Genomic DNA, 138,699 nt, shown 5'->3' with positions numbered 1-138,699 from the left:
GTCTCAGTGACCTGCCATGGATGCTCTCGGGGTGCTTACCTTCAGGGGACCCCCCATACATACACACATAGGCACACGCACACACACAAAGCCCCCCAGGCTGACTTCCTGGACTTGCAGGGAGATGCGCACACACACACACAAACACACACACACACACACACACACACACACACACACACACACAAAGCCCCTCAGGCTGACTTCCTGGCCTTGCATGGAGACTGAGTCCTTGACTGAGGGGCAACGTACCCACCCAGAGGGGTGCAAACAGACCCGAATGAGGGGAGCACAAGGTCTGGGCCCCACCTCAACCCCAGCTCAAGACAGGGCAACTCTGGTGAGATTTTCTGCCCAGACTCTGCCACTCACACCCTGGAGATTCAGCCTGAGACCCCGTCCTGGCGGAGACTCCCTGGAGGGCACAGAATCCCTGCTGGGGCTCCAAGGACCCAGGCTGAGTAGAGTAGATGCGATTGACGGCTGGACCCGGGGCTCTGGAAGCCCCTGCTGAGGGGTCAGTGCAGAGAGTACAATGATGGGGAGGTAGGGCTGAGGCACAGACTAGGAGGGCGCAGGACCCGGGACCAAGCAGATGGTCCAGAGAGCCCAGCGGGTCCACCCCGTGTCAGCACCCACAGGGCTGAGTCTGGCACGCGGGCCGAACCATGCTGGTGTGTGTCTCCCTGTGGATTCACTCAGGCTGCTATGGAGGTCCCCCCAAGACAGTGAGAGACTCAGACCCCCTGGCCCTGTTGGCACCCCCACTTTCCAGCGTTAGAAAGGGTCTCGGCTGTCTCCCGGCATCGTGGCGGGAATCATCTGACGCTGCCATCACTGGTTTCCAGAGGAAAGAAGAGACGAGCCTTGACCACCGAGAACCTGTCTCCTCACAGACAGAGATTGCTACAAATCACTAAGAAACGCCACAGGAACTTTCGCAGGGAAGAAGGACGGATGTCAGCGCCAGACACTAGAGCGTCAGCGCTTCCGGCCGTATCAGAAGAGGGTCCTGGTCGCTCACAGCAAACCCACACAAAGGCCAGGAGCAGGGACCGTGCCCCAGGCTGAGAGGTCACTGTGACGAGGCCCCCGAGGTCAGAAAGAGAACAGACTGGGGAGGGGGCCTGCCACGGACGGGGCGCCCACACCCTTTGACTCGCGCCTGCTCCTGAGTCACTTGCTGGGGTGATGGGGCCCTGAACCCTTTGCACGAGGAAGGCAGGGCAGCGGGGGAGAGAGAAATCCTCTCACAGCTCATCCCGAGGGACTGTTCATACAAGTTGGGGGGTCCCTCGCAGTGGGGGCCCCCAGTGCTATTGGGGGGGCCTCCCAAGTGTCGCTCAGGGGGTTCGGGGCCCACTGAGGGTGATACTCTGCCCCCCAGATTGGCAGTTCAGTGCTCAGGCCTGGGCATCTGGTGCTGCTGAGACGCTGAGTGCCAGAGACCCCCAGGGCCATGCCACTAGCACCCGGGCTTCCCCAGGGCCACCCCTGGTCATGTGGTGCCGGAGATGAATGCAGGGCTGGGCTCACACCAGGCTCCCTACCTGCTGTGCTCACTCCCCAGCCCTCCAGAGCCACTGAAGCGGAAAGGGATGGAGGAGATGGAGGACCCTGGGCAAGGTGCTGCGGGTATGGTCAGAGTCTGCATGTGCAAATCCCCGGAGAGAGATGCTTGTAAAAACAGCCCAGTCGGGGCTTCTGAGGACAGACGCGGAGCATCGGGCAAGGTGATACCCTCACCTGGAGTTGGGCTCGCACAAAATGGACCTTTCGAGGAAGTTTTAGGGTGAAACTTAATAAGGGAGGTGTTTTTTTTTTTCTGTTTTGTTTGGGGACCACACCTGGCAGTGCTCAGGGCTCACTCCTGATTGGCGTGGGGAAGCCCTCTGGGGCACTGCTGGGAGAAGCCAGGTCTGTCGCGTGCAGGGCAAGCACCCTTCCTGCCAGAGTACCACCTCTCAGGCCCTGTGGTATCTGCCTGACAGCCCCAGAGGAGAAGCAGTTTGGCTGGTCAGAATCTTCTCCCTTGGTTCTGAGTGGCATCCCCAAATCCAAGAGGGGGTTTGCGGTGTGCAAAGAAGACACTCGGGTTTGGCGGCAAATCGACAGACCTGGGAGGACCAGGGTGGCGGCTCCTGCGTGGGTATGCGTGCAAGCGTGTATGCACGCATGCTCTCCCGGCCAGGCCCAATGCTCTCCTGTGCGTGTAATTGTGCTTGCGAGTGTAAGAGTGCATGTGTGTGACCCTCCAGCCAGGTCCACGGCTGCCCTGTGCGTGCACGTGTGTTTGCGTGCGCATGGGGTGTGCGTGCCCTCCTGGCCAGGGCTGTGGCTCTCTTGTGCGTTTGCATACCTGTTGGGCTTCTGTTTCTAACAGAGAAAGCCAGGCTGGGGTCCTGGCATGAGACAAAGCCCGGGCACTCTTGTGGTGTCAGCAGTAACCCCAGAGATGAAGACAGTAGCTGCTTGCTGCTTTCTGAGCTCCGTGCGCTCTTCATCGCCTCCTCAAGACTGTCTCTGCTCCAGTGACAAGGAAATAGACAAAGCCCCAGAGAAGTGGCCCAAGCATTTAGTTGCAGGGAGGGAGGGAGGGAGGGAGGAAGGGAGAGAGAGAAGAGAGGAAGGGAAGGAAGAGGGAAGGAAGAAAGGAAGGAAGGGAGGAAGGGAGTAAAGGGATGGAGGGGAGAAAGGGAGGAAGGGAGGAAGGGAGTAAAGGGATGGAGGGGAGAAAGGGAGGAAGGGAGGAAGGGAGGAAGGAAGGAAGGAAGGGAGGGAGGGAGGGAGGGAGGGAGGGAGGAAGGGAGAGAGAGAAGAGAGGAAGGGAAGGAAGAGGGAAGGAAGAAAGGAAGGAAGGGAGGAAGGGAGTAAAGGGATGGAGGGGAGAAAGGGAGGAAGGGAGGAAGGGAGTAAAGGGATGGAGGGGAGAAAGGGAGGAAGGGAGGAAGGGAGGAAGGAAGGAAGGAAGGGAGGGAGGGAGGGAGGGAGGGAGGGAGGGAGGGAGGGAGGGAGGAAGGGAGAGAGAGAAGAGAGGAAGGGAAGGAAGAGGGAAGGAAGAAAGGAAGGAAGGGAGGAAGGGAGTAAAGGGATGGAGGGGAGAAAGGGAGGAAGGGAGGAAGGGAGTAAAGGGATGGAGGGGAGAAAGGGAGGAAGGGAGGAAGGGAGGAAGGAAGGAAGGAAGGGAGGGAGGGAGGGAGGGAGGGAGGGAGGGAGGGAGGGAGGGAGGAAGGGAGAGAGAGAAGAGAGGAAGGGAAGGAAGAGGGAAGGAAGAAAGGAAGGAAGGGAGGAAGGGAGTAAAGGGATGGAGGGGAGAAAGGGAGGAAGGGAGGAAGGGAGTAAAGGGATGGAGGGGAGAAAGGGAGGAAGGGAGGAAGGGAGGAAGGAAGGAAGGAAGGAAGGGAGGGAGGGAGGGAGGGAGGGAGGGAGGAAGGGAGAGAGAGAAGAGAGGAAAGGAAGGAAGAGGGAAGGAAGAAAGGAAGGAAGGGAGGAAGGGAGTAAAGGGATGGAGGGGAGAAAGGGAGGAAGGGAGGAAGGGAGTAAAGGGATGGAGGGGAGAAAGGGAGGAAGGGAGGGAGGGAGGAAGGAAGGAAGGAAGGAAGGGAGGGAGGGAGGGAGGGAGGGAGGAAGGGAGAGAGGAAAGGGAGGGAGGAAGGGAGGGAGGAAAGAGGAAGGAAGGAAAGAAGGAAGGGAGGGAGGGAAGAAGGAAAGGATGGAGGGAGGGAGGGAGGAAGAAAGGGAGGGAGGAAGGAAGGAAGAAAGGAAAGAAGGAAGGAAGGGGGGGAAAAGGGAGGGAGGGAGGGAGGGAGGAGGGAGGGAGGGAGGGAGGAGGGAGGGAAAGAGGGAGGGAGGACGGAGGGAGGGAGGGAGGAATGGAGGAAAGAAGGAAGGAAGGGAAGAAGGGAGGAAGGAAAGAAGGAAGGAAGGAAGGAAGGAAGGAAGGAAGGAAGGAAGGAAGGAGGGAGGGAGGGAGGGAGGGAGGGAGGGAGGGAAGAAAGAAGGGAAGGAGGGAGAGAAGAAGGGAAAGAAGGAGGAAGGGAGGGAGGGAGGGAGGAAGGAAGGAAGGAAGGAAGGAAGGAAGGAAGGAAGGAAGGAAGGGAGGAATGGAGAGAGGAAAGGGAGGGAGGAAGGGAGGGAGGAAAGAGGAAGGAAGGAAGGAAGGAAGGAAGGAAGGAAGGAAGGAAAGAAGGAAGGAAGAAGGGAGGGAGGGAGGGAGGGAGAAAAGGAAGGAAGGAGGGAGGGAGGAGGGAGGGAAAGAGGGAGGGAGGATGGAAGGAGGGAGGGAGGACGGAAGGAGGGAGGGAGGAAGGAAGGAAGGAAGGAAGGAAGGAAGGAAGGAAGAGAGGGAGGAATGGAGGAAAGAAGGAAGGAAGGAAAGAAGGGAGGAAGGAAGGGAGGAAGGAAGGAAGGAAGGAAGGAAGGAAGGAAGGAAGGAAGGAAGGAAGGAAGGAAGGAGAGATTAGTCATGACTGCCCCTGTTTCTTGCATGTTCATATAATATACCAAATCACATAGCAAAAATTTTTGTTTGGTTGGTTTTTGGCCACGCCCAGCAGTGCTCAAGGCTTACTCCTGCCTCTGCACTCAGGGATCACTCCTGTCAGGGTTCGGAGAATCATATGTGGTGCCAAGATTGGATCCAGGTGGGCTGCATATATAAGGCAAGCGCCTTACCTGCTGTACCATCTCTCTAGCCCCAAAACACATTTTTATGTTAAAAATAGAAAAAGAGGGGCCAGAGCAATAGTACAATGGGCAGGGCACTTGCCTTGCATGTGTCTGACCTGGAATCCCCAGGATCTCATCGAGTCTCCTGAGCACCACCACGAGTGATTCCTGAGAGCAGAGCCAGAAGTAATTCCTGTGCATCACCAGGGGTGGTCCCCAAACTAACAAAATATGTGAATAAAATGAGAATCAGGGCTGCAGTTTCAGAGCAGGCAAGCCTGCCTGTATAAGGCCTTAGGTTCAATCTCCGGCACCGTAAGATTAACAAATAAATGAATGAAGGAAGGAATGAGGGCTGGGAATGTGGCCCCAATGGGAGCTTCACCTGCTCTACAAGTGTGAGAATATGGCACTCAGTGGTCCCTAAGCACCACCCAGGGTAGCCCCACCAACCCACCACCACACACCACAACCTGGAGATGAAATAAAAGTCAGAAAAAATGGATTCCGGTGGACATCATCATTCATAAAGATGCCTTTGGACACTATTACATAAACAGAGACCGAGTGACCATAAACCGAGGGGACGGTTTGGATGTGTCCACATCAGTGATTCTCCGGGCCCAGCGGGGTTCAGCTCCCCCAGCGTGAGGGTGGTTGGTGCCAGGAAAACAGCTGTGAGGGCTGATGCTACTGTCTACTGACCATGCAAACGTCAAAAATAGTGTTGGCAGAGATCTTTAAGAGACCCTGGTCTTGACCACAATATAATAAAGCTAGAAATAAAGACTTTGGGAGAATAGAAAGAAAATTGCAGATTGACGACAGCTCTCCTAAATCACATGTAGGTCAAGGAGGAAAGCGAGCGCCCAAACAGACGCCCTGGAAACAATGGAAATAAAGCAGCAGAGAAGCAGGGCGGTGTGGGGGGGAGGGATCGGAGGCAATCAGAGTCCCCCTTCCAGAACTGAGATGCTTTCATTGTCGGGGAGCACCGCGCACAGAAGGAGAACGTGACCCAAAGAGGCTTTCAACCTCTGAGTCTTAAGAAAAGATGAAACCCAAAGGAAGCTAGAAGAAAGGAAATAATAACGATAAAGGCAAATAAATAAATGAGGACACGCATAAAAGGGCGGGAAACGACATAAATACCAGGCGCGATGCTTTGAAAAGGAACTAATAACTGGGGGGGAGGGGGGAGCTCTTCTTACAAATCTAATCAAGAAACCCGCGCCCGGGAACCTGCTTCTGACTAACTCCGTGCTGTTCTTTCATTTATCAGAGGCATCGGAACGGCTAATGAGAAACACAGTCCTGTCCACCCAGGCTGTGGCAGAGAGAACCGGTGGACACACACAATGGTTGTTCATTTTTGGGGTGGGGGGGCAGAGTTCACCATCTCCATCCTGAATCTTCAGATCCTGCCTGAAGGCATCTCTGAGGAGTGCCCTTCCAGAAATTCTGCAGACGAAGCAGGGATGACCTCACTGATCTGAAATGCAAGTTATGAATAGGACCCCAGCATTGGCTTGCCTGCGACCCCATTCTCCATATCTCTGCCCCTAATCTCTTTTTGTGTTTCATGGTGGGGGGGGGGCAGGGCAGAGACCCACACCCGGCGGTGCTCATGGCTGACTCTTGGCTCTGTCTGTGTTCAGGGATCACCCCTGGTGAAGCTCAGGGGACTATATGAGGTGCCGGGGATCGAACCTGGATTGGGGATTGGCCGCCTGCAGGACAAGCTCCTGACCTGTTGTACTTTCTCTCCACCCTCCACCACTAATTTTCCTTTCTCCTGAATTTTGTGTCTAAGCAAAGGGGACCAAAGGTCTCAAGGGATCCTAGTACATCACTGAAACTTTCGTTTTGATGGAAGGAATAAGGTTTAGAATATTATGTATGCTTGCAGTGCGTGGCCTCATAAATCCACATCTGTGCATTCTCTCTTCTGCTCGCTACCAAAATTCATTTATAGTTTCCTAGTTTCACCCTTTGTGACCCAACTCGCCCCCTCCCCCTTCCTTCTTCTTTCCCTTCTCAGAACCACTATTTTCTTCTTGTAGCTAACAGAGTCAGCTTTGGTCTTGTGTCATGTGTTTTATCCTCCGCACGGGCATGAAAATACATGGTGTGGGGCTGGAGCAATAGCACAGAGGGTCGGGCATTTGCCTTGCACGCGGCCAACCTGAGTTCGATTCCCAGCATCCCATATGGTCCCCTGAGCACCGCCAGGAGTAATTCCTGAGTGCAGAGCCAGGAATAACCCCTGTGCATTGCCGGGTATGATCCAAAAAGCAAAAAAAAAGAAAAAATAGAAAATACATGGTGCTTGTCCCCCTCTGCCTTGTCACTGCGCACAAACCCCTCCAGTCCACCCATGGCATTGTGAATAGCAGCGTGTTGTCTACTTCCCAGTTGCACTGTATTTCCTTGTGTCTCGACAGCCCGTCTTTACCACTCTCTGACGATGGGCACATAGGTTGTGTCAGTTCTTGGCTATCGTGAAGGGTATTGCAAAGAACATAGGGGTGCAGGTCCCTCTATCAATTCATGGTTGTGTGTTCTTGGAGTTTCCAAAAGTGGAAACTCTGGCCCATATGGAATTTCTATTTGCCATTTTTCCCAAGAATCATCCCACTGCTTTCCTTGGCTGTAGCACCAACAAGCCACGCACTGGCTGCCTCTTGTCTTTGGGGGCCAGCTGAGTGCTCACGGCAGCACTGATATTCGCTTTCTCTAAGACAGCAGAGGAGAAGCAGCTTCCCGCGTGCCCATTCTGCCAGCAGCTTTGAACATCAACAAACTCCTGTAAAGTCCGTGGTCTAGTCTCAGCAAGCTCAGGAGTCAGGGAAGTCTGAATGGGGGGATGTGGGGGGCACTGCCCACTCAGAATTCCCCACAGTAAGGGCAATCTCTCCCCTTCCATCCTCACTCCCTAAGAGACTTTCTCCTAAAAGAAGCCAAGTCAGGGCCCAGAGCAATAACAGTACAGCAGGTAGGTGTTTGCCTTGCACACTGCCGACCCAGGCTCCAACCCCGGCACCCCAGATGGTGCCATGATCCAGCCAGTGACCCCTGATCCCAGAGCCAATCTTCAGCACTGCTTAATGTGGGGTCCAAAGAAAACAAAAATAAGCCAAGCCAGTGCCTTTCTGAGAAATCAGTGCCTTTCTCGTGGTGTGAACCTGCAAATTAAGTGAGTACTCAGCCCACGGCCTTCCCTGGGGATCAGAGAGAGTGACTCAGAGGAAAGTTGATTTGAATGCTCACAGTTGGAAAGTTCCCTCGCAGCTCAGATGCTGGTTGTGTGCTTGTGACAACTCGTGAGTGACCAACTCTCTGGGTCTCAGCAAACCCACAGCAACCTCTCGGCTGGGCAAAGGCATCACAGGTCTACCCCACTCCTAAGTTGGCTTCCCTCTGAGCAAGACTACCAGCGCACCCACGACCTCCATCAGTCCTAGAGAGGATATGGACTCAGGGTTCATCCCCATCCCTGCCACCCCAGGCCCCAGAGACCAGCTTTGTCCCCCACGTAGAAATCCAAGGACGAGGGACTGGAGCAATAGCACAGCAGGAAGGGCGTTTGCCTTGCACGCGGCCGACCCGGGTTCGATTCCCAGCATCCCATATGGTCCTTCAAGCACCGCCAGGAGTGATTCCTGAGTGCAGAGCCAGGAGTAACCCCTGAGCATCGACTGGTTGTGACCCAAAAAGAAAAAAAAAATCCGAGGACGGGGCCATTGGCTGAGCATGGGGATGGATGGATGCAGCCGCCTCAGCCACGCAGGCGGAAGGTCTGGGGCGCCCCTGAGTCTGCCACTGACATCCAGAGTTTAGCCAAAAAGAAAAAAAATGCACAAAGAGAGGAAGACAGTTGGCTGGGGCGACGGTGGCAAGCTTGTCACGAGGCCTGACGCCAGGTGGGGTGTTCCCGATTCCCCTCTCGCCTTTGATGTTGGCTGTTTAAAAGATTTTCTTAAGAAAAGGAGGCACGGAGGATCATTTTTGAATACGAAGGGGGTAAGACAGAGTGCCTCTAAATTGGGGGGGGCATTTGCATGAGCCTGGGACCTCTTCTCCCCAGGGGGAGCCCCCACACAGAAATAAGGGCCCTCCAGGAGGGGCCGTGGGGAGGGTGGCCGTGATGTGGACTTTAGATTTAGGGAGTCGCTGGGGTCCATGTGCTCAGCACAAGCAGCTGTTCAGCACCCGGTACTCACGTCCCCCAGGAGAGCGAGAGTGACCGTCCTCCCCTGGGGCACGGGGGGGTCGCTTGCAGCCCAGGAAGCAGGAAGGAAAGGGCTTCTCTGCCGCTGAGATGGACCCTTTCTGCCAACAACAAAGCCCGGGCGTGGACGCAGGGCCCTTTGTCGTCCAGGAAAGGACAGGCGGGGAGCGGGGAGCAACGTGAACCCACTTCTAAGGTAATGGGTTTGGAGCTGATGATAAACACTCAGATTTCATCAATGCTGCTTTGATAAAGAGGACGATGCAGCCCAAGGAAGCCCGGAACAGACTTTGGAGCCAGATAATGCCAGGCTCAGCTGCCAGCTGCCCCAAGCTACTGTCAGGGGCTCTCAGAGGCTGATGAAACTTCCTTTGGCCTCGGTTTGCTGGTCTGTGAAAGGGGGTCAGCTGAGAGGGCTGTGGACATTATGAAACCTCTCTGTCCAGGGCCTGCCAAGTCAGGAGAGAATGATGCACCATTAACTCCATTAACCACATCATGGCTCCAAGCCCTGCTTGACACTGCTCGTCCTGACCCCATCTTCCTGGTGAGGTCCCTTCTTCCCACACAGTCTCACTGCTGGGTTTCAGGATTGCTGAAGGCCAGGTTCCTGGGGAGAGAGGCGCCAGGAAGCCCTTGCACGAGAGAGCTCAATGCAGCAGGGATGAGGCTGGAGAGATAGCACAGTGGGAACAGTACTTGACTTGCACGCAAGAGACCCAGGTTCAATCCCCGGCATCCCATATGGTCCTCTGAGCACCGCCAGGAGTGATTCCTGAGTGCAGATCCAGGAGTAACCCCAAAACAAAACAAACACAAATCAATGCAGTGGTGACTTGGTATTCTGGGTACCTGGCTTCCCTGTAAAGTCACTCATCCAGCCACCCAAGGAAACACAGCTAGGGTCAACCTGTTTTCCAGGAAGCCCCAGGAATAGAGACAAGTTCCAGGGTTGCCCTAGAATTTGTCTACAAGTTCAAGTTCAAGTCCATGATGGCAAAGTCTGCAAATGCACATGGTGTGTACACACGCAGACTCACACATGTACACACACACACACACACACATACACACACACGCATGCACAGTGAATGGAACTGTAAGAAGTCCAAAGACTCCTCTTTGCAATCTTCAGCATCTGCAGAGACCCTTGTTGCCTAGCCTGTCACTCCAGCCTGGCACCCCCACTTGACAGCTGAGAACCGGGTCTGCTCCCCTTTGTCCCGGAAACCATCCATGATGTCGGACCTTTCCAGGCCTCCCCAGCGTGCTCTCGGCCACAGCGGAAACACCGCAGCCTGGCACATATGAGCTCATCCATCTGCAGTGGTTTCTGCAATCCTGTCAGCCTGGCTGCTCTGTCCCTCTCCCCAGCCCCCCACACAAGGCCTGCGCCCCTGCCTGCAGGGAAGGGGTGGGCGGACCTGGGTCCGTGGGGATCCTCAGGTCTCGCTTGTGAGCGCGACAAAAGAAACCACAAGCCAGATGTCCCCCTACCACCTCCCTTTGTCCGGCTCCGAGCTCAGAACAGCTTCTCCCTGTCGATGGCAGAGGGAACCCGCGTCTTCAAAGAATGCTGTTTTGTGGCCTGAAATGTGGCATGAAATCCCCGCTTCGGCATCCATAAATAAAGCTGTATTGGCACGCGGCCCCCCCTCACTGTTTACATGTTGTCGGCGGCTGCTTTCACACCGACACAGCCACGCGGCACAGTTGCGACAGGAAGCATATGGTCCGCAAAGCCAAAACTATTTTCTCTCTGTCCCTCCTCCCTCCGCCCGGGCCCCCTGCCCCCCTCCTGGCGAGCCCCAGCAGAGCTGGGGCTTTGGCTCTTGATCAAGATGTGGGGGCCGACAGAGGGGGAGCAGAAAACCTTAACCATGTGTCTCCAGCCGGCTTTGTGTGTTTGTTTCGGGCTTGGGGGCCACAGCCAGAGGTGCTCAGGGCTTACTCCTGGCTCTGGGCTCAGGAATCACTCACTGCTTGGGGATAACCAAAGGACCAACTGGGGTGCCAGGGATCAAACTAAGTAAGCATGCTACTCACTGTACTGTCTCTCTGGCTCTCAGCTCGTTAAGACTCTCGGATATGCTTAGAGCAACCATTGCTTGGAAGGGGGTGGAGAGGGACAGAGAGCAGAGGCCCCCCAAACTTGGGGTGAGCTGAACCCCTGCTCCTGTGGGGCCCTGGATGAAAAAAAATAACAAATCAACGTTCGCTTCCTCAGCCCCTGCAATGAGACCAGGTGTGTTATGTAGCATTGCCACGTCCAAAGCTGAGTGAGCTGACCTGGACAAAAGAATGACAGAAATAAGCCGATTGGATGCCATTCATTTCCATTTCTGGAAGGTTTTAAATTTGTTATCCCCAAACCTCCCTTTTACAGGTTATAATGGTGGTCCCTTAACCCCTTTGCACACAGAAGCCTCTGTCCAGAGGGCACCTCCGTGTCATCCATGTGGACACCCTCTCCCCCGCTGTCTGGGCTCCATGGTCAGTGCTCAGTGAGACCCTCTCTGGTCATTCCTCTCTATTTCCTTATTTCCATTTTACTCCATTCCCACGCCCCCCCCCCACTTCCTTTGTTGTTTTGATGTGCAGAGGTCACACAGACTTGGTTTGCACCAGAAATGCACACTCGGTTGTGGGGGTTCCCACCAGCAGTGCTCCTGGGGAAACACACATGACATGTGAACAGAGCCAGGGATAGAACTTGACCTCAGGCTTCCAGGGCAGGTGTTCTACCACTGAGTCATTCCCCTGGCTCCTGTTTTCTATCTCAAGTTCCATGTCTTCTGGTTTCTATGGAAGCGCCCATCCTGTGAGCACACCATGCTCCCATTCCCTGCCTCCCCCACCCCCCCTTTTCCAGGAACTGTCACCTCCAAGGTATCCTCTGCATCCCTTACTAATCTCTTCCCCTTCCAGAACGTCAGTGTCAAAAGGCAAATGCCTTCAGTCATCTCTCTTGCCTGATGCTAAACCAGGTCTCAAACCCTGCTTCTCCTCCCCGCCATGTCTGTCCGGCCCTCCTCACCCAGGAACCTCTTGGCCCTCAGCACCCCCCTCACCCCCTCTTTCTCTGCCCCTGGGGTCTCTCAAGATTGGTGTGTTCTGGCCCAGAGGCTTTGCATTGGAGGTTCCCTCTTTCCTGCACACTTTCCCCCAGAGTGTCACTGCATCCTTTGATGACCTCCTCCTCCGGGTGCTTTACTTTTTAAATGACAACTTAGTAGGGGTTCCACACAACATCCCTGGCTCCAGAGGAGGCTGCAGGTCCAGAGGGAGGATGAGCAGACTGATCCGAATGAAGATCTGTTCATCTGCTCGCGAGGAGATGAGCTCCCAGGAGGGGGAATTTAAGAAAGGGAACCCCTGGGGCTTCCCGCTCCTGGGGAGCTGACACTTTGCATTCCTGTGAGGTTTCCTTGTTCCAGGCGCTGATTCCAGTGACTTCTCCCCAGACTGGCTCAGCTGCCTGGGGTCTGCTTCCCAGCGGGCAGAAATAAGAAGGCTCTGTGGGGTGCGGGGTTCACTGGCAGCCTCCTGTGGGGTGTCTAGGCCTGCTAGTGGGGAGGCAGCAGCTGGATGGCACCCCGGGCCAACCCCTCACCTCCCACAAGTCTGAGTGGGAGGCCCCGGGTAGGGCCTTCCAGAACGATGGCTCCGAAGGACAGAGACAGCTGTGGCCTTCCTCGCAGCTGGTCCCTAAGGTCCTCCCATAGGAAGAGTGGGTTGGGGGAGAGCCAACTCCCACCCTACACCCCCAACTGCCTATGTGTATGGTGGGCGTGAGCCCTACTTCCAACCGCAGACCCCTACTTCTGGCTGCAGACCCCTACTTCCGGCCACCCACCCCTACTTCCAGCTTCAGACTCTATTTCTAGTCACATGTTCCCTAGGGCTTTCTCTGCACAAACCCACCTCCCCCCCCACTCTGCAGATCTATGGTAGAGAGACTCTAGCGGCCACACAGCAGTGGGTACTGAGGCCCAGAGAGATTTAGAGGCCTGCTGAGGTCACCCAATGAGGGGGCAGCAGAGCTGGTCCGAGAGTCTTTCTTACTTTGTCTCCATTCGGGGGCCACACCTGGCGATGCTTGGGAGCTATTCCTTGGCTTGGCGCTCAGGGGGTGCACCAGGCCAGAAACCAAGCCTGGGTCTCCTGCATCTGCTCAGCCCTTTGAGTCATCTCCACGGTCCCAGAGACGTTTTTCTTCCCTTGTCTCGGTGTTTGGGCCATAGTCAGGGATGTTCAAAGCTTACTCCTGGCTCTGTGCTCGGGATCTTCTTGGCGCTGCTTGTGTGATTTGGGGGCGGGAGTGCCATATGTGTTCAGTGCAGGGGTTCAACCCTGCATGGAAGAGCCTTAATCCCTTACTATTTCTCCAGCCCCAGGGATCCCGTTTTCACACTCAGATCTTCATACTCCAAACAGCTTCTTCTACTTGAGCGGAGCAGATGGAGAAGAAACAGAAACTCCAGGCTGTCGCAAGCTCCACCACACAAGGGCAAAGGGAAGAGTCTTGCTCCAGCAACGAAGGGGAAGCCAGAAGATCAGCCGTTTGCTTAGGACTGGCCCAGGACGGGGTCCAGCCCAGCCGAGCACCCTCTAGGTCATGGAGAACTCTGGATTTCTTCACCCCAGCACCCGAAGCAGCTCAGTCTCCCTCCTGAATCAGGAAAATCCCCCTATAGCCAGTTCCAGGGACTCCTGAAACCCAGACTGCAGGGCTGAGGGAACTGACTAGCAAACACATTTGCTCCTGGTCGGGGAAGCTAGCTGGACACAGCCCAGCGGCCTCTGTCCTTGGACGTGTTCTCCTGGCTGAGTCCCAATGAGGGAATGAGTGTTTACTCTGCCCCCGTCTGGGCCAGAACATGGCCTGTGCCACCTGGTGCTAACCCCAGGGTAGCAACGGCACCATACTCCCACTTCCCTGAGCAGTTCCTGGACATGCGACCCCATCCCATCACACCCACAGTGGCACACACACAAGTGAGAAATAAACACCTTTGGGGCAAGACCCTGGGAGTTAGTTTGATCCGCCCTGAAGGCCTCCTCCTTATGCCCAGGGGAGACTAGTCTCATCTTCCAAAGCTGAAGCCACTACCAAGACGTAGGCAGCAAGCCCTCCCTGGTGCATGAGTTGATGAGTGTTGATGAGATGGTTGATGAGTGTGGGGACTGGGCTTTGAACTCTGAGTGGCAGCAGGCAGGTGGGACAGGGACTCAGTCATGGGGAAAGAGGCCCAGGTGCAGCTACAGGCAGGCAGCACACAGCAGGATGCTGGGGCACAACTCCAGCTACTCTTCCTCCCACACCTGACAACTCCCACCACCACCTCCCCTGGCCACAGATGACTCAAGGATTTCAGAGAGATCAGGGAATAGGTAAAGGGAATGTATGTGATAATCTTTCAGTACCTGTATTGTAAACCATAATGCCCAAAGGAGAAAGAGAGAGAGAGGAAGAAGGAAGAAGAGGAGGAGGAAGAAGAAGAAGAGGAGGAAGAGGAGGAGGAAGAAGAGGAGGAGGAGAAGGATGAGGAAGAGAGAAGAAGATGAAGAAGACAACGACGACGACGACGAAGAAGAAGAAGAAGAAGAAGAAGAAGAAGAAGAAGAAGAAGAAGAAGAAAAAGAAGAAGAAGAAGACGAGGAGGACGAGGAGGACGAGGAGGACGAGGAGGACGAGGAGGAGATAGGAGGGAAATTGGGAACAACAGTGGTAGGAAATGTACATTGGTGAAGGGACAGGTGTTGGAACATTATATGACTGAAACCCAATCATGAACAACTTTGTAACTGTGTATCTCAAGTTCCTAAAATAATAATAATCAATTTTAAAAAATAAGAATGATAAGGAACACGGGGTGCAGAGCAATAGCACAGCAGGTGGGGCATTTGCCTTGCAAGCAGCCTATCCATGTTCAATCCCTGAGCACAGAGTCAAGACTAAGCCCTGAGCACCACCACCAGGTGTGGCCCAAACCCCATCCCCATGGAAGAGTGATCAAGAGTAGACCCAACAGGGCAAAGGGAGAACTTCTGAGTTCACATCCTGCTGCTCCGGATGCTAGTTGTGAATTTGGGCAAGTTTCTTCATCTGTTGGGGCCTTGGTTCCATCCTATTTCACCCGGTATCTTTCAACCACCTTTGCACACTTCACCCAGCCACGTGCCATCTCTAACCCCACCAAGATATCTATCCTTTGTATTGATGGTTTTTTTAACTTATTTTTTTTTATTTTTATTAGTGAAACACCATGAGGTACAGTTCTAGACTTACACATTTTTGTGCTTGGGTTTCAATTATACAATGTTCGAGTGCCTATCCCTCCACCAGTGCCCATTTTCCACCACCACAGATCCCAGTATCCCTCCCACCCCCTATACCCCCATCCCCCCTGCCTCTGTGGCAGGGCATTCCATTTTGTTCTCTCTCTCCTTTTGGGTGCTATGGTTTGCAAAAGAGGCATTGAGTGGCAATCATGTTGGGTCTATAGTCTACTTTCAGCATGCACCTCCCATCCTGGGAGGATCCTCTCAACACCTTTATTTGGTGCTCCCTTCTCTATCTGAGCTGCCTTTTCCCCTAGCATGTGCAGCTGGCCTCTAAGCCATGGAGTGAACCTCCTGGTACTTATCTCTGCTCTTCTTGGGTGTTAGTCTCCTATTTTTAAGATTCCACATATAAGTTGGATCAGATCACTTTCCTTCCTCTCTGACTTATCTCACTGAACATAATACCCTCAGGGCTGCCCACGTGGTCAAAAATGGCAGAATTTACCCTCTGTATACACCCTACCGTGTGTGCACACTTATAAATACAACCGCACAAATAAAGGAAATCCTGTCCTTTGCAACAGTACTGATGGATCTTGAGGTCGCCGTGCCAAGCAAAGCCTGGCACTAAGAGGCAAATTCGAAGCCCGTCCTCTTAGATGTGGGTCTAGGGTGATCACCTCAGACCCAGAGGACAGAATGCCACCCATGGGGACTAGGTCTGGGCTTCCAACTTTCCATTTCACTTTTTAAAGAAAATTAAAAAGACAAGTCACCGAGTGGATGGGGATTTTAGGCACAACTCTAGCAGACCAGAATATCAAGATAACTCTTACCAGCAATAAGAACAGGCAGGAAAAAAAAAATGGACCAGAACTTTGGATGGCACTTCACCAAAAAAAAGTCCCAGGATACACACACACACACACACACACACACACACACACACACACACACACACAAGTTCTTAGTACATTAAATAATGGTGAAAATTCCAGGTGCAGGGGCCGGGGAGAGAGCTCAGGGAGTTAGTAGGCGTGTGGGAACCCAGGTTCCATCCCCCCAGTTCTGCCGGCCCCCTGTCACTGCTCAGATCCACTATTGAAGACAGAGTCAGGAGTGGCCCCTGAGCACCACTGATGGTGACCCCACAGTAAGTTAGTATGAAAGAACCCTGCAAATTCCAATCGCTCACAAGCACGTGCTAACACGTTCAGGTCCCGACCAGGCGGGGTGTCCGCATGAGTGGTAATTCTTCCACACGGCTGGCAAAAGCTGTAAGAAGCCATGACTAGTTTGGCGGTTCATTGAGCATCATCGGACAGAAAGTTGAAAGCCTGTCGCGCGTATGCCCCACACTTCCGCTCCAGATATGGTCCCAGGAGAATTGTGGGTGCACATGCCTCCGAGAGAAAGCACAGAAACCTGTGTAAAGTGTTCCAGACAGGTGCAAACCCGGGCAAACCTTTTGCTCTCTAATGGCCCCAAACTGGAAACAGCCGTCAGCTCCCATTGGCCGGGAAACAGACATATAAGCCACAGCATACATATCTAACAAAATACCACAGAGATGGGGGCTGGAGAGATAGCACAGCGGGTAGGGCTGTGGTCTTGCACTCGGCTGACCTGGGTTCGATTCCCAGCATCCCATATGGTCCCTTAGCACCGCCAGGAGTAATTCCTGAGTGCAGAGCTAGGAGTAACCCCTGAGTATTGCCAGGTGTAACCCAAAAAGAAAAAAAAAAAGATCAAGGAAAGACATGAGCAACAGCCATTGGCAAGAGTGCCACCAATGATGCCAAAGAGAAGGCACCCAACCAGAAAGATTGTATGATTCCTTTTGTGCTAGAAAGGAAGGAAGGAAGGAAGGAAGGAAGGAAGGAAGGAAGGAAGGAAGGAAGAAAGAAAGAAAGAAAGAAAGAAAGAAAGAAAGAAAGAAAGAAAGAAAGAAAGAAAGAGGGGCTGGAGCAATAGTATAGCAGGGAGGGCATTTGCTTGGCACCCAGGTTTGATCCCATATGGTCCCCCGAGCACCGCCAGCAGTAAGTTCTGAGTGCAGAGCCAGGAGTAACCCCTGAGCATCACCGCGTAGGACCCCAAAAGCCAAAAAATGAAAAAAAAAACAAAGAAAGGGGAATGCTCAATCGTCCTGCTTCAGGGTTGCACACTAAGGGTAGTAAGAAAACGCATGAGGAAAGAGAGCGCGTTTCTTCCAGCGGAAGGGAGAATGAGTGAGTCCTACAGGCAGCAGGAGAAGGTCAGAGTCAGGAGCAATGTGAAGACCTCCCTGAGGCTCTCCGAGGTCAGGTTTCTGCTGGATGGAGGCACCCTGGGTCTGTGCCCTGGGGTGAGTCATCAGGGTGTGCCTTTCTGTCGGGGGGGGGGGGGGGGGGGGGGGGGGGCTTCTCTTGGGTTGACAATGACACTCCCTCTTTGGCCCAAGACAAAATCCTCTTCCCACAGATCCGGAACTCTGAGACGCTGCAGCAGCTGTTACACTTTGTCCAGGTGTTTTCTGCAAACAACCAAGGACCCAAAGACCAGCTGTCTCTTCTTGCCCTTTTCCAGGGAAGGAGGCTGAGGCTGGGGCAGGCTCAGGGCAGGGGCATTCCTGGGGCAGGCTCAGGGCAGGAGTCAGAGCATTCGAGTCGAGCATTCCTGACACCTCATCTTTCACCTTTCACCGTGGATGTTGGGGCGGGGGGATGGGGGGGAGTCGTGCAAATGATGGAATCATAAATTGATTTTATTTCTAATGCGCTGGGGAGCGTGCCACTTCAAGCAGCCCGGAGAGAATTCCTTTATTAATTGATTCTGCAAATATATCGAGTCTATTTCATTCACACTCCTGTGAACCCCATTGAACCCTAAAATTTCCTTTCATCGAGTAACTAAATACTGCCTTAATTTATTCACTCTCTAAGTCGGCATTTTCAAGGTTGATGCACCACCATCTTTCAAATTCCAATGCATGCATTCCACATCAGTGTTCTTCAACCACCAGTCAATGCACCTGTGCTGTCCATGGGTGTAGAAAGTGTAGAAAACACTGACTGGTCACCTTGGTTAGGTGTGCCTATGTGGGCCAGAATGACAGTACAGCGGATGGGGCACTTGCCTTGCATGTGGTCAACCTGGGTTCAATCACCAGCATTCCGTAGGCTCCCTGCTGTGTGTGACCCAAAAAACAAAAATAAAACTCAGCTATCAATAACTTTGTAAATCACAGCTCCTTAATAAATTTTGTTAAACTTTAATCTGGCTAGAGAATGTTAGCCAGAGAGTTTAAATCCCCACCTCCCAAAGAAAACCATGGAACCATTGTTAGCATTTTGGTATCTATCTTTTTCATAGTTTTCTCTGTGTGTGTGTGTATTGTTTTGTTTTGTTTTGTTTTGGGTCTCTCCCACTGGTGCTCAGGACTTACTACTAGCTTCTGGGGGGCGGGGGGTGGAACACATTGTTCATAGTACAATCAGTGACGAAGATAATTTGTTGGCATTTATCTACCATTTCTGCGGCCCAGGGGCCTGTTTGTGCAACCATCTGCTCAGGTTCACTCCCTTGCTCTGGTCTTGTAGAACATTCATGATCAATGACCTTTTCGTCTTTGCTCAGCTCCTAAAATGGGCCCGTGTGGGTTCCTGCTTCTAACTTCCAGTTCACTGGGACTGTTAGCCCATGACTCAGTTTCCTGAAAGACCACCAAGGAGCCAATTCCAGGGCAAGTGCAAGAGGATCTTTATTGACTCGTTCAAACCAGGACTAGCCCAAGTTAGGCCCCCATATGGCTCCCCAACACCTTGGCTTACCTGGAATGAGTGGCCCCGAGCCACAAGAGGACAGGGTTTTTGTACATAACAGTCACATAGTGGGGGCTTTCCTTTACTTGATGACTTCTGATTGGGTGTCGGCTGGGGTCAGCTGCCCAGCTGCTGACCAAGGCAGTTGCCAGGCTATGGCCTGGGAAAACTGCCCCCTGATCTGGTTAGATTAGATGTTCTAGCTGGTGTTACATCTGATTAGTTGTTCTGCTGACACCGCCACTTTTCAGGAAAACTGCAACTCAAGTTTAAGGAACCAAAACTTGGGTTTAGTCAGGCTATGTACTTCACTTATCCTGTCATGGCATTGCCTTGGCCTCTCTATCTTTCAGGACACTGCCTTGGCAGTGCCCTGGCAGACACAGGCCCCGAGGACCTCCATGTCTCCCATCACCTGACCATGGGTCTGAGCAGAGACACGACAGCCGGCTCCAGGGCCAGGGTGCGGCTCAGTGGGAAGCTCCACAGGCCTTTCATGCCCAACAGCTGAGTTCAAGCCCCTGCCCTGTCCAAAGCAAAACCAAAGTCCAAAGAGTGAGAAAACAAAGTCCAGTTAGAAGACAAGGCTGACCAAGAGAACAGTCTGGCGCCCTTTGACATGTCACCAAATTCTCCTCCAGTTTGTAGGTAAGCACAGCTCTCTATCAATCCAAGTGTCACACCTCGTACATTCTGCATAGAATGTTCCATACTCTGTCTTATATATGTGTGCGTGACATACCCCCATTGCCAGCAGGATCTCAGTCCTTTTCAAAGAATGGAAAATTAAGGCGGGATGTGGTGGAGAGGTTAGGGCGGGGATGAGGTGCAGGGATTTGCATATGGCCGGTATTACATTGCAAGCAGCCGACCCCAGTTCAATTCCCAGCACTGGCTAGAATTCTTTAAGCCTCACCAGGAGAAATTCCTGAGCACAGAGCCAAAACTAAAGCCTGAGCATCCTCCCGGTATGAACCAGACCAGTCCCCGAATAAAACATTTCAGATAGGTCCCCTTCTCAAAAACCGCATCTGGCCCAGGGTATAGAATGGTCCTGTCCACTCAAAAGGCACTGGTAGGGCAGTCAGGAAGTGAGAAGGTCAGAGTACGTTCGGGGCAGAAAGGTGAGAGAAAGGGCTGATGGCAGAAAACTCCATTCCCAAAGGGAGCTCTGGATAAGCAGATAAATGAGAGCGGGGACAGCCCCTGGGCAAGGAGGAGCCGGGGGCAGCCTCTGGGTCTCCAGGATGTGGTCCAACACCTGCACCCTAGGACCTGGCACCAGAGGAGAGAGCACAGAATGTTCAGAGCATCAAGCAAGCTGAGATCCAAGAGCAAACATGCCCCTCGGGACGGGGAATCATGACCCCACGATGCCCGGGAGGCTGCACATCAAGACTTTCTTTGCCATCACACAGCTGTTGGGGCTTATCCTTAGAACCCTGAGAAAGGCTCAGGAGAAGTTGTTTCCCGTGGAAAGAAACAACATAAGCGGCAAACAACAGTCACGGATTTGATCAGATGCCGAAGGAGTTTCAGGCGAGGATCAAAGCATCTAAGCCAGTGAACGATTCCCTCCCGCACCAATTTGTTTATGGTTTATAAATCCTTTTAAAAGAAAGCTACAAAATGCACTGAAAACTGCCAGGCAAGCCCGAATGAAACTCTGTTTTTCGGCTGCTAACGAGGGCCCTTTTATGACTCTTCGATTCTTTTCATCTCTTCAACGTCTCTCCCATTTCCCGATATCTGAAGAAATTTCATCAGAGAAGAAATCCCTCTCTCTCTCTCTCTCTCTCTCTCTCTCTCTCTCTCTCTCTCATCAATTTTTATTTAGGCAGCACAATTTACAGGCTGTTAATCACCAAATTTCAGGCATACAATATTCCAAACCCACACTTAGCACTGGCATCGGCCTCCCACCCTGCCATGTCCCCAGGCTCTCTCCCACCCACCCTCTTGGTCAACTCAGTTCTGTAGACTGACTCAGGGTCTGTCACCACGGGCCATGTGTCACCCTGGCCTCATCGCATTTCTATTTCACATATGAACAAGATATTTCTGTATCTGCTCCCTTTCCACCTGACTCCACTCAGCATGACACACTCGAATTCCATCCATGCAGCCGCGAGTGGCTAAGGCTTCACTTTTCCTACAGCTGTGCGCTACTCCATTGTGAATGTAAACTACAGTTTCTTTAGCCTGTCTTTTGTTCTTGGACTCTTGGGTTGTTTCCATATACAAAATAGGACCCACAGATTGGATGACATTGAATGGAAGTGAAAATTCTTAGAAACTTAGAAAATACAAACAAGAGCACCATTAAATTGAATGACTCTCCATCACACTGGAATTTCTCAGTGCCGTGAGAAAGCCCAATTTCATCTGATAAGAACTATTATTTAACTGAACCATCCCATCAAAAACTCTATATAAGGGGGCTGGGAAGACATTAGAAGGGTGTAAGGCGTTTGCCAACCCCAGGTCAGTCCCTGGTACTGCAAGCCTCTGAGCTTCGCCAAGAGTGATCCCTGAGTACAGAGTTGCCAGGAGTAAGCCCTGAGCACCACTGAGTGTGGCCCAAACTCTTCCCCTGCCCCACCCCTGTCCCAAAATGCTGCATGAAGAATAAAAAATGAAAGAAAAACTGAGCAGGAATGTGGGAGAGAAAGTGCCTTGGACTACAGGAAGCAAAATGAATTGACAAGGTCCCCAAATCCAAATAAGGACCAATTTCCTTAAAGGCAACATCTCTGTGTGAAGATAAAAGTCCTTTTTGATGAAAATGTGTTCTCTTCTCTGTACTCAGTTTGGGTCTGAAAAAATAATGCGCTGAGCACCTTATGCAATCCCAGGCAGAGTGGACCTACTTGCATCAGGACACCAGGGCATGGGACAAGCCAAAGGAAGACTTTCCTATGATTAGACCTAGGGTGACTTTCAGGTGCGGACAAATCCAGAGTGAAACACACACACACACACACACACACACACACACACACACGTGATAACCTTTTCTGAAGGCAGCCTTGGCTCTCTCCCATTGGGTGATGATAACAATAGGCAGTTACCCTTGAAAAACTTCCAAATGCAGAGGTGAATACTCAAAAAAAGGGGGGGGGGTGCAGAGAGATAGTACCATGGGTAGTGCACTTGCCTTGCACACGCCCAATCTGGTTCCATCCCCAACATCCCTTATAGTCCCCCAAGCACCACCAAGAGTAACCCCTGAGCATCACTAGGTGTGGCCAAAACCCAAAAACAGGAAGTGACGTGTGCACCCAAGATTTGGAATCTGTTTCTTTCTTTTTTTTTTCTTTTTTCCTTGTTTTTGGGCTGTACCTGGGAGTACCCAGGGGTTACTCCCGGCTCTGCACTCAGGAATTACTCCTAGTGAAGGGTAGGGGCTGGGTCACGGTCCTCCCGTTGTTCATCGATTTCCTCGAGCGGGCCCAGTAACGTCTCCATTGGAGACTTTGTTACTGTGTTTGGCATATTGAATACATCACGGGTGACTTGCCAGGCTCTGCCGTGCAGGCAAGATACTCTCGGTGACTTGCCAGGCTCTCCGAGAGGGGCGGAGGAATCGGACTCGGGTCGGCCATGTTAGCTGTGTGCAAGGCAAACGCCGTACCGCTGTGCTATCGCTCCAGCCCAGGGGCTGGGTAGATAACTCAAATGACTCAAATTGTGCGTGCACTTTGCACACAGGAGACTTGGGTTCATCCCTGGCACGATATGGTCCTCTGAGCATCACTGAGAGTGACCCCTAAGCTCCATACCAGGAGTAGTCCCCTGAACACCACTAGGTATGGTCCAAAGTAAATAAACAAATAAGGAAAGAAATAAGTAAAAATAATTGAGTACCAGAGATTCAGAAAACTATGATGGCAATTAAAACTGAGAAACATAACCACAAAAATCATAGGACGGGCAAATATCTTTTCCCAGAAAACATCACTCCTTAGTAGCAGAGCAGGGACAGAGTTTGACATCATAAATTCCCACGATTTCATGAGGTTCGCCATGAGTATAGAAACAAGAATACAAAGTTGATAATTAAAGAGCGCCACAAATTAGATAAATTGAGAACTCAAATATGAAATAGCTCTCACGACCTCAGGTGGGGTTCACGTATGCATTTATTTCTCTAAACCCTCTTCCACTCATATTCTCCGAGTCTGGAACCAATGCTATGGTTCCCAAACTTCCCCCCAGACCTTGCAGTTCCCAGATTCCTCCCTGGGAACTGCACGACGCATACCTGCTAGGGTGGAAGGAGGAAGAGGAGAATGTATACTCTGTGTTCTTGGTCTGCCTCCCAAGGCAGAGTTTTGTGGCAAACCCACTTTCCCCATACCTGTCTCTAGATTGCTTCACTGACTCCACATGATGCCGAAATTTCCTGACTTCACCCCTCTGAAAGGCAGATCACCGCCCTCTCACCCTTTATAGTTTCCTACAATGGGAGTTTTGTATCAAATGTCCCAACAACTCTCCAATCAGCCTCAAAGGTACATTTGTACCCTTGCTCATTTCCTCATGAGTCACGGTGTCCAAGGGGAGGTGGGGAGAACAACCCAAGTCACGCTCTCCAGCACACGTGGCTCAAAGACCAGATGCAGCCTCAACCAGAAGGACGTTCTATCCATGACCGCGTGGGTGAGCCTTGAGGTCGTTCTGACAAATGCAATAGCCCAGATGCAAAAGGAACTGTATGATTATACTAATGTTCAGCATCTAGATGGTCAACTTCACGATCACGATCACGGCCATCCTGTTGTTCGTCGATTGCCTCGAGCAGGCCCCAATAACGTCTCCTTCATCCTAGCCCTGAGATTTTTTCATAAGTGCCATATTCAAGGCTCTTTCAGGGTTAGGAGAATGAGACCCATCATTGTTACTGGTATTTGGCACATTGGGTACGCCACGGGGAGTTTGCCAGACTTTGCCGTGTGGGCAGGTTACATTCAGTAGCCTGCCAGCTTGTCCAAAGTAAGAATAAGATAATAAGATGTCGCTTCCAGGAGCTGGGTTTTATAATCTCTGGGTCTTGGCCGTTGATGGGATTACATGGTGCCAGGGGGCCAGTTGGTGGGTGTGACCCCTGCCTACTGGAATATGGAGGATCTGGGTGAATCCTCCAAATATATATATTTTATATATATTTATAAAATGGGCTGGAGCGATAGCACAGCAAGTAGGGCGTTTGCCTTGCACGCAACCAACATGGCTGACCCGAGTTCGATTCCTCCGCCCCTCTCGGAGAGCCCGGCAAGCTACCGAGAGTATTTAATCCACATGGTACGCTACCTGGCAAGCTATCCGTGGTGTATTCGATATGCCAAACACAGTAACAAGTCTCACAATGTTACTGAGCCTGCTCGAGCAAATCGATGAACAATGGGAGGACAGTGATAGTGATAGTGATATTTATAAAATATATATATTTTATATATATTTATAAAAATATATTTATCAACATATTAAAAGGACACAACTCTCGGTCAACTTCAAAGCCACAGAATTAGAAGGGTGATGCCAGGGGGCTGAGAAAGGGGTGATGGGGGGGTCCTTGTTTAATGGACCCAGGCTTAAGGGATTTCTGGTTTGGGGGGTAAAAATCATCCTAAAGTTTGAATGCTTAACAGAATATGTAACACCACTGATCCATGCACTTCCATGCCATATGTGTTCACAAATCACATTCTTTTTTTTTCCTTTAGGTAAGGTAAAAGGTAAAGGCCCTCCCGTTGATCGTCGATTTGCTCGAGCGGGCCCAGTAACGTCTCCATTGGAGACTTTGTTGTTATTGTGTCTGGCATATCGAATACTCTCGGTAGCTTGCCGGGCTCTCCGAGAGGGGCGGAGGAATCGAACTCGGGTCGGCCATGTTGGCCGCGTGTAAGGCAGACGCCCTACCCGCTGTGCTATCGCTCCAGCCCTTTAGAGTATTTTCTATTTGATTGCGGGTGAGCACACACAGTGGTGCTCAGGGTCTATTTCTAGCTTTGTGCTCAGGAGACCGTATGCAAACCAGAGCCAGCCATGTGCAAGGAGAGTACCTTACCGCCAATGCTATCTTTCTAGCCGTTTTGTTTGTTTTCCTTTTTTCTGTTTGTTTGTTTTTGGGACCACACCTGCAATACCAAGGTCTTTTACTCCCAACTCCGCATTCGAGGTGCTGGGTCAGCTGTTCGCAAGGCAAGCACCTTACCTACAGTACTCTCTCTGGTCTCTATTTCTCATTTTTAAATGACCTTCACCAAAGCTGATTTTTCACCTGCAAGCAAGGTTCTCAGCTCTGAACAGCTGCCTGAGGGTGGAGGTGGGAGGGGAGAGGTGTTTGTTTTGTTTTGGAGCCAGCTGGCAGTGGTCCAGGCTCATTCCCACTCTGTGTCTGGGGATCACTCCTGGTGGGCTCAGTCAGGGGACCATATGGGGTGCCGGGGATCGAACCCAGGTCAGCCACATGCAACGCAAAGGCTCTAGCTGCTGTACTATCACTCCAGCCCTGAAGAGAGACCTCTTCTGACCCTTCCTGACTTCCTTGGGCCACTGCATCTGAGAAGTCCGCCTGGGAGGGAGTGACCAGGGTCACACCAAGTCCTCCCTCACCTCCAACAAGCTCTGAGGAAGGGTTGATCCCAGCTCTCATCGTTAAGGCCAATGATGGCATCCCACTTGGGCTCCAAGGTTCCTGAGACATCTGTGCTAGGCTGCCCTCTCGGGAGGAGATGGAGTCGTGGGCCTGTGTGCCCAGAAACTTCTGGAAGCTCTTCTGAGAGCTGTGGACAGTTTGCCTGAGCTCTGCTCTCTCACCTGTGGCCACAGAAGCTTCCTCGGACTCTGGTGCCGAGAGGCGCCCTGAGCCCGACCCCCAGTTGGCCATCCCCAGCCCGTCTCGATCCATCACCCCTTCTCCACTTGGCGCTTTCCTGACGAAAGGGAGTTCTTGCAGCCTCTCACAGGTGGCCTGGCCTTCCACTATGGGAAGCCAGCGGTGCTGGTTTAATCGCCGCCCCCCACCTCCCAATGGTGCTTGTTTCTAACTTTCTGCTGTAATAATCGCCCCTCCAGGGAACACACTTGTAGCTCAATTTTTACTCACTTAATTATTACCTTGAAATAAATTGCTTGAACTGGAATTGTGGCTTCAAAAGGTACGAGCATTTGAAAGGCTTTTGATACCTATTGCCAAATTGCCCTTGCAGAAATGTGCTGCAAATGTGTTCTGAGACCGGGCGGGCTATGGAAACCCCCTGTAGCTGGCAAGCCCCCCAGCCCCCAACGCCGAGTCTATCTTTTTTGTCTCCTTCGTTGCTTGTCAATTGCACGGGTTTGAAATACTTTTTTTTAAAAGTGGTTCATTGTTTGCATTTGCATGCCTCTGATGGCGCGTAATGGGGAGCACTTGTCTTATATTTATTAGACACTTGTGGTTTCCTCTTTGTCTGCTTCCTTTGTCCGTCCTGCCGCCAAGGAGCCCATCTTCTCCTTAATGATTTATAAAAGCGCTCAGCCTACCTGCTTTCCTGACGCGGGACCCAGCTGCGTGGCACCCTCGCTGGTTGCTATGCAGATGTGCCAGTGGCAGGACGAGTCTCCATGGTCACAGATGCCCGGGTCTCTGCGAGGAGCCGAGCGGGAGAGCGTTGCCATGGTGATGCTACCCAAGCAGGCCGGCTCCTCTCCCACCGCTGAACCGCTTTCCTGGCCACAAGGTTGCGAGAGACAGGAGAGGCGGCAGGGGAGAAGGCGGGAAGAGAACCCCCGCATCAGAGCCCGGCCGGAAGTCGCTGGCTCCTGCCTCCGTGGCTGGCTTGGCACAGCTGAACATGCCCTGGGCTGGCTGCCCAGACTCCAAGGGTCAAAAGTTGAGTCTATTTCATCCCAGAGGCAGGATCACATGGAAAGAGCAAGACTTGGAGCCCACGTAGTACGGCGGTTGGGGCATCTGCCTTGCACGCCGCCGACCTGAGTTCCATCCCTGGCATTCCCTGGGGTCCCGGGAGTGATTCTTTAAGTGCAGAGCCAGGAGTGGACCCTGAGCACAGTCATGTGCACCCCCCTCAAAAAAATTTAAAAAGTGAAACTTAGAAACCATGTGCCCTCCAGCAGCTGGAGGGATAGTACAGGGTAGGGCACTTGCCTTGCACGCGGCTGACCCAGGGTGGGTCCCCAGGGTCCCATAGATGTCCCCTGAGCACCACCAGGAGAGATCCTCAAGCCCAGAGCCAGAAGTAAGCCCTGAGGCCCAACCTAGCACTCCCCAACAGACACACACACACACACACGCACACGCACACACAACCACATCCCCTGCAGGGAATACATATGTAGGTACACTAAAATCATAAAAGCCATGATAGAATTATCTCCACACCCACACAGCTCTATGGAGTATATCTCCAGGACTGCTTTGTTACCATTTTTAAATAGCCCAATTTTTGGAAGCCTTTGAGGCTTGTCTTCATTGGCCGGGGAATGGGGGTTTCAGCCCCACCTGGTGGTCCTGGGCGTCCATACCTCCCAGCTCTGAACTTGTGTCCCAGCTGGGGCTGCTCAGGGGAAGGTGGTCGGTGGGTCTTCTCCGTGCAAAGCACCGCTCAGCCCTTTGAGCTAGTTCTCCGGTTCCTATTTTTAAATTTTGTCAAGGAATTCTTTTTAAGTTAAAAAAAATTTGGCATGGGACTGGAGAGGGGTTTTGCCCTTTCTCAGCCCAGCAAGGCACCCCCTGCAATACCAAACTATACCACTAGGGGGCAGTCACAAGGCATACTTCCCATTGAGGCGGTGTCTCCTAAAAGTAACTGGAACTGTGTCCGACCCGGAGTCTCAGGGAATCCCAGGGGGTACCTGGACTTCTACCTCCATGGCAGTAATGAGATCAGGTCCCACTTTCCCTACCAGGACAGCAGCAGAGGAGGCCGAATGATCCAGAAGATTGAAACAAGGTGAAGCAGGGCACCACCCACGTGCCCGATTGTGTGGGTTTCTATTGCAAACCCCCCTCCTGCGAGGTCCAGGACCTGCCCATCCCAGATGAGAAAAGATGATCAGCCCACACCAACCCGAGTGGATACAGAGGCTTCGACTCTCTGCTAAGTTTTAAAGCAGCCATTGTAAAAATGAGTTTTTTAAAATAATAAATAAATAAAGGCCCTCCCGTTGATCATCGATTTGCTTGAGCGGACCCAGTAACGTCTCCATTGGAGACTTTGTTGTTACTGTGTCTGGCATATCGAATACGTCACGGGGAGCTTGCCAGGCTCTGCTGTGCGGGCGAGATACTCTCGGTAGCTTGCCGGGCTCTCCGAGAGGGGCGGAGGAATCGAACTCGGGTCGGCCATGTTGGCTGCGTGCAAGGCAAACGCCCTACCGCAAAAAGCAAGCACAATTGAAACCAATGGGGGAAAAAATAGAATGTCTCAATAAAGACACAGAGCTCTAAAGAAGCAGCCAGTGGAAATTTTAGAAACTGAAAAATAAGATAACCAACAGTGGTAGCGTAGAGAGTAGGGCGGTTGCCTTGCATGAGCGTGATGGGTTTGGTCCCGGGCACCCCAGATGGCCCCCTGAGCCTGCCAGGAGTGATCCCTGAGTGCAGAATCTGGAGTAAACCTGAGCACTGCTGGGTGTGACCCCAAAACAAAAATAAATAATTTAAAAAACTAAAAGGTAACTGAAACAAAAATCTCAGTGGGCAGGTTCGGAGCCAGAACAGAGAGGGCCGAGGTAGAGCTCTAAGTGCGGTCAGCCCCTCGCTCCGGGAGAATGTGTGTGTCAATTGTGTGCAGTTCTGGGTTCAAATCCTGGAACCAAATGCACAAGAACATCAGCGAACTCGCAGCTAAAACAAGAGAAATGACTCAGACTGAACAGCAAAGAATGAAATAATTTTTAAAAAGGATACCAGGTTGGGAGTGGAGCGATAGTACAGTGGGTAGGGAGTTTGCCATGCACATGACCAACCCGGCTTTGATCCCCGGCATCCCACATGGTTCCTGAGCCGTGAAAAGAGTGATTCCTGAGAACAGAGTCAAGAATAAAAAGTCTTGAAATTGGAGAGAGGGAAATGAGCACGTGAAGGACAAAAGATTTTCCCGTGAAGCTTGAGGAAATAGTTTTATCACGCTTTCCAAGTGTCAGAGGAAATGCTGATCTTAGAACCAGCAGAAAAAGCCTGCAAAGGTAAAGAAAAAAATCAAGATATCTGCAGAAGGAAGAACCACGTGACCATGAGGCCTATTTGAAGGAATGGTCAGAGGAAGAAAAATAAAAGTACAACAGCAAGACTCCCGAGAGGGCTAGAGAGAGAGTACAGCAAGTGGTAGGGTGGTTGCCTTGAACTCAGCCAACCTGGGTTTAATCCCCAACCCCTCATAAGGTCCCTAAGCCCCACTCAAAGTCAGGAGAAAGTCCTGAGCACCGCTGACTGTAGCCCAAAAAGCAAGCAAAAATTACAATGATAAGCAAAAGAAAAGTACCTGGCACTTTGGGGGGTGAAGGAAAAAATACAGCGAGCAGGAAAATGTGGATAAACAGAGCAAACTATCTCCTCTTCTGTGTTTTGTTTGTTTTTGGGGCTGTGCTCTTGGCTAACTCCTAGCTCTGGGCTCAAGGATCACTCTTGGAAGTCTCGGGGGACCATATGACCGAACCCAGGCACAGCAAATGCCTTCCCTGCTGTACTATCTCTCTGGCCCCAAGAAGCTTAAATTTTATAGTTCACTCCAGCTGACAAAATGGCAGCATCAGAAAAAAAAATGTAAAAAAAAAAAATGGCAGCATCAGAACGGAAAAGTTATATATGTGTGATAGAATATAGTGAATAGCACTAACAAGATTATACTGAAACATACACTCTAAAACACCAAAAATAAACATCAAGCTAAAAAAAAAAACTTATTTTTTTTCTTCTGCAGAACTTGAGACAGAGCCCAGCTCTCATGCATATGAGGTCTGAGATTTGCCCTTGAACCACACTTCCAACTCAAACTGAAACAAGGGAAAGAGTTAAGTAAACTCACAGGAAGGAAGGTTTTTTTTAATTTTATGTTATTTTATTTAAATTTATTTATTTATTGAATCACTGTGGGAAAAGTTACAAAGCTTTCAGGTTTAGGTCTCGGTCATGCAAATATCAAATGCATTTCCCTTTATGAATACTTATTTTTCACCACAAAGAACCCCAATAAACCCCACCCCCCCCCAACCCTCCCAATGCCTGTGAGGCAGATGAATTCTAGTTAACACTCTATCTACTTTGACTAGATTCATTGTTTCGATAAAAGATGCACCATTATTATTTAACGTTTACACCACCAAATCAGACATGCTGAAAAGGCATTGTGAAATGATTTGCTTTCTACAGCTGGGTTCAAGAATTAAATGATGTCACGCGGCCGCTATTGTGGCCGTGCAGTTTTGGATTTCTGCTATTTTACTTATTAACCCTGGAAATATTTCTGCTGAGAGTCAGATAATTAAGAGATTGGTTTCTGTGCTCTGGAGCCATGGCCGTGCCGGAGAGCCGCTCGTGGGGGGCAACTGATGACCTCGGTAGGGAGTGAGGGACGAGCCAGGAACGCCCCCATTCCCATGAGGTTTGAGTCGTCCCATCACGACCAGCTCATACCTGGCTTTCCACAAAGCTCCCAAGCAGCTGCCATCTTTCTTTCCATTGGGAAGAAGGCGAAAGGGACCAACACCCTTTCCCCTCTGGGCAGACATGGTGGCGTGGATTAATGCATAGTCCGTTCACTTTTCTGCTGCAAGCTGCTGGGCTCTGCATTAAGTCCTTGTGCTTCTGGAGCCATGGCCGTGCCGGAGAGCCGCTCGTGGGGGGCAACTGGTGACCTCGGTAGGGCGTGAAGGATGAGCGGGAATGCCCCCAGGAAGGGTTTTAAAAAAAAAAGAGAGAGAAAATTCAAATAGAACAAAATCCCCCCAAAAAATATAAAACCCTAAAATATTAATAGTTCTGATAAATATAAACTGTCTCATACTCCCACTAGAAGGCATAGGCTGAACAGACCCCCCCCCAAAAAAAAATCAGGAAGTGGCTGGAATGAAAAGCTAGCCCAGGGGGTGAGGCGTTTGCTGATGCAAGTCGACCTGAATTTATTCCTCAGCATCCCATCTGGTCCCCAAGCACCACCAGGCATGATCCCTGAGCCCAGAGCCAGGAGTAAGCCCCGAGCACTGCAGAGGAAGCCACATGCCCCCGTAAAAAAAAAAATCCAGAACCTGGGTCTGTGCTATTTATAAGAAAATCATTTTAAACTGAACGCTGGCGGCAGGCTGAAAGCCCAAGAATCGGAAAGCCGGGGGCGGCAGAACGCCAGGACCCCCATGCGCCACCGCCGGCATAGGAACAGGCTGGCAGCCGCTTTAGACAACGTAGCTTCCCCAAATAAACAACCAAAAAAAATTATAAAACCACGTTTATCAGACAACCTGGCCGTTGTTGTTGTCCCAATTGCTCAAGCCAGAGAAATGACAGCCACACAAAGACCCGCCAAGGATTGCTCTGTGGAACGTTATTTCTATCATAGCCCCAACAGCTGGCTCCCGGCGAGGGTCCCGGAGACCCTCCAGCCTGCCGTACCTGCAGCAAAGAACCCAAGACTGGCACGGGCGTCAGCAGGCTGCATTGCAAAGGTGGGAAAAGAGCCCACCCTTGGGGCCAGAGCACTAGGGCAGTGGGGATCACATTTGCCTGACACGCAGCCAACTGGGGTTCAGTCCCCAGCCTGCCCGGAGTGGTGCCTGGGCGTGGAGGAAGCCCTGGCACTGCCAGGAACGGCCCCAAACAAAAAGCCCGGCTCCAAAGGGTGAGCACTGTTAGCTTCTACTTATTGTTTTATTTTATTTTATTTTATTTTTACAGGGTTGGAGACCCCGGGGGGGAGGGGGGAACTAGGGCCCAGAGAGATAACACAAGGGCTAAGGCACTGGCCTTGCACACAGGGAGCCCGGGTTCCACCCCCCAGCCCCACCAGGAGTGAGCCCTGAGTTGTGGCTCTCAAATCAAAACCAGAATATGGGGCTGGAGCGATAGTACAGCAGGCAGGGCGTTTGCCTCGCACGCAGCTGACCCGGGTTCGATCCCTGGCATCCCATCTTGTGAGTACTCCCTGAGTACTGCCGGGAGTGATTCCTAAGCACGGAGCCAGGAGTCACCCCTGATTATTGCCAGGTGGGACCCACACACACACACAAAGCCAAAGCAAAACCAAAATAAAATAAGTGAGGGAGAGGAAAAGCGATGTTGTGGAGAGAGGAATCAGAGCAACAAGAAGGCTCTGTGCAAGGGAGCGAGGCCGTACCCCGAGTGCAGTGAAGGTCAAGGATGCGCACCTGCACACGTGTACCCCAGCTAGGTCCAGTTTGGTGTTATACACAGTGTATATTACATAATGCCATGCATATTACATAATACACATTACATAATACCACGGGCTGAAGTGATAGCACAGCGGTAGGGCATTTGCCTTGCACACAGCCAGCCTGACCGAGCCAGGTTCGATTCCTCCACCCCTCTCAGAGAGCCCGGCAAGCTACCAAGAGTATCTTGCCCGCACGGTAAAGCCTGGCAAGCTCCCCGTGATATATTCGATATGCCAAACACAGTACCAATAAGTCTCACGATGGAGACGCTCCTGGGCCCACTTGAGCAAATCAATGAACAATGGGAGGACAGTGGCAGTGACAGTGACATAATACCATAGACTAGAGCGACAGCACATCCAGTAGGGTTTTTTGCCCTGCACACGGCCAACCCGGGTTCAATTCCTCCGTCCCTCTCAGAGAACCCAGGAAGCTACCGAGAGTATCCCGCCCACACAGCAGAGACTGGCAAGCTCCCCGTGGCGTATTCGATATGCCAAAAACAGTAACAACAAGTCTCACAATGGAGACGTTACTGGTGCCCGCTTGAGCAACTCGATGAACAATGGGAGGACAGTGCTACAGTGCTACCATGCATAACTGGGTACCATACCTGTTGTCACACGAGACCTCTTTGTAATACCTTTGCAAGCACCTAGATAGCTTTATTTTATTATTTATTTTTATTTATCTTTTGTTTCAAAATGTAAACAAGCTAAGAAGTTCCAAGTGAAAATGCAAGTCCCTGTGTTGGAGCGAGCTCAGAGAACTCAACAGGCTTTCCTCACAGGGAACCCAGCCCACTCTATCCCCAACATCACAGAGGGCACCCCCACCCCACCCCAGCACAGCCAGGAGGAGCCCCTGGGCTCTACTGGGTGGACCCCCCCAACACCCATCTATCCATATGTATTTATAAGGACAATGATCAGGAAAACTCAAAGACTTGTATTTGGGCTGAAAACCCATTAATGGGCAAGAGGCTATGATTGTGTCAATCTTAGAACTCGCTCTTCAACTGGAGAAAACAGGTTCCGCTGGCCAATGAACGTGTCCACTCCTTCCTTCCATAAATATTCGCAGAGGGCCTCCCCAGGGTGCAGGGTGGAAAGACAGGCCAAGTGGGGGGCACGTGCCGAGCAAGGCCCGAATTCCATCCTTGGCTCCAGATGCGGCCCTGGGACACCAGATGTGAACCTGTCCACTGGCTGGAGCAGCTTCGAAATGTCCCTCAGCGGCCCATCGCCCAGGTGGGAAAAGCCACCTCCCCAGAACACGTGGGATGAGAAGAGCAGCCCTGTGGACGCCGCAGCCCCCCAGAGCCCGGGGAAGCCCCGACTCCCTGGATTCCCTCCTTCTCTGCTTGGGGGGAAACTCAGAGTCACCCAAGGGCCCTTGATGGGATCTGGGATGCGAGACGGGCGGAAACCACAGGGACGCAGAGCCCCAGCCAGTCCTATCCCTGTCCGGGGGCTGTGAGTGACCGCTGCCTGTCAGGACCTTGGGGACCCCCTGCCCGGCCCCTTGCAAGGTCTCCCCACTTCCTGCCACACCCCTGTTTCCCCCCTTCTCCCTCCTGCAGGACTGCCCCCCAGGCCCTTCCTGGCTAGACCTCTCCAGAGCATGCTGGTGCTGGCCTCAGATGGGGGGGCTGAGCTCCCTGTCCCCCCCCCCGAACTCCCACCCCACTGGACAAGTTCTTTGCTACCACCCCAATCAGTGCCGGCCCAGAGTTGGGAGATTGGGGGTGCAGGGGAAACCCTGGATCTGTTGGGAGGTCCAGCCCTCGCCAGACCCGGGGGCAAAGCAGCAGTGAGGGGACTCAGGCAGACATGGGGTCCCTTGAGGAGGGGTGACTGGTGGGAGCAACTTGGGGGTGGGGATGCTGAGACCAGAAAGCTCTCTGTTCCCCCAGCCTGCTCCCCGCATCGGCAGACCCTCTCCCCTGCAAAGCCCGGCCCTTCCTTCCTCTGAGATATCCTCTTTGTCTTCAAGGCCACCTGGCTGACTCGGTTGCTAGGTGATGGGACTGGGGGCGGGGGGAGCAGTGGGGAGCAGGGCAGGGCCCCCTCGTGGGGGACCCGGAGTGTCCAGACCCTCTCAGAGCGCCCAGAGCGGCCACAGCACAGCCCCACGCGGGGCCCCGGAGGACACCCGCACACCCCCAGGTGGGCCCCCACCCCGGGATCCTGGCAGGCGACCCCTCCCCCCACACTCACCCCGCCGCGCCCCCATCACACCCACACCCATCAAACCGTAGCAAAACAATCTCCACAGCTCCACACGCCCCTGCGCCCATGCAGACTCACACAAAGAGAGGCGACAGTCATCACCCCGCGCACATGCACAGGTGCACGACAGGCCCGCCACGGGGAGCCGGGCCTGTGCTGCCTGGGGGATGGAGACACAAAAGGAGGCCCCCTCGGGGGGCGCAGGGCTGGAACCCCAGTGTCAGAACCTGCCTGTCCTTCACAGAGAGGCCGGGATGGACCCCAACATTGGGGGGCTCAGGAGAGAGGGAAAATAGCAGATTTGGTTTTTTTGGGTCACACCCGGCGACGCTCAGGGGTTCCTCCTGGCTCTGCACCCAGGAGTTACTCCTGGCGGTGCTCAGGGGACCACATGGGATGCTGGGAATCGAACCCGGGTCGGCCGCGTGCAAGGCAAACGCCCTACCTGCTGTGCTATCTCTCCAGCCCCGAAAATGGCAGATTTGGGAACCCAGTCCCATGCAGATAGAGGGACAGAGGCGAATAAAGTGAAGGAAATAGGAGTTTATGGGGGTGCGCTCCCAGACGGGACTCAACGAACCTCTGATGAGACTGGGGTACAGCCGCGCCCAGGAGAGACTAAAGGGGCTTTAAAGTTGCCTGGTGAGAAAAGGGGAGAAGGAAACAAAGACCAGGGGAACTGGTGGGCTTGGGCTGGGCCCTTTTCTGTAGGGGATGGATGTGAAGAAGCACAGAAAGTGGCCTGGTCACTTCCTGTCGCCAGGTGGGCCACACGTCCTGTCTTCTGCTCTGGGGGCAGGTGATCTTCTTTTTTTTTTTTTTTTTTGCTTTTTGGGTCACACCTGGCAATGCACAGGGGTCACTCCTGGCAATGCATTCAGCAGTTACTCCCAGCGGTGCTCAGGGAACCATATGGGATGCTGGGAATCGAACCCAGGTTGGCCGCGTGCAAGGCAAACGCCCTACACGCTGTGCTATCGCTCTAGCCCAGCAGGTGATCTTTGATTTGGGAATGTCCCTGTTTCATCCTCCACCGACATCCCGCCATCCCGAGCAAACCGTATAGGAAACAGGGGTGCCTAGGATGACTTGTTTCTTGTCCTTAATTATCCCCAGCCCACCCCAGGCCCCAGATATCCCCTTCAAACTTGGGACCACCTCACCTGGTCCCTGGCTCTCGCACAGAGGAGAGCCCTGGCCAACGAGATTGCAGGCAACCCCTCCCCTGCTATCTGTTCCGTTTTTTTTTTCTTTTTGGGTCACACCCAGCAATGCAGAGGGGTTACTTCTGGCTCTGCACTAAGGAATTACTCCTGGCAGTGCTCGGGGGGGCCCATATGGGATGCTGGGAATTGAACCCGGGTCGGCCATATGCAAGGCAAACGCCCTCCCCGCTGTGCTATCGCTCCAGTCCCAATCTGTTCATTTCTGAGCTTTAAAGCAAGACTGATGGGGTGTGGGCTCTCGCTCAGCATGCGGGTGGCTTGATTTTTGTTTCTGTGGGAGGGTGTGTGTGTGTGTGTGTGTGTGTGTGTGTGTGTGTGGTGCTGGGGATCAAACCCAGGGCCTCGCATACATGCAAGGCAAGTGCCCCTGAGCTCATGCTCTTTGGTTCTCATTTCACTTGCATCTAGGGGGCTCTGGAGAGTACGCAGTACTGGGGATGGGTCACTTCTCGGGCCTGTGCTGCCCGAGACTGGAAGGTGTCATGGGAACAAACGCATCCCACCCCTGCAGTAGCCGGGTCCAGCTCTGGCACCTCGGAGACAAGCTCTGAGCAGAGGCCAGGCGGGTAGGAAGGCCCCGCCAGACAGTCCGGCGATGGGCAGGACTTTATTTCAAATGTGACTAGGGGCTGGAGCAATAATAGCACAGCGGGGAGGGCGTTTGCCTTGCACATGGCCGACCCGGGTTCGATCCCCGGCATCCCATATGGACCCCCAAGCACCGCCAGGAGTAATTCCTGAGTGCAGAGCCAGGAGGAACCTCTGAGCACTGCTGGGTATATCCCTCAAAAAATAAATAAAATGTGGCTTGAGGGGCCGGAGTGGTAGCAGAGTGGGTAGGGCTCTTTGCCTTGATGTGGCCGACCCAGGTTTGATTCCTGGCCTCCTCTATGGTCTCTTGAGCACTGCCAGGAGTGATTCCTGAGCACAGAGCCAGGAGTAACCCCTGAACATCGCCAGGTGTGGCCTAAAAACAAACCAAAAAATGTGACTCAAGTCCCAGGGAATCCAGGCTGGAGAGCGCTGTAAGCTCGGGGACCCCAGGGCAGTGGTGAGATTGAGGACCAGGGTTGGGGTAAGGTCAGCGGCGTCAGTGATGTGCCCGGTGTGGGGGAGAGGACGCCAGAGGAGCAGCCCCAGGGGCCTCCAGTGGACATAGGACGGGGTTCAGCAGGATGGCATGGACCCCCACACTCCATTTCCAGCCATGGGGGGGGGGCGGAAGTGGGGGCGCGGGAGGGAGAGGACATATTTCCAGAACCAGCCCTGGGACAGATGGACAGACAAGCACATGACCATGGTGACGAGACACCAGTGAAGGCTTTTTTGGGCATCTGGAGCAGTTTCGTTCTTCCTTTGGAACCGTTTTAGATTTGCCAAGGAGTGGTACAGACAGCAGAGCTCCCGAATACCCTCACCCAGCTGGGGGGGGGGGAGTGCCTGTTACCCACCAGGTGTCTTACCAGTGAGGGCTGGGGTCAGTCCAGTGGGCTGCGCGAGCTCTGCTCAATCCCCAGCACTGCCTGGCCCCCCAAGCCCTGCCAGGAACCAACCCCCAGCACCAAGCCGGAAGCAGCCCCTGAGCACCTGCAGGTGTGGCCCCAAACCAAAATCTATGACATTGGCATGGACTCATGTGTCCGTTCAGAGTCCCCAGTTTCCCGCCATCTTTCTGCCCGTGTTTCCGGAGTGCCCTGCTCCTCTTCCTCTTCCCTGGGCCGCACCCTCTGGACAGGGCACCCACCCTGTCATCTTGGAAGACGACGTCGCTCTATGGAGTCACTTTCTCATGACCCCGCAGGTCGCGGGTCTGGAGCGAGAAGACCCAGGCGGCGCCCTCTGACGCGCTGACGGCAGGGTGGAGGGTGGAGTGGCCAGGCCCCTCGCGGTCCCACTGTAGCCGGCTTCCCCAGCGGCATCCCACGGAGGGTCGGATCCAACCTGTGCTGGTGGGGGCGAATATTCAAGCCTCATGGAAGGGGCAGGCGGCAGCGGCCGGACTGGGCCTGGCCCAACAGGATGCTCGGAGCCAGGTGGCCCTTCAAAGCAGGAAGGCAGGAGCACGTCACATGAGTCGCCTACAAGCAGCCCCCTGGCTTAGGGCTAAGATCCTCAGGCCCCAGGCGGGAAGGGGGGTCTGAGCAGACTTGTACTAGGCACAGTGCTCTCACAGAGGTGGGATGCAGGGGCCCCGGCCGTCATGTGACAGGGCAGGGCTGAGGCTCACCGGCCTAACGGGGCTTCTTGGACGAGATAGTCCAGGGCTGTGTTGGGGCTTCTGCGATACTCACGGCATAGACCTGCCTCCAGAACATGGTGGGCCCTGTCCAAGCAGTCGAAGGACCAAATTGCACAGACTGACCCTAACCCCCCACAAAAAGAGGGGACCCTGTCGGCACCACTGGAGCTTGGGGGGCAGCGTCGTCTCAGTCCCAGAGGCTCAGCACGTCAGCCCTGGAGTCACAGGAGCAAACACCCTCTCCATCACTCCCTCTTCACACATATACACACATGGCATCACACATAGCTCCATGCAAACATTCCTGCATGTTCACGCAGACTCACACTTTCCCATATGCTCCATGTATTCTCCTACACACATATGTACACACACAATCCTACATATTCACACATACACACAGACATATGCTCACAACGTACACTCACTTATATTCCCTTATACACAGGCATATGCTCAAACATGTGTACACATACATTTCTACATAGACCCATACATATGATCACACTTATGCACACATGTATTCTCTTATGTTGACATGCACTCACACATACATTCACATACGTCTGTACCTATATTCTCTTGTACTCACATGAATGCACACTCACACGCTGATACTCACACATACATTTATACGTAACATTTATACACACATTGTACATACATGTACATTTACATATGCACCTGTATTCACACACATGCAGTCACGTACACACGCACATATACTCACACACATACGCAGATTCGGCCCCCAGAGGGTCTGCGAGGCTGCCTGACCCCCTGCCTCCCCAGCAGGAGAAGCAGCAGCTTCCTGGGGGTGGGGGTTGCCTCTGCGCCAGGCCCTGGCTCCCCCCCCCACACACACACACAGGACCCCGCGTGAGGGCTGAGCTGGCCCCACGCCCCGCTCTGCGCCAGGAGCTCCGCGCGCCGAGGAGATAAGGCACCAAATAATTAGTGAGCAGAGTGTATAATTAAGTGCTAAATTGTGTGTTTCAGACTCACTGAGCTGCGGGAGTGTGAGGCGGGGAGGGGGAGCAGGCGGGCTGGAGGGGGGAGGCAGCTGAGCAGAGCCAGGTGGGGGCCAGGCTGGGAGAGGGCCGGAAGGGGGGTGCTGGGGAAACTTGTGGGGCCCCCTCTGTGAAATGGGCTGCTGGGGGGACCGAAACAGGCAGTCTGCACACCCGAAGCAACCTCAAGTCACGGCACCCCAAAGAGACACACCGGCAGACGGACAGACAGGCAAGAGTGACACCTGGGCAGATGAACAGACAGGCAGGAATCATCCCAGCGGAAGCCCCCCAGTTCTTCTCGTTCTGAGATCCGGCACGTCTGGGGCTGCTGGGGGCCCCCACGGGGGTGGGTGGGGAGGGCTGGGCCTGCTCTGAAGCCCAGGGCTACCGCAGACCCCCGAGACCACCCCAGCCGGCCAGGGAGGTCAGAGCAGAGGACCTAAGCAAAGAGATCCCCACGCAGACCGGGATGGGGGGCGTACCTGGGCTGGGAGGAGACCCAGGCTGGTATTCCCCCCCACTCACCCCTCCCCCCCACCCCGTCTACCCACCGGCCCGGGTCAGGCCAGGCGCTGCCTAGCCGCGGGACCCAGCACGGCGCTGGAAGCCAGCGGCATCTCTCTTGCTCTCTTGGCAGTGCGGTGTTTGCAGCCGAGAGCCGTGCTGTTAAACAAATATTGTGACAGGCCTGCGCCGAGCTCTCGGGGACAGCGCGCTGCGGCTGTCACCCAGGGCAGCCCATCCTGGGGACACCGGGCGCCCAGCTGAGCTGCCGGGCTTGGCCCCAGGCGTCACGTACAGACGCAGCCGAGTGCCTCCGACACACCTCGTGGGTGGGTGGGGGACAGGGGTGGGCCACAGTCAGGGGCAGGCAAAGGGCAGGTGGCGTCCCCCAGTCCCAACCGTGTGTGTTTGCTCATCCATCAAACTAGCATGTGCTGAGCCCCAGCTGTGCTGGACGCTGCCCCGGGCGGGGGACACAACCACAAAAATCACCTCTTGAGCACCCTGGCTTGAGGATGATGAAGGCAGAACATAACCTGCCTGCGGGCAGGCAAGGGCTCAGGAGGGACGCTCATGGGGCTGCCGGAGCAGACAAAGGGCCGCTGCAGAGCCCGAGGGCCAGAGTCGGATCCCCGGCATGGCCAGTGGTCCCCAGCATCCGTGAAATGAGACACCGAACCATCAGCCTGCACCACAGGGACCCAGTGGACAGGACCCTATTCTAGCACTTGGGTAGAACGACTAGGGAGCAAGAGAGAGAAGTCAAGGGAACACACGGGCAGAGCCCCACAGGAAGTGAAAGAGCCAGGCGAGGCCCCTGCAACAGCAGTAAACAAGGCGCAGCATATGCCAAGGCCCTGGGGCCAGCCTGTATTTGGCTTCTTCTGGAGTGACCAGTTGGAGGTGCCAGGAGCAGAGGGAGGGATGCGAAAAAGGCATCTGGAGACACAGTGTAAGGGCTTTTCTTAGACAAAGGGGACCTATAAGGTGGGCGCAGAAGGAGAACAGGAAGTGCCCTGGATCTTACCCTCTGGCTGCTCTGGGGAAGTATAAGAGGCAGAGAAGCTGTTCCTACATCTGGAACCAGGGGCAGGGCAGCTCAAGCCAGGCTGTGGGCCACGGGCTGGAGACTCAGGCCCAGGCACCGGCTCTGAGTGTGGTCTGGAGACTGAGGTGGGGTGGGGAGGAAGAAAGGGAAGGAGATGGCCGGGAAGAGCTGCAAAGACCCCTCCAAGGCTCCCCAAACTGGCCAAAGACCCTCCCTCACTCCTGCACGCACTGATGACCTCTCTTCAGCAAGAGGCAAGCGGGGAAGGAAGGAGATGTTCATTGCGGCAGGAATTTTAAGAGTCAAGTCGAACACGGGCCGCAGGCCTTCGCTGTGGGTGGGGACTAAATAAATACTAAATAAATGAATGAGAGCAAGTCTGCGCGGAGAGCAGGGGAGGGGGACTCTGAACAGCGGATCTCGGCACCGTTTTCAATCCATCGGTCCCTCTCTCTTCATCCAAACCCTGCCTGCCATTCACAGTCCTCCTGGCCTTTGTTTTCCCTGGCCTTGGGTATTAGTCTGCTACTAGGTATTTGTATGTCCCACAAATGAGTGCAGTCATTCTAGATCGGTGCCTCATCTTCTGACTCATTTCGCTCAGCGTGACGCTCTCCATGTCCCAATGTGTGAGCAAATTGTATGACCTCGTTTTTCCTAACAGCTGAGTAGTATTCCATTGGGTGGGTGTACAAGAACTGAGTGTTGTAATTAATAGTAAGTAAAGTGGTATACATGATAACCTTGCAGGGCTAGAGCGATAGCACAGCAGTAGGGCGTCTGCCTTGCAAGCAGCCAACATGGCCGACCCGAGTTCGATTCCTCCGCTCCTCTCGGAGAGCCCGGCAAGCTCCCCGTGACGTATTCGATATGCCAAACACAGTAACAACAAAGTCTCCAATGGAGACGTTACTGGGCCCGCTCGAGCAAATCGATAATCAATGGGAGGACCGTGACAGTGATTTGTATTGCAAACCATGATGCCCAAAAGAAAAGAGAGAGAGGGGAGGGAGAGAGGGAAAGGACGGGGTGGGGGGAGAGAGAGAGAGAGGGAGAGGGGGAGAGAGAGGGTGAAGAAGAGAGAGAGGGAGAGAGAGAGGAGGGAGGGAGAAAGAGAGAAGGGGAGAGAGAAAGATGGAGAGAGAGGGAGAGAGAGGGAGAAGGAGAGAGGGAGAGAGAGAGAGCAGTGCCTGCCATAGAGGCGGGTTGGGGTGGGGAGGGGGTGATGGGAGGGAAACTGAGGACACTGGTGCTGGGAAATGTACCCTGGTGGAGGAATGGGCGTTGGAACACTGTATGACTGAAACCTAATCATGAACAGCTTTATAAGGGTCTCTCTCGGTGAGCCAATAAATAAATACAAATTAAACAACAAAAATCCTTAACCTAACCGTGGGCCTGACCCTGGGATCCTGAGACAGAGCATCCTCAGACCAGCGAGAACCCAGAGCAACCTGTGGGGCGGGGGGATGTCTGGGCCCCCGCTCGGGGTAGAGGGTGTCCGGGACCCCGCGCAGGGCAGGGGAACCTCAGCGGACAGCAGGAGCGGGGCTGATGGCAGTGCAGCCGGGCGGTGCGGGTGGTCAACGGGTGGGGGGGGGGGTTGGTTCTGGGGGGCTGGGCCAGGGGCAGGGCGCTTCGCTTGGCCACTGGGATGCTGGTCCTTGAGAAGCCCCCTCCCCCCTTTCCACCCCCCCCACCCCCACCCCACCCACCCCCCCCCACCCCCACCCCCCACCCCCCGCCTGGCTTTAACGCTGTCCTGCTCACAGGGCATCTGTGAAGGGTGGGGACACCGCCCCCTGGCGGCCGTGTGCAAGGAGCCGGGCGCGCGCAGAGGGGCACCCTGGGGCCGAGATGGGGAAGAAGCCCAGCAGGGCTCAGCGCGACCCCCAAGTCCACTCCCAGAGGTCCGGGGCCCTGTACCCTGCACCTCGACCCCCCATCAGCTCTGCCCTCCTTGTCAACCAGCTCCCCATCTCAGAGTGCGGCCCTGGGCAAGTCCCCTGCCCTCCCCGCGGAAGAAGGGCTGAACCGCAGAGACCGTCGGCCAGAACAGATGACGTCAGGCCGGCAGGTGGCCGCCCCTCGCGACCTCCCAGGATCCTCAGCCGGGAGGGCCCGGCAGCCACCCCCACCCCGCCCCTGTCCCCCAGCAGCGTGGCTCCCCCTCTGTAAGCGAAGGCTCCAGATGGCCTTGCCACTAATTGGCTCCCCCAGGAAGGGCCAGGGGCTGCACACCAGTGTCCACCCCCAGCCAAGCCACCTGCCCCTACGTGCTGGTGTCTGTCCGACTACTGCAGAGGGCCCAGGCAGGGATCGGGTCGCTCTGGGGAGGACGCGGTGAAAGGCTGCAGGGACGTGGGTCCCACCGCTGGGCAGGACCCCCCCACCCCCCACCCCCGCACCAAGGGCAGCAGAGGGAGAGCCTGGGGGACAACTGAAGAGATCCACAGGGAGTGGACCAGAAGGGGTTCAGGGGGTGCTGGGGCCACCAGCAAGGAGGCCCCAGACAGGTTGGGGTGTCTGCCAGAGCCTGGGGTAGGAAGAAGTGGGGTGATGGAGTGCCCCCCTCCCATTCACAGACTTCTGGTCAAGCCCCTCACACCTCCTTTCTCCTCCCTGAAGACTATGGGGTCTCCATTGCACGGACCAGGAAACTGAGGCTCAGAGAGCAAGTGTGGGAGCCCCGGTGATAACTCTGAGTGGGCAGCCACGGAAGGGTTGAATCCCACCCAGAGGAAGGGCTGGTTCTCCCTGCGGGGATTTCCCACTAGTTCCCAGCACTTAAAAATGGGCAGGTCCAGGGACTGGAGCGATAGCACAGCGGGTAGGCGTTTGCTTAGCACGTGGCCAACCCGGGTTCAATTCCCAGCATCCCATAGGGTCCCCCGAGCACCAGCAGGAGTAATTCCTGAGTGCAGAGTCAGGAGTAGCCCCTGTGCATCACCGGGTGTGACCCAAAGAGCACAAAAAAAATTGGGCAGGTCCAGGGAGAAAGTGCAGGGGTGAGGGGTGCAGGCCTGGCATCCCCCCAGGGTCTCAAATTCCTTCCTGGCACCCCATTTTCCCCACCAAGCTTTGCTGAGGTGGCCTGGTGGCCTCCGGCACCATGAGGCTTTGACCCTTCAGCCCCTGCTGGCCAACTAGTGTCATTGAACGTGACCACACCCTCCCAGACCCCCAGACCACTACTCAGGGCTGCCCACCCACCCACCCACCCCAAGATTGAGAAACGGGTGCTAAGCGCAGTACAGTGAGATATATTTTGAAGAAATGTGAAATTTGACCCCAAAACATATAGTCTTATAAACCGACATCAGGGGCTGGAGCGATAGCACAGCGGGTAGGGCTTTTTTTCCGCATGCAGCTGACCCGGGTTCGATTCCCAGCATCCCATATGGTCCCCTGAGCACCGCCAGGGGTAATTCCCAAGTGCAGAGCCAGGAGTAACCCCTGAGCATCGCCGGGTGGGATCCAAAAATAAAAATAAATAAATAAATAAATAAATAAATAAACCAACATTAGTTGCCACAGTAGAAACACACAGTTCAGGGGCTGGAGGGACAGCACAGAGGGGAGGGTGCTCGCCTCGTACCTAGGTGACCCGGCTCAAGCTTTGCCAGGAGTCATCCCTGAGCACAAAGCCAGGAATAAGCCCTGAGTACAGCCCAAAACACAAATTACACACAATGACACACACACACACACACACACACACACACACACACACACAGAGACACACCATTAAAATACCAATTGCCCACTGTAGGACTGAAACCTAATTATGAACAGCTGCGTAAAGATCGATCTCATAGTGATTCAACAATAAAATCTTCAAATAAAATAATATCAATGGCCAGGCTTGGAGCGATAGCACAGCAGGTAGGGTGCTGGCCTTTCACACAGCGGACCCGGGTTCGAACTCCGGCTTCCTAGATGGTCCCCCGAGCTCTGCCAGGAGTGATTCCTGAGTGCAGAGCCAGGAGGAACCCCTGAGAACTGTTGGGTGTGGTTCCGCCCCCCCCCCCCCAAAAAATCAATTTTCTTTTAAAAGACAAAATTCACACAAAGGTGACTTGACCTTGCAATGGTCCTGGCACCCCCATCCCGGGCTGCCGCGGGGATAGACTCGGAGTCTCTCTGGACTCGGTTGCAGAGAAGAGCACTTGTCCTGGAGTTCAGCTCAGCCCACAGCCTCTGGGCCTCTACAAGGCAGGGACACCGGGACCTCAGTTTCCCCGTCTGCTCATGCAAGGCTCGTCGGGATGTTATCAGAGACTCTCCCCCCACCCCCCTCACCACCGCCAGCTGGTCCAGAAGCAGCATCAGCTGCCCACCCTGCCACTCTGCCCTTCTCCGACCTGCCCCCCCACCCCCACCCCACCATGCTGTGTGCCTTTGGGCAGGAGTTCAACCTCTCTGAGCCTTGGTCACCATCCAAGCCAGGGAGGGTCAGTAACTCCTGGAGGGAGGTTGGAGTGCGGCGAGTCTGGAGAGTCATGTAGGGGGTATAAGGACCCCCGGGCTTTCCTATGGCGGGGGGCGTGCCCACGGTGCAGGGGAGAGTTTTGTGCAGAAAAGGCCAGCAGGAAGGGTCAGCTGGCCGCTTGGCTGGCGGGGAAGGCAAGTGGCCGGGACAAGAAGGAGCGTGGGCACAGGCGATGCCACCTGTGGGCGCTGCCCGGCCTCTGGGGCTGCACCGCACGGCCTGACACTGCTCCAAGGCGAGCCGAGCCCCTGCAGAGTGCGGGGTGGTCCTGGGGCCGGGGGTCCAGCGCCCCCACACCCACCTGCCGGGAACCGGGCCCTGGCTGGGCGAGGGGAAGGAACGGACCCACGGGTGAGGCGGGTGCGGCGGGCACGGCAGGTGGGACGGCCCGGAGCGAGGGTCTGGGGGGTCTGCCGCGCCCCCCGCCCCGGCCCTGGGCCCGCGCTGCCCGGTGCGGCACCGCCCCCTGCCGGCCGAGCGGAGCATTACGCGCGCGAGCATCGCGGGCAGCTGCGAGGCCGGACCCAGCCCCGTGGCCCCGCGCGCACCCCCCCCGCCCGGGGCCCCGCGCAGAGTGTCGGGGAGACCTCGGACCCGTGGGGCCGAGCACGGGAAGGGGAGTCCGGCGCGGCCCGGGCCTGGCCGCTTCCGACCTATGACCTTGAGCAGCCCCGCCCTTCCCTGGGCCTCCAGTGTGGGCCGCGGCCAAGGTCATCCCCGGGGAGGGGCGGGCGGGCGGAGCTGGGCGGGGCGGGGCGGGGCGTGCGGGGTGCAGGGGCGGGGGGGTGTGAGGGGGTTGCAGGGGGCGCGGGGTGCAGAGGGGCGTGAGGGGGCTGTGCGGGGAATGCACCGGGTGCGGAGTTGTGCGGGGCACCGGGTGCAGGGATTGCTCGGTTGCGTGAGGGGTGCACAGATTGCAGGGGAGTGCGATTGCGCTTGGAGGGGTTCGCGGGGGTCAGGGGTGCAGGGGTACGCGATTGCTTTGGGGTGCAAGGGTGCAGGGGGTGCGCGATTGCGTTGGGGTGCACGGGGTGCACTGGGTGCGCGATTGCGTTGGGGGGCGCGGTTGCGTTGGGGGGCCTGGGGGTGGCGGGCTGCCGGCTACTCTTCTCCGAGTTCTCCCTCTCCTCACCTGGGAAACGGCGGGGGGCGGTGCCCGCACCTGCTCTAGCTCCTTCACCCCACAACCCCTTCCTATCTCCGCAGTCGGTGCGGTTCAGATCAGTACCTTGCAGCTGGTCGGTCTTTAAACCTGACGTCTCCCTCTACTGTCTCTCTGCTCTGGAATGAAATACCGGCCGGCTGCAGGCCCCAGTGGGTCAGAGATGGCTTTTCAGAGAGCCAGAGCCTGCCAAAGCCCAGCCTGAGGCCCTCTTAAAAGATGGGTGAGGACCCTAAAGGAAAAAGTGAGCCAAAGAGAATGCCCTGCCACAGAGGTGGGGTGAGGTAGGGGCGGTGGGGGGGGGTGGGGGGTGGGAGGGATACTGGGTTCATTGGTGGTGGAGAATGGGCACTGGTGGAGGGATGGGTACTCGATCTTTGTATGACTGATACGTAATCACAAAAGTTCTTAAGTCTGTAACTGTACCTCATGGTGTTTCACTAATAAAAAAAAAGTGAAAAAAAAAAAGATGGGTGAGGAGAGAGACAGAGACAGAGAGACAGAGACAGAGAGACAAAGAGGCAGAGACGGACAGACAGACAGGGAACTGAGGGGAGGGTGCTCATCTTTGGTCAATTGGGTCCCAGCACAGCATCGCCTCTATGGTCAGAAAAAGAAAAAAAAGGAAAGAAAAAAAGAAATGAAAAATTGGGGAGAAAAATCTGTGATTTCCATCAGTGAAGTCATCTCTAAGGGTCCACAAACCTTAAAAGAGGTCACGTGCTCGGTCTTCTGGGTTTTCAGGTCAGGAGGTCTGGGCTATAATTACTCAATCTTGCCAGAGCGAACAAACAGTCACAGACAATAGAATTTCATCTACCAAAAAGAAGTCAGCGGGCTGCTTCAGCACACGGGCCATAGGTCTACTTCAACCCATGTATAAAGAACTCCTAGAAGTCTAGAAAAGAGAACTAAAAAAAAATAACCAGGCAGGGAGCACAAACAGATGATTATAGGAAAAAGCGAACACCACAGCCCTAGACGTACGGCAAAGCCCCAACTTCACACGGAGGAGCGAACGGGAGGTTGCCAACACAGCCCTTCCCACATGGCAGAGAACCCCCTTAAGGATGGAGATCTGGGGCCAAGAGTCACGGTGCAAAGTGGGACCTTACTTTATTTTTTTTTATGGATTTAGATTTATTTTTTTAATGTTTTATTAGTGAAACACCACGAGGTACAGTTGTAGACTCACAAACTTTCGTATTTGGGTTTCAGTTATACAATGATCAAGGACCCATCCCTCCACCAGTGCCCATTTTCCACCACCAATGAACCCAGTAGCCCTCCCAACTCCCCCATCCCATGCCCCCCACCCCACCCCACCTCTGTGGCAGGGCATTCCCTTTTGCTCTCTCTTTCCTTTAGGGTGTTGTGGTTTGAAATAGAGCTATTGAGTGGCCATCATGTTCGGTCTAGCAAAGCGGGACCCTTCTGCGCTGTTAGGGAGGGGGCTTGCCAAGTAGCCGCCCTCCAGGGGAAGCTGTTGGTATCTGTCCATGTACTGACCAGCAACCCCACAGCCGGGCGAAGGTCCTGCGGACACAGCTGGGATCTCGGGATGATGAGTTTCCCCGAGGGGACCACGGCAGCCAAGTTCGCGATGGGGAACATGCCGAAAGCCGGCCAGCAGGGGACCAGCGGCAGAGGCTGCTTCTGGCTCATGGTGGTCTGATCTGAGGCTGAGAGAAATCCACCCACGGGACCGGAGCGATAGCACAGTGGGGAGGGCGTTTGCTCTGCACACAGCCGGCCCAGGTTGGATCCCCGGCATCTCATAGGTCCCCCCCAGTACCGCCAGGAGTAATTCCTGGGTGCAGAGCCAGGAGGAACCCCTGAGCTTCGCCGGGTGTGACCCAAAGAGCCAAACAAAAGAAAAGAAAAAATAAAGAAAGAAATTCACACACTGGGAGATGTGAAGGGGGAAGGAACTGTGTGATCAGTCGGTGGGGAAATAAAACGCCTCTTGTCTGTGTTTGTACTGGCATAGAGACATTGGAGGGATCCCTAAGAAACGGGTCCCTGGCTGGGGCTTGAGGCAGGGGTGAAGTCGGCACTTAGCAGAGCCTGAAGTCCTGGGTTCGATCCCCAGGTACTGGGTTCGATCCCCAGCACACACCAATTCCAGTTCCAGTCACAATTCCAGGCATGTGGGAGGTAAGTTACCAAGAGGAGAAAAAAAAATCATTGTCATTTTTAATTTTTTTTTGGGAGACTCACCCAGCAATGCTCAGAGATTACTCTTGGCTCTGTGCTCAGGGATCACTCCTGAGGATGGAGTTGGAGGACCGGGAACCGGGGATGGAATCTGGGTCATCCAGGTGAGTGACAAACGCCTCCTTGGCTGTTCCATCGCTCCTGCCGGTCACTTTAAGCCCTGCAAGGATGCGTTCTGTATCCGCAACTTATCCTGTGTGTCTAGGGTCTCGGTAGGGGGCAGAAACACATTCTGTCGTGAGGACCCACACAAGGGCAGAATCTCTCAGGGAAAGCTGCTGGTGAACGTGCCCCCCTGGGAGCCTGGGGGGTTGGGGGGGCGCCTGGGGGTAGCCAGTGTGTCCAGGGCTGTCCTTCCTTGCTGACCCTCTTGGTGGATTAGGCTTTTTTTTGTTTCTATTTATCATGTACATTTTTGAAATCTTCAAATCAAAATGGGAAGAAGCACACAGATGGGAGCCCTCAGGCATTAAAAGCATGCTGTTTCTATGTTTTAATTACAAAAATAATTCAATAAACCCCCCAGGCTTGGTGCTGGCCCTCAGCGTAGCTTTGTTCTCAGCGTTTGCCCTTGTGAATGCCGTCACATGCTTCAAAGTCCCATGGTGCCCTCCGGGCATCGCTGGAGATCGCTGTAGAGAGGGAGGTGCCTGGCCAGGCCGGTGCCCACCAAGTCTTCATGAGCCCCTTGGGCCAGCACCTCGGGCCCTTATAGCACCCACAGCCAGAGTTCTCTCTACAAAACCTTCTTCGCGGCTTGCCCGGACACTGCTGGGATACCCCAGGACAGGGATGACCGCCTTGCTGGAGGGGCATTCCACAGTTCCATGAAGAAATGTTCTCATTCCAGGGCTAGAGACATTGTATAGCAGGTCGGGTAAAGTACTTACATGCTGCCAACCTGGGTTCGATCCTCAGCATCCCATGTGATTCCCTGAGCACTGCCAGGTGTGATCCCTGAGCACAGAGCCAGGAGTCAGCCCTGAGCATCACTGGATGTGTCTCAAAAACTGTCTGTCTGTCTGTCCTCCCGTTGTTCATCGATTTGCTCGAGCGGGCCCAGTAACGTCTCCATTGTGAGACTTCTTGTTACTGTGTTTGGCATATTGAACACTCAGTAGCTTGCCAGGCTCTCCGAGAGGGGCGGAGGAATCGAACCCGGCTCTGCCAGGCTGGCTGCATGCAAGGCAAACACCCTACCGCTGTGCTATCGCTCCAAACAAATAAAAAAAACTGAAAAAAAAAAGGGAATTTTTTGACTCAGCACCACTGTCTTCCCATCCCTGTGGGGCCACCCTCCCCCTCTGCCAGGAAGCCGGGTGGGCTCCCCAAACCAGGGGCTCCTCTGCAGGCTGGGTCATCTTGGGGCGCCTTCCCCTCTCAGGGCGATGCGGACAAGCTCCTGTTTACTGGATGACTGTGAGCCTCAGAGATCAGCATAGCATACACTCGGGAATCTCTGGAATCTTGGCATCTGATTTTGCTCTTCCCTAGTTAGCCCAAACTGATTGGCTCCAGCTGGCGGGCCTGCCTCAGGACCTTTGCACTGACAGTTGCTCTATTTGGTCTGGCTTCCCTTCTTCAAGTTTAGCAGAGATGAGCCTTCGGGGGCTATCTTGGCTGATTCTCCGTGCAGCTGCTTTTCTATTCTCCTCTTTCATTCTGGAGCCTTCTGGCTAATTCATCCCCTCACCATTGGTCTTTGTTCTGCCACCCCTAGCAGGTAGGTAGTCCTGAAGATGAGAGCCCGGTCCACATCCTTCACTCTAAGCTGTCCTTCTCAGGGGTCCAGGAGAGCAGCACCGCCCGGCACTGCCACCCCCCTCAGCGCCCTCCTCCTTGGCCCTGTGCTCCATCCACCACCCAGGGCAGGGGTGAGGCCGGGAAGCCGCCCCCAGAGAACTCTCCGGGCTCCAAATTCAATTTAAAAACAGTTTCATTGTCTAATTGCTCTGGTCTTCGGGGCAGTTGGTAACAAGCGTTTCTGCAGCAGCCAGGCCAGCCTAGCAGAAAATCGGCATTTCAGCCAGAGAGAATTAAAATGCCAGTGCCCTGGGTGGGGGGGGAGAGGGGGACTCCAATGACTGCCCCAGCGTGCTCCCTGCTGTCAGCCCCGGCCCTCTGCACCCCTGGGACTGGGAGCCCCGCGGCTGAGCCCTTGTGAATGCCCAACTGTACGTGCATGTGCATGCATGTGTGTGCATCGTGCGTGCATGCACATGTGTGTGCATGTGTGTGCAAGTGCACATGTGTGTACGTGCGTGCACGTGTGCGTGCGTGTGTGCACATGTGCGCGCGTGTGTGTGCACACGTGTGCACGTGCATGCATGCGTGTGTGCATGTGTGTGCATGTGTGTGCAAGTGCACATGTGTGTGCGTGCGTGTGTGCACGTGTGCGTGCGTGTGCATGTGTGTGCACACGTGTGCACGTGCAGGCATGTGTGTGCGTGCATGTGTGTGAGCGTGTGTGCATGTGTGCATGCACATGTGTGTGCACGTGTGTGCATGTGTGCGCACGTGCGCGTGCACACATGTGCACACACGTGTGCAAGTGTGCGTGTGTGCGCATGCATGTATGTGCGTGCACTGTGCGAGTGTGTGCGCATGTGTGTGCGCATGTGTGCGTGCGTGCATGCGTGTGTGTGTCCACGCGCATTCTTATGTCTCAGCATATGTTTCTGCAACTTGCGGGGCCTGGCTGCCGTGCATTCACCTGTGCACGACCCCGCTTTCCTTCTCTTCCTTCCTGAGCCCGGCCCGGCTAGAGGAATGCAGGTGCGCAGGAATATGCTGGGAGGACAGGCAGGGAGCAGCCACGCTTCTCCTGCCCCTGTCTGCATCCCGCGTGCCCCTCCCAGACTGGGTGGTTCTGTCTGCTGCGGGCCCTGGAGGCATCATTTATGTTGATGCATGCGCAAAGCTTTTTCATGCACAGGATGACACTCTATCCACAGGATGGCATCTTATCCACAGGATAGCATATGATCAACAGTTGGCTTTCACCCCCATCCCTTACACACACACACACACACACACACACACACACACACACACACCTTCACTCTCTCCCAATACTGCTCCTAAGCAGACTTTTCTGGTTCCTGCGTCTGATGGTGGCATTTCATGGAAGGACACCCCCAGGTTTCTCCCCCGGATCCCACTGTATCTGGATGGCCAGGGTGCTGTCCCCTTTGTGTGGTAAGCAATGTGGCCATCGGCCCCTGTGTAGCCCCTCTTCTCCCATGGGCCAGGGGAGCTGTCTAAGGATCTTGTACTGCTGGATGGAAGCCAACCCTCTCCAGTGGTCTCCCGAATTCCTGCGGGAACAGGAAGTGAGTGGACACGCCGGTTCACAAAGCCACTGACCTCCCTCCCTCCCTCGCCCTCCCCAGCTGGCCGGCCACGTTCAGACCATCATCACACTGTTGCTTTTTTTGGCCTTTTAAAAAAATTTCACGGAAGCGTTCAGAATAAGAGAAGGAACACATGGAGGGTGCGGGATCCCGGAGGAAAAGAAAAAAGAAAAAACAGGTTCCAAAAAGAGCCGAGAGCACCGGCAAGTTCCAGATGGAGTAGGCGCCGCATCCCGCCTCCCCCAGATGGAACCCTGGTGACCAGAAGCCTCTACAAACACAGCTCGAGTATGCGGGAACGAGGACTTTTTCTCAAAACTGCGCGGCCGCTTATGCGGCCGCGCGACATCTCTCTATATACAAAGTGATCAGTGAGAAGTAAACCACCCAATCTTTCTCCCTGAAAATCAGAGTTAAGTTTGGAGCACGGCCACAGCCCCAGAAACACAAGGACTTAATGCAGAACCCAGCAGCTTGGAGCAGAAAAGTGAACGGACGATGAGTTAACCCAGGCCATCATTTCTGCCCAGAGGGGAAAGGGTGTTGCCCCATTCGCCCTCTCTTCTCTGGAAAGAAGGATGGCGGCCGCATGGGAGCCTTGTGGACAGCAGGTATGAGCCGGGGGTGTGGGGGCGACTAAAACCTCATGCGAAGGGGGGCGTTCCGGTCCGTCCTTCACGCCCTACCGAGGTCACCAGTTGCCCCCCACGAGCGGCTCTCCAGCACGGCCACAGCCCCAGAAGCACAAGGGCTTAATGCAGAACCCAGCAGCTTGGAGCAGAAAAGTGAAAGGACTATGCGTTAATCCAGGCAATCATTTCTGCCCAGAGGGGAAAGGGTGTTGCTCCCTTCCGCCCTCCTCCCTCTGGAAAGAAAGATGGCGGCCACATGGGAGCCTTGTGGACAGCAGGTATGAGCCGGGGGTGTGGGGGCGACTAAAACTTCATGGGAAGGGGGGCGTTCCAGTCCGTCCTTCACGCCCTACCGAGGTCACCAGTCGCCCCCCGCGAGCGGCTCTCCAGCACGGCCACGGCCCCAGAAGCACAAGGACTTAATGCAGAACCCAGCAGCTTGGAGCAGAAAAGTGAAAGGACTATGCATTGATCCAGGCCATCAAGTCTGCCGGAGGGGAAAGGGTGTTGCCCCATTCGCCCTCTCCTCTCTGGAAAGAAAGATGGCGGCCACATGGGAGCCTTGTGGACAGCAGGTATGAGCCGGGAGTGTGGGGGCGACTAAAACCTCATGGGAAGGGGGGCGTTTCGGTCCGCCCTTCACGCCCTACCGAGGCCACCAGTTGCCCCCACGAGCGGCTCTCCAGCACGGCCACAGCCCCAGAAGCACAATGACCTAATGCAGAACCCAGCAGCTTGGAGCAGAAAAGTGAAAGGACTATGCATTAATCCAGGCAATCATTTCTGCCCAGAGGGGAAAGGGTGTTGCTCCCTTCCGCCCTCCTCCCTCTGGAAAGAAAGATGGCGGCCACATGGGAGCCTTGTGGACAGCAGGTATGAGCCGGGGGTGTGGGGGCGACTAAAACCTCATGGGAAGGGGGGCGTTCTGGTCCGTCCTTCACGCCCTACCGAGGTCACCAGTCGCCCCCCGCGAGCGGCTCTCCAGCACGGCCACGGCCCCAGAAGCACAAGGACTTAATGCAGAACCCAGCAGCTTGGAGCAGAAAAGTGAACGGACTATGCATTGATCCAGGCCATCAAGTCTGCCGGAGGGGAAAGGGTGTTGCCCCATTCGCCCTCTCCTCTCTGGAAAGAAAGATGGCGGCCACATGGGAGCCTTGTGGACAGCAGGTATGAGCCGGGAGTGTGGGGGCGACTAAAACCTCATGGGAAGGGGGGCGTTTCGCTCCGCCCTTCACGCCCTACCGAGGCCACCGGTTGCCCCCCGCGAGCGGCTCTCCAGCACGGCCAGGACTCCAGAACACAGAAACCAATTTCTTAACTATCTGACTTTCAGTAGAAATACTTCCAGGGTCAATAGGTAAAAGAGCAGAAATCCAAAACCAACATTTAATTCTTGAACCCAGCCGTAGAAAGCAAATCACTTCACAATGCTTTTTCAGCATGTCTGATTTGGGGGGGGGTAAACTCTAAATAATAGTGGTGAATCTTTTATTGAAACAATGAATCTAATCAAAGCAGATAGAGTGTTAACTAGAATTCATCTGCCTCACAGGGACGGGGAGGGGTGGGGGGTGGGGTTTTTATTGGGGTTCTTCATGGTAAAAAATAAGTATTGGTAAAGGGAAATGTGTTTGATATTTGCATGACTGAGACATAAACCTGAAAGCTTTGTAACCTTTCCCACAGTGATTCAATAAATAAATAAAAAAAAAATTTTTTTCACTCCAGGGGCCAGAACGATAGTACAGCAGCTGGGGCACTTGCCTACATGCAGTTGACCCGGGTTCGATCCCCAGCATCGCAAAACACTGCCTGAGCACTGTCAGGAGTAACTCCTGAGTGCAGAGCCAGGAGTTAGCTTGGAGCATTGCTGGGTGTGGCCCCATAGTCAGAAATTTCACGCTGCCGTGAAGGACACTCACGGGCCCCTGTGAGTACACAGCCGCTCACTTTTCGAGGCTGGTCCCTGTGATCTGAGCTGCAGCGGACTGAGGCATGCCCTGGCGGGCTCCAGAATGTGCCACGTCTTGATTATTACAAGCCACTGGGAAAGTTCCCTGACGCTGACACCCAGCCCCCAGCCAATGCTCTGGCCTGTTCTGCTGAGCTCCCCAGATATGAGATTTCTAGGTCAAAGGGTTTATTCCATTTTTTCCTTTGGGGGCCGGTTGGGGAGGAGGGTTGTGCTGTTTTGTTTGAACCCTACATCTTCCAACCTTTTGAATGTTGGGGCCAGAGAGATAGTTCAGTGGCTAGTTCAATTCCACCCAGGTTCAAGTCCCACAATGCTTAAGGTTCCTGGAGCACCACCAGGAACGAGTCCTGTGCTGTCAGGAGTCAGCCCAGAGCACCAACAGGCCTGCCCCCAAAAAAAACATAATAATAAAGATGGGGTCAGAGCAATAGCACAGTGGGGAGGGTCTTGCCTTGCACACGGGCACCCCGGATTTGATCCCGGACATCCCATATAATCCCTGGGCCTATGGGCAGTAATTCCTGAGCACAGAGCCAGGAGTCAGCCATGAGCACCACCAGGGGTGGCCCACCAACCAAAAGTATATTTAAAAATGTTTAAAAGAGGGCTGGAGAGATAGCACAGCGGGTAGGGCGTTTGCCTTGCACGCGGCCGACCCGAGTTCAATTCTCAGCACCCCATATGGTCCCCTGAGCACTGCCAGGAGTAATTCCTAAGTACAGAGCCAGGAGTAACCCCTGTGCATTGCCGGGTGTGACCCCCCAAAATTTTTTTTGCTTTTTGGGTCACACCAGGCGATGCACAGGAGTTACTCCTGGCTCTGCTCTCAGGAATTACTCCTAGCAGTGCTCAGGGGACCATTTGGGATGCCAGGGATAAAACCCAGGTTGACCACATGCAAGGCAAACGCCCTTCCCATCGTACTATCATTCCGGCCCCTCATGTGAGTTTTCTAAGCCCAGGTCCCATCAGGAAACACTTATGTGCTTCTGCAGATTCCTATTCACGCCAAAAGCCCATCCCACAATGTCACCTCCTCAGGGAAGCCTTCCAGGATGGTTGGAAGAGTTGATTTCTCTCTCTGGCCATGGGCAAGTCCAGGAGGGCCCCCATCTTTGCCCTCTGGACATCACCTATCCGTGTCCTGGGCTGTGGACCTGGTCCAGGTTTCCCGACTTCTCCCAGTCTCACATCTCTTCATTCTAGGAAAAAAGAATGTTTGGAGAAGGTGGATATTTGGATCTGTAAAGGACTGGAGTCGTAGCACAGTGGGGAGGGCACTTACCTTGTATGCGGTCAACCCAAGTTCGATTCCTAGCATCCCTCTACAGTCCGCCCAAGCCTCCCAGGAGTGAGCCTTGAGCACAGAATTAGAGGTATGTCCTGTGCACCTCTGGGTGTGGTCCGGACACCTCCCTCAAAAAAAAAGGGTCCAAAATTGTTTCTATTCTTTCATTCATTCTTACAACCAATATTCTGACAGGCAGCAGGCCTTGGACAGGGACACCTCAACTGTGATCTCAGTAATCAAATTATGTCATTAATAAAAATGCCTTAGATAGACAGGGCAGTGATGAGCGGGAGAGATGTGCAGGGGTTTAGGTGCTTGCCTTGCACATGGCCAACCCATGCTCAATCCCCGGCACCCCATAGGGTCTTCTGAGCCCCACCAGGAGTGATCCCTGAGTGCAGAGCCAGGAGTCAGCCTGGACACAGCCCCCAAATAGAAAGGTTAGTGACTGAGGGAGAGTGAGTGCATAGGCCAGAAGCTGGGTCCCAGGGCCTGGAACCCATCTCTGGGTCTTGAGCCAGGTGCCTGGAGAGTGAGCTTGGCATGTCACCAAGGCCCCAGGACCTTGGTCTTATCCTGAAATGGGAGTACTTGAGCACCTGCTCCTTCCTTCCATCTGTTGGGGGATAAAGCGGGTTTTTGGAGGGAAAGTATCGCAGAGGGGTCCCCGGCTCGTGGCCTATCACGTGTCTGCTCACCAAACAGCCTCCAGGGTTGGGTTTTATTTTGGGCGGGGGTGGGGGGAGGGAGAGTGTCGGTGGACCATACCCAGCAGTGCTCAGAAGCTAATCCTGGCAGTGCTTGGGGAACTGTGTGATGCCGGGATCAGACCCAGGATTCATGCATTCAAAATCTGCTCTGCCCACTGAGCCATCTCGAAGGCTTCAAGGCAAGCACCCTTTGGGAAGTTTATACCGCTGGTCACTTCCTTGGCGGGTCAGCGGAGGCCAGTGCTTGAGCAGAGGCTGCTTGAGTTGAGTCACAAACCCTTGGGAGAGCAGGAACGTCTGAGAGGAGGAGGGGTGTGTTTGCTGAGCTCCTCGCCTTGCTGGGGTCTGGGCGCTGGTTTTTTTTCTTTCCCACTTTAGCACATCACGTTCCCCTAGACAAGAAAAAAGAGGGAGTGGGGGTCACCGAGAGCCGTGGTAGGGAAAGCATGGAGCCTTTCCCTGACAAAGCCCCGAATGCCCAGCATTTGATGTCGAATGCTTGGCCTCGGTGTGCGCGAAAACATGTTTCATTCTGCACGGGATCATGAGCTGGCTTTTTGAATATAGCCTCTTTATGCGTTATGCCAATGCTTGGGGTGGCTGACTAGAGCATCGGATCATGATTGTGCTGCCTTGAGCTGACCAGCTCTGGACTGGTGACGGGAGCAGTGGGTGAGAAATGCCACAGAGGGGGGCTGGAGAGATAGCACAGCGGGTAGGGCGTTTGCCTTGCAGGTGGTCGACCTGGGTTCTATTCCCAGCATCCCATGTGGTCCCCTGAGTACCGCCAGGAGTAACTCCTGAGTGCAGAGCCAGGAGTAACCCCTGTGCATCGCCGGGTGTGACCCCGCCCCAAAAAAAACAAAAAAAAATTGTCTTTAAAACAGACCCCCCGAGCTGGAGTGATAGCACAGCGGGTAGGGCGTTTGCCTTGCACGCGGCCGACCTGGGTTCGATTCCCAGCATCCCATATGGCCCCCTGAGCACCGCCAGGAGTAACTCCTGAGTGCAGAGCCAGGAGGAACCCCTGTGCAGAGCCAGGTGTGACCAAAAAAGAAAAAAAAAGAAAAAAGAAAAGAAGCGCCACAGAGGGTGGTTGAGTCCAAGGGAATCCCAGCCTGGCTCAGCTCCAAGGAGGCTGCTGCAGGGCGCCCTCTAGCGGCGGTGGGGAGTCTGCGCCGGCCGCCCGCCGTTCGGAGCAAGGGACGACACAATTCCCAATGATTGCAATGAAACGGTTTCTTTCGAATGAGTTTCGAGCTATAAATATTTAGCACGCAATTTTCTATCATCCACGGCTGGCAGGGCAGTGTCGGGAGGGGCTCCCGGTTTAGGGAGCTCCTGAGAGAGAATGAGCCCCAGAAGCCAGGCCCAGAGAATCGTTTCCTTTCTCTTTCCCCCTCTCCCTCTCTCCCTCTTCCTTTCTGCCTGCCTATCGCAGGGGCTGGAGGCCGGGACTCGGTGTTGTTGGGCTTTCGCCTTGCGGCGCGGGGGGTGGAACCCAGGGCGTCGGCATGAAAACATGTTCTCTGGCAGTGCCTGCACCCCGGCACCCCTAGGGGTGGCCCAGACCTCCGGGGTTTAGGGAGCAGAGGGGTTGGGAGCAGGGAAGGGAAAGGCAGCCCGGCCCAGGGGCGCAGGGGCGCGGGCCGGGGTCCCACGTTCTTTTGGAAAGAAAATGCACAGTGATAGGAGGGATGTGGGGGTGAGGTAGTGGAGGGGGTGTCAGAGGACTTCAAGGGCTCTAAGATAGAGTCCGGAGCAGGAGGGGCCCCTTTGGAGGGGCGTTGGGGGGTTCAGAGGTGGGCACGCCTCTGCAGTCTCTGCAACGACCCTGCTCTGCACCGAGGGGCCTGCAGAGGGCGCCCTCTGCCCCCCAGAGGGACCTTATGTTCATCAGGAATGGGAGTGTAACAGGAAGGAAGGAAGGAAGGAAGGAAGGAAGGAAGGAAGGAAGGAAGGGAGGGAGGGAGGGAGGGAGGGGGGAGGGAGGGAGGGAGGGAGGGAGGGAGGGAGGGAGGGAGGGAGGGAGGAAGGACTGACAAGGGAGAGAGGGAAATAGAGAAGGAAGGAGGGAGGGAGGGAGGAAAGGAAGGAGGAAGGAAGGAGAGAGGGAGGGAGAGAGGGAGGGAGGAAGGAAGGAGAGAGGGAGGGAGACAGGGAGACAGGAAGGGAGGAATGGAGGGAGGGACAGAGGAAGGAAGGAAGGAAGGAAGGGAGGGAGGGAGGAAGGAAGGACTGACAAGGGAGAGAGGGAAATAGAGAAGGAAGGAGGGAGGGAGGGAGGGAGGGAGGGAGGGAAGGAGGGAAGGAGGGAAGGAAGGAAGGAAGGAAGGGATGGAGGGAGGGAGGGAGGGAGGGAGGGAGGGAGGGAGGGAGGAAGGAAGGACTGACAAGGGAGAGAGGGAAATAGAGAAGGAAGGAGGGAGGAAGGGAGGGAGGGAAGGAAGGAGGAAGGAAGGAGAGAGGGAGGGAGAGAGGGAGGGAGGAAGGAAGGAGAGAGGGAGGGAGACAGGGAGACAGGAAGGGAGGAATGGAGGGAGGGACAGAGGAAGGAAGGAAGGAAGGAAGGAAGGAAGGAAGGAAGGAAGGGATGGAGGGAGGGAGGGAGGGAGGGAGGGAGGAAGGAGAGAGGGAGGGAGACAGGGAGACAGGAAGGGAGGAATGGAGGGAGGGACAGAGGAAGGAAGGAAGGAAGGAAGGAAGGAAGGAAGGAAGGGAGGGAGGGAGGGAGGGAGGGAGGGAGGGAGGGAGGAGGAAGGAAGGAGAGAGGGAGGGAGACAGGGAGACAGGAAGGGAGGAATGGAGGGAGGGACAGAGGAAGGAAGGAAGGAAGGAAGGAAGGAAGGAAGGAAGGGATGGAGGGAGGGAGGGAGGGAGGGAGGGAGGGAGGGAGGAAGGAGAGAGGGAGGGAGACAGGGAGACAGGAAGGGAGGAATGGAGGGAGGGACAGAGGAAGGAAGGAAGGAAGGAAGGAAGGAAGGAAGGAAGGGAGGGAGGGAGGGAGGGAGGGAGGGAGGGAGGGAGGGAGGAAGGAAGGAGAGAGGGAGGGAGACAGGGAGACAGGAAGGGAGGAATGGAGGGAGGGACAGAGGAAGGAAGGAAGGAAGGAAGGAAGGAAGGAAGGAAGGGATGGAGGGAGGGAGGGAGGGAGGGAGGGAGGGAGGGAGGGAGGAAGGAGAGAGGGAGGGAGACAGGGAGACAGGAAGGGAGGAATGGAGGGAGGGACAGAGGAAGGAAGGAAGGAAGGAAGGAAGGAAGGAAGGAAGGAAGGGAGGGAGGGAGGGAGGGAGGGAGGGAGGAAGGAAGGAGAGAGGGAGGGAGACAGGGAGACAGGAAGGGAGGAATGGAGGGAGGGACAGAGGAAGGAAGGAAGGAAGGAAGGAAGGAAGGAAGGAAGGAAGGAAGGGAGGGAGGAAGGAAGGAAGGACTGACAAGGGAGAGAGGGAAATAGAGAAGGAAGGAGGGAGGGAGGGAGGGAGGGAGGGAGGGAGGGAAGGAGGGAAGGAGGGAAGGAAGGAAGGAAGGAAGGGATGGAGGGAGGGAGGGAGGGAGGGAGGGAGGGAGGAAGGAAGGACTGACAAGGGAGAGAGGGAAATAGAGAAGGAAGGAGGGAGGAAGGGAGGGAGGGAAGGAAGGAGGAAGGAAGGAGAGAGGGAGGGAGAGAGGGAGGGAGGAAGGAAGGAGAGAGGGAGGGAGACAGGGAGACAGGAAGGGAGGAATGGAGGGAGGGACAGAGGAAGGAAGGAAGGAAGGAAGGAAGGAAGGAAGGAAGGAAGGAAGGAAGGAAGGAAGGAAGGAAGGAAGGAAGGACAGACTGTTCGCATCTCCTGCCTGCATGTCTCGCCAGTCTCTGGCCTCGCCCAACCTGGCCCGGTGCCTCTGCTCGGAGCCCGCTGCCCTGTTTCCCTACATGTGGCCACAGACCACACAGGGTGGAGTACAGAGATATGCCGAGAGTGGGGTCAGGAGGACCACCCGAGCAAGAAGATTCCAGAGGGCGGCTGCCTCCCAGGTTCCTGCAACACGGACGGTCAGTGCCGCCCACTACACGGCCATCGGCTGTGATCGGAATCACTTTGTCATCAGAATCCCGGGAAGTAGAGTGGAGGGGAGGGGAGGGCCGGGCCAGAGGCTCCCACAGCCCTGAGACTGTCCACTGGTACAGGGTCCCCCCGTTCCCGGTCTGCACCCCTAGACGCATCTCAGGAATCCTGCACATGTTGATGCTTTTATTTTTTTTCTTTTTGGGTCACACCCGGTGATGCACAAGGGTTATTCCTGGCTCTGCACTCAGGAATCACTCCTGGTGGTGCTCGGGGGACCACATGGGATGCTGGGAATCGAACCTGGGTCGGCCGCATGCAAGGCAAACGCCCTACCCGCTGTACTATGGCTCCAGCCTCTATTTATTTTTTTGAGGGGGTGGTCACACCCAGTAGTGCTCAGGGCTTATCCCAGGCTCTGTGCCCAGGGATCACTCCTTCCTGGGGGGGTCTTAGGAGTCCCAAGGGGTACTGGGGTTGGTTTCAGGCAAATACCTTACTCACCTACACTTTCTCTCCCACCACAGACTTAAGCTTTTGTGCGAGGTTTTTTGTTTGTTTGGGGATTTTTGGGTTTTTTTTTTTTTTTGCTTTTTGGGTCACACCTGGCGATGCAAGGGGTTACTCCTGGTTCTGCACTCAGGAGTCACTCCTGGCGGTGCTCAGAGGACCATATGGGATGCTTGGAATCAAGCCCGGGTCATCCGTGTGCAAGGCAAACGCCCTACCCGCTGTGCTATCTCTCCAGCACCTTGTTTGTTTGTTTTTTAAAATCAACTTCTATCACCTTCAAAATTCAACACTCAAGATAATGTTAGTGAAACTTTCCTTGCCCGTTGGCCGAGCTGACAGTTAGAATGTCATTAGAGTAAATGATGCCGGCTCGCTCTGGAAAATTCCAACACACACTCCTGAAAGGAGAGTGGCAAGACTGGCAATGTCTAGGAGGGGGGTGGAAATGGTTCTGCCCTTGGGAACTCCCTTGAGGAGCACCAGGAGCCCGAAGGGGCATGGAGCAACACCCCGGACAGGTCCCCCAACAAAACCGAGAGGACAGAGAAGGTCTCAAGGGTCTGGAGCGTAGACATAGCATGAAGGAGGCCCGGGTCCAGGCCTGGCACTCAATAAGCCCAGTCCCTAAACCCCGGCCAGCAACAACAGCTAGATTAAATGAGAAAATAAAAGCCAGCCGGGCTGGAGCGATAGCGCATCGGGGAGGGCGTTTGCCTTGCACACGGCCGTCCCGGGTTCAATTCCCAGCATCCCACATGGTCCCCCAGCACTGCCGGGAGGAATTCCCGAGTGCAGAGCCAGGAGTAACCCTGTGTATTGCCGGGTGTGACCCAAAAACACAAACCAAAAAAAAAAAAAACCGGGGCTGTAACGATAGCACAGTGGAGAACGCAGCCAACCTGAGTTCAATCTCCCGCATCCCATATGGTCCCCTGAGCACTGCCAGGAGTCATTCCTGAGTGCAGAGCCAGGAGTAACCCCTGAGTATCGCCGGGTGTGACCCAAAAAGCAAAATTAAAAAAGAAAATAGAAGCCAGTGGTGGAGGAAAATGAAGCCCCAGGATTCATTCCAAGCTCACAAGGTCACACTGTGTCTGTGTGGATGTGCTTATGTTTGCACAGATAAGCACAATATCCTGGCCGGACATGGTTCGCGGGTTACTTACAGCAGTCAGGGAAGCGAAGTCGGATGGTGGGGAGGGGTAGGCTATCGAGGTAGAATGTTTTTTTCTTTTTGGGTCACACTCAGCGATGCTCAGGGGTTACTCCTGGCAGTCTCGGGGGACCCTATGGGATGCCAGAGATCGAACCCGGGTTGGCAGCGTGCAAGGCAAATGCCCTACCCGCTGTACTATCACTCTGGCCCCCTAGGCCGAATTTTTACTTGTAACTTAATGTTTTAAATGCCGCCCCGAGGGCCAGAGATCCCTGAGCAGCACCAAGTGTGGCCACAAAACAAAAAAACGTCTCCCCAGGTATCTGTGTAGACAGGCCAGCTGTGCCAGGCTGGTCTGGGCCGCCTCAGCTTATTTACAGACTTTTGATCTTTTTCAGTCCATCCCTGAGAGACAGCCACTGCCTAATACACAACCTCTTTGTTCCTTCCTGCTCATCTCAGGGAAGGCGAAAACTCTGACAGGTGCCAGCTTCCTGGCCAGCTGGAGGGCCCCTAGCAGCAACTTGAGGTCAAAGGTGTGACGTAGAGCGTGAGGACAAGCAGATGCCTTGTGGGAAAAGCTCCTCCCGTAGGCGGGCACCAAGAATACACGGTGCCCGGTTTCTTCCCCTTTCTCTGTCTTCCTGCCTCAGAGGAGGTAGGAAAGGATGGTGGGAGCATCAGCAGCCACCTTGGGACTAAGGAAGTAGAACATAAAAGTGGACACCAGGGGCTGGAGCAATAGCACAGCGGGGAGGGCGTTTGCCTTGCACGTGGCTGACCCAGGTTCGATTCCCAGCATCCCATAGGGTCCCCCGAGCACTGCCAGGAGTAACTCCTGAGTGCATGAGCCAGGAGTATCCCCTAAGCATTGCCGGCTGTGACCCAAAAAGCAAAAAAAAAAAAAGTGGACACCAGAGCCCTGCACCAAACTGTGCCCTTGATCTCCAGGACCAGGGAAATGTAACCCTCTCTTTAGGTAAGTGAATTGGGTCTGTATGTGCTCCCCCCCCTACAACGGGAGGTGGGGGGCTCTTTCTTTCCAAGGACACGCAGGGAGCAGCCGCCTGTCACTTCCAACCCCCTTGTTTGCGAAATCTTCCTCGGGTTTCCACTTCCCATAATCTATACTGTGAGCTCCTTAGGGCTGCCTCGCCCCACCCCACTTGGTGTCAAATAATGAAACTTCAGCATTTAGCCTTGAACACTCTAAGCCTTCCTTACCGCGAAGTGAGAGAAATTTCAGCAAGATAAAAGGGTGGCGGGTGGGGGTGGGGAGCTCCCCTCTCCGGCAGCTGCATTCGCTTTTCGGAATCAGAAGGCTGGCACCGATAAGTGGGGAATGGAACATATATTCGCCCCCGAAAGAAAGTGTGTGTCTGTGCTCCTTGAGCTAATGCGAACCTGTAAAATCCCCATCTGACTTCCTGTCCCGGTAAGCACATCTTTGGGGGAGGGACGTGTCCAAAGGGGGGGGGCTTGTAGGACATCTACAAGATTTGCTGTTCCAACCTGGAAAATGTGACCTGCATCCCCCACTTCGAGGCCCACGGGGGAGGTCGAGGGCAGGGGGGCTTTCTTACCCTACTGGTAAGGTCTGATTTGGCTGTTAATATCTGAGATTCCGTGGCCAAACTATTAAAAGCATCGTAGTCACGTGGAGGATGAAAGACTTACAAAAACAAAGAGGCTGGATTCCTTGGGGGGGCCAAGAGCCTGCAAGTCGTGTCTCATGAAATCGCGCTGAGGTCCGGGTGAGGGGACGGCTCTGAGGGGCTGAGTGCAGGCTCAGATTCGACCCCCTGAGTAGCACCGGGATAACCCCTAAGCGCAGACTTGGGAGTAAGTTCAGAGCACTGCCAGGTGTGCACTCCCCCCAAAAAATAAACTACATTGGCCCACCATTCCTTGGTCGGGGGCTCCCCTGCCCAGACCCTCCTCCTGCCCCTCCCTGAAGCTTTGCACCCCCCTCCCCCCTGCATCCAGCTGACCCACACTCCCTCCTGGAAAGACCTGACCCAGCAAGGCTGTCCCCTCCCTCTCCTGGTCCCCCAGCAGCTCCCTGACCCCACTGTCCCTCCCTCCCATCAGGCGATGATGCTCTAGCTCGGGACAGACTCCCCTCCCCCCCCCCCCCCCCGCAACGGGCCTGAGCAAAATCAAGCAACTGCATTAGCACTGGGGGTGGGGGGTGGGGGGCAGCCCAGCAGTGCCTCACTAGGGCCTGGATGGGTCCAGGCACTGGAATGATGCCTTCCTCTTGCATCTGGCCCCCTGGCTAGGCGCTGCAGTGCCCTGGGGTACCCGGTAAGGGGTTCCACCAGCCCAGCCGCGAGAATCTCCCGCTGCAGCGGCTGAAGGATTCTGATTAGCTTGGTCTGAGAGTCACGTGAGGCCCTCAGCCAATCGCTGCAGTCCGGGGGGGGGCACACGCCCACCAGGAGGCCTGAATGATGGTCTTGGCCAGGGAAGGTGGGGCGCGCCTCATCAGGGGAGGGAACTGTGTTTTGTAATCTAGGCGCTTGCCTAGCACAGGGCAGTAGGGGTAGGGTCACGGCGCCGCAGGGAGACCGAGGCAACCCAGGGGACCCCCATCTCCACACCAGCCACGTGGGAGACTTTCTCTGGTGTTGCAAACGCTGACACCCGAGGCCTGGGTGGAGTGTCAGAGCCCAGGAAATGCCCTATTCCAGGATTTCTTTTTCTTTTCTTTTTTCTTTTTGGAGACACTGAAAATCCCAACATGTGCGACATCCCAATATTCAAATCCCGATGTGTGTGTGCACTCTTAAACATTGTGCAAACCCCAGCCAGCATGAGGGGGGGAGTCAGTACAGGAACTGGAGCAGAAGGAATGTTCTGGAAGGTCACCTTCCCAGGGGGGCTCCAGCAGGAGATTAGCCGGCCAGCAGTCAAGAGGGCTGGAGGTGTCCGGGGACCGTCCTCAGTGGCTCTGTCCCCCTGGGCGGGGAGTGGGGAGCTGAGGGTCCCTGCGGCCAGCACCGCCTCCCCCAGGCCCGAGGATGTCACCAGGCGGCAGCCAATTGGGATGGACCGGCGCTGGGCCTGAAGCCGTAACCACTAAACACGCCTCTGGCGGGGCCCTGGCCTTGATGCGCTCACCACACCCAGCTGAGCCGCTGGCTCCAAACAATAAAGGAATAAAGTGCTGGCCACGCTTGGGCGGTCGGTGGACGAGTCCCATGCACAGTGCAGTTAACCGCTGCCCCCCTTCCCAGCCAGGGGACCCCCAGGAAGGTCCTGCTGAGAGACAGTGTGGGGATTGGGCTGGAGAAGGGGCTCAGCGCCAGCCCCTGCAGGAAGGGGCTGGTAGCACCAGCCTGAGGTCACCTACAGTGCGGGAAACTGAGGGACGCAGCCTTGGAGCAGCCCCACCCAGGTCGTTTGAAAAAGGCAGAGGTGGGCCTGAGGAAGGGGGGCTCTGTGCCCCAGAGGCTCACACTGGTCCCGGCTCTGTCAGACGCAGTCCTGGGGTCTCTGTGCCTCTGGGTCAGTGCTCTTGGGGACCCCTGCACCCTAGGCCGATGATGGGGCAGCTGCAGTTCCTCACCTGGACCCATGGCCCCAGAACCCAGTGGGGTGTCTTACCCCTGGCCTGAAGGCCGAGCTCAAATCTCCCCGGGCTGTGACCTCTGACCCCCACCCAGACTAGGGACCCCGTGGGCCTTCAGAGCTCGCCAGGAGACCCCACGCTCCTCCGGGCTGTGATACCTGAAAGCCGGTTCCTTCCACCCCTGCCCCCTGGACTGCAGTGCTCCCCTCCCACGGCTCCTCCCCTGTCCCCTGGAGGTTGGAATGAGACTCAGGGGTCCATCCCCGCTCCAGCCCGCTGAGCTGGGTCTGCCGGCAGTACCTGCGTTTCCCGGGGCTCCTGGTTGCTTACAGGATGCAGGGAGGCGAGCCCTGGCCTTTTGGTCTCGCTGGGGTTTGCAGTTCTGGGGTGGAGGGGCCCGTCCAGTCCTGCAGCACAGTTGCAAGGTCCCGCCATCAGCACTTGGTTCCGTGGAGGACAGAGCAGGAACTTCTGGACCCTCGAGCTCCCCCTGCTGGCTGAGACGTGCCTGAGCAGGAACTTCCCGGCCCTCGAGCTCCCCCTGCTGGCGAGTCGGGCCTGAGCGGGAACTTATGGACCCTCGAGCTCCCCCTGCTGGCTGAGTCGGGCCTGAGCAGGCACTTCCCTACCCTCGAGCTCCCCCTGCTGGTTGAGTCGGGCCTGAGTGGGAACTTCCCGATCCTCGAGCTCCCCCTGCTGGCTGAGGTGGGAAGCCTGCACCGCTTTCCGTGGGCCCAGATGCTCCAGGTGACTGGGTCGTCTGGTGATCCCATCTGGTACCAGGGCCAGGAGACCAGAAGGCCAAGGCTGGAGGCCAAGAGAGATGCCTCGAAGCAGAAGTGGCCCCCTTTACACAGCCTCTCGCGCTCCTGCTGATTCCCCACTGACCAGAGCGTGGTCCCCCCCCCCATGATGACAGTCCCAGGGACTTTGCACCATCCAGCTCACCACCAGGTGCCTCTCGGGCCCACGGAACATTAGAGTGCGGTCACTAAGGGAATCGAGGTCAGCTACTTCTCCCCAGGGCTGGCGAGGCAACGGGGCTCCAAAATCCAGCACCACAAGCAGCGGTGTTTGGGATGTGCTCCAGAACGGGGGTCTCGCGTGGCCCTCACCCCCACCTCCTTTCACCCACCCTTCCGACTGGGGCCTGTTCCCACGTGGACATGGCATTCGAGAAGGCGTCAGGCCCCAGACCACACGAGAGCAGAGCCTAGGAAGAGGAAACCTGAACAGCACAGCCTGGGGGAAACCGGCCCTGTCCCTCTGAAGGGGCCACTGGTTCTGGTGAGGCTCAGAGGTGACCTCGAGAAAACCCAGAATGGTTTAAATGTGCTAGGCCTTTAGACCCACTCACACCCCCCAAAAGTCACCGAAAGATGGGCCTGGAGCCATAGCACAGCAGATAGAGCATTTGCCTTCTACCCGGCCGACCCAGGTTTGATTCCCAGCATCTCATATGGTCCCCCAACCACCGCCAGGAGTAATTCCTGAGTGCAAAGTCAGGAGTGACCCCTGTGCATCACCGGGTGTGACTCAAAAAGAAAAAAAAAGTCACCGGAAGGTAAGAGGCTCGCTGAGGTGCCACCATGGCAGGAACACAAACTCCTTCTCTGCTGGCCAGGAACAGCCTCCACTCCCCAAATGGCTGCTGGGACTCCAGCCTTTCCACCCCCATCCCAGCTCACAGGAAAGAACACGCCGAGCCTCCTTTTAAGAAAGTGTCAGGGCTGGAGCGATAGCACAGCAGATAAGGCCTTGCACGCAGTCAACATGGCTGACACAGGTTCGATTCCCAGCATCCCATATGGTCCCCCGAGCACCGCCAGGAGTAATTCCTGAGTGCAGAGCCGGGAGTAACCCCTGTGCATTGCTGGGTGTGACCCAAAAAGCAAAAAAAAAAAAAAGAAAGAAAGTGTCAAAGCCCTAGCATCCAGGACCAGGAGAAACGGGGGCCAGGAGGACTGCTCAGTGGTTGGACGCTTGCCACCAGTGTGAGGGGGCAAAGGGAAGTTAGGACAGAGAAGGGACAGTAAGACAATAATAGTCAGAAATGATCACTCTGGACAAGAGCTGGGTAAGAGATATACATGATAACATTTCAGTACCTGTATTGTAAACCATAATAATTTCCAAGGGCTGGAGTGATAGCACAGCAGTAGGGCGTTTGCCTTGCACACAGCCAACATGGCCAACCCGAGTTCGATTCCTCTGCCCCTCTCCAAGAGCCCGGCAAGTACTGAGAGTATCTCACCCACATGGCAAAGCCTGGCAAGCTACCGGTGATGTCTTTGATATGCCAAACACAGTAACAACAAGTCTCATGATGGAGACATTACTGGGCCTGCTCAAGCAAATCAATGAAAAACGGGAGGACAGTGACAGTGAATAATTTCCAAAAAGTAAGGGAGATAGAGGGAGACAGAGAGAGAACTGTCACCATAGAGGCAGGCTGGGGGCATGGTGGGAGGAGGGAAACTGGGGACATTTGTGGTGGGAAATGTACACTGGTGAAGGAACGGGTGTTGGAACATTATAAGACTGAGACCCAATCATGAACAACTTTGTAACTGTGTATTCAATAAAATAAACAAAAACCAAAAAATTAAAAGTGAATTAAAAAATTTATAGCGTCAAACCCATTCACAACCACCCCTGGGCTAGAACGTAAGACACCTGGTCACACCACCCCTACAAGAAAGACTGGAAAGTCCCGTCTTCGTTCCAGCTACAAATCGGAGATTCTGTGTTCAGGAGGAGAGGGGAGGATGACGTCTCTCGGTCTCTGCCTGAAGACTGTTCAGACTCATTAAAGCTAATTAAGACCATGTGCTCCAGCAATTCCGCCTGCACTAGTTAATCAAAAGCATATTTCGAAGGATTTTTTTGTCGCCGCATTGTTACAAAATAGATTAGAAACGAAGTCGCTCCTGGGCCCAGTAAATAAACTGTTGGTGCGGCCGCCAGAGATACGTCCTCCCAGCCGACAGGGCGGGTCCCGGGACCCATGTCGCATGACCAGACCAGGGCCAACCCCTGCCCCAGACCAGGGCCAACCCCTGCCCCCACGGGGGAGACACAAACAGGCTTCTCCATGCGGATGCCTCTGGGAAGGCCCCGTCCCACCCCCGACTTCGTGCGGTAGGCACTGCAGGGGCTGTTCTTTCCGTAGCCCCATGGCCCGTTTTTAAAAGCCTTTTCAGGACTGAGAGGCAGCACTGTCCTCCCATTGTTCATCGCTTTGCTGAAGCGGGCACCAGTAACGTCTCCATTGTGAGATTTGTTGTTACTGTATTTGGCATATCGAATGCACCATGGGGAGCTCGCCGGGCTCTGCTGTGCAGGCAGGATACTCTCGATAGCTTGCGGGGCTCTCCAAGAGGGATGGAGGAATCCAATCCGGTTGGCCACATGCAAGGCAAACAACCGCCCTCCCTGCTGTACAGGGGCTCAAATTAGACCCAGCACCACTCAAGTTCCCCTGAGCACCAGCAGGGGGCACTGCTGAGCACTGAGGCAGAAACAGCCCCGGAGCACCCCTTCTTTTCCATGCGACACAAAGCTGCTTTCTCCCATGTCCGCTGCTGCCAACTCCCTGCAGGCCGCCCGTCCTGCCCAGACCCTGTATGGCAAAGTGGACACCCCCCCCCCCAAGGACCTGTGCCCAGGAGGGCCAGCCAGGAAACAGCCATCAGGGCCCTGGGCCCCAAGGCCACCAGCAGGCCAAACGACAGAGGAGGTGGGTGCCAACGGTGGCCGCCCCCTCAGGGCCCCTCCCCAAGTCCCTGGCTGCTGGCACTCAGAGGTGGGCACTCGAGAGGCTGTATGCTGTGAGCGTGCCTGGGACGTGCCCACCTGACACCCTGCCGGGGTCTCCCCGCGCTCACTCCTCCCACAGCCACCCCCCATAAGAGTGCCGCCTCCCCCCCCCCCCGCCCCCGGCCTTCCGGGAGCAAGTCCCCCTCAGTCACTGTCCCGGGCATGTCACTGTCCTCCTTTGACTCGTTTCACAGGTGGCAAAACAGAGCCCTGGGAAGGGGGTCAGGAGCAGAGGCAGGAGGGACTCCGCGGGTCTCCCACAGGGTGGGGTGGGGTGCTGGCGGCACCCACAGATAACGCCTGCCTCCTCGTGGGGGGGACGGGGACGGATGTGGACGCACCGGGGTGGACAAATACAAGAGCCCAGCCCGACCTGTGCTCCTGCGGCCCCCTCCGCCGACAGACAACCTCCTGCTCCGTTGCCTTTTTATTAAAAAATAGATCAAGAAAATATACACACTCCGGTGGCCGCGGGACGGGGCGGGGGGCCACAGCAGTCCTGGGGGTGCCCGCGGCCAGCCCCGGGGGCCTGAGCTGGGGAGGGCGCGCGGGCGGGCGGGCGGTCCGGGCGGGGGAGGTCTCTGGGCGGTGCCTCGGTCTCCCTCCCCGCGCGGCCTCAGGCGTCGATGGCCTTCCAGCGCTCGCTGTCGGTGCTGTTGATGCTGCCGGCGTGGCAGGGCATGGAGGCCACGTCGTCCAGGCAGGCCCCGCCCGCCGCGTCGAACTGGGTGCTGCCCGTGCTGGCCTCCAGGCCCTCGCGCCGGGCCACGCCGTAGGGCTGCGGCAGGTGCACGTCGGGCTCCTCCGCCTCGTCCACTTGGCATTTGTAGGAGAACAGGATCTTGGGCTCCGAGCTGGCGGGAGGGCGGGGCGGGGTCAGGAGGGCAGCCTGGCGCCCCTGCAGGCCTGGCCCACCTGCGGGGACGCTGCCCCCGGCTTACAGGCAGGAGCCGCAGCCCAGAGGACACAGGTGCGGCGCAAAGCGCGGTCCTCCTGGGCCACCCACGCCCACTCCCCTCCCCGCCTCCACCCCCAGCCCTGGGCGCGCTCCCGCTGCTCCCGGTGCCAACAGGGGTGCGGCCGCGTCCACCGCGGGCCCCACCGGGAGCTGCAGGACCCGCAGGCCTGGGGGCTGGACACTGGACACAGGGAGAAGGGGCGGCCCCGCCAGCGGCCCCAGGCGCACGCGCACGAGAACTTGGGAGCCCCGGCTCAGGGGCCCCGCCCCACCCTAATGTCCAGCGCTGGCCGGCCGGCAGGCCAGGGGGACACTCACCCGAAGAAGCCCCGGAGGAAGGCCACGTAGATGAGGGGGGCGAAGAAGCTGAAGTAGAGGAAGGTGGTGGCGTCCACGCAGCTGGACGGGGCAAGGCGGCGGGGTCAGGGCGGACTGGGCGCTGGGGGCCCGGCCCCCCACGCCCAGCGGGCCCGGGGTGCTGCCCACCTACCAGAGCCCCTCGATGATGTCGGCGCACAGCAGCGCGCTCCCGAGCCCCTGCAGCAGGTTCAGCAGCGCCAGGATGCCCGCGTAGACGTAGAAGCTGCGCCGGGCTGCAGGACCCCGGTTGGCCATGAGGGGGCGCCAGCCCGGCCCGTCTCCCCGCCCCGCCCCAGGCCTCGGTCTCCCCTGGCCCCGCCCCGAGCCTCAGTCTCCTCCCCTCCCCGCCCCGAGCCTCAGTCCCCCCTCGCCCAGCCCCGTGCCTCAGTTTCCCCGCTGCACCCACAGGGCAGGGAGATGCGTTCCTTCAGCGGCGTCTTGGGGAGCACCACCACCAGCGAGTAGACCTGCGGGGGACAGGGCGGGGCTGAGCAGGACGCGGGGGTCCCCCTGCCTCGCCCACCACAGCCCCCCAGGGGAGGGGGCTGTGCGGTTAGGGGGACACCCCCGCCGTGGCCTCACCAGGAAGAAGAAGCAGGAGCTGACGAGCCAGAAGTGGCGGCCCCCGTGGCCGTAGATGTTGAAGTCCTCGGCGGAGAGGTGGGCGTCGGGGTACAGGATCTCCAAGGTCCCCTGGGGCGGGCCAGGACATCAGGGGACGCTGCCCGAGGAGGGTCGCCTCCCCAGAGCAGTCCCCGAGACGGCGCCCAGGTTCCCCTGCAGCGAGCTAGGGTCCCTGCCGCAGCCTGCCCTCGGGCCAGGTCCTGCCCACTGCTGGGCGTTCAGCACAGGGTGCCCTGAGAAAGGGGCGTCTACATGCACAGCGAAGAGTTCTGCGCATGCCTCGGTGTCCCCAATATCCCCACCCCAACTACTGATCAGTCCAGGGAGAGGTGAGGCCAGGACGCTGCTGTATTAACAAAGCCCCATTCATTGGTTTGGGCCACACATAGCAGTGCTCAAGGCTGACTCCCAGCTCTGTGCTCAGGGCTGACTCCCGGCTCTGTGCTCAGGGTTTACTCCTGGCTCTGTGCTCAGGGCTCACTCCCGACTCTGTGCTCAGGGCTGACTCCTGCCTCTGTGCTCAGGGCTGACTCCTGCCTCTGTACTCAGGGCTCATTCCCAGCTCTGTGCTCAGGATTCACTCCTGCTTGTGCTCAGGGCTGACTCCTGGCTCTGTGCTCAGGGCTTACTCCCGGCTCTGTGCTCAGGGCTGACTCCTGCCTCTGTGCTCAGGGCTGACTCCTGGCTCTGTGCTCAGGGCTCACTCCCAGCTCTGTGCTCAGGGCTCACTCCCGGCTCTGTGCTCAGGGCTGACTCCTGGCTCTGTGCTCAGGGTTTACTCCTGGCTCTGTGCTCAGGGCTCACTCCCGACTCTGTGCTCAGGGCTGACTCCTGCCTCTGTGCTCAGGGCTGACTCCTAGTTCTGTGTTCAGGGCTCACTCCCAGCTCTGTGCTCAGGGCTCACTCCTGGCTCTGTGCTCAGGGCTGACTTCCAGCTCTGTGCTCAGGGCTCACTCCTGGCAGTGCTCTAGGCTGGAGTGATAGTACAGCGGGGAGGGCTTGCACACAGCCAACCCAGGTTCAATCCCCGGCACCCTACAGGGTCCCCCCGAGCACTGCCAGGAGTATTCCTGAGTGCAGAGCCAGGAGTCAGCCCTGAGTACTGCTTGGCATGGCTCACAAAAACAAAACAAAACAAAAGAACCCTTTAATCAATTAAACTTTGAGACTCTGCCTCGATAAACATTCCAGCCCTGACCCAGGACCAGGAAAGCTTTGCTGCCCACAGAGCCTCTCCTTGCCTCCTCCAGGAAGCCCTCCAGGCGGCACCTGCCCCACAGGTCCCCTCACCTGGGTAACAGAGTAGGCCAGGGACAGCACCGTGGTGATGGCCAGCACCCGCTTGATACTTGACTTGCTCTCCAAGTGACCTGGAAAAACCGTGCTGGCCGGTCAGTGGAGCCAGTCGAGTACGCGGGGACCCTCCCCGCCCTCCCCCCCGCAGCACACGCACCAAAGGCCAGGCCCAGGATGACCACGCTCAGCTCGATGGCCAGCAGGAAGAAGCGGGTAATCTCCCACAGGATCTGGACACAGAGTGGGCAGAGGGTTGGGGGGGCGCCCCACCAGCCCCCCTCCAGCGCCCAGCACCACCCCATCCCGCCTCCCGGGGCCCGGCCACACCTTATCTGCGACCGTCGCCGCATTGGACGAGCTGACCGTCATGGACACCACGGCCCGGGCGATGCCCACCAGCGCCACCACGAACACCTGGGCAGAGGGCAGAGGGCGCAGCGCCTTGAGGACAGGAGCTGGGCCCCGGGTCAACCCACAGGCAGGCGGGCAGCAGGAGCCCCCACCCCCTGGGCCCACAAACCCCACCCCCCACTCTGTCCCCCCACTTCCGCAGGTGCTCTTGGGGGGGCTCCACCCCAGCTTAGGGCTGCGGGCGGCCAGGCAGCACATGCCCCTCCCCTGCTGTAGGGGAGGGTGGGCCCCCCCCAAGGGTCCCTGAAGCCAGGTGAGATGGCACAGGTGGCGGGAGGGGTGTCCCCAATGCCAGCTGTGCCCAGGAGCGCGGGGTCAGCCCTCAGTCCTCAGACGCAGACACACTCGGGGGGCCGAGCCACAGCTGCCCCATCCCCGCAGGCCACGCGGCACCCCTGACCACTGCTCCCCCCCAGGCCGGACACCTGTGCCAGTAGGTGGACAGACCATGGGCTGGAACCTGCCCCCCAACCCCAGGACGCTCAGGGCACTTCCCGGTTTTGTCCCCCCAGCTCCCACCCCCCTCCAGCCCGGGAGGGCGTGTCAGCTCAGACTGGCGCTGGGCACTCAGACACCCCATGGGGCGAGAAAAGGGTAAGTGGGAGGAGCTGGAGCCATAGCACAGCGGGCAGGGAGTTTGCCTTGCACACAGCCAACCCGGGTTCAATTCCCAGCATCCGATATGGTCCCCTGAGCACCTCCAGGAGTATTTCCTGAGTGCATGAGCCAGGAGTAACCCCTGAGCATCGCTGGGTGTAATTAAAAAAAAGGGGGGAGAAGGGAATGGGGCCAGACGGTACCATCGAACCCCTGGGGCCAGCCGGACCCAATTGAGGCCAGCAACAATTCCCGGGCCCCGCCCCACCCCGCTCCCGCCCGCTGCGGCTGGGCGGGCTTTGCGTGCACCCACCAGAATGTAGAAGGTGATGAAAATGGGGCTGGAGGTGACGCGGATCTTGGCCCGAGCCAACGGAAGTTTCCAGAGCAGGAAGATGAAGAAGAGCACATTGGGGATGAGCAGCAGCAGGTCCCAGTAGCGCACCCTAGTGGTCAGGGGCGGAGGCCACTCACAGAGAGTCTGGGTCCACCCGAGCCCCCTGCCAGGCACTCACACAGGCAGACCCACTCACACGGGCACTCACGCACACACTCATGCATGCACTCACAGGCACTCATTCATGCACTACACACACTCATGCACATACAGACCCATGCACAGACACTCATGCACCCACAGGCACACGCACTCACACACTCACATGCACACCCTCGCACAAACTCTCATGCACACACACACACATACACACTCATGCACACACACATGCACTCACGCACATTCTCACTCGTGCACAGACACCCTCGTGCACACACTGACTCATGCACATACACATGTGCTCATGCAGGCACTCACGCACGCACACGCACGCGCGCAGGCCTCACCGCGAGGCGCCAATGTCCTGGTAGAGGAGCAGCAAGCAGCGGTGGGGGGCGCTGATGTTGGCAGCGGGTGGCGCGCTGCTACCGTTGGCCCACGGCTCCTCCAGGGCGTCCATCCCGCCAGCAGCTGGCCCTGGGGGGGTGGGGGGCAGAGACGTGGGTGCGGAGCAGAGGGGGTTGTCCCCGGGCTGCGACACCCGGCCCTGAGCAGGGGCAGCTCCCAGGACTGTGTGCCCAGCACAGCAGCGCCCGCTACTTGGCATCGCCCTTCCTGGCGTCTGGAATCCTGGGGTCCCTGGGAACAGGATTCCTCAGCCTGTCCCGACACGGGGTGGCCCCATGAAGCTGCGGCGGCCCCTGAGGAAGGCAGCCAGGCCTCCCTGAGCCTCACTGTGCAAGCCCGGCTCCCCGACACAGAAGCAACTCGGGTGCCTGGTACAGAGGGGACGCCCACGGCCAGCAGGACAGAGCAGGACATCGTAGTGACCACGGTCACACAGGAGGAGGGCTGCAGGGAGCCCCGGGGGCCCAGGAGGGGCTCTCTGTCCAGGTGCCCGTGGGTCCACCCGAGTGTGGACAGTCCGGAGTCGGCCCAGAAGGACAGAGCGAGCACGGGGGTGAGGCACTTGTCCTGATGTGGGCAATGCCAGTTTGACCCCCGGCACCACATGTGATCCCCGAGACCACCAGGAGTGACCCTGAGCACAGTCCAGGTGCGGCCCCTCCTCCTGCCCAGTAATAAAGGTCTCAGCACTGAGGGCAGCAGAGCGGGGTGTGGGCAGATAACAAGTCCTGGGGATCAGCCAGGAAGATCTGAGGCCGGCAGACCAGGGACAGACGTGCGGGGCAGGTGTGCGGGAAGGGGGACTATGCCAACCCCAAGCGGCACGGGGGTCTGCACCATGGTGTCCCCCCACCAGACGCCCATTCCATGCTCCCAAGGTGCTGGTGTGTTCTGGGGTCCCCACCCCGAGACCCTCGGCAGGGTTTGGGGGCGACCTCCCAGTTGATGCAGAGACTTGACTTGGGGGACGAGGTGGTTCTGTGATTATGGCCCTGGGCTGCCTGGTATGTTGCGCTAATGGGCCTGCCCCCCTCGGAACGCCCCCACCACGCCACCCCCTGCCAGCCCACTCCAGTGAACACCGACCTGCTGGGCCAGGGCAGGGACCAAGGAAGACCCCTTGAGACGCACTCAAGAGCGGCTCCCCCTGCTGGACGGTTGTGCGCCCTGCACCCACAGGAAGAACCTGGCTCAGCACCCTGCAGACACCTGGGCCCCCTTCAAGACTGCTGGACTGGGGTGAGGGGAGCGGGGGGGGGGGGGGGGGGGCGCAGGGCATGAGCCACAGGACAAGGGTTGGCCTGGGTTCGATTCCCACCACCCACGGGGTCCCCAACGCACCGCCGTGAGTGATCCCTGAGCGGAGAGCCAGGAGTCAGCACTGAGCACTGCGGGGTGTGCGCGTCCCCCCAAACAAGACCGCGGAACCCTGGAATCCCTCTGTCCCGCTCCCCTCTCCTGCCGTGGCGCAAACCCCTGGCCCCAGACGGAGGCTCCAGGAACTGCGGGAAGGCTGGCGGAGGAGCCGCCCTCTTGGTTAGGCTTTCCCCGACAGACAAGCCCAGCTCCTCGGCCTCCACCCGCGAGGTTCAAGGACAGCTCACCCAGGGAGAAGGTGCGTGGGACCTCAGCCTGGCCGAGCGGGACGCTCCACCCTTCCCCGGTCAGCCAGGACTTCCCAAACAGCCACACACTCGCTGCTAAGGGCAGAACTGGCATCTGAGCTACATCAGCTGGACCCTCCGCATGCGGAGAGGCAGAGGAGGAGGAGAAATCTCACCCAGGAAGGGGGCGCGGAGGGACCGAAGGACCCAGAGCTGCATGGGAGCGCCTGGATCCAGCCGCACCTGAAGCTGGTCTGCCCGCCGAGACTTTTCAGTGAGAGCATCGAACCCACTCCTCCTCCCCGCCCATTCCCACTCAGGCTGGCTTCAGGCGATTAACCCTCATTTATCAATTGAACAACAATAACTGGGGCTGGGCAGAGCTGGGGGACCACCCCCCACTGGCCGCACTGCACGCTGTGATCGCTGGTGTGTCATTTCCCATCTCTGGAGTGTCACAAAGGGGCGGGTGGGTGTTCCTACCCACCAAGACGGCTGTGAGGCTTAACCCAGCAGCTGCAAAAGTCACACAGGAGCGCGCCGGGCCTGGGGCACCCGCCGGCCCCTCACCCAGCTCCCGGCTCTGGGGTTCAGTTTTCCAGCCGCACTGTCGCAGTGGGGGGTGGGGGAGCTGCATCCCCACCCACGCCCAGGTGGTGGCGCTGCTCTGCCGCCTCGCCGGACCCGAGCTGCCTGTCAGAGCCGCGGGAGCCGCGGCGTCCAAGCCCAAGATAGCACAGACTCCCAAGAAGATGCAGTCACCAGCGTCTATCAGGGGGGACGCAGGGCACAACAAGCTCACCGCTCCCGGGACGAGGGGCATCTGCGGGGTGAGGGCACTGCCCACAACGACCTCCTGCCTCCAGGGCAGTACGCGGTCCCTTCAGGCAGCAGGATGCAGGGACCCCAGCAAGGTCAGGGAGTCTGGGGCTGCAGAGTGCCGGGTGCCAGCCCAGGGCCCGGCACCACAGGGCCCAGGCGGGTGCTCCCTCCACCTGACCTCACCCACATTCCAGAGGCATGTCCCCACCCGGCTCCGGCCGCCACCTCGTCCTTCCGTGGCCGGGCTGGTCGGCCCACGGGGCACGCCGCCAGATCTGGGCACGCAGGGGCCGGCCGAGCCTGCGGCTGGGAGCACTGGACAGGGGCTTGTCCGCATCACTCCTCTGGCCAAGGGGGGCTGACCCGAGCCCACTGGGGTGGACGCAGGGACAGAGGGAGTCTCCAGGCTGTCCCAGCGCCAGCCCCAGGCAGGGCGGGGACTTCTGGCGTCCTGGAGCACAACAGGATGAAGACGAGTGCCCAGCACACAGTCTCTTCCCCTTTCAGCTGGAGGGTCAGGGGGGAGGGGGAGTCACCCTGGCCGGCCCCTGCCTGCTGCCCCAACTTCATTTCTGACTCGAGCTGCAGCAATTCTGCCCCTGACAGGGCATTTGTGCGGGCTCATTCCCCCCACCCCCGGCCCCCTCCTCCTCAGAGAAGCCCTCCAGAGCCTCAGCTGTCAGCCACCTCCTTAGAGAAGCCCTCCCGAGTTTCAGCTCTCAGGCCACCTCCTCAGAGAAGTCCTCCAGCGTCTAAGCTATCAGGTGACCTCCTCCGGGAAGCCCTTTTAAGAGTCTCAGCTGCCAGGCCACCTCCTCCGAGGGGCCCTCCAAGGCTATCTCTCCAGCCAGCTTCACTTTGCACCACCCTACAAAGTGGCCCTCGCCCTGGAGGTGGCATTCAAGTGCTCCGTGGGGCTAGCCCTACCCCCCTCCCGTGGACACAGTATGTGCTGGATGTGAAGAATCAATCCTCCATCCATCACGCGGGCCAGTGCGGCAGAGCCTTGGAGGTCGGGGACAGCCAAGCTGGGTGTCCGGCTGGCAGCTACACAGCTCCCCGGCCACTGGCCAGGCTGCTGGCTGGACCTGTCCCCCGCCTGCAGGAGGGGACGGGTCCTGCAGGAGGGGACACGGTCCCGAGTCTCCAGGCCTAACCGCCCCCCTCCCCCCCCGCCCCCCCCCCCCGGCCAGGGGTCCATGGACAGCTCGACCCCCACCCCCTGGTGGCCCGCCCCATTACCGGCTCCCTCCTGCGGGCAGCCCCTGGCCACCCAAGGGTGTCCCTGAGCAGAAAGGGGTCACTCCCCGGGGGATGGGGCAGGCGGGCCTGTCCGACACGGGGCCGGGGCCGCATCTGCACCGCACCCCCCACCCCAAGTTGTAGCTGGTGAACCCCGACATACACCAGGCTGGGGGCGAGGTGACCCCGGGGTGCGGCGGTGGCCCCCGTGTCCCCTCCGCGGGGAGACCCCCACCAGGACCTACTGGGCCCCCGCGGGAACGGGGCCCCCTCGCCAGCAGCAGCGGGGGGGTCGGGTCAGTGGGGTCCCCCGCTTACCTGCGGGCCCCCGGGCCGCTCATCCGCCGCCGCCGGGGGTGCTGGGCCGAGTCCAGGCCACGGGACTCCGGCCTGGGGGCCCAGCGCAGGCGGCCGCGCCGGGGAGCGTCGAGCAGGAGCCGGGGCCGCTCGGCGCCGTGGGCAGTGCGGGGGTCGGCGGGAGAGGCCGGCCGCGGTCAGCTGGTCCGGCCGCAGCGGCGCGCTGGACCCCGCGCGGTCCCTTCCGGCAGCGCCGACCCGGAAGGCAGGAGCGTCCTTTTCGTCCAGCCCAAACTGCGAAAATAGCCCCGGTCCCTACTGGTAACACCCCCGGCCCGCCCAGTAGCCAATAGAAATGGAGTTCCGCTGGGAAAACCCGGCGCATGCCGCGAGAGGAGCCAATCAGCGCCCTAGGGGGCGGGGCGACACTCTGGCCTCTTAAAGTCACAGGCGCGCCTCCGGGCAGCGGCCGAGCTGGTCACCCGGAAGACTGTCGGGACCTGGGATCCCCGCGCTTAGGACGCGGCCAGCCGTGGGCACTCGCGCGCCCGCCAGGGTCAGCAGCTGCCAGCCGGCCCCCGCCGACTCCCTCCGGCGCTCCTCCACCCCCAGGCTCCGCGGAGAAGCGTCCGCAGCGCTTCCCTGCGAGCTGCTCGGGGGGCGCCCCTGCAGTGGCCGCCCGTCCTGCCGCTGACCTCTGGTCCCCTGGTTGGAGGAGAGAAGGATGAGGGACATCCCCTAGCCAGGAAGGACGCTGCGTGCACTGCCGCGATCAAAGCGCCGGGGCGTTTTATTGAGCATCCCGGGGTGGGAGCCGCAAGCACCCTGCAGGGCGGTTATTATTAGCGCAGTTCTACAGGGGGAGGGAAAACTGGGGGCTGACACCCGCCCCTGAGCCGCACTACGACTAGGAAGTGACAAAGCCAGGACGCCGGCATCGAGATGTGTGAAATGCTCTCCTCTGTCTCCAACTTCATCAGGAAAGACAGCCTCCCCCTAGAAGGCTTCCCTGATTGCCCAGTACCTCCCCTCCCCTCCCCTCCCCCCAAGAGTGCTGCAGCGACAGCCTGGCCACTTTCTGTTTCTTGTTCCTGCCAGGGCCAGCCTCTGGGTAGACCAAAGGAGTCCCTCAGCCTGTCCCATAATGCCCCTTTATGTCCCACCAACAGCGGTCGCTCCAGCGAGATGACATTCATTCCCTGGCATCCTACTTTCCCATGAGCCCGTCCACCAACTAGAAGGCTCGTGCTGTGAGCACAGAACCCGGCTTGTCCTCACCCCTGGAATGTCCTGAGGCCAACTCAGTGCCTGGCACAAATTCTGGACACCCACTTAGCATAAACATCCCATGATCCGCACCCTGGGATAACACGGTGACCTTCCAGTTGGGCTCTAATGGGGGGGGGGGGGGGGGGAGGCAGGAATGGCCTTGGGACACTTGGGGACTGGTTTGATCCGAGACTTCCCGACTTCCCTTGCTCTCTCTCGCTATGGGGCTGTTTTTACCCAACCACAAACGCCCATGCCTGCTGCCCGCGGGGCTTTCTTTGGGAAGCAGGTCAGACATTCCTTAAGGAATTACCCTGGCTCACATCTAATGGAGGGGGAAAAAAAAAATCAGACTTGGAACAGTTCCAAGCTCTTGCGGGCAGGGGAATTCCCTTCTGCCCCGTGCCAGGAAAGAGCATCTTTGACCCACTCCAGCTTCGCTTCAGTCTGATGCTCTGGGGACAGTCCCAACTCTCAGGAGGTGGGTGGCAGTTACTAGTACCCAATTCTGCCATTTGGCATTGCTACCCCAGGTGTCCTAAAGCAAAGGGAGAGACAGGGTGGCCAGGAGGGGGTGGCAGGTGGGGTGCGGGAGTACCATGTCCTTTAATTCGTCAGTCTGGCCTTAAAAGTAGTCCAGGAGGTAAGGCACTTGCCTTGCATGCAGCTGACCCCAGTTCAATCAGCCAGGAGTGACCCCTTAGCACAGAGCCAGGAGTAGCCCCCAGCACTGAAACTGCGGCCAAAACCCAAAACAAATGAAGTAAAAAACAAACAAACAACAACAAAGCCTGCTCCGAAGATCCAGAGAGACAATACAGGGATTAAAGTACTTGCCTTGCATGTGATCCACCCAGGTTGACCTCCACACTGCAGATGGTTCCTGAGCACCACAGGGCACCCAATCCAATAAAACCACAGGACTGGGGAAATAGCTCCAAGGGCTGGAGCCGGGCTCTGGGCTTCAATCTCCCACCCGCATGGTGCCCCAGCACTGAGGCACGAGCTGCCTTTGAACAGCACTGGGTGTGGCCCCCAAGGAGAACAGAAACAGAGAATGAAAGCAGCCTGCAAGGAACTACTCAGGGACCCATAGGTGACATCCAGGGTCAGGCCCCAGGCTCTGGTAACTGTCCTGCCCTCGGTCATCATGTAGTTCCGAAGGTTCTGGTCACCAGCGTTGCAGAGAGCAGCCCTGGCGTCCTGCTGAGATGCCATCCTGCAAATCTGTTAGCTGTCCTTGAAGGCACAAGCCACAGCCCGGCTCCAGAGGGCGGCAGATACCAAAAGACACCCATGGGGGCTCGCCACCCTTGGGAAAGGCTGTGGAGGGGACTCCAGGGCCTGGGCCCAGCTGGACAGCGCCCCGATTCCCCCACCAAACGGCAGGAGGAATGTTCATTGATGAGTGCTCACGCCACCCAAGGAAAGGAAGGCAAATTCCAAAACCACCCCGTCTCTCTCACCATCACACGGGACCTAGTTCTTATCTGGCCATTGTTGGTGTTTCTTAGCCTCAGGCTGGGGCCACCTTCTTGCTGTGATCTCTCTGAATTAGGCAACTCTTCCTGGGGAATTCTACACTGACAGCCCGCATTCCCTCTGCAGCCAGGGAGAAACTCAGCCTCTTTGCCCCAGACTTGGCTTCTTCCTTCATCTCTCTCCACCATCCACTTGTCTAAACCAGAGTCGCCCTTTGCGGGGTCCTCCTGGGACGGTCTTTGGCTGTCCTCCGTCCCCAAGACCCATATGACTGCTCATCCTAGGGGTTCCGGTCCTCATCCCCCCCCCCACACACACACGTCCTGCCATGACCCTGGGGTCCATTCCCAGATGCCTGTTTCCCATCTGATGAAGCAGAACAAACCGCCCCAGGGAACAGCCCATCTGTAAGGCAGGAAAAGCCACAACCGCCACCAACTTGGTGACAATGTGGGATGGATTCCCCGAAGACCCACTGGTACTGGTCTCACCCTGCTGAACCGTGCAGGGCAGAGTTCAAGTTTCCTAGCTAGACCCAGGGGGTCTCTGTTTCCCTGGGTTTCCAACTTAGCCTTGTCCCGCTCTGATCAACACAAGCAGTTTAAGAACCGCAGACTTGATGGGGTTCGAGAGATTGTGCAGCGGGGAGGGCACTTACCTTGCATGCAGCAGACCCAGCTTTGATCCCAAACATCCCATAGGGTGCCCGAGCCCCACCAGGGGTGACCCCTGAGTGCAGAGCCAGGAGTAAGCCCTGAGTACTGCTGAGTACCCCCTTAAAAAGAAAAAAGAAAGAAGAAAGGAAAGGAAGGAAGGAAGAAAAGGATTGCCTTGCTCGGCCTGCTCACTATACCTTTACAAACGCGGGTCTCTCTTGGGGCTGGAGCAATAGAACAGTGGGAAGGACCCTGGGTGGGGAGTTTGCCTTGCGCAGCTGATGCAGGTTGATCCCATATGGTCCCTCGAGCACCTGAATGCAGGACACAGGAATAAGCCCGGAGCCATGGCGGGCGTGGCCCCCAAACCCAAACAAACAAATGATGTTCTATCTAGAACATTCTTCCCCAGTCTCGGCTCCCTCCGCCAGGCAAGGCTCCCTAGAAGTCAGAGGCAGTTTTCCTCCACCCGGGGGAACGCTCGGGGCTTGGGAGAGCCTCAAGTGCGTTCGGAGCGGAGGAGATTGTCAGCTCCTAGGGCTGGAAGAATGCCAGGCCTCAGTTTCCCTATCTGCCCATAAGTCTCAGCGTGACCGCGGCCGCGCAGCCGGCAGGTGGCGCTGGTGCCTGTCCACAGCCACCGCCTCTAAGGCAGCTCAGCTGTACCCGGAGGCGCGCAGCCGCGGCGCGTGGGCGGGGCCGCCGAGCGGGAGGGCGTGGCCTCGCTGGGGCCCGCCCCGCCCCGTGACGCCACGACGCCGCCCGCCCTCGGAAGCTTCCCGGGCTCGCGCGGGTCACGTGGGCCGGTTTTCGCGCGAAAACTGGTTGTTGCGGGAGCGGAGCGGAGCGCGGCGTGGCCATGGCGGTGAGTGGGGTCTGCACGCGCGGGCGGGGCCGGGAGGGCTGCGGGGCCGGGCGGGGGGTGCGGTGGACGCGACTGGACAGGGGTGCGGGGCGAAACTTGCCACTTTACCCCCGCCGCCGTATTTCGGTTTTTTTTTTTTCTTTTTGGGGTCACACCTGGCCATGCACAGGGGTTCCTCCTGGCTCTGCACTCAGGAATTACCCCTGGCTCGAGGACACTATGGGATGCTGGGAATCGAACCCGGGTCGGCCGCGTGCAAGGCAAACGCCCTACCCGCTGTGCTATTGCTCCAGCTTCCGTATTTCGTTTTGAAGCTGACTTTTCCTCCCTCTGTGGGTCTGCAGACCCCCCCACCCCCCGCACCCTTGAGTCCTGGCTGCACACTGACCTGGGCTGTGGCTCGGACAGTGGAGCCCTGCCCAGGCCCCCCTCCCCCCACACACACACCTGCAGCGGTTAACACCCAGTGTATATGGTTTTAGGGCGCTGGGTCTGGCGCTGAGGGGGGAGGGTCTGTCTACCAGAGACAGGAAAAGGGCCCATGCACCTCCGGGCGCTTACGTATTTTTCTCTCCCTTTATCCTCTGTGCCTCCCAGCGGCTGGAACCTGGGGGCATCACACTGGTGGCAAGTGCGCCCACTGGCGACATATATTCCCAGCCCACCCTGCACTATTTTTTTTATTATTATTATTCAAATTTTCTCTTTTGCTTTTGGACCTTAGAGGCTGTGCTGGGAACCCCGACGGTGAGGGAGCCCCCAGGCTCCTGCATCGGAGCTGTCTCCCCGACCCCAGGATTCTTTTCACTGCTGTATTTTCAGGGTCCTATTTTTTTTCTTGTCTCTGACACCACACATACACGCACACACACACACACAACCACACACACACTGTGGTATTTGGGTTCCGGGTCTCTGTCTTTGGGTCACACACACACTTTGGTATTTGGGTTTCGGATTTCTATCTTTGTGACACACACACACACATACACACTGGTATTTGGATTCCAGGTCTCTGTCTTTGGGTCTCACACACACACACATACATACACACACAGTGGTATTTGGGTTCCTTTTCTCTGTCTTTGGGACACACGCGCGCGCACACACACGCACACACACGCACTCATGGTATTTGGATTCTGGGTCTTTATCTTGGGTCCCTCTGTGTCCTAGCTAGTTATCACAGTGCCCCCAGGGGCGGGCAGAATAGATCGAGAGCTGGTCAGTGAGTGCCACCCCCGGGAGCTGTGGCCAGAGAGGGCAGCAAGGCCAGGGGCACGCTGCTCCCTTGCTATCGATCTGGTCACCGCTTGCTGAGACACAGAAAAGCCTGGGGCTAGCATTCAGGCTGAGCCTCTGGAGGTCCAGTGGAGTGGGCCATTGGCTGGAGAAGGTTCCCACTTCTGGGCCCATACGCGGTGCCAGCAGTGTACCTGGGTGTCCCTTAAACGAGACCAACACCCCACCATGGTGTGTGTCCACCCCTGCCTATGCCTCGATCCGCGATTTGCTCAGTCTCCCCTCCCCGCCCCCTTCCCTCTGCAGGAATCATCCGAGTCCTTGGGCACAGCATCCAGCCCGGCCCAGCGGCGGCGCCGGCGCAGCAATGACCCCCTCACCTCCAGCCCGGGCAGGAGCTCCCGGCGTGCCGACGCCCTCACCTCCAGCCCCGGCCGGGACCTTCCACCCTTTGAGGATGAGTCTGAGGGCCTGCTGGGCACCGAGGGCCCCCTGGACGAGGAGGATGAGGAGGGAGAGGATCTGATTGGAGACGGCATGGAGAGGTACTTGGGTCCCTGCTGGGCCCCGCAGGGGGTGCCTGGGGGACCTGGATTTGGGGGTGGGGGACAGAGGCAGGTCCTCAGCCCTGGCCTTTGAGTGTGTGTCTCCGACTGGGGTTCCGAGAGCCACTGTTGAGTCCCGTGGAACTTACCCTGTGGAACTCGAACTCGATGGTAGGACCTGGGTAAGCCCCAGTTCCACGAGGGGGGTGTGTACCCCCCGGGGACATGCAAGGGCCACTTTAGGGAGGGCAGGGGTGGGAGCAGGGGGCCCCACTGAGGACAGGAAGCAGACAGCCAAAGGTTTTTGCAGTGTGAAGACTCAGTGTGGGGTGCCCTGACTCAGAAGCTGGTCTCCTGTCCGGTGACCCTTGGCTGGGTCTAGCTCGTGCCAGACCCCTTGTTCGATACTCAGAACAGAAAGGGGCCTGATTGCAGCCGGGGGCTTCCTGCCAAGGGGGTGGGGTCCACTTAGCAACTAGTGAGGTGTGGCTTCTGCCACCGGCTTTCCTCAAGTTGTCACCAGATCTGTAGGCACAAGCCATGCGGGCTCCGAGCATCTTGGGGGCGGGGGGTGCTTTGCTCCCTGACTTCTTTATTTTTGGGTCACACCTGGCAATGCACAGGGGTTCCTCCTGGCTCTACACTCAGGAATTAGCTCCTGGTGGTGCTCCGGGGACCATATGGAATGCCGGGAATCGAACCCGGGTTGGCTGCATGCAAGGCAAACGCCCTCCCAGCTGTAGTATCAGTCCAGTCCCTGCTCCCTGTCTTTAGTCTGACGCGGAACGGTGCCACGGTCCCACGTGGCCAAGCCCTCATCCTCTCCTCTTCCTGCATTCCCTCTCGAGAAACCAGGCTCCTTGCAGGCGCTTTGTGTTGGGGCTGTGAGGGTCGCTAGAGCCCAGTGAACTTGGCTTTTGTTTTGTGCGGGGAGGGCGATGCCCAGGGATCACTCTTGGGTGGGGCATGGGGCCCTTACACAGGGTTGACTGTGTGCAGGCCTTGAACCCTGTGCGCTCTCTAACACCCCAGTTTTGGGGGCCTCATTCGCAGTGGTCAGGAGTGACCCTTAGTGGTGCTTGGGGACCATGTGTGCTGCCGGGGGTGCCAGCCTGGTTAGTGGAATCCGATGCAGGTGCCTTAACTGATGCTTTTTAAATTCTCTTCCCGTTTGGGGGCCACACCCAGCAGTGCTCAGGGCGTCCCCCTGGCTCTGTCCTCCGGCATCACTCCTGGTGCTTGGGGACCATACTGGAAGGCCGGGGGTTGAACCTGGGTCGGCCGTGTGCAAGGCAGCGCCCTCCCCGCTGTGCTCTGGCTCTGGCCCAGCCTTACCTGCTCCTCTCTTGGGCCTGTCTCTGGTTTTCTGATCTGTCCTTGGACATCACATTTTCCCCCCTTGGGTGCCTGCCCCGTAGACTGTCCTCGACGTCCTGCTGGGATAGATCCCCGGGCTGTTAATCCAGCTCCCCCTGACCCCCTTTCCCCCACCCCCAAGACGGTTATCTGCGCCTTCAGGGTTGCGGCTGCCCTGTAGGCGGGGGCTGGTTGGGTGGGAGACAAAGACCTTCTTGTCCGTAGGCGTCTGCCTGGTCGGGGTGGAGGCTGCTCTCAGGGCGGCTCGGATGCTGGGTGAGGAGGTCTTGGGGGTACCAACGGGATCCGTGTGGGGCTCCCTCAGGGACTACCGTCAGATCCTGGAGCTGGACACCTACGAGCCGGAGGGGCTGGCCCTGGACGACGAAGACGTGGAGGAGCTGACGGCCAGCCAGAGGGCGGAGGCCGAGCGGGTCATGCGGCAGCGCGACCGGGAGGCGGGCCGGGGCCTGGGCCGCATGCGCCGGGGGCTCCTGTATGGTAGGCCGGGGCGGGGGTCTGGGGCCGGATGTGGGGGCCGGGGCTGGCTGGAAAGACAGCGCCTGAGGCCCCTCCCCTCCCCCTCCAGACAGCGACGAGGAGGACGAGGAGCGGCCGGCCCGGAAGCGCCGGCAGGTAGAGCGGGCCACTGAGGAGGGTGAGGACGATGAGATGATCGAGAGCATCGAGAACCTGGAGGACCTCAAGGGCCACTCGGTGCGCGAGTGGGTGAGCATGGCGGGGCCCCGGCTGGAGATCCACCACCGCTTCAAGAACTTCCTGCGCACGCACGTGGACGGCCACGGCCACAACGTCTTCAAGGAGCGCATCAGTGACATGTGCAAAGGTACTGGGGTCTCTGCCTGCTTGAGGCCCGCGGGCAGCCCCGCACCCCCCAGAAGGGGACCGCGCCGGGCTCAAACAATACGTTCACGAGCCGTGATGGGCAGAAATGCTTGCCTGGGGCAAAGACGGGAGTGGGGACCTGAAGGCCCCGACGGGAGTCCCGTGGGGCCCGCACAGGGATGCCCTACTATTCTGCAGGGACCTCATCCGGACACACGGGTTTGTGTTTGGAAGCCAAATAGCTGTTGATTGTGGAACGAGACGGACTGAGTTTGTCAGCTTGGTGTGGCTCTGGGCCACGCTGCTAGCTACGCCTGGGGGTCTCTGACAGTGCTTGGGGGGTCAAAACCCAGCCTCCTGCCCACAAAGCTGAGACTCAGCCTGTTGGCCTGCGTCGGGTCTAGGAATAGATCTTGAGAGGCAGGCCTGAGAGCCTGGATTCTTTGGGGGCTTGGGTGTGTTTTTTCCTTTTTCCTCTTTGTTGGTTTTGGGATCACACCCTGCAGCGCTCAGGGATTACTCCTGACTCTGTGCTCAGGAATGACTCCCGGTTGGCTCAGGGGATCGATCTTATGGGGTGCTGTGGATCGAACCCAGGTTGGCCACGTGCCAGGCAAGCGCCCTGCCTGCTGTACTGTTGTCACTCTGGGCCCTAAGCCTGACTTCTTGGTTCCCTCCTTCTGTCTTCTGTCGAACAGTTTCTTCCTGGACCTCTGCCTGGTCTCAGGTATTCTGAGTCCGTGGTCTGTCGGAAACTTGATAAGCGTTTCCGTTTGCATTTTACAGGTTGATTTGGGGCCACACCCAGCAGTGTGGTCTTGGGGGCTACCAAGCATGTGAGGGGGGCAGTTTTCCCATATGCAGAGGGTGTGCTACTGCACTTCAACTTATCTCCCTGGCTCACTTGTTTTACAGACTGGGAAGTCGAGGCTTAGGGTGGGTCCGAGTGAGTCACGTGGTTAAGGCAGGGTGTACATGGTAACACAAGAGCGAGGCCTTGCGGCTCCTGGCCAGGGGTTGGTGGAGGGAGGGGTTGGCGGGCCGCCACCACCAGCCTCACCGGTGCCCTGGTCCCCCCAGAGAACCGCGAGAGCCTGGTGGTGAACTACGAGGACCTGGCGGCCCGGGAGCACGTGCTGGCCTACTTCCTGCCCGAGGCGCCCGCCGAGCTGCTGAAGATCTTCGACGAGGCCGCGCTGGAGGTGGTGCTGGCCATGTACCCGAAGTACGACCGCATCACCAGCCACATCCACGTGCGCATCTCCCACCTGCCCCTGGTGGAGGAGCTGCGCTCGCTCAGGTGAGCCGGGGAGGCTGCCGGCCCGTGCAGGCCCGGGGTTCCGGGTTCTCAGCCCGACACGCAGCTGTGCCTCCTCATCCGTCCGTCTGTTCGTCCGTCCCCAGCTGAGCCACTTCTTTTCTTCTCCACACCCCCAGGCAGCTGCACCTGAACCAGCTCATCCGGACCAGCGGCGTAGTGACCAGCTGCACGGGTGTCCTGCCCCAGCTCAGCCTGGTCAAGTACAACTGTAACAAGTGTAACTACGTGCTGGGCCCCTTCTCGCAGACCCAGAACCAGGAGGTGAAGCCGGGCTCCTGCCCCGAGTGCCAGTCCCTGGGCCCCTTCGAAGTCAACATGGAGGAGGTGAGAGAGCACATGGCACCCCCTGCTGGCTGCTGGGAGGGCAGGGTGGGCAGCAGAATGGACCTTGCCGGTGGCCTCTCCCGGGGCTCTGGGCAAGCCCCGCCTGCTTCTGGCATCTGGTAGTGGTGGTGAAACAAGAGGTTTGACTCAAACACCACGGTTTGAGGCCGCAGACATATAACGGGGGTTAGGGTGCCTGTTTTGCCGGGAACAGATCCCGGTTCAATCCCTGGCACCGAATATGGTCTCCTGGGCACACCAGGGATCACTCCTGAGCACAGAGCTGGAAGTAAGTCCCGGGCACCGTTCATTGTGGCTCAGACCACCACCATCCCCCTCTCTCGCACTTCTCACCAAAAATCAGCTTCAGAATGGATGCTTTTCTTGAAAACTGAGCCGTCTAGCAAAATGGGCCACATTTTACCCAGCTGCCCACCTAGCAGGGCACCTGCTCTCCGCTCCTTCACTCACCCACAGGCCCTGCCAGGCGTCTCTGAGATGCTTCCGGTACTTGCTTCTTTCTGGGTTTGACCTGGGGACGCCTGACACAGCCACGCGGACCCTCACTGGTTCCTCGCTCAGGAGGCCCATGAAGGCCTCCAAGCTTTGAGACCTCATGCACAGCGCGTGTTCTTCTGTCTTCAGTACTTGTTCTGAACAGGGGGTCCTTGGTGCCATGCATTCCTCTCAAATCTCTGCTTCTACCCCCACCCCAGCCCTATCCCCTTGTCTGTGGACTCTTCACTGCGGGACTCGTGAGGAAATGCCTAAGCAGGAGCATCCAGGCCACAGGCAGTTCCTGGGAGGTCACATTGGTGGAAGCTGATAGGCTGAGGTTGCTTGATGGGGCCAGGGAGATGGGTCAGAGGGCCCAGCACGTGCATGTTGGAGGCCCAGGGCCAGTCCCTGACACCACACGGTTTCCTGAACACCGCTAGGTGTGATCCAACTCCTTTTTATCTCCCCACCCCACCCTCCGGCCACCCCTCCCCCCAAAATGACCTGTTGGCAGGTTCGTGTTTGGGGGTTGCCCATGTGGGAGGGATGAGCTTCGAGGCTTTACAGCTGCAGTTCCCAGGCCACTGCAGCATCCCCACCCCACCCCGCGGGCCTTGGTACCTCCATAAGCTTCTCTGCAGGATGGGGACTCAGCTGGCAGTGTGTGGGGGCTGTGTGTGAGGCTCCGGCCCTTCGAGCCTTCTCAGAAGCCCCCCACCAGTGTTTTGGACAAGAGCAGACTCACAGTCTCTGCTTCTAGGGACCTGGAGACAGAAGCCAGTGGATGGTGGAAGTTACAGTAGAATGTTCTGGAATACTCTGGAGCGCTCTGGAGCTAAGGCTCCGGGTTTATCTCCCTGGTACACCGTGTCATGTTTGTGCCTCTTATACCTCAGACAGGTTCTATCGGGATCCCCGTTTCCCATCAAAGAAACGTGGTGCTTAGGGAAGTGACCAGGGCTGGGGTCTACCCGCCTGGCTGAGGACCGAGGTGTTTGGGTGCAGCATGGAGGCTTTGAACTGCCATGTCGCCCCAAGTGTTGGCCACAATGGCCACTTGGCTAGAGAGTTAGTGAAATGAAGGACATGGAGTGGCCCAGCAGCTGAGCCCACCTTGGTGTGATGCCCATTTGCCAACCCACGAGGGTCCTTGTGTGTGTGGATGGCCAGCCAGTAGCCTCCTTGTGAGGCTGCAGTGACGGCATTAGCCCCCCCCTTCCCGGAGGCCACAGGGAGGCCCTCACTGCCCCACGGTCACAGAGGATTAGGCCCATGGGCTTGGGGTACCTGACTGGTCAGCAGTTAGGAGTGGGCGTCACCCACCAGTGTGCCGGGCACCGTGGACACCCTCCCTGTGGCCAAGGTCAAGGTGAGATGACGTGTTAATGGGGCTGGGGGAGTTTTGGGCTCCTCCGCTGGAGTCCTGTGATCCAGTGTCTGTCCCTGGAGGACCTAGTGACCATGTGTCCCCTGTGGACCCCGTGACTCTCCCTCTGTCCATGCAGACCATCTACCAGAACTACCAGCGCATCCGGATTCAGGAGAGCCCAGGCAAAGTGGCCGCCGGCCGGCTGCCACGCTCCAAGGACGCCATCCTGCTGGCCGATCTGGTGGACAGCTGCAAGCCAGGCGACGAAATTGTAGGTGTCGGGTGGGACCTGGGGCAGGGCAGTGGGGAGGGGGGAGGCGCGCTTGGGGAGATGGTGGAGATTGGGCATCAGGTCATGGTCACTGTAGCTGGGGCAGGGGAGCCGGTGTGGGGGTGGGTGCAGCCCCCAGCTGATCCCAGCTTGGCCCTGCCCACCCCCCACGACCCCCAAGGAGCTGACCGGCATCTACCACAACAACTATGATGGCTCCCTCAACACCGCCAACGGCTTCCCAGTCTTTGCCACGGTCATCTTGGCCAACCACGTGGCCAAGAAAGACAACAAGGTCGCCATGGGGGAGTTGACGGACGAAGACGTGAAGATGATCACCAGCCTGTCCAAGGACCAGCAAATCGGGGAGAAGGTAGGGGACCCTCCCCGGTGGCACTGACCCCCCCCGGACACTGGCGCTCGCGACCAGGCCTAGCCTCTGGGCACAGGGCTTTTTCCTCCTGTAGCCTGCTGGGTCGGCTCAGTAAATGTGCTCTGTCTAATCCTCCTTCCCTGACCCGTAAGAGGAGGGGTGTCCCGGCTGCAGTGCTCATGCTGAACCCCTCAGCACAAAAGGCATGGACCTGTGAGTGGAGCTGAAAGCCCGTCTCCTGCCAACAAATCCTTGTGGAGCCTAGTGCAATCGTAAGGCAGGGAGGGCATTTGCCAGGCATGCAGCTGACCCAGGTTCGATCCCCACAGGATCCCCCAAGCACTGTCAGGAGTGATCCCTGAGTGCAGAGCCAGGAGTAAGTCCTGAGCATCGCCAGGTGTGCCCCCTCCCAAAGAAACAAAAACAAAAACCAAGTCCTTAAGCTATCATGCCGCACTGCATCATTAAAACTCATGCACTGTTTGCGTCCTTCCCTGGGTACTCCAGACATGCAGCCAGGGCCAGTGCTCCATGGCTCACCCGTGGGAATCATGGCCGTGGATGCTCAGCCTTCATCCTTGGCCCTCCCGGCCACAGTGCCATCTCACGCACCCGGTCTTGTCCCTGCTGGGTTTGGTCTCCGGGGGGTTGAGGCCCTTCCTGGACTTGGAGTCCGACCAATTTTGTGCCCCTGAAGTTTTGTGATTCTCAGGAAGATGGGTAGTTTTTTTTTTCCAGGTCCCCGGCGGGGTGCCAGGCCTGAAGCGGGGAGGGGGCGGGTGGGGGGGGTCTCAGGGCTGGGAGTGGCCCTGGCCGAGCGCAGAGCCAGGGTCACCCTCTTGGCTCACACAGTGCGCGGCCTCCCTCCCTCTCCTCCAGATCTTTGCTAGCATCGCCCCATCCATCTACGGGCACGAGGACATCAAGAGGGGCCTGGCGCTCGCGCTCTTCGGAGGGGAGCCCAAGAACCCAGGTGAGCCGCAACAGCCCCCCCCAACCCCCATCATCCTGGGCGGAGCAGGGTCCCGGGAGTGAGCCCTGCACATGGCAGCTGGGGTGATTTGGGTCGTCATCGGGAGAAACAGCAGGTGTCAGCTGCACGAATGAGTGTGTACGTCACGTCATCTCATGCTTGGGGTTCAGTGCCCCGTCCCCCCTCCCCCAGCACTGAAGGAAATTGTTGGAGTCCTCGGAAGGTTATTGCGGCTGACGGTTGCCTTTTCCCTGCGTGGTCGTGTGCAAGGGCGGAAAGTGCCAGATTCCAGAGCAGGCTGTTTTTTTCCCTCTTAGTCAGTGCTGCCACGGCGGCAGGAACGCGTGGCCCTCCCCCCACGTCACTGTCGGGGGTCTGTGCTCTGGCGTGAGGTCGCCGCCGGTCCTGAGCTATCAGCACCTCCCTCTCCAGGGAAAGCGACCCTGTTGCCTTTTTAGTTTTGTTCTGGGCCACACCCAGTGGTGCTCAGGGCTTGCTCCTGGCTCTGCACTCGGGAATCGCTCCTGGCAGTGCTCAGGGGGCCCTATGGGAGGACGGGGATTGAGTCCAGGTGGAGCAAACTCCCTACCTGCTGTGATATTGCTCTGGCTCTGAGCCTTTTTTTTTTTTTGGCTTTTTCGGTCACACCCAGCGATACCCAGGGGTTACTCCTGGCTCTGCACCCAGGAATCCCTCCTGGCAGTGCTCAGGGGACCATATGGAATTGAACCTGGGTCGACGCATGCAAGGCAAATGCCCTACCCACTGTCCTATCGCTCCGGCCCCTCCAAGCCCTTTTGCCATCGATAACAGGCAGGTAGAGAAGGTGCCGGCTGCCCCGGACGCTCACCCCCTTCCTTTGCTGCTCCCCCTGACCCTCTCACCCCCAGGCGGCAAGCACAAAGTGCGAGGGGACATCAACGTCCTCCTGTGCGGAGACCCCGGCACCGCCAAATCACAGTTCCTCAAGTACTTGGAGAAAGTGTCCAGCCGAGCTATCTTCACCACGGGCCAGGGCGCCTCAGCCGTGGGTCTCACAGCTTACGTGCAGCGGCACCCGGTCAGCAGGGAGTGGACGCTGGAGGCCGGGGCCCTGGTGCTGGCGGACCGAGGGGTGTGTCTCATCGACGAGTTTGACAAGGTGGGTGTTCCCCGGGGGGGCCGCCGGTGAGGCGGGTGTGTGCCTTGGGGGAGAGGGATCGGGCAGGCACCGAGTGACGGCGTCTCGTGCAGATGAACGACCAGGACAGGACCAGCATCCACGAGGCCATGGAGCAGCAGAGCATCTCCATCTCCAAGGCCGGCATCGTCACTTCCTTGCAGGCCCGCTGCACCGTCATCGCCGCAGCCAACCCCATCGGTATCGTGGTCACGGCCCCTGGGTCAGGGTGGCCAGGGGACTCCTGCCTCGGGGGTGGGAGTCAGAACCTGTCATTGGCACAGTGCAGTGTGGGAGGGGTGGGAGAGGTTAGGGTTGAGCCCTGTCCTTAGGAGCTCCGTGGGCTCTTCTTCCCACGAGAGGCCAGGATCAGGCAACGGCCAGCCCAGTGGGAATGAGCCTGTCCACTGACGTTCCCTCGCCGGACGTGGTTATGGTTCTGTCCAGAGGCATATTCGGGCAGTGATGGGCTCCAACCCTCACCCCTTGTTTTTTGTTTTGTTTTTGTTTTTCAGTCATATCCAGTGATGCTCAGGGCTTAGTCCTGGCTCTGCACTCAGGGTTCACTCCTGATGGTGCTCGGGGGACCATACGGGGTGCCGGGGGTCAGACCTGGGGGTGGGCCACGTAAAAGGCTAGCGCCTGACCTGCTGTCCTATCTTCCCAGCTGGCCCATCACTTTTCTGTCTGTCCAGAGGCCTGACGGGTCACGGCTGTGGCCTGGGTCTCGACCCTTGCTACAGCCCCACGTGGGCCTCATCGGGTAGGGCCCAGCTCCTGCTCACCCCATTTAAGTGTCCGGTCAAAGGCAGCCTGTGTTGATCCCGAACTCACAGATAATCCTCTGGAGTCCACTTCCCTCCCACCTGAGTGAGCTGGGCCAGGAGGAGATTCCTGTGGCTCGGGGGCTCCCCGAGCCGGAGGATTGTGAGTCGTGATGGAGTTGCCTTTGCCTTTCAGGAGGCCGCTATGACCCGTCCCTGACCTTCTCAGAAAACGTGGACCTCACTGAGCCTATCATTTCCCGCTTCGACATCCTGTGTGTGGTGCGGGATACAGTGGACCCTGTCCAGGTATTTCACCCGGGGCCTGTGTTTCCTGCACCATATCCCGGGGACCCCAAGTGAGACTTGTCCAGGGTCCCAGGCACAGGAAGAGTGACACACAGTCTGCTCTTTTTATTTCGGTTTTGGGGCCACATAGGATGATGCTCGGGGGACCATGTGGGATGCCATGACTGAACCCGAGTCAGCCGTGTGCAGAGCAAGCTCCCTGCCCACTCGCTGTAATGCCTTTCTGGCCCCCCACTCCAGCCCTTCTGTCTAGTGTTTTCCTGGGTTTCGTTCTTCTGGCAGGTCTGGGGTCCTGCGGCCTGAGTGCTGCTTCTCGCTGTGGCCTGGGTCTCGGCCCTTGCTACAGCCCCATGTGAGCCCCATCGGGTGGGTCCCAGCTCCTGCTAACCCCATTGAGATCTCTGGTCAAAGGCAGCCTGTGTCGATCCTGAGCTCACAGATTCCTGCCACCAGCACAGCCCTACCCCCCTCACTCCCCCCATTCGCCCAGGCACCCACCTGCAACCTCTGTCCAGGCCCTTCACAGACCCATTCTCTCCCCGCTAACGATGCCACACCTCAGGCTTTTTGGTGGTGGCGGAATCCCAAGCTCCGCTCAGCCAGGGCCCCTCCCAGTGATTCTCAGGCCACGGGTTGACCATCTGGTACTGGGATTGAATCCTGGTGGCCCCTGAGCTGCCTCCCTTGTGCCTTGCCTGTAGGAACCGCCTCGGACCTTTGATCCTGCTGTCCTGTTTTTGTTTTTTTTTTCCTATTTAGCACATTTTGTCTTTGTTTATGAGGGCGGTAGGGGGGTGGGGTGGGATTGAAGGATACTTTCAGCTCTGCTGGGAGGGTCAGCCTCAGGCATGCAAGGAAACTCCCAGGACAAGCAACCCCAGTCCTCTGATCTTTGGCCCTACGGTTAGATTTGGGGGGAGGGAGACGGGGTAAGGCATGCAGGACTAATTCCTGGCTCTGTGCTTGGGTCCATCCTGGTGGGGGCATGGGCATGTATGGGGTTCCAAGGGATTGATCCCAGGTGGCCCTGTGCCAGGCAGATAGCCTGCCCACTGTGCTTCCTCTCCTGCCCTCCGGCTAGCCTGGAAGCTGGCATCTTCTCTGCCTTCCCAGGGGGTGCGGGGGAGGGGGGTCGCACCAAGGGAGGGCTTTGGCATGCCTCCATGACGTACCCCATAGCCGGCACCACGCTCACCCCGGGCCCCCTCCCCCACCTGCCGCAGGATGAGATGCTGGCCCGTTTCGTGGTGGGCAGCCACATCAGGCATCACCCCGGCAACAAGGAGGAAGCAGGGCTGGGCGGTGGCGACGCCTCAGAGCCCGCCATGCCCAACACGTATGGCGTGGAGCCCCTGCCCCAGGAGGTCCTGAAGAAGTACATCATCTACGCCAAGGAGAAGGTCCGGCCGAAGCTCAACCAGATGGACCAGGACAAAGTGGCCAAAATGTACAGTGACCTGCGGAAAGAGTCCATGGTGAGCGCCCAGGGCCGGGGGTAGGGGGTTGGGGAGGGGCCACAGCAGCTCTGACAGCGCCACTGTCCACCGGAGCCTGGAGGAAGGGGGATGAACTGTGTGGCTGTTCACCAGCTTCTGTACGGCAGACCTTAGCAGTGCCCCTGAGCCATGCCAAGCGCGTGGCTCTCACTGGAGGGGCCTGTGCCTGCCCCATGTGGGGAGGAAGGTGAGCATCTTGCAGAGTGGCTGCAGTGCAGGGCTGAGGCTGTCCACTCGCCTTTAATCATCTGGACGGCAGCGGGTTTTGGTTGTGTTGGTTTTATTTTTTATTTATTTGCTTTTGGGTCACACCCGGCGATGCACAGGGGTTACTCCTGGTTCATGCACTCAGGAGTTACTCCTGGCGGTGCTCAGGGGCCCCTATGGGATGCTGGGAATCGAACCCAGGTTGGCCGCGTGCAAGGCAAATGCCCTACCCGCTGTGCTATTGTTCCAGCCCCCGGTTGTGGGGTTTTTTGTTTGTTTTTGTTTTTTTGTATTTTGTTTTTGTAGTACTCGGGGGTCACCCGTGACTCTGCGCTCAAGGATCGCTTCTGGCTGTGCCCGGGGGACCCTGTGTCGTTCCTGGAATTGAACTTGGGCCAGCCACAAGTTCTTATTTTTCTTCAGCCCACACACACTTTTTAGAATTTTAGTTTTGCCTTGGGTCCACACCTGACGATGCTCAGGGCTTAGTCCTAGCTTTGTGCTTCAGGAATCATTTCCTGGTGGAGTGTTTGAACCACACAGGATGCTGAGGATCAAATCCGTTTGCTTATGAGGCAAGCGCCCTCCCCCACTCGCTGTACTCTCTCTGCAGTCCCAGCATTTTTTTTTTTTTAATCTCTTGAAGCGACTCTTTCCAGAACATTCAAGTCAGGTTTTTTTGTAGGAACTGCCGGGGCTGTATTTTCTCACTGTGGGGCTTGGATAGGCCCCTGCCTGGGCGTGAGCTGGGACACACATGGGGGGGGCGCAGATGTTTCGGGGGCCGCGAGCACCCCCTGGTCCCGTCGTACCTGGAGAACCAGGGGAAGGGTGACAGCACCTGGGCTCGGGCATCTGGAGCCCCGTCCCGGCCCCCTCCCCCTGACGCCACCTCCCCCTGCAGGCCACAGGCAGCATCCCCATCACCGTGCGGCACATCGAGTCCATGATCCGCATGGCCGAGGCCCACGCGCGCATCCACCTGCGGGACTACGTGATGGAGGACGACGTGAACATGGCCATCCGCGTGATGCTGGAGAGCTTCATCGACACGCAGAAGTTCAGCGTCATGCGCAGCATGCGGAAGGTGTGGGGGAGGGGGCCCGGGCTGGGATGAAGGGAGGACCCCACCCACCCACCCACTCCCCGACATTCCGGGCCTGACCGATGACATCCGGCTTTGGCCGTCTGCTCCCCAGACCTTCGCCCGCTACCTCTCCTTCCGGCGGGACAACAACGAGCTGCTGCTTTTCATACTGAAGCAGTTGGTGACCGAGCAGGTGACTTATCAGCGCAACCGCTTTGGGGCCCAGCAGGACACCATCGAAGTGCCGGAGAAGGACTTGGTGGATAAGGTATGTGGGGGGCCGGGGTCGGGGGCGTGCAGGCCCCACTGATTGAGGCGTGCTGGCTCCATCGTTCCGTGGTGTGGGGGCCCTTTGTGAGCTGCAGTGTCTGAGCGCCTTTCTGTTCTCTCGTGAGGGGCGCCAGGGGAGGGGTGTCCAGTGTTGCCCCATGCTGCCGGGCATGCAGGTTCCGTGGCCAATTAGCTGGCCGCAGCCAGCGGGGGCTCGTTCCCTAGCCCTGAGTCCAGCCCTGGGTGCACCAGGAGGTTTTCTCGGCCCCAAGGGTGCTGAGCCCCACGTTTCCGCCCCAGGCCCGGCAGATCAACATCCACAACCTCTCAGCCTTCTACGACAGTGAGCTCTTCCGGATGAACAAGTTCAGCCTCGACCGGAAGCGGAAAATGATCCTCCAGCAGTTCTGAGCCCGGGTGGAAGTTCTGCTTCCAGCCCAGGGGTTGCAGACAAGAAACCATAGCTGGGGGCTCCGTGGGAAGACTGCCGGCTTCAGCCTCCTCCAAGGGGCTCAAGCCACACCAAGGGAACCTGTGTTCTGCCTCACAGTCTACACTTCCTGCTTCTGTGGCGAGCCACACCGAGGGACCCTGCATTCTGCCTCATAGTCTAGACTTCCTGCTTCTGCGGGGATGCCTTGTCAGTTTCTTCCCCTAAGCGCCCCCGACACTGGCCTGCAGGGTGCTGGGTTGACATTTGGCTCCACTGTGTTGAGGACAGTAGCACTGTGTGTGTGTGTGTGTGTGTGTGTGTGTGTGTGTGTGTGTGTGTGTGTGTGTGTCTGCGTCCGGGGAGTTCGGAGGGCCGTGTCCAGGCTGCCTCTACGCCCGCTGGCCAAGACCAGATCCAGGACTTTGCTCATCTTCTACTCTCGGTCCTGAATTCCTCTGGGCTCCTGTGGGCAGAGGTGGCCGCCAGGGCCCGGCTTCCCCATGTGTGGAAGGGTCAGAGTTAGTGCAGGACAGGAGTTATTGCTGGCTGGCTGCATCTGCGGCTTCTCCGCTCTTTTGTTGTTTTGTGCATTCACTTTTTTTTTTTTGCTGTTGTTTCATATTTAATAAAATGGAATAAAATCTAGATGGTGGAATCTGTCGATCTCAGGCCAGGCTTCCACTTCCTAGCTCAACGCCCGCGTGCTCGGCTTCCCTTGGGTCTCTGTGGAAAGGAGATGAGGCCGCAGTTTCCTGTCAGTGGCATGCTCACGCTCTCACTCTCCCTCCCTCCCTCCTCAGATCCCCATGTGGAATCCGTGAGGATCCTAGAACAGCCCTGACACCCATCCCGCTGTGCTCCAGCCTCCGTCCACACATGCTCAGTAAGAAACAATTGTGGAGGTCGGGGGGCCAGAGATCATACAGTGGGTAGGGCATTTGCCTTGCCGGTAGCTGAGCTGGGTCCGATTCTCAGCATCCCAGAAGGTCCCCCAAGCACCACTGGGTGTGACAGACAGACCCCCGTAGTTCTCAGTGCTTCCCACCTGAGACTTAGCAGAAGCTTCTCCTAGTCCAGGGCAGTTTCCTTTGGTGAAAGCTGCCGCTGGCTTTCTTGAGTGAAGAGGAAGGGGCAAGTCCTGGGAGAGGGAACTGGGGCAGGCGGCTGAAAGGGGACCCCTGAATAGGTGAGCTCCCTAGAAGGAAGAATGAGGAGAGTTGGCATAACTGAGAAGGGGAACTGGGGGGACGGCGGGGTTAGAGCCACGGGGCTCCGCTCACTGCCATAACAGCCTCGACCTGCAGTAGCCATTAGACCGCAGACCAGGAACCTGACATTGATTGCTTGGGGCAGCCCAGACCCCCCACCAGCAGAGCACTCAGCCCCATGCAGGTTGCTGAGGGTCGAACCTAGGTCAGCCGCATGCTGGCCAAGTGCCCTACCCACTCTACCTCCAGGCCCTCAAATTTCCACTTAATTTTTTATTTTTCGGTTTTTTTGCACCACACGCAGTGGTGCTCAGGACTTACTCCTGGCTGCTCAGGGGTCATTCCTGAACACTATATATCAGGTAAAGTTTTGCCCTGCTTTACGTTGCTGGAGATAAGCTGCAGTAGTTTTGAAAGGGTTCTGACTTTTCTTTCTTGAAGAGGTGGAATTTTTTTCCAACTCAGGAATGACCAATGGAGTTTTCACTCTTCCTGGAATGTTCTCTCCGCAGCCAGCCTCCTACCTGATAACCCATCTAGCCTTCCACCTCTCAGCTTTAAAGTCATGGGGTGAGGGGCCAGAGGTAGAGCACAGTGGGGAGGGCGTTTGCCTTGCACGCGGCCGACCCAGGTTCAGTCCCCGGCATCCCATATGGTCTGCCAAGCACCGCCAGGAGTAATTCCTGAGTGCAGAGCCAGGAGTGACCACTGAACATTGCTGGGTGTGACCCAAAAGCAAAAAACAAAACAAAAAAAATAAAAACCTTAAAGTCATGGGGCGAGCAGGTTAAAGGGTTCCTGTCATGGTCCTTTATACTTCTCCATAGGCCTTACCACATTCACCCTTCCGTGCGTGCTGCATTGCTCTTCTCTGCCTGTCTTCTCACTCTGATCACCCTCACCACCACGGTGTGAATGAATCTTGATTGCCACAGGACCCAAGCACTTATCAAAACTGCAGTGAGGTTGCCCTAATGCTCAAGCCATCCTCTGGGGGGGGAATGGGGAGCACATACCTTGGTGCGCTTACTCTTGGCTCTGCCCTCAGGGGTCACCCTTGGCGTTGCCCTGGGAACTATATGGGATGCCTGGGGTCAAACCCATAGGCCACGCGCAGGATGGGCACCCTAGTCCTGTACTATCACTCCAACCCCTCAAGACATTTTTTCATGTGGGGGGGGGGGGGGTGCCGCAAGGCACACGCTGTGATGCTCAAGGCTTACTTCTGGCTCTGCACTCGGAGACCACTCTTGGCGGTGCTCGGAGGACCTGGACGCTGGGGGGATCGCACCCAGGTCACCCGTGTGCAAGGCAAGCGCTGTCCCCGCGGTACCATCTCTCCAGCCCCGTTTAACCAGGGAAGGCAGCAGGGCTGGAGGTGAGCCGAGCTTCGCCCAGTGACTCAATGTGATGCCCTGCGCTCCGGGACTCTTCAGGCTGGTTCCTGGCTCCCTCCTGGCCCAGAGCCCGGGCACAGCCGCAGTGTCCCGGAGAAGCCTTTGGCCGGTCCTCAACCCACCGGGGAGAGCCCACCACGTCCCCGGCCTGGCTGGCTGGATAGCGGACGGGCACGGGCACAGACGGTCCTTCGTGGGCCCTGGCCACATCCCGCTGTGCGCCCTCGGCGCGGCCCGCCTCCTGCGGTGCAGCTGACCCCCCACGGCCTCTCGGTGGGCACACAGGACGCGCGAGCGCGCGCGGGATCGGGGCGCCGCGGCGAGGTGTGAGGCCCCGACTTTAGGCGGCCGCCGGCGCGGCCACGCCCCCCCGGGCCTCCTCGCCGCTGATTGGCGGGTGGGCGCGGGGGGGTTCTGTGGGCGGAGGGGCCGCCGCCCGCGCGCCCGCCTCGTCTCCGCGGGGGCGCGCCCGCGGCACGCGGACGGGCGGGCCCCGGGCGCGAGTGACGGCGGCCTGGGCCAATGGGGCGAGCGCGCGCCGCCGCCGCCGCCCGCGCGGCCCCTGACGCCGGCCGAGGCGCCGCGCCGCTGCGGCTGCGGGCGGCGACGGCTGCACCATGGGCCGGTTGCTGCGGGCGCTGCGGCCGCCGCTGCTGCTCCTGCTGGCCGGGGGTGAGTGCGCGCCGGGCCGGGCCGGGGAGGCGCGCGCCGGGCCCGGGCCTGGGCGGCGGGCAGAGGCGGCGGCGGCGGTCGGCGGGCGGGCCGCGGTGCTGGACAGCTCCCGGGCCGCCAACAAAGGGGCGGGCGCGCGGGGCGCGGGCGCGCGGGGCAGGCAGCGCTGCGGCGCCGTCCCGGGCGGTGTGCGGGGTTGCACGGCGCGGGCACACACACACACTCGTACACACACACGCATATGCACACACACCAACACACACACGCGCGCGCGCACGCACGCTGGGCATCTGCCCGGAGGCTGCGTGGGGGGGGGGGACCGCGGGGACCCCGCCCTGGACCCCCTGCACCCCCCGAGGCTGGAGAGGAGCAGCTTCCAGAGGTCCCGTGGCGGCGGGGCTGCCCAAGAGCCGGTCCCCGGGCTGCTGCGACAGCGGGGGGGTGTGTTTGCGCCGTGCCAGGGGGGCGGGGTGCGTCTGTCAGGCTGCACGGGCAACTTTTATTAGCCGCTGGCCGGAGCCCAGAGGTGCCCGGGCAGACGGTGAGGGAGGAAGAAGAGGAGGAGGAGAAGGAGGTTTGGGCCACCGGGACCCTGCCTGGTGGCCCCCACCCACGCACAACCCGCACAAGGGCACGGGCCTTCAGCTGCCCGCGGGCACCGCCAGGGATGTGCGTGATGACGCTCCGGGGGCTGGTGCGGGCTGGCGCGTGCCACGCGGACGTGCCTGGGCCAGAAGGGGCCGGAGTCTGCCGGCGCGCCCACCCCCCACCCGAGTGGCCGACGCAGGGTAGGGGGTTGGGGGCAGGTACTGGGGACTGTCTGCCTGCGAGGGGCGGGTCACCTAAGGACACGGTGGGCCCGGAAAGGGACAGCCGCTCCACGTGGGGGCGGGGTGCGTGCCCCGAGTGCTGATGAAGGTGTGTCTGGGTCCTGGTGGCAGCGGAGACGGGGGGTGCCAGGGATGCGGTGGGCGCGTGGGCGCACGTGTGCAGGTGTGGGGAGGAGCAAGCGTGCGTTCGTGCGGCCCAGGGCACGTGGTGTGCACCCGCGTGGGAGGAGGGGAGGAGAGAGCCTGCCTTTGGGTAGGGGCAGCGGGAGAGTGGGCTGCCCTGGGACCGCAGAGACAGGGCGACCCCCCCCCCCCTCGGAAGAGGCCCACGTGCTCTAGTGCATGACCCCCGCCAGGGAAGGCGGGTGCAGAGGGGCTCGCTTCAGCCCGGGACTGAGGAGGGCCTGTGCCTGTCCTGGATTCCCAGGGGTGCAGACACTCACTCCGCAATGAAATATTGATCAGCGACTAGTTCTTTGTGTGACAGCTGCTCCAGGACTTGCTGGCGGAGTCTGTGGGGACCCCAGCAGGGACGCTGCCCTCCCCGCCTCCTCCCTGGCACCCTGACCCAGCGCTGCCTGGAAGGTGGACAGACGGCTGGTCCAGAGGCTCCTTCACTTGCGTCTTTGCTTGAAAACTCGACAAAGACACATCTGTGTTGTACGGGCACCCCTCCCCCTCCCCCGGGAATGTGTGTGCATGCGCGTTTGTATGTGTGTGCACGCGTGAGTGTGCATGCACGTGTGTTCGTGTGTCTGTGTGTGCATGAGTGTATGTGTGTGCGCGTCTGTGCACGTGTGAGTGTGCACGCGTGATTGTGTGTGCGTGCCTGTGTGTGCGCGCGCATGTGTGTACATGCGAGTGTGTGCGTGTGTGCTTGCGTGTGTGAGAGAATGTGTGTGCGCATGCGCACACGCATCTGCGGGGCCGCGGCGGTGCGAGACGACTTTTGTTGTAGCTGCCGGCTCGGGCGTGGGGATGCGTGGCAGATGCTGTGGGGATTGGTGTCTGGCGGGGCTTTAGGGAGATCTGGACTTCAGAGCTGCAGATTAGGGGGAGGGGGTGGGGCTGGAGGCGGCCAACTGCAGGAGGGAGAGATGTGGGGGCTCCAGAGCCCCCCTTCCCCCCTTAACCGGTTTGTTGGCCTTTTTTCTCTGGAGATTTTTGGGGTCGGATCTTCCTTTCTTTGAAGCTGCTGCCTGAGTCCTTTAGTCCTTTTCTGGTCTCTCTCTCCCTCCCTCTCTCTCCCCCTCCCACTCCCCCTCTCTCTCCCTCTCCCTCTCCTTCTCCCTCTCCCAGAGTTAATGAAGTAAAAGCAAATTACAAGGGAGAGAGCGAGAAAGAGAAACTAGGTCAGATGGAGCATGCGGTCTGAAGCCGGGACTCCACTGGGGTCTCAGTGAAGGCAGATTCATCATTAAGGGCAAAAAATAATGGTACCCAGCGGTTACGTTTCAGCTACTATTTCCGTGGCCACGTTTGAAAATAAGCAACCTTTTGTAGTCACCTAAATAATTACCCATTGTCAAGGCCTTGGAAAGTATCAGGCTCTAAATAAGGGACACAAATCATCATCGTCGAAGGGAAAAAAAACTTCAGGGGAGTGGAACTGTTTCCTGGCGGAGGCAAGAAAAGGCAGTGGGGGCTGGACCCGTGGCGGAGCGGGGAGGGCCCTCATCTGGCACGCAGCCAGCCCTCGGCTTGATCCCTGGCCCCCCATATGGTCACCCGATGATCCCCTCCAGGAGTGATCATTGAGTGCAGAGCCAGGAGCAACCCCTGAGCACTGCCAGGTGTCCCCCCCCCCCCCAGAAAAAAAATTAGAAAAGGAAGAGACACACCCCCCATCCCTTTATCCACATAGCTTTTTGGAGGCGCCCAGGCTCCATCAGTCCGTGGGGAAGGAGGGCATCAGGGAGGTGTTCTCGTGCCAGTGCGTGGGGAGACTGGGCTCTGACTGGGCTCTGGGGACTCCCCCAGCCATGGGGTTAGAAGCTGGACCCTGGGATTCATGGCCCCTTGTCTTTTTTTTTTTCTTTTTGGGTCACACCCAGCGATGCACAGGGCTTATCCCTGGCTCTGCGCGGAGGAATTACTCCTGGCGGTGCTCGGGGGACCATATGGGATGCTGGGAATCGAACCCAGGTCAGCTGTGTGCAAGGCAAACGCCCTACCCGCTGTGCTATCACTCTAGCACCCCCTTGTCTTTTTCTTGGAGAACTTCCCTGCCTCAGATGTTGGTCCCCGAGAGAGGGGCGCCCACTGTACTCCTGGTGAGACTTCTCGAGAGGGTAGTCCCGGTTCCCCCCCAGGTCCAGGCTATCCTGGGTGCCAGCCTGTGCGGTCCCTCCCTGGCTGAGCCCCTTGATGGAGCCAGCTCCCAGGGTGGGAAGCAGCGACGCTAGTGTGGTCCCGCAGGGCTTCCGTAGGGCCATTCTGCCGAGAACTTTCCGACTTTCTTCTTTGGGCCCTGCATGCCATGGGAGTGCCCAGAGATGCTCCAGCCCTTAAGGTCGGGCTGGCTCACACCGGGCAGAGCCTGTGGGACCCTGCAGTGCTAGAGACTGAATCTGGGAGACTTTTTATTTCGGGGGGCAGGCGTGACTCATCCACCAGTGTACTGGAGCAACTACCAGCTCAGGGCTATGGGGGTTCCCTCCCCAGTGGGGCTGGGTGGGCCTTGGGGTGCTGGGGATGGAACCTGAGTCCCCAACATGCAGAACAGACACTCCATTCCCTCTGAGTCCTCCCTCTGACCCCCAATAATGCTTCCTTAATTCAATTTGTGCGTTGTTTTGGGGTGCACACCCGGCAGTGCCGGGGATGTGTGGCTACTTACTCCTGATCCTGTGCTTGGAGGTGAATATTATTTTTATTCTGAGAAAATTCGAGGCTGACGTTCATGAAATGGGTGCGGTTTGTCAAGGAAGTATTTCTGAACGTAGCACCCAGGCAGAAGCGTCAATCAAGCATTCTTGGTGTGCAATGCTTTTGGTGAGGGAGATTCGAGAGCCACATGGGACTTGCCTGGGACCTTGGGTTGGCTGGAAGGAAGCAGGTGTGTGTGTGGTGGAGGGGGAGGTGCTCCCTTATAGTCCTCAACTCTGGCTTCTGGGCTCTGTAATCAGTGCATGAATATTCATGCTCGCTTAGAGACACTCTTTCCCTTTGTGTGATTTGGGTTATTTTTTGGGGGGGTTGTGGGGGGGAGGGGCACATCTGGTGATTCTCAGGGAATCATCCTGGCTTTGTGCTCAGGAATCACTCCTGGTGGTACTCAGGGGACCATATGGGATGCCAGGGGTTGGCCATGTGCAAGGCAAGCGGCCTCCTCGCTGTCCTGTCAGACACACCCTCTGGGACAGGAACACTGGCAGTGCTTGGCAGTCTCTGCAACTGCACCTAGTGATGTCCGGGTGCTCTGTGTAGTGCTGGGATTGAGCCGGGGTTGGTCGCCTGTAAGGCCTAGTGTCTAAGCCCCTGTCCCATCACTCCGACCCCCCCACCTGAAAGGCCATTTTGTAGGACCACCCAGCCCCTTGTGGCTCTCCATGCATGGACTAGCACTCGATGAACAATGCTGATGGACCTTATTCTCCACCTGCTCCATTATTTTACTTTCAAGAAAGTTTCAGCCCAATCACCTTCTGCTTAGTCATCCGGTTAGTGATTCAAACATGTCCCAGAGACAATCAGCGTTCTAGTTCGGAACCTGGAGAGGAGCCGCAATGGCCAAGCCAACGGGGTGTTCGGGGACACACCCCGTGCCCTTGGTGGCGCAGTCCCAGAAGGGATGAGGGCGCCCTGGTGAGGGTGGTGTAGTGGCTGCCCTGTGTGAGGGCAGAGTGTGTGACAGGGTGGCCGGGGGCCTGGCCGCTTCCCAGACGCCCAGGGAAGCTCCTCGGAGAAGACGGGACGTGGACGGGCCCAGGTGAGCCCAGGCTTTCTCTGTATACCTCTGCTCTCCGCTCTGTGCCCACTGCCCTGTGCCCTGGGCCTGTGTGGTCACACTGGAACAAAGCATATGGCAATCACATGCCCCCAACTCCATTCCCAGCTGCCCCTTTTGCGGCTCTGGGTCCCAGGGAACAATCAGAAATAAATGCTCCTTTTTCTCTTTTTTTTCTTTTTGGGTCACACCTGGTAATGCACAGGGGTTACTCCTGGTTCATGCACTCAGGTATTACTCCTGGCAGTGCTCGGGGGACCATATGAGATGCTGGGAATTGAACCTGGATTGGCCGCATGCAAGGCAAACGCCCTACTCTCTGCTATCACTCCAGCCCTCAAATGCTCCTTTTCATGTTTTTTGTTTTGTTTTGTTTTGTTTTGTTTTAGGACATACCCAGTGGTGGTCAGGGCTTACTCCTAGCTCTGTGTTCGTGATCACTCCTGACAAGGCTTAGGGGACCAGACGGGGTATCAGGGATTGAACCCCTGGCCAACCTGTCACGTGCAAGGCAGATGCCCTACCCACTGTCCTGTCTCTCTGGCCTCAGTAGCCAGTCGCTGTGCTGCAGCCTGAGTTCAGTGTAGATATTAAAACTCAGAGACCCCTGCAGCACACGTGGCACCAATAGCGTCAGGTCCTCACGCCTCACGGCGATGGACCAGAAATGATTCCTGGAATTCCTGCTTCCTGGCTACTTTGAGGAAAACCTTGGGATGGGAGGTCATTTCAGACGAGGAGATTGAAACCCGGGCTGCTCTCAGGAGAAGAGCCAGTCAGTCAGGTGTCTGGAACTGAGTGGCGGTCCTGGCCAGGAGGGCGGTGGGTTCCTGTTCTTGGTGGATGATCTGGGGAGCATCGGAAGGGTTTGCCCTTGAACTGGTGGTTTGGAGAAATGAAGAGACCTTACCCGCACTGGGTGAGCTTGGGTGGCACCTTCAGATGGTTTTCTAAAGATGGCATTCAGGGGCTGGAGCACGAGCACAGCGGGGTAGGGCATGTACCCTGCATGCAGCCGACCCGGGTTTGATTCCCAGCATCCCATAGGGTCCCCCGAGCACTGCCAGGAGTAATTCCTGAGTGTAGAGCCAGGAGTCACCCCTGAGCATCGCCTTTGTGACCCAAAAAAGGGGGAGGGGGAAAGCTTAGAATAAAGATGGCATTCAGGGTCCAGAGCAGAGTATAGCGGGTCGGTTGCTTGCCTTGCACGGGGCCGATCTGGGTTCTATCCCCAGTGCCCCACATCATCCGCCGAGCACCGCCGGCCAGGAGTATTTGCAAGGGCAGAGTCCGAAGGAACCCCTGAGCATCACGGGGTGTCAACAACAACAACAACAACAATAACAACAACAACAAAGACTGTATTCAGGGACCAGAGAGGTAGTGCAGAGGGTAGGGCACTTGCAATGCACATGGCAGACCCCGGTTTGATCAACTGGCACTACATCCTGTCCCCCGAGCATAACCAGAGCACAGAGCCAGGGATCAGCTCTGAACACTGCCAGGTATATCCCGGAATCCACGGGGAAAGAAGAGACAGCATTGGGGCTGCCGCATGTCTTAAACGTTCCCATGCCCCAGGAGAAATGACATCTGTACCTATATGTTCATTGCAGCACTGTTCACAGTAGCCAAAATCTGGAAACAACCCAAGTGCCCTAGAGGAGATGACTGGTTAAAGAAACTTTGGTACATCTACACAGTGGAATACTATGCAGCTGTCAGGAGAGATGAAGTCATGAACTTTGCTTATAAATGGATAGACATGGAGAGTATCACGCTCAGTGAAATGAGTCAGAAAGGGAGGGACAGACATAGAAGGACTGCACTCAGTTGTGGAGTATCGAACAACAGAGCATGAGGCTGACACCCAAGGATAGTAGATACACGGGGCAGGTAGATTGCTCCCTAGCTGGAAGGCAGCCTCGTGAGCAAAGGGGAGAAGGCAGCTGGAATAGAGAAGGGGTCACTAAGAAAAAGATGGCTGGAGGAATCGGTCGGGATGGGAGATGTGTGCAGAAAGTGGATAAAGGATCAAACATGATAACCTCTCAGAGTCTGTATTGCAAGCCATAATGCCCAAAAGTAGAGAGAGTTTATGGGGAATCATGTCTGCCCTGGAGGCAGGGGGAGGGTGGGTAAGGGGGGGTATACCAGGGATATGGGTGGTGGGGAAAGTTCGCTGCTGGAGCGATGGGTGTTTGATCATTGTGTGATTCCACGGGACTTCAAAAGTTCATGTGGCTGTCCACCTATGAGATGGTCAGACTTCTTCGTCAAGACCCTGAACGAGGGGCTGGAGAGATAGCACAGTGGGTAGGGCATTTGCCTTGCACACGGCCGACCCGGGTTCGATTCCCAGCATCCCATATGGTCCCCTGAGCACCGCCAGGAGTAACTCCTGAGTGCAGAGCCAGGAGTAACCCCTGTGCATCGCTGGGTGTGACCCAAAAAGCAAAAAAAAAAGACCCTGAACGATCGGTGTGAGGCTGTTCGTGTTCCTGGAGCGAGCACACGCCATTGGGCTACATCAGCACGCAACAGGGATGAATGGAGACGTTACTGTCGCCTGCTTGGGCAAATCAATGAGTAACGGGATGTCAAGTGATTAAGTGAAGTGAACCTAAACATGAAAGCTTATAACTATCTCACGGTGATCCAATACAATTAAAAAAAAAAAAAAGTTCCCGTGCTCCTGATGCAGCTTTGGGAAAGCGGCAGCCTGGAATAACACCGCGGGGGACGTTGGGCCTGCAGAAGCAGAAACCCCCACTTGTGCCCCCCTGGCCCCTAGCACCGAAGTGTTGTGGCGTGGGGTCCCACGCTTGTGTGTCGGAGGGGACCAGTGCTCACGTGTCCCCGTCTCTGCAGTCCGCATCCCCCTCTCCCGCCCCGAGCCACCCCCCCACCTTTGGACTTTTGGTAGGAGAACAGCAGCTCCGCAGCCCCCCGGCCGACCGTCTCGGGGGGCCCCAGGAGTCACCCCAAGCCTGTGCCCCCCGACAACGTTCTTAGTTGTAGGGTCCGCATTTTGCCTTGCACTGGCCTGTCCTTCCTGCCCGGTGACCCTCTCCGCCTTTCTCCTGTGCAGGAGCACTCCTGGGCCTGTGTGTGGCCGGAGCAGAGGAGCCGGGCCCCGAGGGCCTCACGTCCACCTCCCTGCTGGACCTCCTGCTGCCCACCGGCCTGGAGCCGCTGGACTCGGAGGAGCCGAGCGAGGCCCGGGGCCTGGGGGCGGGCCTGGGTGCGGCCGGCTCTGGCTTCCCCAGCGAGGAGAGCGATGAGTCCCGCATCCTGCAGCCGCCGCAGTACTTCTGGGTGGAGGAGGAAGAGCTGAACGAGTCCAGCCTGGACCTGGGCCCCACTGCAGGTACGTGCGGGCCTCGGCCCTCCTCACATCCCTCCAGCTTCCACCATGGCCTCCCCTTCAGGTCCCCCGCACCCCGCCCGCCCAGGGCCAGCCCACCGGGCCTGAGTGTCCCTTCACCCCAAAAGCCATTCTCTGTCACGCTCTCTGTTGCCTGTGCTCACGCCGACTCCCCCTCATCTGGTCTGTGAGCAGCCGGAGACTGACACCCCCCGCCCCCCCTGTTTCAGGCGTAAGGAAGTGGAGGCCTGGTGGCTACCCGGCCATCCAAGGCCACCACCAGACTGACTCCTCTACCAGGGACCCAGAGCTGGGTCTCTGCACGGTCAGGGCTTTCCCTGAGCCTCCGTTTGACAAGGCGTCTCCTCAAGAGCCACTGACCCCATTGCCCTCACCCCCCACCCCAGGGCCTTCTGTCTGCCATTCCCGGCCAGACCCCAGGGCTGGTTTCTGGGTTCTGGTATGGAGATGGGGCCTGCGGCCTGGCACTCAGCACAGGCCACGACCGGACTACGTCCATAAGCGAGAGGGCACGCACCTGCCACTGGCTTCCAGCCCCGTTTCCAGTGTCAGACGGTGAAAGTGGGAGCATGTCTGGCGGCATGATGGTACGGAACTGGGGGCCGGAAAGATAGTCCAGTGGTTAGCACGCTTGGCTGGCACACGGCCAACCTGGTTTCGATCCCCGGCATCCCATACGGTCCCCTGAGCCTTCCGGGAGTGATCCCTGAGCACAGAGCCAGAAGTAAGCCCCGAACACCGCCAGTGTGGCCTAACTCCCCTCCCCACCCCACCCCCCAAAAAAAATCTTGGTCAGTTTGAGAGGCAAGATGATCATGGCCTCTGACACCTGGTCAGTTTTACTGGTGTACAGAGAGTTGGGGTTGGGGTTGGGGATGGCTGAAAGGACGGGAGAGAGAGAGAGAGACAGAGAGAGAGAGAGAGAGAGAGAGAGTATGTGTATGTGTGTGTTGGGAGCCCCAGGTGTAATCTGCAACACTGCATGGTCCCTGGAGCATCACTCACAGGGAGTGACCCAAAATCCAAAAAAAAAACAGTTAAGTTTTACTTTCCACCGATATATACGTCCTCGCCATACAGCTGTGTGTGTGCACATCCCTGCACATCCCTGCTACAGGTTCTTTGACTTTGGGTGGGGGGCATACCTGGTGGTGCTCAGGGATCACCCCTGGCAGGGCGCAAGAGACCCCATGGGGTACCAGGGCTGGAGTCCAGGTCTGCCATGTGCAAGGCCGGCATTTTCCCAGCTGGATTATCCCACCCGCCCCCTTTGAATTTTTTTTCTTTTTGGGTCACATCCGGCGATGTTCAGGGGTTCCTCCTGGCTCTGCACTCAGGAATGACCCCTGGCAGTGCTCAGGGGACCCTATGGGATGCTGGGAATCGAACCCAGGTCGGCCGCGTGCAAGGCAAACGCCCTCCTCGCTGTGCTATCTCTCCAGCCCCCCACCCTTGGTATTTCTATTTGCTTTCTATTTAGGCCTTTCCCTTCCTGAGCTCAGTGCACCTTGCGTGAGCTTACTATTGTTGAATTCCTCATTCTAAGTATAATTTGTTTTTTTTTTTAATTTTTAATTTTTTTGGTCGGGGGAGGGCTCACGGGGAGACAGGAATCAACTGTCTCCCCCTGGGCCGCCTCTCTATGGTACGAGTTCTGAGATGGACTCGGGGTTCCCTGGCCTTTCCCTTTGTCCAGAGACCGCATCTTGAGTCCCTCAGCTACCCCAGGCTATCCTCAGGACCACCGTGGATGTGGCGGGGCCACTCCACGCTGAGGACCCTGTGCTATCTGGGCTCATTCCTCTCTCCGGGTCCCTCCTGCTCTCTCCTCCTCTGGCTTCTCCACGTCTCTGACTCACGGGGACTCGCCTCACTGAGTCACCATCCAGCTGCCGGTACTCATGAGCTGGCGGACACAGGCTGCACCCCTTCCTCCTCCTCCTTCTCCTCCTCTTCTCCCCCATGCCACTGGGGGGTCCCACTCCCTATCTCTGCCACACAGACCTGAGTAGCTAAAGGCGGGGACCCCAGGCAGGGGCCCCCAGGGATGGGAGGATGCAGAGGAAATGGAGGAGGGAATGTTTTGTTTTTTTTCCACCCAGGTCCCTTCTTGCTCTTCCCTAGGTCCCTTCCCCTTCCCACGGCTCAGTTTCGGCCCTGGGCAGCCCAGGCTACAAACCAGGAGTGTCTGGGCCCAGCCGGAAGTGCCACAATGGTCCAGGCCCAGCGTGTCCCGTCCACACCCTTGGGATTGGGGATCCCGTGACGGAATAGTGGCCCGTTTGCGCTGCCAGGCACGCCTGCCGCCCTCCTGCTGGCTGGGGTCTCTCCTCCTCCCCCGTGTCTCGTGGGCTTTGGGTCTTCCTCCAGCACTTCAGAAGGAAGACGGGATTCCAAAGGCCATTTCTGGCCCTGCCAGCAAGCAGGACCGCTGGGGAGCCCTGTCACATCTTGCCGAGCTGGCAACAGGGAATGATGTCCCCCACCCAGCACCAGATCACTGCTGATCCATGCACCATGGGGTTAGGCAGCAGCAGCAGGCGGAGAGCAACATCTGTGTGACCCAGACACACCCCAGCTGTCTTCGACTTTTGCCTCCTCGAGGGTGTGGGGAGGCGGGGATCAGACAGCTGTCCCGGGCGCGGGGTGGTGGGTGGCACTCCCTGCTGCCCTCTGTGCCCCTGCCCTGTGATGCCAGACTTCACCAGCTGGGGGGGCTCTGCGCAGGGGGGAGGCGGTTGCAGCTTGGAGTTTCCAGGTGCCCAGGAGCCTTCTGAGGGTCTGCCTGGCGAGGAGCTGCCCAGGACACCCCAGCCGGGAACTGTCCCCGAGTCTGAGGACAGCAGCGCCCACGGGCCAGGCCCCCATCGGGGGCTTCATCTCCCTGTGCCTCATGGAGAACGTTCTGTACATCACCATATCCCCGGTGACCAGTGAGCGAGTGGGAACTGGGGCGGTCGGAGAAGGGCTGGTGAGTGGGCCATGAGCAGGGCCCACCCAAAGCCTTGGCTGGTGCTGTCACACGGCTTGGGGACGTCCCGGGGACAGTGGGAAGCTCTGTTGTGTCTGAGTCACCTTGCCTCTGTCAGGTTGTTTCTTCTGATTCTTTTCTTTTCTTTTTTTTTTTTTTTTTGGCCCCAAAGCCCAGGATCTCAGGCCTGTGTGTAAGTTGCCGTTTCTTGGGTCAGTAACGCAAAGACCAGCCAAAGATTTTCCAGCCCAGAACGTTGGGGGAGGGGTCGGTGTTTGTTTTCTACCTTTTTTGGGTCACACCTGACTGTGCTCAGGGCTTACTCCTGGCTCTGTGCTCATCACGGATCACTCCTGGCAGGACTCGGGATTGATGCAGGGCAGGTACCCTCCCTGCCATCCTGTTGCTCAGTCCCTCAGCTGCCCCTGGTCCCCTGCTGGGGTCTTCTCGGGCTCTTCCAGGTACGGTGGCTTCTAGAGCCCCAGGAACTCACCCTTCCCACCTCTTTCCCCAGTGGAGAGCACAAGTTGCTGTTCTGGTACTTCCAGAAACTTCTCTGGATCAGCTTAGTCGTCTGATCCGCACAGATGAAACCATCTCCAGACCTCCAGACCAGGGTTGACCAAGGTCATAGTCTGGTCAAGACTAGATCTCAAGGTCCCCTAAGCCCCCATGCCTCTGGACCCCCTGGGGGGGGGGAGGAGTGCCCCTGCGAAGGAATCAAGGAACCATTAGCAGAGAGGGGATGACGGCTTGGGCTCAAGGCACTTTGCACTCAAGCATAGAATGGTTCAGTGCTCAGGGGAGGGAGCCGGACCTCCACAGGCAAAGCCTAGGCTCAAGCCTGCTTGGCTTTCTGGGGCCACTGAATCCCGTTTTTTTTATTTCAGTTTAGTTTGGGGGGGTTCCTGGGGTCGCCTGGCATCTCTGGGACAGGGAGGCGAGTGCCCGACTGCCCACTGAGGTCCCTCGCAGTGTAGACCTTCCTTCGCTTCCATGCTGGGAGACATCTCTCCCCTTTCCTGACTCCTCCCCTCCTCTTTCCTCCCCTTCTCTCTCCTCCCCTCCTCTCCTCACTCCTCCTCTGTCTCTCCTCTCTTCCTCCTGCGGGTCCTGCTCTCTCTGGCACCAGTGTCCAGAGCTCCCCTTTCCCCTCCGAAGGCCCGCCCAAGCCCCGATTTTTTTCTAACAGCTGCATAGTACTCCCTTGTGTAGATGTGCCTAAGTTTCTTTAACCAGTCATCTGTTCGCAGGCACTTGGGTTTTTTCCAGTTTTTGGCTATTGTGAACAGTGCAGCAATGAACATAGAAGTGCAGATGTCATTTCGGCTGTACTTTTTCTGCCTCTCCGGGATATATTCCCAGGAGTGGTATTGCTGGGTCAAATGGGAGCTCAATTTCTAATTTTTTGAGAATCGTCCATACTGTTTTCCAAAAGGGCTGAACCAGTCGGCATTCCCACCAGCAGTGAAGGAGGGTCCCTTTCTCGCCACATCCGCGCCAGCACCAGTTGCTTTTATTCTTGTGGATGTGGGCCAGTCTCTGTGGTGTGAGATGATATCTCATTGTGGTTTTGATCTGCATCTCCCTGATGATTAGTGATGTGGAGCATTTTCTCATGTGCCTTTTTGCCATTCGTGTTTCTTCTTCGAGAAAGTTTCTGTTCATTTCATCACCCCATTTTTTGATGGGGTTGGATGTTTTCTTCTTGTGGAGTTCAACCAGTGCTTTGGATATCCTTGATATCAACCCCTTAATGGGTGGGTATTGGGTGAATATCCTTTCCCATTCTGTAGATTGTCTTTGTATTCTGTTCACTGTGCCTCCTTCCTCGTCTCCCCCCTCCCCTCCTTCCAGTGCCCAGTGCCAAAACTCCCAGCTGTGAAAGGGATCCCGCATGCTGTCTGCAGCTGCTTATTTTCCAGACATTTCTGCAGGCTTGCAGGAAGTCTGCAGGACGTCTCCCCAGTGCCCCTCACAGGGTTCGCAGCTTGCTTTGTTCTTCTGGGCCGGGTCTCCCTGAGAGACCTGCTCTGTGCCCCACACTCGGCAGGAAGTAACAGTGGGTGTCCTTTTTGTCATAAGTACTTCCCTGTGGCCTCCCTCCCTCCTTTCTTCCTTCCTCTCTCTCTCTCCCTCCCTTCCTTTATCCCTTCTTCCCTCTCTCACGGAACGGAAGCGTGGAAGGAACTTTCCATCTCTGTCTGCAGACTACGGCTTCCCAGACTTGACGGAGAAGGCGGGTCCCATAGAAGACGCCAGTCAGGGCCAGGAGGGGCCCAGCCTCCCCTCCCCCCTGCCCAAGATGAACCTGGTGGAGCCCCCCTGGAATATGGGTCCCGAAGAGGAGGAGGAGGAGGAGGAAGAAGAGGAGGAGGAGGAAGAGGAAGAGGAGCAGGAGAAGGAGGAGGCTGAGAAGGAAGAAGAAGAGGAGGAGAAGGAGGAAGAGGAGGAGGAGGGAGAGGAGGAGGAGGAGGAGGAGGAGGGGCTGCTGTCTGTGAAGGGACCCCACGGAGAAGCCCAAACTCAGGCCCACACGTTCTCCCCCACCAGTAGCAGCCTCACCCCTGCGCCCCCCCAAACACAGGCCGGAAGATTCTGGGGACCCGGCCTCCTCGGGGGTGGAGGTGGGGAGCACCGTGGCCCCCCACCTGCTGCCGCCCTCGGCCGCCCCAAGCGCCGAGTCTCCGGGAGCACCGGACTCCAGTAGCCGGGAGGGCCACGGGGGGCAGCCCGAGGCCACCGTGGGGGCAGCAGGCCCGACCAGCGTGTGGGATGAGGGCCCGGCCTGGGCTTCCTCGCCTCACACTGAGGCTCCCAGCCGGGCCCCCAGCCCGGACCCCCTGCATCCTGGGGTCTCGGCCTCCCCCCCCACCGACTCCCCAAGACCTGGAACCGGCCGCCTCCACCGTTCCCCTGGGGTGGGACCACCTCGGACACCAGGCCCCTGACGATGACAATGATGAAGATGACGACGACGTGGCCACAGAAGCTCGCTCCAGCATGCCCTGGGATTCCACTCAGGTAAGGGGCGGCAGGCCAGGGTCTGGGGCCCGGGGAAGCCGGCAGGGGTGCGGTGCCTCCAGGGTGAGGTGCCTGCAGGGTGCGGTGGCCTTGCCGCCATCAGTGTGAAGCTCAGGCCTTGGGTAAGCAGAGCCCTGGCTGCATCGGGCCAGACCCGGGCTCGCACTGCCCCATGCACCCCCAACCCCCATCCATGTCGGCGTCTATACCCTCAAGAGCACCAGTAGGAGAGGAAGGGAAGCCCACCCCGGCCAAGTTGGGGGCCCCCAACAGCCGCACCCCTTTACACGGCTCCCTGAGCTCCAGGGGTCCTCTGCCTGGGGCCCTCGAGACCCCCAGGAGTGAGACGGGCCTGGATGGTGGGTGTGTGCCATCCCCTGAGGCCGTCAGCCACCCCCAGGCCTGAGTCAGGCCCCGCCTTGGGCCTTGGCAGGCACCGCGCTGCCCTGCCTGTCCCATCTGTCTTGTGTCCAGGTGATCTGCAAAGACTGGAGCAACCTGGCAGGGAGGAACTACATCATCCTCAACATGACGGAGAACCTGGACTGCGTGAGTGTGGTGGGCGGGCGGGGCTCCTGGTTCCTGCCCCTCTGCTCGGGTGGGAGGGGAGCTGGGTTTTGTGGGTCCCGGGTCGGGACCCCCACCGTCAGCACTGCTTTGCTCTCTCCCCAGCCAGCCGCTAGTGTGCCTTCGCGCCTTAAGCCTCTGTTGACTGGGCTTCTGAGCCAGGGCTGGAGAATTCCTTTTATCGGAGAATTCCTTCTTCCCCTGGGCACAGCTGGACCGATGCTCAGGGAGACAGGGGGGCTGGTGTCCACCTGCAGTGGGACATGGCAGGGAGCCCCTCTCTCCGCTGTACCCCCCCCCCCCCCCGCCTGAGGCTTCCTCCAGCACCATCTCCTCCTCCTCTTTTCTCCTCCTTCTCCTGGTCTTCCTCCCTCCTCCTCCTCCTCTGCCGCCTCCGCCTCCTCCTCCTCCTCTCCTCCTCCTCCTCTCCTCTCCTCCTTTTCTTCCTCCTCTCCTCCTCCTCTTCCCTCCTCCTCCTCTTCCTCCTCATTCTCCTCCTCCTCCTCATCTTCCTCCCCCTCCTCTCCTCCTTTCTCCTCTTCGTCTTCTTCCTCCTCCTCCTTTCCCTCCTTCTCCTCCTCCCTATTCTCCTCCTCCTCCTCCTTGTCTTCCTCCCTTCTCCTCCTCCTCATTCTCCTCCTCTTCCTCATCTTCCTCCCTCCTCTCCTCCTCTCCTCTCCTCCTCTTCCTCCTCTTCCCTCCTCATCTTCCTCCATCCTCCTCCCCTCCTCCTCCTCCTCATCTTTCTCCCTCCTCCTCCCCTCCTCCTCCTCTCCTCCTCCTCTTCCTCTTTCTCCTCTTCCTCTTCTTTTCTCTCTTCTCTCCTCTCTTCTTTCCCTCTTCCCCTCTTCCCCTCCTCCCCCTCCTCCTCCTCATCTCTCCTCCCCCCTCTCCCCTCTTCCCTTCTTCTTTTGCTCTTGGGACACACCTCATGGTGCTCAGGGTTCACTCCTGGCGGTGTCCGGGGGACCCTGTAGGATGCCCAGGATCAAACCCAGGTTGACTGCGTGCACGGCAGACACCCTCCCCTGTGCTGTGACTCTGACCCCACGTTAATATTTTTCATGAAACAGATCTCCAAGACCTTTTCGCCTTCCAAGCTGGACGTCTGTGCCGTTAGCCGGCTCCCCTCGCTCCCTCCCTCCCTGTCTGTCTGCCGGCTGGCAGCCTCCCCACTCTCTGAGCGCGCGTCTCTGTGGTCTGAACGTGTTTCTTTGATGATTAGGGATGCTGAATATTGGTTATTATCATTATTCATGGGCTGGAGCAATAACACAGCGGTAGGGCATTTGCCTTGCGTGCACCTGGCCCGACTGAGCCGGGTTTGATTCCTCCACCCCTATCGGAGAGCCCGGCAAGCTACTGAGAGTATTCCCCCCCCCCCCCCCCGCACGATAAAAAGCCTGGCAAGCTCCCCGTGACGTGTTTGATATGCCAAACACAGCAACAACAAGTCTCACGATGGAGACGTTACTGCACCTGCTCGAGCAAATTGATGAACAATGGGAGCACTGTGACTTCCATTATTCATATGGTTTTGGGGGGCACAGCAGTGGTACTGAGGCCTCCTCCTAGCTCTGTGTGCAGGGGTCTCTACTCATGTGCAGGGAACTATAGGCGGTATCGGAAACCGAGCCTTGGTCAGCCGTATGCAAGGCCAGAGCCTGCAGCCATGCTCTCTCCCGGGCCGAGTGCTGGTACTGGGGAGCCCAGCGCCAGCACCCGCTGAGCTTCTTGGTGTCTTTGATCACATGTGCCCTATACCCCCGCATCCCCGTGCCTCTGATGTACTTCCTTCACCAACAACTCAGATGTCAATGGTGGGAAAAGGTCTTTATTGCCCCATAATCTTTTTGGTTTGTTTGTTACTTTCTATTTTGATATAGTTTTGTTTTGTTTTGTTTTTGCTTTTTGGGTCACACCCGGCGATGCTCGGGTTACTCCTGGCTCTGCACTCAGGAATTACTCCTGGCAGTGCTCAGGGGACCATATGGGATGCTGGGATTCAAACCCGGGTTGGCCGTGTGCAAGGCAAACGCCCTACCCGCTGTGCTATTGCTCCAGCCCCTATTTTGATATAATTTTACACTTACAGAAAAAAAAAAGATAGTACAAAGAAATTCAGTTTGTCTTTGACCCATTTCACTGGTGGAGAGCACTGGGTTTGGGGTTTTTTTTGGGGGGGGAATGGAAGAGGGACCCCCTCTAGGAGTAATTTTAAGGCATCCTGCCAGCATTGTGTTGTGTTTCCCAGAACGCTCTCTGGGATGGCCGCGGTGCGTGAGCAGAGCCAGACTCCCTGCAAGTAATGCAGCACACTCCTCTCTCCGGACGGTTCTTAGAATTCAACCACAGACACTGCTTCAAAGCTCCTTTCCTGGCCCTGGTTTACGGTTTAATTCAGAATCGCATATCGGTCTTGGCCGGCATCAAGATCACGATCATCCTGTTGTTCGTCAATTGCCTTGAGCAGGCACCAGTAACGTCTCCTTCGTCTTAGCCCTGAGATTCTAAAAAGTGCCACATTCAAGGCTCTTTCTGGGTTAGGAGAATGAGACCCATCATTGTTACTGGTATTTGGCATATTGGGTACGCCACGGGGAGTTTGCCAGACTCTGCCGTGTGGGCAGGTCACATTCGGTAGCCTGCCAGGTTGTCCAAAGCAAGAATGAGATAACGTGGCTGGCATGTTTCTTTTATTTTATTTTTGGGTTTTGGGTCACATTGGCAATGCCCAGGGGTTACTCCTGGCCCTGCGCTTAGAGATCACTCCCGGCGGTGCACAGAACCATATGGGATGCTGGGGATCGAACCCGGGTTGGCCGTGTACCAAGCAAGACAGCAGCCCTCCCTGCTGTCCTATTGCTTCTGGACCTTGGTTGGGGAGGAATTGGAGGGACTCAGTGGTGTGGGGCCCGCGGGGAATGGCGTCTTCCTAAAAGTCCTCTCGAGAGTTGGGAAGATCCACTTTTTTTTTTTCTTTTTGGGTCTCACCCAGCGATGCTCAGGGATTACTCCTGGCTCTTCACTCAGGAATCCCTCCTGGCGGTGCTGGGGGACCATATGGGATGCCGGGGACTGAACCTGGGTCGGCTGCGTGCAAGGCAAACGCCCCACTCGCTGTGCTATCGCTCCGACCCCAGGAAGATCCGCTTTGATTCCAGGAATTCCCTGATGTGGGAAAACAGGTCCTTTACCCGAGACCTCGAGGGTCCTCCAGAAGAAACTGGGAAGAGGGTCCGGGAGAGCACGCAGGCAGGGAGGAGGCTCAGGAAGGTACCGGGACAGGCTGGGGATGGAGAGGCAGGGAGCAGGGCCGGGTCCTTCGCCCTGCAGGGGAGAGAGGAGCCAGCCCCGCAGTCTCCACACATGGGCGCCCCCGCCGAGCGCGAGTCCAGGAAGAGCTGCTGGCTGGCACTGAGGCCTGGCAGGGAGGCAGGCAGACGCCGCTGCTGCGCCCCGCCCAGCTCAGGAGCTTGGCTCACAAACGCCTGCCCCAGCTTATCTTGTCCCTGCCCGACCCTGCCCTGGGGCAGCCCTTCCCCAGGGAGCCTGGTGCCTCTTGATAAGGAAAGAGGCAGGAGCCCAGATCTGGATGCGGGGGTGTGTGTGTGTATATGTTTGTGTTCATGCATATGTGTGTGTGTGTGTGTGTGCATGTGTGAGAGTGTGAGTGTTGAGTATTGTGTGTATGTTGTGAATGTATGTGTTGTGTGAACATGTGTTTTGAGTGTGTGTGTTGTGTGTGTTGTGTGAGTATGTGTGTGTGAGTGTGTATGAGTATGCGTGGTATGTGAGTGTGAGTGTTGTATGAGTGTGTGAGTGTTGTGTGTATGTTGTGTGTGTTGTGTGAGTATGTGTGTGTGAGTGTGTATGAGTATGTGTGGTATGTGAGTGTGAGTGTTGTATGTGTGTTGTATGAGTGTGTGAGTGGTGTGTGTGTATTGTGTGTATATGTTGTATGAGTGTGTGTGTTGTGTGTATATGTTGTATGAGTGTGTTATGTGTATGTTGTATGAACGTGTGAGTGTGTAGTATGTGTGTTGTATGTATATGTTGTATGAGTGTATGTGGTGTGTGTGCGTTGTGTGTGTTGTATGAATGTGTGAGTGGTGTGTGTATTGTATGTATATGTTGTATGAGAGTGTGAGTGTTGTATGTGTATGTTGTGAGAACGTGTGAGTGTGTGGTGTGTGTGTTGTGTGTATATGTTGTATGAGTGTTGTGTGTATGTTGTATGAACGTGTGAGTGTGTTGTGTGTGTTGTGTGTATATGTTGTATGAGTGTATGTGTGGTGTGTGTGCGTTGTGTGTGTTGTGTGAATGTGTTGTATGTGTGTATAAATATGTGAGTGTGTGGTGTGCAAGTGTGTGTGTGTATATGTGTGCTTACACGCACATGTGTGGCCTGCATGTGTGGGGGAGGGGCTCTCTGGTGCCTGGGCTGCCAGACCCCCTCACAGGAAGTGCAGAGGGCCACAGGGTCTTCTAGTTCCTCCTCTGGGGGCGTAACTGCAGTGTGCACAGGGCACCCTGGTGTTTCTCTGGACAAGAGAAAGAGGGACGGAGTCAGCGCTGCTCCTTCTGACCCAGCATCCCTGGCCCCCCACCTCCAAAGCCTGACTGCCTGCCACCCCGAGTCTTTTCTTGTTCCCTTCTGGGACACGTGGTCAGCAGTCACCGCACCGGAAGCCCACTGCCTCTGCGGGAGCAGCTCAGGAACTGGACGGCGGTTCCTTTCGCTTCAGGCCACCCACTGTGTCCCCACCGGATGAGTCTGACTCCCAAAGCCTCTCCGATCACCTCTGTCCTCCAAGTCGGTGACCCGGGCTCCGTGGGGGGCGACCCTCTGCCTGGCCCAGCGTGGATGGTTTAGTTTCGCCTTGGTTGATGGCCCGCCCCCGCCCGCTTCTTCTCTTTATCTCCTCCCCCCTGAGGATTCGCTCTCTCTTTTTTCAGCTTTCGTCATCGTCATCGTAACCCACAGCGAGGTCCTTCCTGCCACATGCCACCGTGGCTCAGAGCGCCAGGTCTTTTGCTGCTGCCTTAGGCACCTTCTGCCTTTGGGGTCCCGATTCATCCCTGCCCTCTCTTCCGCCACCCCAGGCTGGAACAAATGGCCCAAGAGGGGATTCGGGGAGCCGTCGGGAGCTGGGCAGCCCGGGGGCCACATCTGGGCCAAGCTTCTTGGGCCGGATTTCTGTACCTCCAAGGACTGTGGAGTGGGACCCTGCTGCCAGGGTTGGTTAGTGCCTTCCTGGGGTCCCTCGGGGTCCTGGGTGCCTCCCCTCTTCTGCCCTGCTGAGGCCCTGTAGCCCCGGACAGCTCCTCCTGGCGAGAGGGCAGCAGCCCCAGTCCCACCTCACAGAGAAAGCTGCCCTCTGAGGCTTCGAGCGCTGTGCTTGTTCCCCACCTCCCCAGGGCCCCAAGATGGCTTTTCCCCCACCCCCTAACCCCGGGGAGCACTGCAAGGCTGAGTTGCAGTGAGCCCCTGAGCCGCCTTCACTTCTGTCTCCCCGGCAGCCTGAGTTTGTTGGACTCCGCCTTGTGCGGGATTTCCATGCTTGTAGGGAGGAGCAGAAGCAGGACTTGGTTAGGGGCAAAAGAAAGATGCGTTGGGTGAGGGCGGGAGCCCCTTTCCACTCACCACCAGTACCCGTGCCGACATAGAGCTGAGAGGCAGGGACCGAGGCCCCTGAGCTGGAGAAGCAGCTTGGTGCGTGGGAGGGTCAGTGCAGTGTGTCCACAGGGAGGACAGGACATCTGCGAGGGCCTGGCATGTGCCGGCAGCGGGGCTTCCTCAGAACACCCCTCGCCTCCCCTTGTTCCCTGGCCCTCAGGTAATCAGAGTTCTGGTTTGTTGTTTTATTGTGTCTTTTTTTTTATTGTTTTTAAAATGCCCCATTTTTTACACACTCACTTGAAATCATCCAGCACCCGTCGTCTTCCTTCTGAATGACTCTGCTTCACACCATTGTCCCTGAGCGCCTTCCATTTTGTTTCAGTTCATCTTTCGATGGTTGCGTAGTATTCCACAGGTGTAACTGCTCCATGCCTCCTTTGTCCCATCATGCCTTGATGGGTACTTCAGTGGCTTCCATAGTCTTTTCTTGTTGGTTTGTTTTGGGGACCATACCCAGTAGTGTTCAGGCCTCTGCACTTAGGTCACTCCTGGCACCATATGAGGTGCTGAGGATTCAACTCTGGTTGGCTGCATGCAGGCAGGTGCCTCACCCACTGTGCATCACCCTGGCCAGCCTCTTTTTTATGCAGTGATCATTTAAATCTTTTGTCCTCTCATGTATCAGGTTATCTGACTTACATTGGTTTCTACAAATTACCCCTATATTCTGGGTGTGAGAGCTCTGTCATGCATATATATAGTAAACATTTTCTCCACAGAATTTAGTCTTTGTTTTGGCTTTTGGTCCACACCCAGCAGTGCTCAGGAATCACTCCTGGCTCTGTGCTCTGGTATCACTTCTGGCAGGCTCACGTGACAATATGGGATTCTGGGATTGAACCTGGGTCAGCTGTATGCAAGACAAATGCCCTCCCCACTGTACTATTTCTCTGGCCCATGAAATCAGTTTTTTTTAAAAACTGGATTATGAAGAATTCAATTGTCCATTATTTTCCTGCCTAGTGATTGTTTTGGGGTTGCCTTGAGCCCTTGCCTGCTCTGGGTGCTGAAGCTGGCCTCCCATGCTCGCGTCTAAAATTTATTTTTGCCCTTGATACTCTTTGTGTGTGTGTGTGTGTGTGTTCAACATTCAAAAAAAATTGTTTTCATAAGGTTGTTCACATTAAGTGATTACATTCAGTATTTCGGCACCAATCCCACCACCATGACACCTTCCCACCATCGTTACTTCCAATTCTCCCACTACCATTCAAGCCTGCCTGCCAGGGGCAGTTGCTAGATCATTTCTTTTCTATTGCTGATTATGAATATCATGAGAGGTCATGTGACCGCAAAAGCGGCCATGCGCTTCTGGAATTCTAAAATTGGAAATGAGGGGCTCGAGTGATAGTACAGCGGGTAGGGTGTTTGCCGTGCATGCGGCCCAACCCGGGTTCGATTCCCAGCATCCCATAGGGTCCCCTGAGCACGGCCAGGAGTCATTCCTGAGTGCATGAACCAGGAGTAACCCCTGTGCATTGCTGGGTGTGACCCAAAAAGCAAAAAAAATTTTTAAAAATTTTAAAAATAAAATTGTAAATAGTTGAGGTCCAGAGACATCTCTGTAGGGAGCTAATCCATTTTGAGATTCATTTGGGAGTCTCCGGATCAAGGCTATGATGAGCTGAGATGGCACCCAGAGGCAGATCATGGGTGTGACAGGCAGAACCCCAGGCAGGTGGGGAGATGGGAAAGGCTGGCCTGTCTCCATTGCCGCCATGTGGCCTGGAGTCTTAGTCCCTAACCCACGTCACGGTCCTCCCGTTGTTCATCGATTTGCTCAAGTGGGCCCAGTAACGTCTCCAGTATGAGACTTTGTTGTTACTGTGTCTGGCATATCAAATACGTCACGGGGAGCTTGCCAGTCTCTGCCATGCGGGCGAGATACTCTCGGTAGCTTGCCGGGCTCTCCGAGAGGGGCGGAGGAATCGAACTCGGGTCGGCCGTGTTGGCTGCATGCAAGGCAAACGCCCTACCCGCTGTGCTATCGCTCCAGCCCTGGGCTTTTCTTCTGGAAGCTTGTGGCCATCGGGGTTTCATCTGGAGCGGGCAGAGCTGGGACACCCACTCCATCTGAGGTGCCCAGTGGCATTGGCTTGGTATAGGGTCCAGAGAGAACTCCAGAGAGCCTCCGTCTTCTGGGATTCACTGCTGTGTCTCTGGATCAAGGACACTTTTATTTCAGCCCTGTGGTTTACAGAGTTGTCCGTGACAGTTTGTCCCAGGCATTTAGTAGCTTCGAACACTTTGGATTGGTAATGCCTCTGGGTGACTTTTTAGGGTTTGGGGCCACACCCAGCATTGCTTGGGGCTCTGTGCTCAGGGAATCACTTCCTGTGGGACTTGGGGAACTGTGTGGGGTTCGTGGGCTGCTGACCGTTTGGGCTGGCCATGGGCACGGTAGGCGCCCTACGTGCTGTATTCTCTCCAACACTTGGGATGGCTTTAGTGTGTGATGTCAGGCAGGGGTCACAGAGCGTTTTTCTTGCCTGCAGAGCTGTCCAGTTGGCAGCATCTGGATGGCCTGCTCTTCCTCTTCCTCAGAGTGACCTTCGGGTGCCAGGACTCAAGGCCACATTTCAGAGGGGCCCGCTGGGCTCAGAGAGCGGCAGTATTTGACTAACGATGGCGAAGCTGAATAAGGAGAAGAACCAAGATTTGGGGCGTGGGGTACAGGGGGGCTCACTCATGGCAGTGCTCGGGGCTCACTTCCGGCTCTGGTCGCAGGGATCACTGCCCGTGCTCAGTGACCTGCCGCCTCTCCAACCCAAGACTGAAACCCAGGACTTGGAACCCAGGTTTTATTTGACTCCCCAAAACCCAGGTTTTTCCCTGGCCACTGACACTGAGGCCCAAGGGACAGTGAGCCCCTCCCGGCTGGCACAGGATCTGGGAGCTGCAGTCCAGGAGACGTCTCAGCCCAGAGGAGGCCAAGCATGCACACTGGGGAACGGGGCTGTGGCATTGTGGGGCGAGCCTCTGTGAGCAGAGGGGTTTCCTATGTAGGCACTACGGCTGCTGGGCCTCAGTGGACCCTAGTCCGTGGAGGTAGGGATGGGCTGCACTCCTCCCTCCCTCTCTCATCCGGGCATGCACACACGAGCAACACACACGGGCGCATATGCACGCACACAAGTGTGTGGAAGGCAGTGACGATCGCACAGGAATTCGGGCGTTCTCCGCTGCTCAGGGCTGTCCCCCCAGCATCTACTCACTGCTCCCCCGTTTCCAGAGGCCTGGCTCTCTGCTTGGTGAGCGCATGCCAGACCCTGGCACTTGTCGCGGGAGCCAGGCACGGAAACTGGCACCGGAGACGCCCTGCTTGGCTTGGGGTTGGCACGACAGCTGGGGAAGCGTGAGCTCGAGCTGAGAAGAGCCAGAGTCCAGGACCCCTCTGGAGGGGGAGGGGCTGCCGCGTCCTGCAGGGTCCCCCCCACCCCCGCCAGAGTGTGGCACGGGGAGGAGAGGCATCCGGCAGGGGCTCAGAAGGGAGCGGAGTGGGGGGTCAGGGAGGTCGGGGTGCATGGACAGTGGGTGTGGAGCACCCTGAACTCGGGAGCAGGGCTGGGCTGCGGGGTAGAACCAGCCTCTTGCCACATGGGAGCAGGAAGCAGCAGGGTTGCCGGAGGAGGAAGCGCCTCCCCCCTACCACCCCCTCCCCCCAATCCTGATCACGGTTCCTGGGAGAGGCCAGGAGGCACAGTGAACGGGGACAGCATCTCCCAGTCCTGGGCACAGGCTCCTCGGTTCTTCTCCTGCTGGACACTGCACCCACTACCCTCCTGTCCCCGCTCAGCCGGGCAGGAAGGAGCCTCTCAGGGTGCCTGAAGGGGCCCTTGGGTGTTGTGAGGGGCCACGGCACTGCCTCGAGGTGGGCTCACGGACTCCGGCGGCGGGCATCACAGGCTCTGGCTGAGGCTGGTGGGGACCGGGGCTGGGTCGCCCCCGCCACGCTGAGCCGGTGCCCTGTGTCCTGGCAGGAGGTGTTCCGGCAGCTCCGGGGCCTGCAGCTGCTGGCGCTAGTGGAGGATGTACTGCGCCGTCACGGTAGTGGCCACGCCGGGGACTGGCACATCTCCCTGAGCAAGCCCAGCGAGAAGGAGCAGCACCTGCTCATGGCCTTGGTGGGCGCGCAGGGTGAGCGCGCGCGTGGGCACGGGGGCGAGGGCCGGGGTGAGCGTGGGCAGAGGAGGGGTGGGAGGGGACTCCGGGGGGCAGCGTGGGGCTCCCTGAGGTGTAGGGGTCGCTATAGGGGGCCACGGGGCAGCCTCGCTTGGGGCATGTGGTGCTGACGGGTTGTCTCCCCCCAGGGGTGGTGCCCACCCAGGATGTCCTGTCCATGCTGGGTGACGTCCGCAGGAGCCTGGTAGAGGTGAGTGTGTGGGGGTTGGCAGGCTCTCGCCTAGGGGTCTGGGGAGTCTCCTGGCCCGACTGCGGGGACAGCCCTGGCTGGCCACAGGCTGGTATGGCCTGTGGTGGGAAGAAGAGTTTCAGGGCCAGCAGCTGAGGGGGCGTGTCCCAGGGTGGGCCTGGACGATGTCTCCGCCCCCCCACGTCCCCAGCCCCAGAGAGGTACCCCTGGTAGGTGGCCACGCCGTGAGGACAGATGGGCAGCATCCCCGTGTGGCCACAGCAGCCCCTGGTTCCATCCTCGGGTGGGACCTCGGGGTTCCTAGGAGACAGCCCCCTCCTCACACAGTGAACCCCAGTGCCTGGTGCTCACGCTTCTCCCTGGGGCCCCGCGTGTCTGCTGGGCCTCCGGGCACCTGCCGGTCTGGGACTCTGAAGACAGCGGGGTGCGGGGTGTGGGATTTGAGTGACGGCCTTCTCGCCAAGCAGTGCTGGATGCTGACATGGGCTCCCAGACCGCAGGGCCGCCCCAGGGCGGGGAGGCACCCCGTGAGCCCTGCTGGTACCCCACATAGGGTGAGCTGGGGCTGCAGAGATGCACAGCAGGGAGGGTGCTGGCCTCGCACCCCATCACCCAGCTTCCACCCTTGACCCCCATGAGGGTCCCTTGAGCCCCACCAGGAGTGATCCCTGAATGCAGAGCCAGGACTAAGCCCCGAGCACCACCAGGTGTGGCCCCAAAACAAAATCAAAGGAAAAAAAAAGTACAGTGAGAGCCAAGGGCCAGAGTGGGGCAGTGACTGGCCCCAGGCCAAGGCCTCTGCTCCCGAAACTGCCCCTTCACCATGCCCACACATCTCTCCAGCTCTTCTCCAGCGGGAAATTCTGGGCTCACGAGCACTGGGGGAAACAAAAGATTATTTTATTGTGGAGTAGATTAGCGGGCACACCTGGCAAGCTCTAAGGAGCCAGCCCACCTCTGCTTACGAAGCGTCCCGAGAGCAAAGGGACAAGAACTTGCAGGAGATCTCGCTCCCCGCCCCCCAGGGAGCTGGTCAGTGGCACCTGGGCCCCACCCCCACCGCTGATGGCCACTGGCAGCCGGGAAGGCAGACTCACCCCAGAACAAGCCAGAATGTGTGTGTGTGGGGGGGGTGTATGTGCAGGTGTGTGTATGTATGTGTGTGGTGTGTTTGTATATGTGTCTCTGGTGTGTATGTGCATGGGGTGTGTATAGGTATGTGTGTGGTGTTTGTGTGTATGAGGGGGTGTGGGGTGGTGTGTTTGGTCGGTGTGGGTGTGTGTGTGTGTGTGTGTGTGGTGTCAAGCACTTGACGCCCCTGGGGACCAGTCTGAAGGCTGTGATGACACCTGTCAGCCCGGCAGCTCGCTGTCATTTGACCCACCTAGGCACAGCGGGGAGGGCACGTGCCCTGCACGCAGCCGACCCAGGCTCACTCCCTGGCACCTGTATGGTTCCCCGAGCACAGCCAGGGCGATCCCTGAGCACTGCTGGCGTGCCTCCCTCTTCCCCACCGCCCCTGAAAGAAGTGCTCCCAGGAGTCCCCCCTCTCCAGCCGCACCCCACCCGCTTCAGGGCTGCGCTCCCAGGACTGTCCCAGACGGCGTGTGCGGGCACTCCCAGCGGCCCTGTCACGCTTTCGGCTGTGAGGTCGGGGCGGGCACTGTGACCAGCACTTTGGACAGGGCTGCCACCACTTCAGTGTGACTCCCTCCCGGAATGAGAAGGGAAGGGGCTGGCGGTGGCCGGGGACTGGTTCGGTGGGTCTAGAGTCCAGCCTGGTCAGGGCGGGATGGGGTGGGGGGTGGGGGGTGGGGAGGACGGAGCTGGGCAGTCTCGGAGGAGCAGGTCCAGGCCAGAGGAGTGTCCGGAGCCACGAGTGTGCCAGCCCCCCACTCTCCGACCTCACACGCCCACCCTCACCTTGAGCTGCTCCCCCCCCAGGGGCCTTTGCTGAGGACCCTGGCCCCCTGTCCACCCCCCACCACCCCCCAGATTGGCATCCAGAACTACTCCATGACGAGCAGTTGCCAGGCCCGGGCCAGCCAGGTGCGTAGTGACTACGGGACGCTCTTCGTGGTGCTGGTGGTCATCGGAGCCATCTGTGTCATCATCATCGTGCTGGGCCTACTCTACAACTGCTGGCAGCGCCGGCTGCCCAAGCTCAAACATGTGGTGAGCCTGGGGCAGGGTGTCGGAGGCTTTCCTGTACAGGGGACGTTGACCTGGGGCCAGAGGGCACCCTCTGCAGGGTGGGGCGGGGGGTGTCGGGAGGAGATCCTGCTGGGGCAGCTGCAAGTTCACAGGTGCCCCTCCCGCCCCAGAAGGTGCAGAGGGTGCGGGTTTTGGGGTGCACACTCCACCATGGGATCCCAAGGCACCAGCCCCTGGAGGGGCGGACGCTGGTGCTCAGGGGTCCAGAAGAGGCCCCAGCCGTCCGTAGGGTCCCCAGGAGGGTAGGAGGGGGCACAGGACCCCAGACCCAGTGTCCCTGCGTCCCCGCGGGGGGTGGGGGTGGGCAGGGGGATGAGCACCTCGAAGAAGGGAGTGGCCAGCTGGGTACGGGACTCGCCCACCCGGAAGGAAGGAGCCGTGGGCGCGTTGGGGCCGGTGGGGGGGTGTACCCTGCGCCCACCAGGCCCGGCCCAGTGCCCCTCTCTTCCCCCCACCCCCCGCAGTCCCACGGGGAGGAGCTGCGCTTCGTGGAGAACGGCTGCCACGACAACCCCACGCTGGACGTGGCCAGCGACAGCCAGTCGGAGCTGCAGGAGAAGCAGCCGAGCCTGAACGGCGGCGGGGCGGTCAACGGCCCCGGGGGCTGGAGCGCGCTCATGGGGGGCAAGCGGGACCCCGAGGACTCGGACGTGTTCGAGGAGGACACGCACCTGTGAGGCACCGGAGCCGCCGCGCCCGCAGCAGCCCGCGCGGGTCCCCCGCTTCCCACTGACTGTCCCCACGCCGGCCCCCGCGGGACCCCAATAAAGCCGCTCGGAGCCGCGCCGGGCCCAGCGTCCGCCTGCCCGACTCGTTCTTGGGAGGGCACGGCGGGTGGGCACCGGGCCGGGTCGGTCCCTGGGAACCGAACACCGCTCTGGGCCGGGCTGGTCCGTGGGCACCGGCGCCAATGTGGGCCGGGTCGGTCCTCCCGCGTCAACGCCGGGTGGGCACGGGGCCGGGCCGGGTCGGTCCTCCGGGCACCAGGCGCCACCGCGGGCCGGACCGGACCGGGCTGATCCGTGGGCACCGGGCGCCGCGCGGGCCAAACCGGGCCGGGCCGATCCGTGGGCACCGGGCGCCGCCACGGGCCGGACTGGACCGGGCCGATCCGTGGGCACCGGGCGCCGCGCGGGCCGGACCGGGCCGGGCCGGGTCGGTCCTCCGGGCACCAGGCGCCACCGCGGGCCGGACCGGACCGGGCTGATTCGTGGGCACCGGGCGCCGCGCGGGCCAAACCGGGCTGGGCCGATCCGTGGGCACCGGGCGCCGCCACGGGCCGGACTGGACCGGGCCGATCCGTGGGCACCGGGCGCCGCGCGGGCCGGACCGGGCCGGGCCGGGTCGGTCCTCCGGGCACCAGGCGCCGCTGCGGAGCCGAGCGGGGCGGAGCGGGCCGGGCCGGGGCGGGGCCGGGCGTGTTTACATCCGCCGGGGCGCGCCGCCACCGCCGCCGCCGCCGCCCGAGGTCGCCGGGCCCGGGTCCGAGCCGTCCGCGCCATGGACACCAGCGAGCTCTTCGCCAGCTGCAGGAAGGGGGACGTGGGCCGCGTGCGGTGAGGCTCCCGCGGCGCCGGGGGCGGGGGGCGGGGGCGCCCCCACGGTCCCGCTGCAGCCGGCGCTGGGCCCGGGCCGGGCAGGGTGGACCCGCGCCCAGAGAGACGCGCACGCCCCCCCCCCAGCCCCCTCGCGACGCCCCTGCGCGGGGGCTGCGACTGGGACAGCCCAGAGGGGCCCCAGCGGCCCCCGCCCCGCCCCCACCGGCCCAGGCCGTCGGGAGTGGCCGAGCCCCGGGAGAGGGACGGGTGCCCCGGCGTGGGGACGCTCCTGAGACCCCCCTCCCCCAGGCGGGTCTCAGGCTGCTTCTGTCCCCTACACCCCAGCTTCCCTGCCCCCGCCGGCCAGGTGCCCCCCGGAACCTGTTGGTAGTCCCCAAACTGAACGCTACCTTGCGCCCCCACTGTCCAGGCTGCTCCTCTGAGTGAGTGATGACCACCCCCACCCCTGTCCCCCCCTTTCCCACCATCAGACAGGGGCCAAGTATCCGGGTCTCCCCATGCATCTCTGCCTCCCCTGTGCCAGCCCAGCTGCCCACCACCACCTCCTCCTCCTCCTCCTCCTCCTCCCCTCCTTCTCCTCCTCCTCCTCCTTCTCCTCCTCCTCCTCTTATCAGCTTCTCCAACACCATCACCATCACCTTCTCCACTGCCGTCACCACCTCCAATGCTTCCTCTAGTACCATCACCTTATCCTCCTCCATCACCTCCTTGGCCACCTCTGGCACCTCTTCCATCACCTCCTCTGTCACTATCACTTTGCTTAACAACAACAGCCGCCTCCATCACCTCCTCCAACACCATCAACTCCACCACCCTCCATCACCTCCTCCATCACTACCACCTCTATCATCATTGATACCACCATCAGTCACCACCTTCTCTACCTCTAAATCACCTCTAACATCACCATCACTTCCTCCTCTACCTCCCCTCAGCCTCCTTGCTGCAGTGCCCCCTCTGCCCTTTTGCCAGGCCACCCCTGCCCTGTGGCTCTGCCCCCTTGGCTTGGATTCCCTTCTGGCGCTGGCCTCCCTGCCCTCTGCCCCACCCCCTCCCTCTGGGTCTCAGGGCCCCTCTCCCGCACCGTGCACCTGGCCTCACCTGGCTCTGTCCCCCTCGCTGGCCAGGTACCTGCTGGAGCAGCGCGATGTGGAGGTGAACGTGCGAGACAAGTGGGACAGTACCCCCTTGTGAGTGCCCGGTGGGCAGGGGGCGGGGCGGGGGTGGGGCCCACAGCCTTGTTCCCGTCTGCCTTACTCCACCTTGCCTCCTGCAGGTACTATGCCTGCCTGTGCGGGCACGAGGAGCTGGTCCTCTACCTCCTGGCCAACGGTGAGAGGGGTCCTGCGCCGGGCCTGTGTGTTCGTGTGTGTTTGGCCCTGCCACTGTCCAGGGCATTGCCACCTCCGCGGGGACAGCCCCTGGGCCCCACGCCCCCTCCTGGTGGCGCTCTGCACCTCGGGGAATCCTCATAGCCACAGTGCCCAGCCCTGAGTCCCTTGGACGGCTGGTCCCAGGCGGGTCCCCCCAGCCAGCCCCAACCACTGGCTCTCCCACGTGGACACGCCATGCTACTGCTGCTACCCCAGGGCCTTGGCGGTGTGAACCTTCCTGCGGTTGTCCCCTTGGGGACAACCCTGATGACTGTCCCTGCCCCCTGTTGGCAGCTCCGCCTGCCTTTGGTGGCAGCCCTGGGCACGTCTGTTCTTCGCTGCTGTGTGGACAGGGAGCCCAGGGCTCCGTCTCGGGGCTGGGTGCCTGGCTGAGGTGTGGGTGGGCTGCTGCCAGTGAGTGGAGGTGTGGGGTTGGACGCTGAGGTCTGGGGGTCCAGGGAAGGGCATCGAGGGCTCCAGGCCCCTGGGCAGTGTGGATGGCCTCGTCAGGCAGCTGAGTCGGAGCCTAACCTACAGGGGCGCGCTGTGAGGCCAACACGTTTGACGGGGAGCGCTGCTTGTACGGGGCGCTGAGTGACGGTATCCGCCGCGCGCTGCGGGATTACAAGCAGGTGACGGCCTCGTGCCGGAGGCGGGACTACTACGACGACTTCCTGCAGCGGTGAGCACAGCCGACTTCTGGGTGGCTGTGTGTGCGGCTGTGAGTGTGAGTCTGAGTGTGAGTGTGCAAGTGTATGAGTGTGAGTGTGTGTGAGTGCGAGTGTATGAGTATGGGTGAGTGTGTGAGTGTGTATGTGAGTGTGTGAGCGTATGAAAGTGTGTATGACTGATGTGTATGAGTATGTGAGTATATGAGTGTGTGAACGTGTATGAGAGTATGAGTGTGTATGAGTCTGTGTATGATTGATGTGCATGAAAGTGAGCATATAAGTGTGAATGTGAGTGCGTGTGTATGAGTGAATGTATGAGTGTGTTTGGGTGTATGAGTGATAAATGTGTATGAGTGTGTGAGTCTGCATGTGTCGAGTGTGTATGAGTATGTGGCTGTGAGTGATAAGTGCATGGGAATATGTGCATGTGTGCAAGTGTGTATGCGTGAGTATGTATGAGTGTGTATAGGAGTGGTGAGTACAGGAGCATGTGTATGACTGAATGAGTGTGTAAAAGTGTGTATAAATGCATTCGTATCAGTGTGAGTGTGATCGTGTGTGACAGGGTGTGAGTGTGTATGTGAGTGGACAGTGTGTGCAGTAGTGCGTAATAGTGTGTATGAGTGAGTATGAGTGTGTAGGAGTATGAGTGTATAAGTCTGTGAGCGTGTGTATGAATGTGAGTGTATGAGTGTGAGTTTGTGTATGAGTGTGAGTGATAGTAAGAATGTGTGTATGTGTGTTTATGGGCATGAGATAGAGTGTGAGTGAGCATGTGTATGTGGGTCAGCCGGTACCATTGTGCATAGGCCTGTGTGCCGGCACGTGTGTGTGTGTGTGTTGCCTTGTGTGCACGTGGGGTGGTCCGTCCGGGTGTGGCTGTGTGCGGTGCCTGCCGCTGAGCGCCCCTCGCCCGCAGGCTCCTGGAGCAGGGCCTCTACAGCGACGTGGTCTTCGTGGTGCACGGGAGGCCCTTCCGGGCGCACCGCTGTGTGCTGGGCGCGCGCAGCACCTACTTCGCCGACATGCTGGACACCAAGTGGAAGGGCAAGAACGTCGTGGTTCTCCGGCACCCTCTGGTCGGCCCTCCTGCGGGGTGGGGGGCTCCGGCGAGCCCTGGACAGCGGGGGGCTCTGCCGGGCACCCGGCTCTGACCGCCTCTCCCCGTGCCTCTGCTCGCAGATCAACCCAGTGGCCTTTGGGGCCCTGCTGCAGTACCTGTACACAGGTGACCCCCGACCCGGCGGGGAGACGGGAGGGCTCATCTCGGTGGGGCCAGCGAGAGGTGGGGGTGGGACAAGGCCTGGCCCCCTGCGGGTCCCTAACTCCGGGCTGCCGGCAGGGAGGCTCAGACCCCCTGACCGTCTGCCCTGCCCGCAGGCCGCCTGGACGTGGGCGTGGAGCACGTCAGTGACTGTGAGCGTCTGGCCAAGCAGTGTCAGCTGTGGGACCTGCTGAGCGACCTGGAGGCCAAGTGCGAGAAGGTGTCCGAGTTCGGTGCGTGGGCCTTGGGCTGTGGGTCCCCGGGACCAGGGCTGGTCGGGGCCGCGTGGTGTCTTCACACGCTCCCCTCTGCAGTGGCATCCAAGCCGGGCACGTGCGTGAAGGTGCTGACCATCGAGCCACCCCCCGCGGACCCCCGGCTCCGAGAGGACCTGGCCCTGCTGGCCGATGGCGCCCTGCCGCCTGAGCTCCGTGTGAGTGCCCAGTGGCTGGTGGGCAGCCCTTTCCCGGGCTGTCCACTTCTCTCTGGACCAGATTGGCTTCTCCTGAAACGTGCCCTTGGGGCTGTCCCCCACCCCGGGCCTGTGTGACACCATCTCCTCTCCTGTCCCCAGGGTGACCTGGGAGAGCTGCCCTTCCCCTGCGCCTGTGCCTTCAACAGCTGCCCCGACGTGTGCTTCCGCGTGGACGGACGGAACTTCTTGTGCCACAAGGTGCAGCTCTGGCCATCCCCGGCCCCGCCCCCAGTGCTGATATGGCCCCGCCCTGTCCCGCTTGGCTCCGCCCCAACCCTGTCTGGCCCCGCCCCTGCCCAACTGGCCAGTGTTGCTCTGGCTCCGCCCATCTGGCCCCACCCTGCAGGCCACGCCCAAAGCCCGCCCATACCCATCTGGCCACGCCCCGGCCCCCACACCCGGCCTGGCCCGCCCCCTCCAAGGGTCCCCTCCCCTGAGTCCGGCCTCCCCCAGGCCTTCTTCTGTGGCCGCAGCGACTACTTCCGGGCCCTGCTGGATGACCACTTCCGTGAGAATGAGGAGCTGGAGGCAGCAGGCGGCCTCCCGGCCATCACCCTGCACGGCATCTCCCCCGAGGTCTTCATCCACGTGCTCTACTACATCTACAGCGACCACACGGAGGTGGGCCCGGCAGAGACCCCCATGTCCCCAGCAACTCGTGGTGGGGGATGACAAGGACCTCGGGAGCATCGTGAGCCCGCAGGGCTTCCAGCGCAGGAGGAAAGCTGCCTTCCTGAAGGCCTGTGGCCAGGGCTACCTGGCCAGCAGGCTGCCTTGATGGGAGGCTTCGTGGCAGAATGTTGGGGGTGCACCAGAGGGGTCCTGAGACTCAGGCTGCTGAGTGTGGGTGGAGGGCAAAGGGGCACAGACCTGATCCTGCCCGCTGCAGGCCTGGCAGCCTCTTCCTCTGGGCCAGGCCTCATCCTCACTGCCCTCCCCCTCCCTGCTGCCGTCTGCCCTTCCCCCAGTCCATTCTCCCCGTGCTTGGACTTGGGGTTCTGGACCCTGGATCTGTGTGGTCACAGGAGGTTCCCCTGCCCCTGCCTCGGTTTCCACCTGGAGGAAGCGGGGTGTGTGGGCTGTCTCGAGCAGAAGTTGAGGTTGAGGGGTGGGTGCCGTGGCCTGGTCCGTGGCTCCTGACCGTTCCAGCGACCCCGGGGCCCCTCCTCACCCCTGCTCTCCGCAGATGCTGCCAGAGGCGGCCTATGATGTGCTGAGCGTGGCCGACATGTACCTGCTGCCCGGGCTGAAGCGTCTGTGCGGCCGCAGCCTGGCACAGCTGCTGGACGAGGACAGCGTGGTGGGCGTGTGGCGTGTGGCCAAGCTCTTCCGCCTGGCACGGCTGGAGGACCAGTGCACCGAATACATGGCCAGGGTCATCGAGAAGGTGGGCGGGCTCCGCCGGCGGGCTCAGGGGTTGAGGGGGCCACGGCAGGGGGCGCGCCCTGAGCCGGCCTGTCCGCAGCTGGTGGAGCGCGAGGACTTCGTGGAGGCCGTGCGGGAGGAGGCGGCGGCCGTGGCGGCCCGGCAGGAGACGGACTCCATCCCACTGGTGGACGACATCCGCTTCCATGTGGCCAGCACCGTGCAGACCTACAGCGCCATCGAGGAGGCCCAGCAGCGGCTGCGGGCCCTGGAGGACCTGCTGGTGGCCATCGGCCTGGACTGCTAAACGCCGGCCGGCACCCAGCCCTGCCCACCGGGTTGTCCTGGGGACAGGGGGGCTCATCAGCGGAGCCCCTGGGCCTGGGCGCCCCCCGGGGAGGATGACCAGGACACGGGGATCCCTTGCCCCCGAAACATACGCCAGCCTCAGCCCGGGCTGGGCAGCACTCAGGGAAACGGAGGCTCAGCGCCGCCCGCCAGCAGCCCACCCGGCCGCCTTTGCTTCCCCACCCCGGCCAGCTGCGGCTGCACTCGGAGCAGTGGCCCCGGGGATGGGGCTGGGTGGTGTGGCAATAAAGCTTGAGTTCACTGTGGGAGCCGCTGTCCTGGGCCTGGGCGCTGGGTGGGCCTGGTTTCAGCTCTCCGGAGAAGAGACGCGCGGAGAGGCGAGGGCGGGGGGACGGGGCCCTGGAGAGGGGTCTGCCCGTGGCCTCCTCCACACACCCTGCCCCCACCCGTGTTCAGATCTCCAGGGGTTGGGGACCTGGGGGGGCTCAGCTCCCCACCCTCACCCCCACCCCCCGGGCTTCTGGCCCTGCAGCTGAGGGTCACCAACCACCACCATCACCACCACCGCACCTCAGTGGGGGCTGGGGTGGGCTGGCCTCAGACAGGGTCAGAGTCTGCATCTCTGGGTGTGGGGGGCCCAGGCTTGGAGGCGACTGGCTGCAGGGGAGCCCCCCGCGCCCCCCACCTACCCCCCGAGCTCTATAGTGGTCAGAGGTGCAGGATGCCTCCCTGAACCCGAGGCTGGTGGACCCGTCTGCCTGGAGGCACTGGGGAGACAGCATCCCCGACGGATGGATGCTCAGTCCGTGTGTGTGTGTGTGTGTGTGTGTGTGTGTGTGTGTGTGTGTGTGTCTGGGGAGACAGCAGCCCCCAGGACGCTCAGCCCGTGTGTGTGTGTGTGTGTGTGTGTGTGTATCTGGGGAGACAGCAGCCCCCAGGACGCTCAGCCACTGGTGTGTGTGCGTGTGTCTGGGGAGACAGCAGCCCCTTTGTGTGTCTGGGGAGAGAGCAGACGCTCAGCCCCTGGTGTGTGTGTGTGTGTGTGTGTGTGTGTGTGTGTGTCTGGGGAGATAGCAGCCCCGGACGCTCAGCCCCTGGGGTGTGTGTGTGTGTGTGTGTGTGTGTGTGTGTGTGTCTGGGGAGACAGCCCCTGGACGCTCAGCTCCTGTGTGTGTGTGTGTGTGGCCTCCAGATGGGCACCCCCCTGCCTTTCTTGACAATCCCCAGACACTCAGCCTCTCTGGGGTGTGTGTGTAGCCCCGGATGGGCACCCCTCTGCCTTTCTTTCTTCGCTCAGCACCTCTGGGGTGTGTGTGTGTATGAGCCCTCGTGCACCCTCGGGGGTGGCGTGGGCCTTGGGAGGCTGGTCCTCAATTGTGTCTGCAGGGGTGTCGGGGAGTCAGCCTGGCTGGAGCCAGAGGCTTCACTGTGGCTGTACCACTTACTGTTTGGGCACTGCCCTAGGCCTCAGTTTACCTACCTGCAAATTGGGGCCTGACAGGGGCAGCCACTCCCTCCCTCCTTGCCTGGCGTGGAGTGTCAGGTGAGTCACTGCAGCACAGCATGGTTACAGGGAGCCCTGATTGTTGGCTAAGCCAGACGTGCGTTGGGCCCCGCATCAGGGAGCCGAGGTCTGAGGTGTCCAGAGATGCAGCCCTGGGGTGCACCCAGGAGAGAGCTGGCCGGTGCAGGGTGGCGGGCTTGGACCCTGAGCACCATGGTGAGGCCATCGGGGAAGTCCTGTGGCCTGGGGCTCGGCAAGAAGGGCCCAGGGGTTCTCCGGGCACGGGAGGCCTGAATGAGGCCCAGGAGACCCACTGGCTTGTGAGCCCATGCTGTACCCCTGCCCTGCACTGTCAGCTGGTCCCTGATGAGGGCATTTGAACCTCGGGGGAGGCCTCCCACAGGTGCCACCTGCTGATTCTCAGCCACCCAGACCCTCAGTCAGTGCAAGGGCCTGAGGGGCAGCCTCCCAGGATACCCTCCTGGACCTCTCCCGCCATGCCCTGGGGCTGGGCGGTGCCAGGGACACGGGTGTATCCTCAGCTGGTCCTCATGCCGTCCAGTCTTCCAGCCCCCTCAGCTGAAAACACTCAGAAAAATTCCACCTATTTCTTGGGGCTGGAGCGATAGTCCAGCGGGTAGGGCATTTGCCTTGCATGCGGCCGACCTGGGTTCGATTCCCAGCATCCCCTCCCGCGCACCACTCAGGAGTAATTCCTGAGTGCATGAACCAGGAATAACTCCTGAGCATCGTCAGGTGTGACCCCCCCCCCCCCCCGCAAAAGAAAGCAAAATAAAAAATTCTACCCATTTCTTTTCCCAGCTATGGGGAGGGGGCTGTGAATCATCTTTACAGCTGGCACTCGAGTTCCCATTGTGTGTGTGTGTGTGTGTGTGTGTGTGCGTGTGTGTGTGTATGTGCACGCGCACACGTGCGTGTGTGTGTGGGTGTGAAGCAAGGTAGTTTTAAATGGAATGAATCTTGCTTAGAAAGACATGAAAGACAAGCACAGCGGGGAGGGCCTTTTTGCCTTGCACATGGCAGACCTGGGTTCGATCCCTGGTACCCTGCCTGGCTCCCTGATCACCAGCAAGAGTGATTCCTGAGTGCAGAGCCAGGGGTGGCCCCAAAACAAAATGAACCAAACAAGAAGATGTGAGAGGAGAGGGAGGAAAAAAATGCATTCCAGAGAGAACACAGGCAGCCTCGCTGTGGGCAGAGGCAAGTGAGGTCCGTGTTCAAGGGAGAACTTGGGCTGAAGACTCAGCCGCGACGTCCCTTCCTACTGTAGGTTTCAAGTCAGAATGTTAAGTGTGGGGCTGGAGTGTTAGTACAGCGGGTAGGGTGCTTGCCCTACACGTGGCTGACCCGAGTTCAATCCCCAGCATCCCATACTGTCCCCCGAGCACCGCCAGGAGTAATTCCTGAGTGCAGAGGCAGAGAAACACCTGAGCGTAGCTGGGTGTGAGCAAAAAGCATGTAAGTGGGGGCTCAAGGCAAGGATTCCGTTCAACCAAACGTGGTAGTTCTCTGAGAGCGTGAGAACAGTGTGCGGTGTAAATGGGCCCTCCCAGTCGTCCCCACCCCAATCCGTGTCTCCTCCCCCCCTCGCTCCCCCTGGGGCAGGGGACCTTCTGTAGGAAGGTGGCTCGTCTTAAAGGAGGGTGGGAACAGGACAGAAATCCTCGCAAGGGACACAGTTTCCAGTGACCTCAAACACAGGGTCACAGGACAATATGGGGCCACCACCCCCAACTCTGACCCCAGGCTCCCAAACAGGGTGCGCCCCCAGAGGGCGCCCAGGATGTGACTGAAAGTTGGGGTTGTGTCTGCAACTGTTCATCAGCCCTTCTAGAGTCAACAGCCGCATCGCCCCTCCCCCAAACCCCTACTCCGCAGTGTTCGCTCACTCCTGCCACCCAGGGAAAAGAGCGTTACAGAGTTTTCAGATGTTCCATCGGGAAATGCATGTTCTAGCCTAACACGGAGCCCCGAGTGCTCACGGCTGGAGAGAGAACAACAGAGTGATGGTGAAATCAGGGGTGAGGCACTCGTGCCTGGGACTCGTGAGGGCAGCAGCAGGCG

The 138,699-nt window shown here is 58.2% G+C and overlaps 4 protein-coding genes across 4 annotated transcripts; 3 read left to right on the top strand and 1 right to left on the bottom strand.

Annotated features, from left to right (window-relative positions):
• Positions 1-70,004: 70,004 nt before the first annotated feature.
• On the bottom strand, positions 70,005-79,049 carry TPRA1 (transmembrane protein adipocyte associated 1). The gene is made up of 11 exons (XM_056129447.1): positions 78,726-79,049; positions 74,679-74,808; positions 74,149-74,281; positions 73,155-73,241; positions 72,985-73,057; positions 72,822-72,901; positions 71,490-71,600; positions 71,314-71,374; positions 71,038-71,140; positions 70,866-70,946; positions 70,005-70,443 (listed from the first exon to the last, which is right to left on the bottom strand). The coding sequence occupies exons 2-11, from the start codon at positions 74,789-74,791 to the stop codon at positions 70,206-70,208; spliced, it is 1,080 nt and encodes a 359-aa protein (XP_055985422.1). The 5' UTR covers positions 74,792-74,808; positions 78,726-79,049; the 3' UTR covers positions 70,005-70,205.
• A 3,848-nt stretch (positions 79,050-82,897) lies between these two features.
• MCM2 (minichromosome maintenance complex component 2) lies at positions 82,898-97,858 on the top strand. The gene is made up of 16 exons (XM_056129411.1): positions 82,898-82,976; positions 84,525-84,763; positions 86,445-86,620; positions 86,709-86,966; positions 88,046-88,265; positions 88,403-88,610; positions 90,614-90,748; positions 90,930-91,121; positions 92,001-92,094; positions 92,985-93,235; positions 93,328-93,454; positions 94,214-94,326; positions 95,550-95,801; positions 96,934-97,116; positions 97,229-97,384; positions 97,687-97,858. The coding sequence occupies exons 1-16, from the start codon at positions 82,971-82,973 to the stop codon at positions 97,795-97,797; spliced, it is 2,721 nt and encodes a 906-aa protein (XP_055985386.1). The 5' UTR covers positions 82,898-82,970; the 3' UTR covers positions 97,798-97,858.
• A 3,097-nt stretch (positions 97,859-100,955) lies between these two features.
• PODXL2 (podocalyxin like 2) lies at positions 100,956-128,839 on the top strand. The gene is given in 10 exon segments (XM_056129474.1): positions 100,956-101,096; positions 108,967-109,245; positions 114,445-114,806; positions 114,808-115,110; positions 115,112-115,258; positions 115,733-115,807; positions 125,489-125,645; positions 125,819-125,880; positions 127,876-128,055; positions 128,559-128,839. Coding segments are annotated over 10 exon segments (1,833 nt in total). The 5' UTR covers positions 100,956-101,041; the 3' UTR covers positions 128,772-128,839.
• Positions 128,840-129,501: 662 nt separating this feature from the next.
• ABTB1 (ankyrin repeat and BTB domain containing 1) lies at positions 129,502-135,415 on the top strand. Its single transcript, XM_056129419.1, has 12 exons — positions 129,502-129,650; positions 130,781-130,843; positions 130,930-130,985; positions 131,564-131,708; positions 132,617-132,776; positions 132,880-132,925; positions 133,078-133,194; positions 133,276-133,394; positions 133,536-133,634; positions 133,890-134,057; positions 134,623-134,823; positions 134,902-135,415. The coding sequence occupies exons 1-12, from the start codon at positions 129,595-129,597 to the stop codon at positions 135,106-135,108; spliced, it is 1,437 nt and encodes a 478-aa protein (XP_055985394.1). The 5' UTR covers positions 129,502-129,594; the 3' UTR covers positions 135,109-135,415.
• Positions 135,416-138,699: the final 3,284 nt, after the last annotated feature.

Source organism: Sorex fumeus, unplaced genomic scaffold (genome assembly GCF_029834395.1).
Source record: "Sorex fumeus unplaced genomic scaffold, SorFum_2.1 ptg000072l, whole genome shotgun sequence".
NCBI classification, from domain to species: Eukaryota; Metazoa; Chordata; class Mammalia; order Eulipotyphla; family Soricidae; genus Sorex; species Sorex fumeus.
The sequence above is the reverse complement of the archived record's forward strand: the minus strand, read 5'-3'. Positions and strand labels throughout refer to the sequence as shown.

What these genes read in the sequence shown, in the direction of transcription:
- TPRA1 (XM_056129447.1), bottom strand. Translation starts at nt 74,791, where the DNA reads ATGGACGCCCTGGAGGAGCCGTGGGCCAACGGTAGCAGCGCGCCACCC. An exon ending in CAGGACATTGGCGCCTCGCG is followed by an intron (nt 74,282 to 74,678) that starts GTGAGGCCTGCG and finishes CCTGACCACTAG; the next exon opens with GGTGCGCTACTGGGACCTGC. An exon ending in TCATCACCTTCTACATTCTG is followed by an intron (nt 73,242 to 74,148) that starts GTGGGTGCACGC and finishes CCCTCTGCCCAG; the next exon opens with GTGTTCGTGGTGGCGCTGGT.
- MCM2 (XM_056129411.1), top strand. An exon ending in TCGAAGTCAACATGGAGGAG is followed by an intron (nt 88,611 to 90,613) that starts GTGAGAGAGCAC and finishes CTGTCCATGCAG; the next exon opens with ACCATCTACCAGAACTACCA. An exon ending in AGAAGGACTTGGTGGATAAG is followed by an intron (nt 97,385 to 97,686) that starts GTATGTGGGGGG and finishes TTTCCGCCCCAG; the next exon opens with GCCCGGCAGATCAACATCCA.
- ABTB1 (XM_056129419.1), top strand. Translation starts at nt 129,595, where the DNA reads ATGGACACCAGCGAGCTCTTCGCCAGCTGCAGGAAGGGGGACGTGGGC. An exon ending in GGGGACGTGGGCCGCGTGCG is followed by an intron (nt 129,651 to 130,780) that starts GTGAGGCTCCCG and finishes CTCGCTGGCCAG; the next exon opens with GTACCTGCTGGAGCAGCGCG. An exon ending in CGAGAAGGTGTCCGAGTTCG is followed by an intron (nt 133,195 to 133,275) that starts GTGCGTGGGCCT and finishes TCCCCTCTGCAG; the next exon opens with TGGCATCCAAGCCGGGCACG.